Here is a 144,179-nt window from a genome sequence, read left to right on the forward strand (position 1 = left end):
CTTTCGTGTTACTATGCTAAATTCATGTTACCGAGATGACATTATTAATTCGCCCACTATTTATTTCAATCAATTTTACAAAGTTCGCTCATTAATGTTGTTTGCGTAGTTATTAACAAGTGTGAACTTAGCGGACTTTGAGAAATGCATACATTTCTAATGGGACTTACGGTAGTCTTGATTCATGTAAAAGTGTAATTGTACGTTATGTATAAAATCTTGATAGACCATGGTCACAGATTCAAAACCACTTATGTATTTCACCAGTCCATTTTATCATGAAAGGCTGATTGGGGCATAATGTCTGCGCTTTTTAGATAAATGCTACAAGCTACTAAAAGCATTGAATCTGATTGGTTGAGAGCAAAACTCTCCTGGTGCAAGGTACAATGCAACAGCCCCAGAAGTGCCCAAAAAGAAAAATAGTGAAAGTTTTCTAATAATTACCATGGATCATTGTTGTAGGAGCCATGTGATTACTGAGGCTTGGTCCATCAATACATTATTCACCGCTACGAATCTTGAATAAAAAAATCATTACAAAACTGAAATATTCTTACGTAAGAACATCACAAGAAATTAATTTGGAAAATGAATGAATGTTTAAATGGAAAAAAGACAGGGGTAGAATGTCTGATAAACAAATGAACCTCTTTCAAAATGAAGTTGATGCTACAGTAAATTGCCAACTCGTCTAATAACCACATGGTCTACCTTCATTTAGTCTAATGCCATTCTATCCAAGATTTCGTATAACATCCATTTGGTCTAATAACCATTTGGTCCAATTATCACTTCGTCTAATCACCATTTCATCTATTACAATTTGTCTAATAATCAGTTGGTCTATTAGTAATACCCATTTTCTTTGAATTCATTTTGCACAATTAACACTTTAGTTTAATTAGACCAAATAGTATATGGACTAAATGGCTATTGGACCAACTGGAGATTAGACGGAATGGCATTAGACTAAATGAAAGTAGACCATGTGGTGAGTAGACAAACTGATAATAGACCAAATGGTAGTAGAAGAGTTGCCAATTGGACGAACTGGCATTAGATGAATAGGAAATAAACCAATGCTACAGAATGTAAAAATTATTTCTATAGTACAGAGAGAATACAAACACCAACTTAGGTACATGTACCTACCACAGGAATATCTTTTTAAAAAAAAATTCTGGGGTAAGCGCTAAAATTGCACCCCATCCATGATCTGGGCTCCGTAACACAAAGGTTTGCGATGAATAGCAAATATGAAAGAATACTTCTGATTGGTTCCTATTCAGTATCTTGCGGACAAATGCGTGTGTAACATTGCTCTTGATTGGTCAATTCATTTAGCGAATGATCGCTAATCTTTGTGTTACGGAGCACTGATCTGGCATTAAGGGTAAACTGATATTCACACTGTTGCAAATATTGATGATGTAAGCTTGTTTTATGGTCTGTCACATCAAAATTTTAACATTTTTTCTCACCTTTTCCACTTTGGTCAGCCCCTCAAAGTGATGTCAAAGGCATATGCCCCTTTCCCCTAGATAAGCCACTGCAATTTACAACACACAGTGATACACATGTACAGGATACCTTACATTATGTTCAAGTAGCAAAATACAGTTGGTGAAAAAATATCATCTCTCCAATGAATGCTTTATGAAGGTCTTGTAGCTTCTACTTGATCATCCGCAGACCATATCGTAGTAACATCAAGAGACTGCAATGGTAGATAGAAATATGTACATGTAGTAATGAAATAAGTACAACATAACATCTGTTGACAGAGAAACATCTGCACAATTTTCATGAACCAGCCCATTCGACAGAAAGGGCTCTACAAAAATAATTACTACTGTAAGCAAAGCTTTCATTTGTTATATTAAACCTTCATTAATCAGTTTGGGACACTCAAAACATGGAGATTGTGTCTTCACGCTCAAACTATGAATGTAGATTTCTTTAATCTTTATCATAAAAACACAAGACTTAAAATCAAGTAATCTGAAGAAACACATTAAAAATAATGAACAAAAAATTGGCAATACTAATATATCCTGCAATTAAAGAGACAATTGCATATAGTGTTGACAGGTTCAATAAATTAATCAATTAGTCATTTTCAAGTACTGGGTAATTGATTTCTCAACTAAAACTATGTAACATCAAGCACTACTTTAAATCTAGAGCATATCTTAAGAACAGAAAGTAATACACAACTGATTGTAATACCTATTATAAGCTTTGTGTACTAAATAGACATATAGCAAGGAATGTCGTAAGACCAAAACACAATAATTTGGTTGTAATATTTTTTTGTTAGTATTTTTTCTTCTGAATTCATATATTTATACATCTTGTGTAACAACTAACAATGCAATGGCAAGATCTATAGCAAGTAATGTCAAAAGAAAAAAAATTGTTGTAGTTTCAATGGTATTTTTTCTTCTGCATTCATATGTCTTGTGTAACAAATAACAATATAATGGCCAGATCTATAGCAAGTAATGTAAAAAAATAATTGGTTTTAAAGAGAAATGCCAGTAGTTGCAGTAAACATCGATTTCATGAGAAAGTCTGTAAAACCAGGCTTAATTGTCAGTATATCATCGAGGATCTAGATCTGGTACAGTTACATAAACTGAACTTTGTGAAATCTTGAAATCTACGCTGAAAAATGTTCACACTGAAGATCACCAACACAGATAGGCACACGTGGGACAGTGTATTATTATTGCTGGAATAAAGACCCGACGGAAGTGACCGAATCCACGCTTATTTTGCTTTATCATAGCAATTACACAAGTTCTTCCAGAATCCTTTGGCACATATTTTTTATTCATACAAACAGACACTTGGGTGGTCATCATATTAGAAAAAAAGTCATTTTGAGATAGTTACCAGAACTGGAATTTATCTTTAATGTTTGTTATGATTTTTCTTCCTCATTCACATTTATTGCATGTCTTCTTATGTATCAAACAAGCCAGATCAATAGCAAGTCATGTACAATAAAACATAAAATATGTTGATTGTATATATTCAAAGAACATGAACACATAAACATCTTTAAAACGTGATGCTGCAAAGTGTGAACTCACCTCAAAGATGCAACAAGCCCAGCTGGCATGAATTTACCACTGTTGGAATATCGGTAACCCATAACACCTGTTAGCACCACAGATGTTCCTGAAATTGAATGAAGGATAAAATGGTATTTCATTGTACAACCAGTATAACCTCCACACAACTTTTTGATAGAGCACAGGATTTACTCTGTATTATTTGTAGTGTTACTCAATTGTTATGGTGCAATTCTTGCAATCATATAAATAAGAAACTTGTTATAAAAAGAAATTTCATCAAATTTAACTATCTAGATGTGTCAGATAAAGTGAAGACTGGATTCTATGGAAAATGGCCTGCTAATGATACAAGGGGGAAAATGTGGCAAAAATAGCACTAGCACACTTTTTCAAACATTATTTAAAATGTGTTGATTCAATCATTCCAAGCTAAAGAATGTCAATTATCAAACAAACAGGGGCCTGTTTCATAAAGGACTTGCAACTGTTACTTTGACATAATGGCAACTACCATGGTAACAGGGCTCAGCAGCCAATCATAACCAAGGTTTCCATGGTAGTTGCCATAATGGCAAAGTTACAACAGTCTTTTACAAAACGTGCCCCTGAAGTAGCGAGCATGCAAAATATATAAGCCTACATAAAAACAAATGGAATAGTGAATCAATATGGAATGAACTTCAAACATTCAATAGTACTTTAGAAATTTGCTACAGGTAGGGGTCGACTCACCAAAGATGACAAAATAGTTGTTTGGGTCTTTTGAAGTTAGAGATGCCCCATAGCCGGCCATAGCTCCAAACAAAAGACCAGAGGCCAGGGACATGGTGCTACCTGAAATAAGAATAATAAAGACACGATCGATCTCCGGCGATTAATTTTCAAATCTACAAAATAAAACATTGGTAACACTAACAGATATTGTTAGTTATTTTATCAGAAAATCAGCAGTATCAAAGAAACTGTATAATCCAAGGAAAATGTTGGCCATCTATCAAAATGCTAAAAAATCTAGACAAAGCATGGACCCAAACTGGGCGACAGTTATACCCATGACCACTTGCACTAAAGCAGCAGGACTACCGTCAGTAAATGGGGATGAGTGTCAAAAATCATTAATACATCCCTAGAAACGACTTTTATTCCTTTCTTAAGATCTACTTCCTTTTTGCTTCATTTTTTTTCGATTGATCAAACATACTGCATGCTTGCTAATGTACCAGGTGGTAGTCAATAGTCACTCATCTCAAATATCCCAGTCTCTAAAGTCCACCACACACCTTACGACTGTTCGCGATCTGATTTTGGAACAAATCGCATTTTGCTCAATTTCTGAAAATAGAACATACCGGTACCGGTATTTTATTTGAGGTTAAAATTTATTGAAAGAATACTAGTATAACCATTTTGAAAGATTGCAAGCCTTTATTTTGGAGTAAAGGCCAAGTCAGCATCAAATCATAGCCAATCGTACGACTGCTATGACGTCATTATGACTAGATATTAAATTTGCTTTAATTTATTCTAAGGATAAAGAATGATGGCATAGACATAGTCACAGATTTGAACAGAGGTATTCATACAATGATTTTGAACACTACACTAGATATTCCAAGTCTCAATATTAGCATCAAATTCTACTATGTGTTATTCCCAAATTGAGTCGCAGACCAATCGTAAGGTGTGCGGTCGCTGTTAATAAGACCAGGGGCCCGTTTCATAAGAGTTACAGTACATTATTTATAAACAAGGATTTTGTCTACTTTCATGACTTTAACAGATGAATAAAAAGCAATTGTTTGCAGGTAATTTATTTAAAATACGTTTCAAATGGCGCACCATAATAAATGGGCGACACGAAAGACGGTTCTTGCAAGTTACAATAAATACAAAGGCAAAGACCCTTTGGTGCAAACGGCCCCAGGTTAACTTGCGGGCAGCCGCAGACTGAGTTGCGTCTTGCAATTGCGGCCAGCCAGCCACCCTGAAGCGTTGGGCGCAGGAACTGACCAGCGAAGGACAGCGGTGACACGACGACACACAAGTCAAGCTTTTCATTTGTCGATTTAAACCAGAATTAAGCATTACCTGCTTTTAGATATCCCATTGCTCCACCGATGGCGATGAGGGCCGCATATCCATAACCAAGAATGTCAGTCATAATGGCAATTCGTTGACAATTCGGCCGGTGATTTACAGATTTATTTACGGATCTTCAAGTTCAGGCAAGCGGATACATCGACAGAATTCCCAGGTATCGGTCCCAACGCACGTAGAGGGCGTCAACATTTTGCAAACTTTGCAAACAGAGTTTAAAACAAGCTAGGGGGGGGGGGGGGGCGCTTCAAGCTTCAATAGGTCTTAGTTTCAAGAATATTGAGAAAGATGATCATGAAAAAATATATGGGTTTTTTCAGCTTAAGTACTTCATATCTCTATCAGTGTGATGTAAAATTAAAGCTGACTAGTGGAAACATTCTTCATTTTATTTCAAAAGTATACCCCTAAATACCGATTTAAATCAGAATCGAGGAAATTCCCAAACCATGCATGATCCCAATTGGAACTTTTCTAAATTTAGTAAACGAAATTAAACTGAACAGGATTTACAAAATTGACGAGTGAGTAAAATTACCAACAGAGAGGTCGTATACACGAACGCTTATCAGTGATGGCTGCTATATCCACTCACAGAAACTGGCTCTATGGGGTGTTCAATTAAGTGCAAGTTAATTTCCAGGCCTAAATCAAACAAAAAAATGAAAATAATTGTGAATTTGCAATCAATTTCTAATCTGCTTTTTGAAACCAACAGTGAAATATGATTTGCTACAGTTAAAATTGGTCTATCGATTGTAAAATTGCATCAGAATATTTGCAATTGATTGCAAATATTTTTTTTGCAACATCTCCTAAGTATACCAAAGCAGCACCACTTGCCGGCAGACCGATGGAGGGGGGGGGGGTAAGCCCGCTAGTCATAAGGACCGATCACTAGCGGATCCAGGGGGGGGGGGCGGCACAGCCAGCCCGTGCCCACTTCTGAGAAGCAAAATTAAAATTTTAATGTGAAAATGCCATTAAAACAAAAATGTGCCACCCCCTTTAAAAGAGAAGACCCATTTTCTCTCTTTTTTTTCTTGCTTGTCAAATTTTGTTTTGCAAATGAAATATCATTGATTTCGCGTTAAAAACCTTTGATTTTTTTCCTTTATTCATTTTTATTTACTTGTTAATTTTTTCGGGGACGAAATATCATTTCATTTTGGTTTACTAAACCTATTCATTTTTATTTATTTATTTTTTTTTTTTGGGGGGGATCCTGGATCTGCCCCGGGTGACCGATATTCATAACGTGTAAGCTCCTATACCCGAAGGTTCGCTACTCGAAAAAGAAAAATGGGACTGGCGACACACTCGTCTTCTATCATGATTCATGACTGGCGAGCCAATGACTCGCGACCCTCTTCCCCGATTATCGAACCTCTTATGACTGGCAACCCTCTATAATATATGAAGAGTTTAGTTGCAAAAGGGGTTAGGTCCACTTTGGACTATTCCGAGAAAAAATATATTTTTATTCTCACTTATTGCAATATTCTTATGAGAAACTTAATTGTCATGATGTACTACCCTATCATGTGAACATGAAATTGGGTATAAAAGAAATTTACCTGGCTTAAGTTTTTTCTATATTTTAAAAAAAATATATCATTGTGGACCTAATCCATTTTGCAAGTAAACTGAAATTAATACAATCCCTTTTGATTAAAAAAGGTGATTTTCATTCATGTTTTTATTTGAATTTTAAATTTTCTTTTGTATCATCAGAGTTACTAAAAATTTAGAGGTTTAGAGACTGAAAACAACAAAAAAATATGAAAAATGGACCTAACCCCTTTTGACAAATGAGTTCTTCAGAAGACTTTTGTTGCAAAAGGGGTTAGGTCCACTCCGAGAAAACAATTTTTTAATTCTCCCATATTCCAATATTCTTATGCGAAACTGAATTTTCATGATACCCTTCCATGAAGACATAAAATTGGGTATAAAAGAATTCTACCTGTCTTCATATCTTTTGTGATATTCTTTTCCAAAACAATTCTGTGTGGACCTAACCCCTTTTGCAACAAAACTGAAATGGACCTAACCCCTTTTGAAAAAAGGTGATTTTCTTTGCCATTTTAGTTCACTTTTTAATAGGAATTTCAACTTTTCTTTGGTATCATCTTATAGAGCTATTAATAATCTATATATTGAGACAAAAAAAAATCAAATTTGATGAAAAATGGACAAAACCCCTTTTTGCAAGTGATCTCTTCATATGGCCAGAGATAATTATGAAGTGCCCAAGGCCCGGCGAGAGTCCAAATATCTCGCTATGTTGATATATAACTTTTTATAAGTCAACTTGGCGAGAAAACTTATCTCACTATGTCGACATAATAACCTTATTATGTCGACATAATATGGTTATTATGTCGACATAAGTATCTCGCCAAGTTGTCAAGTCGATGGCACTTAATTTAAAGGCTCTGTAAAAATCTATTGAGGTAGACAAAATGTGAAATACTCGATCTCAGGGTGTAAGAATCAATAAAATACTTAATTAAGCCATATGGGAAAAATTCGTGAGCAATTTTTGGTTATGGAGTTTTCATTTTATTTCACTATATATATACATATCAATTGCTACAGAATTATATCCATGAAGAAGACATACGTGGGGTTGTGCCTAAAATTCGGAATATAAAAGTTGGAAAAAAAAATTTGGGCTGGGACTGTATGCATTATCTCGCAAAGATCTACCTTTTGACTCATCCACATTCATTACGAGGAGTTTTTAATCGTTATATACACGCACACACCCTCACGCACATACACACCCGTGACTCACTTATTCACACACAAAATACACCTTGCAAACCTTCAGATTTATTCACTTTTTATTCATTACAAAAATGGGCAAAGCTACGTTACTAGAGCTCACAATTTGACAATTTATCTAAAACACTAAATTTTCAGGCTATCATGACTATGAATCTTATCAAGTATCACATGAAAATATTTTCAAAGGGATTCTTTGGTATGTAGATCGATTTCTATGAGAAAAAACTAAGTATAACACATTGTAATATCTCTAACTTTTATTTCCTTATCAAACTTTCACATCTAAACAGCTGCGTTTATATCCAACAAAGTGAGCAAATATTGATGTCATTTGGTCTCAAGGTGGCGCTCTTCAATTTTATGTCAGTTCTAAAAAATACATCCAAAGAAAGCACACTCTGCAAAACTTCTCATCTTAATATATGTTTTAAAGAATAAAAACAGTTCTTTTTGACCAATACAATACATTGTATGGACTCAGAACTTGTTTATGAATATTGTGGAAAGGCAAGAGTTAAATTAAAAAGAAAGTTTTGAAATAAACCAATGACACAATATACCTTTAACGTCCCAATGTATCATTAATGAAAATTGATTTTTTTAATGAAATTCATTCACTAGTCGTTTATCAGTTCCAAGACATTTGCTCCGACGACAATTGCTCCGCTAAACTTCCACACAATAATAGATTTACCAACTTCATCCCTGGATTTAACGCTATTCCATATCCTAAACCTAACCCTAAACTGATATGAAACCCATTTGCATCCCAGGCATATTCCCACGTATACAGGGAGAGCGTTTCATCAATATTTTCATCCGACAAGTTGTCAGATCTGACATCTTTCCATGATTTTGATTGGCTGAGAGGTACTGTTCCTATGGTAACTGTTGGATAAAATGGGACTTGTCGGATAAAACGTCCGACAAGTCCTTTCATGAAACGCCCCACAGGAGTACATTCACGGAGCAATTGTCAGCGAATTCTTCGGAATAAACATGATAAATTTGGACCCATTCTAGCCGAATTCGGCCTAATTAGTGGTTTCGGTGGATTCGAATGTTCCCGAATCCTTCCTGAATTTTCTCGCATTCGCGTATAGGGAGAAGAAATACTCCCAGTCCACCCACCGAATAGCCTACGTGTATTCAGATGGATTCGCAGCAGCTGATTCGGTGCATAATTTGTAACCCTAGCTAAAAGGGAGCCAACGATATCCCGCATTCCATCATACTATTTGACCAAATCACATATATTTATTTAGTCATTATTCGTTGCGCATGTTTTACCTTCAAGTAATGACTGTATAATTAATTTGGATTATAAAAAGGAAACGAATTGTACGAATACATATATCTCTTTTCACAATCCCCACTTAGCTCTTCAGTTGGTGGCTAGGAAAAGGAGAGCAAATTCAATGGCCCATTTTCTGAAGTAAGGTTTAACTTAGACCACGGTCTAACTCTGTGCTAAAATAATGGGGAGCCAAAAATTCTATTTAAAAAATCTAATGTATATTTCTTATGTTTACTATTTTGTTTTCATGATGAAGAAAATACTTCATTTATCATTCCCAGACAATCATGAGCAACTTGGATGTCACATGAGTCGATCAATAATTGGATGTGTACTGTTAAAGATTTTTAACCCGATTGGCTCTCCTTATTTTAACCACCACTTTAAACGAGGGTTTAATTCAAACCCGAGTTCAGAATACGGGCCAATCACTCTAACCTGACGATCTCTCTGCCCAGTCTTGGAAGACATGTGAAGAGCAGATTTGCCTGTATATAGAATAAGCTTAACCAAATTACAAATATGAATAACCATATTGATGAATTCAAAGACAAAAAGTAAATATAACACTTTCATAGAAATAAAATATCGAAAGACGAATTATCGATAAAAAGAATGTAATATAAAATGTGATATCGTGTTCCGTAGTTACTTAATATGGTGTTAAAAATGAATCATTGCTGAAATAAAGATGAAATCCTTGAATTCGGAATTGAATGAAAATTACTCAATAGGGAGGAGACCTAGCAATTATTCCAAGATTATTCGAAAACTATTTAAAAATTATTCATTATTTATAATTAACTCTAAATCTATAAGCTTGGTGCAATATGCAAGTAGGCAAACATTTTTAAAGCACTACAAAAGAACTGCGAATATAATAGGCCCAATTTTTTGAAAAGAATTTCATCATAATCATTCGCAAATAATCTCTTTCTATTTCATCTTTAATACTGATTTTTTTTTCCAGAAATGCTTAAAAAAATATGAATCATTCCCCACTTTGGCGACAACATGGTCAGAAATAATATTTTGTCTTCCTTCAATATTTTTACGAAAATATCACAAATTAAAACGGTACTTCGATCACCCTAGCTTATAGAACCCTTAATGACAGATCGACGATTGTCACATTATTGCCTTAGACCGGGCTATTTGTCTATTATTAGTATGGCAATTTTAATACAAAGAACATGTGGTTTCTATTCGGGACTTGCATGTTGGAGAACGTCATAATCATCGTCGCCCAAATTCGGAAGTTTCTTGGCAAAGAGAGCTGGTTCTGAGTTTCTTGATACCTTGTCCACTACGGCGTATTCTACTTCGGATGGGCGCAAGTCCCTTGGCAATGTCGCAGATGGTTTCCTCTTTTGGTTGTCAACAGGTTTCAAAGTTTCAAGCTTTTCTTTGTTGCTACACTCTTCCTCCAGAGACGAATACTTTCGCAGTTGCCCTCGAGGAGACATCTGGGACAGAATCGAGGACACAGATATCCTGGGAGTGGTCTTTGAGCACTTCTCTGTGCCATTTACATTTTCGTAACTTGGATTTTCAACGCTCCATTCAGATGAAATTGAAAGGTCCTTGACGGAGCATTTCTTGTTCTTTGATATCAGGAGTTTCTTTTGATCTACATATGAATATGAGTGGTCCATGTTGTTCACAACATCTTCAGTCTCAAAGGTGTCATCGTTTGTGAATTCGTATTTCAATTGCATTTCGCTGTCGTCGCCAATGGTCGCATAATCAGGGTAGAGGACAGAAGGAAACGGGACGCTCTCGATCATACGTCGTCTTCTGGAATCTGGAAGCGTTTTGGATTGTTTTCTACCCTCGAAATAAACACTATCATAATCACCATTTCGTCTACTGCCTACCCGAAGCTGTGGTTCTGTACTTAATCGGACAGAGGCTGGTAAGGTGTTCAAATGTTTTTGCTTGTACCCTGGTGCGTCACTGGGAAGACGTGACGTCCGGCTCTTGAAATCTAGATCTGATACTGTGGCATATTCCCCGCTTTCTAAGCGTCCGCTAATATGACAACTACCCGTCTCAGTGTCAAGTTGATTTGTACCGAGTTCAGTCTGTGAAAGATGAGGGAAAACACTGGCATATTCTCGTATAACTGGAGGTCTCAGAGGAGGTCGTTTCTCCATTGCCTGACTCAAACCGTGCGATCCTTCTTCAAGCTTTTCGCCTTGACTTTCAGTTGCTCCACTACCAATCTCGCAGTACGACCCTTGGTGGACTGGCGAATACATTCCCGCATCGTACTCGAAACCGTATTTGAAGGGGCAAAGACCTGTCCCTGATATATATATTCCAGATTTGTGTGGCTCGTCGTACAATTCCTGTTCTTGATCATCCCTGATAGGGTGTCGTATACTGGGTATGGCCAAAGGCACGCCATTACCGACTGACTCTTGGCTAGTTTCAAACCCTGACGCATCGCTGTTGGTTGCCAGCTCACTCAAATCTCCAACATCCCCACTACTGGTCGTTACGAAGCTACCTTCGTTCTTGTGGTGTGCGTTGAGCGACGCGTACTCCTCGTCGTGTCGTTTTTGCATCTCCTTGAAGGTCAGTCCCAGATAGGTGGAGAAATCGGTTGGTCTATCCCCACCTCCGAAGGAGCTGTCGAATTCACTCTCAGAGACATGAGAAAGTCCACTATAGACGGCTGAGTCCCCGACTGAGTTCATCGGATCTAAGTAGGTGGTGTCCATGACGACCTCCACTGAGGCGGACAATGCATAAGGAGATGGATCCGCCATGATGGATGCTTTCTTCCTCCGCCGTCTGAAAAAGAAATATAAAGAAAAAATCTTGAACTCATAAACAACACTAAAGATTGCAAAGCGGCAGACATGGAGGCATTGCAGATTTTGAAATCAATTAAAGCACCTTAAATTTTCACTCTAAAGTGTTTTAACCAATTAACAATTTACATGAATGGTGTGTACAATTCTGGCAGGCATTTTGTATGTCTGTATGTATAATGTTAACAGGACATCGATGAAAACAGCTTTACTGATTCAATTGTTTTGTTTTTTATTCTGTGTACAAATGTTGATAAATAGATAAAATGAAAAAAATTATATGATTACTAATTACGCCTTTCTCCTAACGTGATCAACAGCCAATCAAAATCAAGGATTCCATGGAAGCTATCATACTTTGCTTTCCATACATTTTGTTATTCACCTGTACAGTAATGACACGAAGAGAAGCACGGCAGTACATACTAGAAAGAGGATGGCGCCACCTGCTGCCAGGCCGGCAATAGTTGCTGTATTACAAAGGAAGAAGAAATAACACCATCATATTTACACGATTGTAAACTCCCTTTGAAATAATAAAGAAATTCAAACTCGCATTTACGAGATTTAAATGGAACTGACACGTATCAATGACAAATCAAGAATTAGGCGAAGGTCAAATTTTTTCTTTTGAAAACGTACGAAGGAGAAATGTCTAAATATCTTCTAGGAGTGGCACTGACGACAGGCAAACTTAAATCACACGGAAGAGAAATGTTCTTTGAGGAATCTACCACATTAATGACTCACAGTATTAGCTCTCGAGTGGGATATTGATTGATGGGTATCGGGGGAGCTTCCCCGTCTCAGATTGTATATCCCGTCCAGACAACTTTCTCGGGGTACTGAAGGGGCTCGGGGATCCCATTAATGATCGACAAAAGGAAAAACTATCAATAACATAAAAACTATAACAAAAGTTTGATAATCAATTGGCTGTTTGCAACCATCGAAATTTTCATTAAATATCTGCAGCATGAAGTCTACGATATCCACAAGCCATAGACAAAATATCATTTGACTTTAGTAAAATATTCCTTGGAAGGCAATATTATTTTCCGCGACTGGTTACAAGATTAGCGACAAAGATGATCCCGAAAGACAACATTAGGATGTCATCAACACTAATGCCGGTCGGTGAATTATTTTGTTTCTCTTGTTAATGATAAAATTGATTTTACATAATATCTGGATTCTGACAGAACAGCCGAATAAAAAATCGAAATGTCAACAATACCTTTCAGAAGGCAATTATAGCACCTTTCGGAGGGAATCCCTAGCGTCCGTCGTCATGGTCATACCCGCACTGTGAAATACGAGTGCTGGCCGTAAGGTTGGGGAATTCCTACGGCTCTGATTTTGAAAAGATGCCGAAATACAATTCGGCAGGTATAGCACGCCTTCCTTTTGCTATTGTTTTTGTCATTATACTCTTGATTCTGGAATACATATATTGTAGCAGTGGGTACAGGGACATCTTTCCCCCATCTTCCTCTAGGCCATTGTATGCCACAAGCACTCGTTTCCCAGATCATGGTTGGAGTAACATTCAAAGGAATTTGAAGTACTGCTAGCATGGCTTGTATGACCGATTATTGACAGGTTCCGGGGCGGTAAGTCCAGGGGCTGATGGTTCTCCAAGCATGTGAGTAAGCTTGCTATTTCTGTCGAAATTCCTTCCCATTCTTCCTCTCCCCATTCTAAGCTGGCTATGTTTTACATGACCACATTCTCAAACCTATTTGATTTCTTCAACTTCTTTTCATTTTTTAGTCTACCCATTTTCCTTCTTGTCAATGACTTTGGTAATAGCGATTTTTCATGTTTCCCTCTTAATTTCATCATGCACCTGTTGTGCTCCCTTCAGAATGAAAATACATTTTTTTAAAGCTTAATGTTAGTACAATTGGTGACATATCAAGCATTGTATGGTTGAGGGGGGAGAGTTGATCCATTACTTGTCGATTATTCTTTGCAAGCCGAAAAATAAAGGTGTGCCGCGGCAGAGGGGTGGGGGGGGGGGGGGGGGAGAGTTCCCGCTGACAAGTACCTTATTTTCAAACCGAAAAGTTGGAACTTTCATTACTATGGAAACACACTTTACAACTCACATGTTGACACGTTCTGCCCGGTAAACTGTACGACCGCGGTTGTTGAGGCCTTGTCTCGACTGAAGATCGTCGTTGGTGGCGCCCTCCTATCTGTCTGAAGGATTTTTGCAGTGGTTTTTCGGCCTCTTGTGGATACGGCAGTGGTTTCCTCGGGCGTCGACTGAGCGGTTGTGGTTGGTAACGCTGTGGCGACCGTCGTTTCAGCAGTTGTCGTGGGAGCTGATATTGGTTGTAACACAGCTATGTTGATAATATGGGGGGGGGGGAGGGGAACGATAGAATGTATTAAACCAACAAACGCTCTCATAAACTTAACTATAATTTCATGACAATATGCCTAATAAATCTTTTACACTCATCAGGAAGAATGTGTGATTTGTAGATCGTCAGTCAACTATAAGGTATAATCTAAAATAGAGGGAGGAATTTGCAAGTGTCAGAAAAATGGATCGGTAAATAATCACATATACTTGTAAGCTTTCTTTATAAAGATGAATTTCAGCCCATTATGAGTAATAAAGTCTGCCGTGACTGCTACTGTTTACCCAATACCGAAGCACCCTCAAAACAGCTTTCAAAGTACCATTCTGACATTTAAGTGTGCTAATTAGGATTGTTGGTCTGTCGTCTTACAATGGCAAGGTAATCTGACTGGAAACATGTCTATAAAAGGGGTATGAGTAGTTAAGTAATCAATCTTCCTTGACATTCATGGACCGCTCGTGGCATTACAACATCCTCTATTTCCACCCTAAACCTTGACCGTGACCCACAGTCTCACGTCTTCTTGACCCAGAATCTACGCCTACAATAAGAATAATGTAGATCAAAATAGAGTATATTAGATATACCATAAAAATATATAGGTCGAAAAGCAGATTTTTCGCTTTCACACAACTCGTTTCTCGCCCAGTCAATAGTTTGGAAAAGACTTTCAACCACTGATTAAACCCAGATGAAAAGCCAAGCAGAATAAGAAAATGGAAACGCTATCTCTGTCATTAATATCGTTTATGCAGTCAACAAAATCGGCATACTATCGTACTAGTCAGTGATAAGGCGCCCTCTTGTGGCACAACCATTGATAAAGAATACAGTATGGACAGGGTAGGAGAAAAAAATACATCAAAGTAAATTTGATTTGGAAAAGTTTTAGGTAAAACTGGTATTAGGTTTACGAAGTTGAAAGGGAAAGTGAAAAACATTGAACGTTTTTAGATTATAACTCAGTAGGACAACGTTGAAGAGGACGATACACTAAAAACCACACCTCCAAAATGTCAAAATTCTGGGATCATCACACATTTTACTTTAATGTCCTCTATCGTTACACATCTCGTGGTCGAGGTAGCCGATTGACCCCGATTGAAAAGACGCCGATTCGGATGCCATTCCTTCATGGGCCTAATTATGTAACCTTATCATCGAGTTTTGGAAACTGTATAACAGCAATAATAATTGTACACTGATATTGCGCAAATTCTATATGTGCATTCTCAACTGCCCATTACCATGATTACAATAATGGTAATATTATTACCCCGGCTATACTGTATTATAGTCTTGCTGCCTACAGACGTTCTGGCATTCGAGGGATTTCTTACTGGCTACCCACTCACCTCACGTCACCAGGGTTTAGTCCCGCATATTACGGGTAAATTTCTTGCGAAGGTAAACACACCAGGGCTTGGAATCGAACCCACGTACGTCCCTCAGATTGAACAACGAGAGTCATAACCACAAGCCTACGACGCCCTTACATAATAATTTTATCCGAGACCTTCAAAATGAAGTATTTTTTTTCTCATTGTATGGAACAGGTCAATGTTGGAAATTTTGTGTCGTGTCGTTTCACAAGGAACTTCGAAGGGTGTACAAGACAAGATTTTTCACATGTATACAGATCTATATGTTTCTTGAGAGATTAAACGCGAATGAAGCACATATACCTCTTTGACTGTTTGACTTATAAACCAACGAACATTTCATATACAGAGTTAAGTCCCCATCTGCACTTTCAAAAAGAATCGTTTTGTATCTATCACAGAAAGTCTTCGGGTGACTTTCTTTGTCTATTATAGTGATGACACTCTGATCCTACATCCGAGAGTTCTAAGAATAACATTTTGACCTGACCTTGAAGATGAAAATGGCGGGAAATTCCGCTCGTGCTCTTCTGCTTCCCTCTACAAACACCGAACTACTTGAGGTGTTAGGGCTTTTCTATTTGGAATTGTCAGTCAGGTGAATCTGGATGGTTTTATAAAGCGCTGTCATAATTTCCCCATGTGGACCGCCCTGCTGAGCATGCATGTCGGGTGATCTTCTTCAATAGCGGAAACCGATATTTACCTGAATCAGAAAAGATTTGGGACGGCACCATCCATGTGCTTACATTGATTGTTGAAGAAGGGGGTAATTGGATAGGACATTTCATTTGGCATATTTCCCTTTCCCTTTTGTAACAACCATGCCTACGATATACCTGGAGTCATTAAAAGAATTATAATTATAGTTATGAATATCGTCATATGGTTCTTATAATGTCTTTATTCCTGTCCCCTCTTTCTCCCCTTTCAAAAGGTTGCCAAGCGGAAGTGAAATTATTGCTCACGACCTGGGGTTCCCTGTTGAAAGAATCGCAGCGATACGTACCCAACCCCGAAAATCAAATGCAACTATTCAACCAATCAGGAACAAACATTTTGGACTTTTGTAGTTCGTGAAAACGTATCTCTAAAGGGAAAATGGCCCCTGGTGCTTGAAATGGCGACCGTTTGTATCGATCATCGCATATTTTAGGAAGTATAACGTCATGAGACAGTTTCAATGTTCCCTAAAACAGGTGTCACCATGAACATGGTGAATGCTTCAATCCGTCGACTGATGATCGCCCGTATTAAAGCCGAGTTGTATGGCGTCACGCGTTACGAATCCCGATTGGTTAGGGGGTTTTCTACCTTTAAACACATTAAACAGCTTCCCTTCTATGCCTTCTTCCTCCTCTTTAACGCCAGCCAGATTGATCTCACATGTAGAATATCAAATGCCAATTAAGCTGAATGTTTTTTTTAGGGGGGATAATCATATCAAAGCACATTTAACAACTACATCTATAAGAAAAAAAACATGGTATCAGTTTTAGAGAAGGCCCAATATATCCCACTTTTTATAAATTATATTAATAAATCAGTCACCCCCCCCCCATTTCCATGTTTCCATTCCCCCAATAATACTTTTCACCAAAGTGAAAGTCACGGACCTGTTCCCTTTGTTATTTTTACCTTCCGATCTACTCAGTTGTCAATAATGGGAAAACGGAAGCTTGTTTTATCCCAAAATTATAACGTGAAACATATTTCAGATTAAAATAATGTGAGAAGAGCTTTAAAGGCTGACTAATTAGTAAAACATGAGTGAGGTGTCTGTTGGCGTTTTAGAAAGTGTTTCATGTATCTTCTTCTCAAAATCATCGAAGGTTTGCCACTATGTGTATTAATGAAGACTAGATAAGTACTGAAAGGTATTTATCATCCCTACTGATTTCAAGAAGGATGCTACCTTGTCCACGATTGCTTAAAGAAAGTTTGATTTCAAAATGAAGCTTAGGAAATACATGTGATAGATTTTAGTTTTAAATAAGGTCATGTTGTGTATTCTGATTTAAAATAGGACCCGGCTTCCACAACGCCCCCTCCCACCAATAATCAAAACCATCGCGACACCTTGAAATTTCCAGAAGCAGTCGTGATGGTTCATATCAAATCATTTTGTGCCTGGAGCTTTGATCTTTATCGACCAATAAAACTAAAATCGAAGGCATTGTCTTTTAGTATTTTACTTTTATACAACGGGTCGAGGTGTGATTACACACCGAATAGAGAAAACTCCGGTAAGGGTCCATTTTTATTATCAGATTTCATCATTACTCTTCATATTTTTAGTTTTATCGATTTAGATAGCTCTTTTAAAAAGTCAGGATTGCCATCGATTATTTTCTTCTTTTGTAATTTGACCATTTAACTTTTTATGGATGAAGTTGGTTTACCCATGGAGCTATGGACCTATTAACAGCTCCATGGTTTAGCTAACTCTTTATATTTTATTTTAAACTAGAAGTGATCTTGGCGATACGGATCGATGACCCTCAATGGAGCTGTATTCCGAAAACCTTTCTGTGTTACTTACTGCGAAAGACCGCGAGCTTCTGCACACCACCGCAACTCTCTGTCGGATTCCCGACGCACGTCACCTGGCAGTGCTTGTCTGCGTAACGTCCTTGACGCGCGTAATCCGTCACGGCACTACCGCAGTAACATTCACTCGCATACTCGACCCCAGCGTACATGTGTCCAAGTTCCATACAGTAGGTCATGCAGACCTGCGGGGACATGACGCTTGTGAAGGGGTAGTTTGCCGCGGTTAGGACGCGGTCGTACCGGCTATCGCCGTAGCAACCGAGATAGTGTTCATCTGAAAATGTGGAAGAAAATAGAGTGGTTCGCGATTAATAAAGGTCTATTAAATTATTGTCACATAATCATGCATTGATAGCTGCGGTCATATGGAGTAAAATAATCTTTAAAAAAAAAAATTGTAAAAAATAAATATTAATATGAGCACTTAAAACTACTTTTTAACTTCTAAATAAGTTCATTTTCTGACTTATGACCTATCAGGTTTCATGCCACAATTTGAAAGTATAATCGAACTTAAAGTGATATAAATATAAGTCATTCATTCTGGCAATCCTACGATTATTTGTTTGTTTTGATATGATTGTGATTATGAAGACTTATCATAAAGTCAAAGTTCCTTTGAGTGACGGTATTATTTAAATATGATTTTATATGATAATGCCTGACAGACAGCTTAACCCAGAAAATCATATAGACCCATCCCTGTAGCGTCTTTCTAATTCATCTTTTCGAAAATGATAATCGCCATGATGACACTGTGCTTGACTCTTCTATTACTCTTTGATTTCTCTCATTTAACTTTGCAACACAATATTACAGGATTAAGATATCATGCCACCGCTTTATCCGCATGGGACAAAGATGGCGGATGTTGGTTCGTTACCATAGCAACTAGCCCAAGCCGGTGTACACGCTTCTAGAGTACTGGTATCAAGAGGAGTCCGGGGGCAATCGTTGATTTCCGCTTCGCCTGTCAACGAAAAATGATGTAAATACATGGAAATAGATGAGTGTTGAGTGGAAGTTGGCCTACATGGACCCCCAAAGTGCAGAGAGATGACCTTTATAATACACCGATGGGCATAAACAAAAATAGTAATCAGTGTTTGATTATAATCAACCGTGTCAACAGTCCTTAGATCATGTAGATTTTGCTTGCTCTTATAACAGATGTGAGGGCCGCAAAAGAGTAGGGGGATTCTGTAATGTACCGTTATCGGCTGTTGAATAAAAGAACGTAAAACGTAAGATGTAATAAAAACATTTAAAAGATAAAAAAAAATATATAGATGGTGATGACAATATCTTAATGCAAATTTTTAAATCTGCCATTTGGGGATTTTTTTTTAATCTGACATAAACAATAGGCACTAAGAATGCTTTAAAACAAAACCCTTTACTACTTCTTCCTCATGTTTTCGGAAATTGATAAACCTATTCAACATGGTCAATAGGCTATTAGAGAGTTTTCGCTCAGCAACGTACGAAAGAGTCAGGAACAGAGTAAATGTATCGAAAATTTCCGTCAATGACAAAGAGCAGCTAGGAAGTCTTTATCGAGAAAGTGAACCGGAAGAGCAGTTTCGTTACATTTTTCAGAGCTGACGAAAATTTGCTAATGGTATTTCGTTGCCTAAAATCAAGCAGGACTGGAATCAAGGAATAAACTGCTGTTTTGATTCACCAATTTTCGACAAAGACCTCTTTGTTGTTCTTTGCCATGATGGGCATTTAACAATACATTTTCTATGTTCTTGAATCCTTCGCACATCACTGAGCGAAAACTCGGTATTATGCAACCGCCAACCCGCGAAATCTACTCCAGACCGATCAGAGCGATCGCGTTATTTCCAATTCCATCTTAGCGGGTTTCGCAATTGCAACGGGAGACGGTTTCTACAACATAGTAAACCTATTGAAAATGCCCGACAAAATCACAATGAAGAGCAGAGAGGTATTTGTCGAAAATTGGTGAACCAGGGCTCCGTAACACAAAGATTACCGATCAATCGCTAAATGAACTGACCAATCAATATCAATATTACGCGCGCATTAGGGACCAATCAGTGCGGTTTTTCATATTTGCAATCCATCGCAAACCTTTGTGATACGGAGCCCAGGAGAGCAGATCGTCCTAAGATTCGGACCGGATGATAAATTGCAAAATAGTCGTTTATCCAGCTAGAGTCCAGGACGACACTGCAGTCCCTATTTACCGACCTCCGACAAAGCCTGCTTTGTCGTGAAGGGCTTTTGGCAATAGATTCCCTGCGTCATGGAAGGCGTCCCAGCAGTGTTGTGAAAACTCTCTATTATATATACATATCTGTATGTCTGTTTCGTTGAGGTGACAATAAAGTTTAATAGGGTACCTACTTCCTGTACAGCTGAACAGTTGGTTGTAGAAGGATATCGGTCTATCAGGGTTGGTCTCCTCTACCGTGAATGCCCGACTGGCTCCTGCCTGACCTAGCTGCCTACAGATGACCTGGACGTCGATGATACCCCACGATGGCGTGTGGCATACCGTCAGCCATATCGACCTCGCCCCGTCGAGGATCTCGACGATGCCCGAGAACTGACTGGTGCCGTTCACCAAGCGGACCTCTGCAGCGGAATAATGATAAAATGGAAATGTTTGTTGACGGTCGAAGTGAGTTAACGCAAGCCTGCGCCAGAAACTGTTTTGAAGTCTCATCACGCTCGCTGTTACGCAATCTGAGCGCGTTGCCAGTAAATCAATCAGTCCGTCAATCAATGAACAAAAAACAACGAAAAATAAACGAATTAAATAACAAAATATAAAGAGGGCTGAAAGAGAACGTAAAGAATGGCCATGTAGACAATGATAGATGCATTGATAAAGATTGAACAAATTCGGTAACATGGTTAATAAATTTATACATATACATTAAAAATGAAATTCAATTCAATGGAAAGTAAAACTTATAATTAACGACATAATCGCTTTCAATTCATGAAGTTAGTGCTAATACTTGGTTTGAGTAATATTATATTATTAAGTCTGTTACGAACATGACGAAGTTTTGCAAAAGAATGAATGTCTAGCCGACGGTTCAATAATCATTTGGTCCAATCATCACTTCGTCTAATCACCAGTTGGTCTATTACCATTTCGTGTCATAAGAGGTTGGTCTAATACTCGTTTTATTTTCATTCATTTTACTTTTACCTAGTCTAATTAGACAATTGGTATATGGACTAAATGGCAATTGGACCAACTGGTTATTAGAAGAAATGGTGAGTGGACAAAATGGCAACTAGACCATGTGGATATTGGAAGAACTGATGGTAGACCAATGATAGTAAACGAGTTGGCAATTGGAAGAATTGGCACATGAAAATAAACCCGTAAGAGAATGGACACACAGACAGGGGATGGGGCATTAAATCAATTTTATCTCATGATGATCTTCAACACATTGTGGCTCATTTCATTTCCACTCCACTCCCTCTTAAAGCCACATATGCTCTCTCTTATCACCCATTTTTACTTTAAATACGTCGACATTAACAACCACAAATTGCATGAATCACGGAAATATCCAAGTGGCTTGATAGAATTAACCTGTAACACCTAAGTTTGCATAAGGTAATTGAAAAAAAAGGATTTTCAAAGGGCGGGAGTGCGAATTCAGTGCTGTCCGGAACTAATTTGAAGGAGTTGGGCTACATAGTTAATGGTTATTTTTAAACGCTTTAAATTTTTTATCAAGTTTTATGGTTTTGAATTAAATCATTCCCTCCCAAACCTGAACTTTCTTGTAACTTCTGAAGATTTCCATGGCGAAGAAGACATGTAGCAGGTTTAACCAGTGTTGTAGTGCCTTGATGCTCGGCCTTGGCCTTAAGGCGCCTCAAGGCCTATTTTTTCAAAGCCTTGGCCTTGAACATTCAAGCCTTGGCCTTAAGAGAGCCTTGGCCTTGGCCTTGTGGATTTCGAGCCTTGAAATTTCAAGGCATTTTCAAGGCATTTTCAAGGCTTTTTCAAGGCATTTTGTATTTTGTACTTTCATTTGTTTTATACAAGTAATAATAAATGTTTCAATTATTCTGTACATCTAATGACACTAAATACTACCAGTCAGCTGCAGCAGAAGCAGTAAGTGTACTTAGCAGTGCCATCAATTGCAATTATCATCACATAATTATGTAACAAAGAGAAGTGATGAAAATTAATCTTATTTATTGGGAATATGATGTAATCATGACTAATAAGGATAATGACAATATTAATGATAATGATAATAATTATGATTAGGATTATAATCAGTGGCGTAACTACAGGGGGGGCATGGGGGCATGTGCCCCCCCCTCCCCCCCCCAATCGGCTGACTAAAAAAGGAGGAAAAGAGGGAGAAAGGAAGAGAAACGTAGTGGGAAAGAAGACATTAATGTTCATTATAATGTTATAATTATGTTATGTTACATTACATAAGAAACATTTTTTCATATAAATGACACATAATTTGCTCAGGGCATATGTCTTCATTGTTCCTGGTGCTCCCATTGTCTGTTTACCGAGATATATAATCCTGTTATACTAAAACCTCCCGTTTTCAAGTCAATATACACCAAACTACCAAATATATTTCCTCGCACTTCGAGTTATTCTTTTACATGTACAATAGTATGCTTCTTTTTCATGAATACTTTAAGTGATTGTCCCATTTTAAGGTCTTAATATAAAACATTTCCTGTCCGTGCTTACGTTCGCAGTAGTGGATTGGTGAAAGATGTCTGCTCTCCATCAATTCCTAGAATGAGTCCTTAAAATGTCCCTTTTCTGTTTTCTGATCTGAATATCAAAAATTTTTAGCTCGCGCTTCGCGCTCGCATCATTTGGTTAGTGAACTACGTAATGTCTTCTTGAATTCCTACAAACAAGCCTTAAAATGCCCCTCTTCAGGTCTGAATTTCCTAAATTTTCAGCTCGCGCTTCGCGCTCGCAAGATTTGATTAGTGAGATGGGTATGTTAATCATGATTACAAGTGCTTTATGTGCATGTTTAGATGTAATTCTAACAAAATCAGCAAGCGCTTATTGGCACTCCCATTAGATGACTATGGTGAGATGTGGATAATCTTAATAGATAAAAGATTCCTAAAATATAGTCCTTAAAATCTTCCTGTTTGGGGTCAATATTTACAAAAATTTCAGTTCGCACTTTGCGCTCGCATTATTTAGCGAGACAGGTACGTATCATGATTACAAAAGATTGATTGTAATGTCCCTTTTTAGGTTTGAATATCAAAAATTTTAAGCTCGCGCTTCGCGCTCGCATTATTTGACTAGTGAGATACATGTCCGTTTATTGGCACTGTCCTTATAAAAATATCTCTATTTGGTCAGTTTACCTGGCAACTGGGCGCGCTCACTAGGCAATTCCAAGTTTTTGCTGGTGCCCCCCAATGCCGTGACCCACGCTACGCCACTGATTATAGTGATTTTATGACAGGAATAATTCTGACAGATCTGACTGCAATTTAGACAACAATTTTCATACTTTAAAAATAGCTTACTCTAAAGAATGATAACAAGGTTGATTTCTATTCCATTAGGTTTTCCTTGTATCATTTTCTTTGACCAACAAGATAGTTTAAGTTTTAATGATATTCTGAAAAGATTCGGTAAACTTGAACACAAACTTCAATTGTTGAGAATGTTGAGGGGCCAAGCATGGCATACAGAGCAAAATTTTAGGTTTCAAAATCAACAAATTTTGGATTGTGCTTGCATAAATTATTGTTAAGGTTCGCATTCAATTTACACAAAAAAAATGCTTAGAATGTCTAGTTTTTAGGTCGGAATATTACAAATTTTTGAGCTCGCGCTTTGCGCTCGCATTATTTGATTGGTGAGTTATGTATCCTATTTATGAGTCACTAAATGCAGTCCAGAACAGCTTCCTTTTCTGGTCTGTAAAAATTTCAGCTTGTGTTTTGTGCTTGCGTTAATTTGTTTAGTAAGATGCATACCTTTTTCATGATTACAAAAACAGCTCGAAATATTTAAATTACATTTCTTATTACATCTTATTACAACATCTCGCAAGGATGCCCTTTTAACAGTGATTAGCACCATAATTGACCCAAAATCGAGTTTTACAACTTCAAAATTGTTTTTTTTTTCAAAACCACTTGCTCGCTAATTAAAGCCTAAATCAAAATATCTGTCTTATCAATTAGAAATAACTTAAAAAAGCTTTGCTGAACTGCACCAAAATTATCATTTTGACTTATACTGTAAGTGCATTTTTGGCTTTGACCTCCCCCCCCCAAAAAAAAAATACATTCTGCCTCCCCTGTCCCAGGTAGAGGAGAAAGACATATGTTGAGAATGGGCATGCCAGGATCAGATCACCTTGGTAATAATGATTGCAATGTGAATCGCCTAGAACAATAATTAAATGTACAAAGGTAACTACATATTTATTTTAATTTTATGTCTAAATCTACATGATCTATCATGAAATTATTTTCGTTTAAATGTACAAGGGTCAAAAATTTTGCTCGCTCACACCTTTTATACATTTGGTCCTGTGTGTCATGTATGCTGCCTAAGCATTGTTGTCTAATTTTTTTTCCATATATTGTACAATTGAAATGCCTTGGCCTTGGCCTTGAGGTTTTCAGGCCTTGGCCTTGGCCTTGGGTTTCCATGCCTTGGCCTCAGCCTTGGTTATTGAAGCCTTGGCCTTGGGTATTAAAGCCTTGGCCTTGGCCTTGGAGGTTTGAGCCTTGACTACAACACTGGGTTTAACAGTACACCATATATCTTTCTTCTTTCCTATTATTTTATTATTTTATGATATGCTGATCCTTTTCCTCGTGAATCTAGGGAGCTTTTCATCAACACTTTCATGCGACAATTTGTCAGATCTGACAACTTTCCTTGATTCTGATTGGCTTAGAAGCACTGTTACTATGGTAACTGTCTGATAAAACAGGATTTGTCGGATCAAATCCTTTAATGAAACGCTCCCAAGTTCCTCTCTCCAACCTTTAACAGTTTGCTCGTTGCAACGTTGGGAGTTTTAAACAACATTCAGTTGGGAAAAAAATATTTGCAAATGTAAGGTTCATTATACTGCTGCAATTCATTTTCATTTTTTGTACCAGATACTAGGGGAAAAAACATGTCCCAATGTTGTTTCTTGTAACAAAATAAGACAAGGAAAAAAAAGTCGTCTTGATACTTGATATCATATGTGTTCGGATTTCAGATATCGTCGTATATCTTTTTTGACAAGATGATCTCTGTTGAACCACAAACCATTATTGTTAAGGATAAAACAAAGATAGACATCTAACCTTAGTCGGAACTTATTCCCCCAAATATTATGGGATTAAACAGGTATTGTTCTTCTCAATCTTGACATCTCTAATCTTGAGACAATGGAAGGTGTTATAGTCTGTGTTTCAAGCTTCAGAATTCCAAAGCAAAATATGAAAACAGCTGTTGCTAATGGGGGTTAAAAGGAATCCGCATATAGATCATTAAAATGATGTTTTGTATATTCATTTTTATCGCAATATGCACAGAAAATACATATTTCGCTATGTGATTTTTTTGGAAGTATTAAAAATAAACATTTTTCTTTCCCTTTCAAAAAAAAGCCATATTAGCAGTTCTTTTGCCATAATGAGACAACAAACATGATTCCATGAATCTTATTCTGTGAATTTTGTAATCAATATTGCTTTTCAATTAATTTCTTTTTTTAATGCTTTTCTCATTGATGATTAATCTAATAATATATTTAGATTTAAGGAATTATGATAAAAAGTACGATTCTGAAAAAAAAATGCAATTATCGAAAAGACAAAAGAAAAAAAATCAAACTTATATGGGGATAGCAATACTACCCCCCCCCCAAACAAAAAAATAATAATAATCATGCCAGTCCACCGGGGTAGTCACAAAGCAGATATTTGAAGTCTGGACCTTGGTATACTGGGCATGTTAGCTCATTGGTGGTAGTCAGAGGGCCTGCATCTTTCGAACGGAAGTTCATCGTGAGTTCGGTCCCCGTTCGGATCACACCAAATATAAAAGATTTCTTAAAAAGATCTTGTCAGACCCTAGACGTATATGAGAATGTTAATGGAACTTAATGCTAATTACATGTTTATCTTTCAAGGTTCGTTGGAACAGGGTAGATTTACCCAGTGTAAATTTCCCGAGTTATTGTCCTACATGTATTATTTGTATTTCTTATTTTACGTCTAGTAAAAATTCCTCATCATTTTCGAGCTATCCGTACACTGCAAAAACTCCGGTGTTGATTTACCATCTATTTTATGTCCACACCAGGGAAGTAGTGGAACAACACAAGTTTGGAAGCAAACCGATGTTGTTTTAATACTAATTAATGTTTTATAAACATCTATCTGTTGTTATACCAAAACCAAACTGGTGTTGTTTAACACTTCTCTGGTGTGGATGTATATAATTATATTCCAGGCTGGTGGCAAATCAACACCGGAGTTTTTGCAGTGTAGATAATGGAACACCGTTGAAGAACCGAATCTGCCCGCATCTCCACAGTTCAATCATCAAAGGCATATCCCATGCCCTCGTAGGAAATCCCCATACAACGCTTAAAAAGTTCAAATTGGTGATGAGCCATTAGAATAATTGTGAAATATGTTCGTTTGCTTCTCTCTGACCTTTTTTGACGGATTTACAGCTTCAATCCAGGCATTTCCTCTTGTTAATGTGAGGTTGATTAACTAACTAAATATTTTTTTTTGTTGAAATAATGATACTTAATCAAGGACAGGAGCCTGATCAAACAGCTGGGGACCGTAATATTATTGTTTCAATTGGATCGATGTATTTATCATGAATCCAAAGAGGGGCATTTTGTAATTTGTCGTCGATTTCACTTTCTTTGCTTTGTTTATTTATTTTTTTGTAACTGTGTATTTCTTCCATCAAACCCTGCCAATTTATCGAAGGTCAAAATCTACCGATTAAAGTAAACTTTGGGCAAAGTTCATTCAGAGTTGTTAGTGAGAATGGGAACCGTTTACGGTGTATAAGTGGCTCGAGTTTCTGAAAGTGGTTGATGGCTTTCGAAAGAGTTTGATGGCTTTCGGATAGATATTAAAGAAAACAATTATATATTGTGCATCATGGCCATGATCACCAGAGGATGCATGCACGTATTACTGTGTGTGCTGTCATGACTGGTGCACGAAATCCTTCAATGTAATTTTTGAAAATACAAAAGCGCCCACATGACAAGCTCGGTCGATTTGCTCCCTCTTTTCCGAGTTTCTTCAATTTTTTATGCGTCTTACCCCCCCCCCCCGTAGTCAAGATAGTCTTTAGAAAGAAAGTATCATACTTTGTTTGTTTTACAAAATTATTTCATTTAAAAGTTACCCAAACTCATCATGCCCATGGAAAAAGCAATTTCAATGTGATACGCCATTACTCATATTTATCACAAGGATCATTTCTTTAGGTGATATGAACTATCCGCTCTTTCTTTCTTCTATTTCACTTTATACATGTTCTGAAAGGAATGTTCATCTTTTTATATGCATTAAATTCAAATTAATCAGGAATAGTTCCAAAAACTATATCGTGAAGTGGCAAAAAAATGTTCCAAATACTGACTCATAATTTCCACCATAAAGTGTGCATGAATCGGGGAATTCGGAGAGGTTACCCAGCGAGGTTATTTTCAAACTTTCCTGGAAATGCCGTCAGCTCTTCGTTTCCCAACTTCACTGAAAGAAGGGGTAAGGTTGCGAGGAGGGGGTAAAATTGAGCTGCAACATTCGATCCTCCTTAAGCCAGGGGTGCTGAAAGTTGAATTTATCATGACAAGGTAGATTAGGCAAACGAGAAATGTACCCCGGGAGAAAGTAGGTTAAATCTGGCAAAATCACGCTGTTTGTGGAGAGTAGATAAAACAGGCAACATCTTTTATGAAAACTATTTTCGAACGAATATTGGTGAAGGAGGAGCTCCGTGAAATTTGAAAGATACCTCACAGATGTTATAATCAATCTGCAACATATGCAGGAATGCGCGAGGCCTGTTAATGCGGTTGAGGCTCAGTAGATCTATTCGAAGTTCAAGATGTTACATTTTGAGCAACATAACACCAACAGCGATAGAAGAAACAGGAACAAGTGTCTGACACTTATATGATAAATATAACCTTGCTATATATGTGGCGTATCAACTAACGGGTAAATTGTGACTAGTCTGATGCCTATTATATGAAGTTCTACCCCAATTTTATTCTTTTAAATCTTATTTCAAAATAATAATTCAACGAAATCAAATAGTTATTCGACAATATGTTGCGTGTGGATTCCATGACAACAGGCTATGATAAACAAAAATTAACCTCTTTCTGAGATGACATCATTATAACGGCGATGTATATAATTATGTATAATCCCGAACAAGATCGTTGGTCAGTCGCCATAACGACCAGACCTTTCAAAGATTGACCCTTTTATACGCTTAAAACCCTTCTTAACTCATTAACCTTATAAATTCCTATTTGGAGAAATAAGGACACTAAGTTCTTTACTTCTACATTGACATAACGTCCTTTATAGTACTCGGTATATCAAACGATCCGAACGGCACCGCAACCACAGAAATGCTATATCCAAATTTTGAGGCTAATGAGTAACAATTTAAATGGGCAGATAATCTTTAGTCCAAGCATTATGTTTATAAAATAAGGACGCGTCTTAATTTTCCTTTGGAAAAAGGTTTACCATCCTCGTTTGCTTATGTGGTATAGGATCATTTAAACATTAACCTACTTATTTATATAACGGATGTTATGACAAACATTGTCCAGTATAACGGAACAATGTCAACAACAACATGTAAAGTCGATTAAACCCAGGTCCTGTGTAATAACAATTGCAACGATTGTTTTGCATGTACAATTTGTGCCAGCTTTGGGTTCCCTTCCATGCTATTTGTGGTGAATAACGATCACAACCTTCAACCTTCTTTTTTAATTGCAAAACGGATGCGGTGTTTAATATTGCATAGCGGACCAATGTCAAACAAACAATAGCAACAGCCAACAAGTATCAGCCAGCCCCCCCAACAAAAAAATACTTATAGGCTTGTTCTTCCTTTAGCTATGTGGTGACTAAAATTATGAACAAATGTAATTTCAGTGCTCTTTACAAATATACAATTTTCACAAGTAAAATAAGTTAGTGAAATAAATATTAATACGAGAAAATTTTCACTAAAATTATTATATTTTTTTTTACAGTTACACTGCAAAAACTCCGGTGCTGATTTAGCACCAGTCCGGAATCTATATATGTCCACACCAGAGAAGTGTTAAACAACACCAGTTCCGTTTTAGTCTAACACCAGAAAGGTGTTTATACAACCCCAATTAGTATTAAAGCAGCATCGGTTTGATTCCAAACTGGTGTTGTTTCAATACTTCTCTGGTGTGGACATTACATGTATAGATTTTGGCCGGGTGTTAAATCAACACCGGAGTTTATGCAGTGTACGAAATGTATGTTTTAAGGGGCGACCTACTGAGAAGATCGGTAAGGAAGATGAGATTTTTATAGATAATAAAATTAGGGGTTATTAGGTATATATTATTAAAATTGAAATTAAGTTCATATACATGAATGCCGAATTCTGTATGATCTCAATCGCTACGTTATTCAACAGGTTCAAAATGGGCGTTGGGTTTGGAGAATATTCTCAAACTTTTGAGAAACAATTTAAGGTAAATTTAATAATAGGCAAAACGCTAATAAGTCATAATAATTAGAAACTCAATGTAAATCGCTTAATCAAAACAGGTTCCCATTACACCTCATCCAACGAAAAAAAATAAATAAATGAAACAATATGACCGTACAATCACTGAACATACACCTCGTTTGCCATTAGACATAGTACGATAAATAGATTCAATTGTCATCAATCTGCATGCCTAGCACGTGTTTTTGATACCGACTTTTAATTAATTAATTAGTCCACAGTGACAGACATGTTAATTGAAAACATGTATGCATGATGTAAGAGGTCAGTAATATTCATAGAGCTTTCTTAATTATGTGCATGATTGACCGTATTTTTCTGCTCTCAATCACAAATGCTTGCACCGAGGGGGGGGGGGTAAACTCCAATCCTGCTCGAGCAGGCATACACAGTGTAATCTTGCACCCCTCCCCCCGATATATCCATAAAAGCATTGCCCATGATGTTGAACATGTTGGAAATGGAATAAGCAATCTCAAACAAAGTTCGCTAAATCTCCTTTAGGAGCAAACTAGGGGAGGTTAAACATTTATCATTTTGTTATGTTTGTATTGAACACACATTAAAGTATATAGCATATACATGATATATATAGCATACGGTGTTGTATTTTGTTTAAAGACTCTGGAAGCTTGTTTTGTGGAGTATTATTTGATTTGATTCATTTTTCTTCCGCATTCACAACATTCGAATACAATACAATTTCCATTACGTTACAAACATAATATATCAGTATTTGATTTTGGTATGAATCATAAAGAAAAAAATACAAAAATAAATAAGTCATTTTAAATGAATATGATCTACTACCAACAAAGAGAATTTAACATTTACAGTTTGCAGGAGAAGGATTGTCATTATGAGCAGATCGCTTGAAAAAAATGACAACCCCGATTATGTGCAAGCTAACTCTAATTGCGGCACCAAGAGGACATTCAACCCCTCCCTCAGTTTCCCCAGAATTTTGTTTAAATAAAAAAGTATATATATTTTTAAATAGATTGTCATTAATCTACATGCCTAGCGCGTGCTTTTGATACTGACTTTTAATTAATTTAGTCCACAGTGACAGACGTGTTAATTGATAACACGTATGCTTTATGTAAGAGGTCAGTAATATTCATAGTATAGTGCTCTTAAAATACAATTTTTTCACTCTTCAGTGCGCGACAAGATTTCTCCAATTTTTTCGTGTTCGCCCTGCCCCCCCCAAAAAAAAAGCATTTTGACAAATACATTGTGAATTCCCTTTAAATAGAAACAATTCAGGGTTAAGAAAGTCGGTGGATTATGAAAATTATGATTGTGTATATAGTCAAGGGAGTTTGATATATCGGAGACCTCGACTTATTTAAGATCCTAAGGGACAGCTGGTGAATTGTCTCTCAAGTACAGCTATGGAGTGCGAGGAGACCGTACGGGTGCTCCACCATGCAATGTGTATATGATTTTGAAAATTTGTAGATTGAAATTTGTGTAAGTTCGTCATGCACTCTTAAAATGATGGGCAACATACTGTCCACACAACAAGTGGTTAAAAAGATGTATCCAACTCTGGGAAGTTTTCAACCAATACTTTCTAGTTTTCACACATTATTGGTTTAAAACTACCCAGTATTGGATAAAGTTTTAACCAATTGTTGTGTGGACAGTACGTTGCCCAACATTTTAAGAGTGTGTTTGTCGAAAAATTATTATTGATAACGGTAGGTCGGCGGCAATTTTGTCATGTAACTAAACCTTGAAGCAAACATTACATGTATAATTTACTAATTCTCCTGAGAATTATAAGTACTCTTGAAAAAAGCTTTCCCCAATGTTATATCGATAGGTTGTGTGGGTTAGGGTGTGTGTGCGTGTGTGTGTGGGTGTGTGAGGGTGCCTGTGGGGGTGTGTATGTGTGTCTGTTGTTGAAAGAACACCTTATACTTTTTAATACTAATTTTCCTTAAAGCCTGTATATAGCTTTGGTAAAGGGTCAATAATATGATTGATAATCGAATATCATCTAATATGACAGTCTTACTGAAGCGTAGAGACCGTTAGATATTTTTCCAACTGCACTTCTCTGAGAAAATTTCAAATATTCAAATCTTGGATATATAGCGCCCTCTCTCGGCGATGCTTGTTTTAAATTAAAAAATGAGCATTCAAGCACTTATCTTATAAATTTAGTGATTAGATATCCAAAAGTTACAGACAAAGAACATATCTTGAAAGTTTCAGCCCATTCCATGATTTGGAATAGGATTTGATTGAAAGACAAAAACACACAGATATTTTAATTTGATCGGGTGACCCGATCAAGTTAAATTTCCATGTAAAATCGCAAAATTTATCCTGTAATACACATTTTCATTTCATATCCTCCACATCATAACTGTTATAGGGCATATCCATTCATATTAGCTAGCAATGAATTGGAATAGTGATAGGTGCATTTTGGTGGATTTACCAAAACTATACACAAGCTTTAATGCTTTGAAGATATTTCCCCGCAATAATTATATGTTTACATATTTACTTACTGAATGCCATTATTCAGGAGCCCCTTTAACGTGTTTAACAAATAATTTAACTTGGATTAAACTCTCAACATGGTCAACTAAATTCCATAAAACATATATTCTCTCAGATGAAAATATTCTTTTAAAGCGTATTAATATCTTATATCCAATCTATGATCTTGAGTACATAAAAACCTTCTGAACTTTCTCAATCTTTGTTAAGTCGTATCTTCCTCTGAAATATGTCCCCAAATTCTTTGGTCGATGACAGTAATGTTTTCGTCCCGCGGTATAATACGTCGGTGTTTTTTTTTTTTTGGGGGGGGGTTTCCTTCATTTAGAATTTCTAAATGACAAACATGATCACGCTGGATATCTGTAGAATTCTTGATCCATAACTTCCCTGTATTTCTTTGAATAGGATAGGTAGAGGGGGTTAGCGGGGGTTATATGCTACCGTTTGGGTTAGCCAAATTCTAGGTCGGTCTAAATTTAGGTCTAATTTTACTACGATAATAGGCCGATGTGATTATAATCATATTCGTTGAACTAGATAAATCCAGTGTTAACATCATACTATTTCCTCATTCAGGTCACGGAGTCTTTCAACATTTTAAGAAACTTAATCTTCATGTTCTTGGTGAATTATCTCGATGGATCAATCACCGATGTATCCCCATCCATATAGCATCTTTATCTCCTATAAAAAAGCTTTTTTCATCCCACCAACCAATACTGAAAGATATACAAAGACAGCTATATCACCAGGCCTACTAGATCGCGTCAAAGACACCAAAAGCCTATTCTTAACACCTGGATATGTTTTAAAGGTGTCATCGACAAATCCGCAAGAGGTCTTTCTCGCAATGGTTCTTCCCCCTCTTTTCCGTCTTGGGGTGTCAGGTGCAACGCCAAATGGTAGGGGTAATTGCCTCAAGAAATGGGCTAATGAGGGGTGAACATGGGGTACGATTAACAACCTTCCGTTGGAGGAGATTTGTTGGGGGTTGGATTACTCCGTTAATCCAGAGTTTGTAATCCCACTCGTCTTGCATTACCAAACTAAGCTTCTTGACAATCATACTACCTGAAAGTGGTAATTGACTCCTCTTAACGATGCAAGGATGTTTTCTATTAAAGTTTGCCCCCTAGATCATGCTGTATTGGGAGTACAATTTATTAATTTGCACTGTTTGCGTTCATCATTATCAGTCGTAAAAAAAAGGTCATAGTATGACTATACAGGTAGCAGTCGGTTCAGGTTAAACAATCCAACCACTATGAACACATTCTTTATTTAATTGTAGAGAGAATAAACATCAAGGATTTTCCTTAAATAATGTCCTTTATTTCATTTTACCGGTACTTCTTTATTAATACACAAGCGTCCCATATTAATCGTAAATATTTCAATTATTCTCTTTTCTTATATCTTTCATTTATATTGACAAATTCTATCAATTTACAAATATCTATCATTTATTCCTAAATATACATGTAAGTGTAGCCTCATTCTATATTCTATCATGTTTATGGACATCTTCATTAATAACGATTTTCTTAAAAGGCTAAATAAAAGTTATCAGAACCTTATACGACAAAACCTGGAAATAATTTTGAATATTTTCTTTTAACAATAAGTATTGATTTTGTTTTAAATCAAACTCTGGGTTCCGTTTTATAAATATTTGTTATGCTAACAATTGCACAATTCCTATAACAAATATTCTACCAACCAATAAGATTGAAGAATTTCATTAGCTTTAAACTATTATTTCAATTTGTTTATTTCAACAAGGTTTATGATACGGGCAACTGGAGTGGTCAAATACCAAATGGAAAACCCTGGCTATAAGGCTGGGTGGTGGACATTTTGGTGATTACTGTTGCACTCCCTTTCTCTTTCATTTCAGTCCTCATTGTGACGTCACAAGATGTTATCAGTCGGGGCATGAGTGATAATGAGACGGAGCAGGATATGAATATTAGATTATGAATGAGATTTCCTGTCTGGTATTTCTCCAATGATATTCCATAATTAGAACAACAAAACTTTGATCTGTCAGTACCTGTCAGTGGCATGGTCCGAAGTGACATTCCAACAGAAATTATGATGAAAATGTATTCAATTCTTATTCAAATAAACTTTTATTTTCTTTCATATTCACAAGATATCAATTTACAATATAATCCACACAAAATCATTTATCATAAAAGACTGTAAAATTTTAAAAGATTCATTAAAGAATAATTTATAATTAATAACAAATTGTTCTGGATGTGATTGTGTTCAGGTTAAACGATGATGTTGATCTGCGAATTAGCACAAAATTATTAATTGAAATGCATTTTACATTTTATTTGCAAGGATTATTTTAGCCCCCCTTTGCCCTCTATCTCGATTTTTTGTCCCCTTCTGATACCACCACCACCAGCACTACTACTACTACTACTACTGCTACTACTACTACTACTACTTCTGCTGCTGCTGCTACTACTACTACTACTACTTATAATAATAATAATAATAATAAAAACAAATAATAATGATAGTAATGATAATGATAGAAATGATAATAATTATAATGATAATAATAATAATGATAATAATGATAATAATGATAATAGTGATAATTATCATGATAACAATACTGCTACTATTAATAATGATAAAAAATGAATATTTCTAATGCACTCTTTAATAATGATAATATTAATATGATAATAACACTCAATATTTATAACGCGCTTTTCCCATATGGCCCAAAGCGCTCAAAATTTCAGGTAACATATTCACACAAACAAAAATCCGAATGACATGTTAAATGAAGGCAGTTGCCTCGAACAAAAGAGTTTTAAGGGACTTCTTGAAGGACTTGATTGTTGTTCCTATTTATTATCTCTTTCGATTTCTCTGTCTTCATCTCTGCACTATACCCCCCTTCTTCCATAGCTTTTATTTCTTTTCTCTTTTCTCTATTGAAGTATTCTCAGTTTTTTCTTGATGTCGAAATATTAAAAACTACTGCATCATCCTCCTATCAACATCTTGCTTCATGGAGCCTCCCACTGCCCACTCCCCTCGATGATTAGACAGGTTAAAATAAGCAACAAAATAAGTTATCCCTTCTCCAAAGGCGTATTTAGTATTCCAAGGATGAGGTGGGGAGGAGAATGTCAAAGACTGAGGAGGGGATTAGGAAAGGAGAAAATGGCTTAATATATTTGGTGATTATCTTATGTGTGGTTAGTGTGCAGTCCCTACAACTCTAGACATTCATCGTTTTTCAGACTTATCCCATGCCCCCACCCCACATCCCCAGCATCCGTGGGTGCCCCCAGCCGAACCAAGGGACCCCTTCTTATGTTACTCATGTGCATGTCACATGCCAAGCATTTAGAACATGACGAAAGTTCATGGCCCAAAACTAGATCCTTATCCGTTTCTTGCAGACGATGGTTCTTTTAAAGGAACGATATTATCGATATCAACATATTGACATGAGACTGGAGGCCACAGAATATCAACATTAATTGCCAATATTCAGGAAAGGCCTGGTGACATGCTTATCAATTTGGCAAGTTTGCAGTCGCATGGATATAACGTTTGTCTGGACTTGAAACATACTTTGCTTGGACGCAGTTCATTTAACATTGTGAACTAACCTTCCTAAAAGACGAAGGAAAACGTATATACCTAATAAAGGATACAAGGTATCCATGGAATAAGCAAAACTTTAGTAAAAAAATCATCGAGTAATGCAAGAGTTTGGACGAAAACTAATATAAATTGCTAAAAAGGAAAAAAAAAATCAAATTATCTTAGTGTGATATAGTGGCCTTTCCAAAACCCCCAATTCATTTTGTCCGCAGGGCTTTCCTCGCTAAGGAAGACGTTATTTCTCTCATATTTTCTTGCAATTCAAGCTTGTAAATTTTCATATGAAAAGTTCACATCAAGGTTAGTTTCTAACACTTTGATAAGAAAACGATATATAATTGTAGAGGAAACGAGTGTTGGAAATTACCACTGGGAGTTGAAACAGACATCGTTTTGAGCTAAACTTGGCTCTTTTAGCATCATTTATTCATTATTTAAGTCTGATGTGATTTGCTGCCATCCTTTATTTTTAAACGATGTCAACAAGATGAGTAATCGAAACCATTATCCCACGGGAGTGAGCGGGGAACAAAATGAAATCATATTCTCGTTATATCAATGTTCATATAGACTTTATGTTTGCTGCTCTTGCTAGATCAATTTTGTTTCTTATGATACTTAAAATAAAGCCGGAATACCAAGCGAAGCTCCGTCCGTTTTAAGTCTCTTTTGGGAAGGTTAGTTCGACGATGATAAGAGTATTCAAGAGGGATGTCTTTTACCCCATCTCACCCCTCTTCAAATCCCTTCTCTATTTCCAATCGTCCTCTGTCAATGGTCGTACACAGCATGGAGAAAGGCAGGGGTGGTCAGTTACCTTATTTATAAACCTACATTTCATTTAAAAAAAACCCCAAAATTGTGATCCTGTTTGGTTTTAAAATGCACAGTGTTATAAACTTTTTAGACTATTTCTTTCTCTTTCTGTTTGTTAATTTTTTATCCTAAAATATTCACATGACATGAAAAATACAACAGCGAAAAAAAAAATTCTTTAATTTCACTCCACTTATGGTAAACGTATAACTTCAAAACATTTGTGAGCGTGGCAAGGGATACTGGACGTGCCCCTCAAACTAGGCATGCTAGGAGGTGTTCCATTCTCATACTCAATACAATACCTGAGATAGGAAATCACACATGAATACTACTTCCTCTCACAATGATGCGCTTACAATAGGGGGTAGGGGCGACCGATCCCAGGGTATCCCAATAGCTTTAAATTGATTCAAAATTACTCATACATCCCATATAGATCTAGGCGATGTGGTGGGTAGAATGGCTTCAAGTACAAACATGGAGCGAATATTAATGGAATGGAATCATAATTTGTTCTCCTTAAAACGTTTCTCTAAAAAGTGTTACTGAAATTAGTGAAAATGGATAAAGCAGGGACATTGCAGCGTCTTGTATACACTGTGCACTTAATTGATTAGAAATTCTGCTAGCCATGTTTTCCGTTTGCTAAGAATTGACTTATAATTTATGTCGTAAATATCTCGTAGATATGTTTGTCATTTTGCCTCCTAAGAAGATTCTGCTAGGATCGAAAGCTTAGGCCCCTTTTGACTCTCTCGTAAATATCTAGGTAGATTTTGACTAACTCGATATATTATATTCCATAATCAGAGTCTACTCAAAACCAAGATAATTGGATCGAGCGGATGCTTAATTGACAATTGTTGTGCGATAATGACTTGAAGTTCTAGAAAAATAGACAGTAACATATTAATAATAATAATAATAATAATGCTCAATTCTTGTATAGCGCATCACACATAGCATAGCATGTCCCTATGCACTTAAAGAAGAAATAGTGAAAGGTATATTCTACTCCAATTTGACAAATTTCAGAGTAATTAACATAATTCATGAGGTATCTAATGTAATACCATTTTTCTCTACATATACCGTCTTTTGCAGAGAAAGCAAATTCTTCGATAACCTGTAACCATGGTGCCTACATAATATGCCTAACACAATCGAAGCTCAAATCTTATTTCAGTCATCAGGAGCGCGGTTTGTGATGTCTAATTATGTAATTAATGTCACTAATAATGAATGTATTTATTCATCAAGATATGTGGTGAGCAGATCTTACGCTAAGGTCACAAGGTTAGGCTTTGTCATTTGGACCACATACCTTCTTTCTCTCTTCATGCTCTTAATTCCCCACTCCCAGTCACCAGTCCTCACCCATTGTTTCCCTATAATCCCACATATTGTGTGATTCACGATCGAGGAAAGAGATTAATAAATGAGATTAGCTTTTGAAATATGCCATGTTAAGAAAAGATTTGGTGCATCATTCCCTATTCTTGAATTCAAAATATGAATATAAATAATGTGAGTCAAACTATGACAAGCCAAGTAGGGATGCAACCTGCATGCGGGGTTGACATTGATAGATGTAATTATGACAGGCCCTGTGTCACGCTTGTGCTAAATTACAAGGTGAAGAGATAATGCTTGGCATGATATTCTTTCAAAATGTTTTGATTAGATGAAAGTTGCTTACTCTTATACAAGTTGACAAAATAACGGTGCACAAGGGGAAATTGAAAATTGAGCAGTTATCCCCAGAATTCGCCTGAATAAAATTAATAATTTCCATGAGCATTTAGAGGTTCCTAAATGTTTTCAGTAAGTCATTTTTTGTTTTTGTCTGATCTCTAATCCGTTCTTCCAGTATACACACTTCGGCTGACGGAGTTCAGTAGTATAGGTACATTCCTAACTTCTCATTTTTTTTTACAAATTCGTGAAAAATATCGCAAAACAGAGCCGAATCGGTGAAATGATGATTTGTACCTCAATGGTTTGCAATCGTTCTCGGAGACCGCATTTGTGACGAAAAATCGCCCAAGTGGTCAGGGTAGTTCCAAAAAGTCATCACCACCTTCTAAACGGTTGATAAGTATATTTCCTCCACGAATGATAAACGGATATTCCATCTTCAACTGTCACTTCAATCTCTCTCACAATCTCGACAGCAAATGACGTCATAAGCTTGCTCTGAAGTCATTAAAGTAACTTTCTTGACCAGATCCGGTACTGGATGCATTTACTTTCGAGGGTTTACCGCAGGCTAAAGGGCAATATTTCACATTCATATTGAAAAAAAGATAAATAGTTTAAACTAGCTGATAAGTAACTTCCTTACCTTAATCTTGTACTTCATATCTTTAAGATTTATGTTCCTATCGAATATTCAGGGGAAAGGTGTGTATCAAATATATTTGATTAGCTATAATCATCATGATCACGTAATCATGAAAATCATATTGGAAGAGCTGATAAGACTTTATGCAAGTGCCAGTGATTAAACTGAGTTTATCCTATGCTTATCTAAGATTGGAATTATGAAATTTACAGTAGCAAACTATCAGGAATACCGGTAGAGTCTGAATTAAACATTTTAGATTCTGTGTGACCTCTCGCTAAAAATATTAATAAGTGTTTATAGGCCTTTAGGCAGCTAACTGCTTTAACTGGCTAATTTTCATAATATAAGATTATGAGGCTAACTGGATTGATAAGTGCAAACATGGCAAATGAATGATTATAGATAAAGCAATAGAGACGCAAAAACTTACTGAATGACTGAACGATAAATGAATTTAAATATAAACAAAAGATGTTATCATTATTTAAATAACAATAAAAAGGTATATTATAAGTAATGAATCAATTGACTACTTGCTTATCAAGCAATGAATCTTAACAACAACATCATCAATGCAGCAGGGAAGTTGGAAATAAATACTTGAACAAAACAAATTGCTTATCAGCTATCAGGTTATTCATGTAAAATTTATATATTTTACATGTTTAACCTCATAAATGTAAACGAGAACAGCGTATAAATTTACAAATAAAGGAATGGCTATGATGAAAATAATTCCCCAAATTTACAAAATATGGAATTGTTTTCATCAACACAATAAACATAAACATTAACAAGACGTGAAATTTCCTATTCTCTTACCTGATAAATGCTGCGAGTTGCCAACATTCCATAAAACAATGATATGGACGATGATAAGCCTCAATAGCGATATCGCCATTGTCATCCACCGATTGGAAGTCGTCTTACACCTTGCCATGATGACATCAGTGCTTCATCCCTTCAAAATACGTTCGAAAATAGTAAAGTCTGGGTGTAACTAATTTCTATTCTAAGTCTCCTTCATCAATATATAGATCGGTGTTAACCCTGTAGGAATGGAGTAACCATTAAGGAACGATTGACACATCAGATTCGTATATATGACTGACGACGTTGGTGGGAACGTCTCTTTGACCTTCTTTATCAGATGAGGTAAATTCAGTAAGTGAAAAACAGTGTGACCCTTAAATGGGTATGAGAGACGTGAACAGCTCAAAGTCAATCAGATGTCTGATGAATTTGGCGTAGTTGTTTCTGCAACTTCTTTGAAAACCGTTAAGGTGAGCGAAGGCTTTGGTCTAATAGCTCCTGTCACTCCTTTCTCAGAAAATGTTAGATGATAGTAAACTCACTGTTAATAACTGACTGTAATCAATTAATCATTTAAATAGCAGTGAGGATAGCCCACTTGCGTATAGATGATTGAAGGCTTCGGTCTGAGTGTATAAGTCACTTTTTCTATCAGCAGAAGAAATTTCATCCTGAAAAAAGCAGCGTGACCAATTCACGATATCGATGATATGAACAGCTAAAATCCATTCAGATGACTGAATGCTGGTCTGAAAGCTTTTGCAACTATTTTATCTGATGATCCAAGGGCGGCCTGTGAAAACAGTGTGGACCAGCGAACGATTCTCATTGGTACGAACAACTCGAATGCGTATAGATGACAGAGTTCTTTGATGTGAAGGCTTTGGCAACTCCTTTATCAGATCGAGCAAATGCAACCTGTATAAACAGTGTGACCAACGAGCGATATTGTAGGTGTAACGGAGTCGAGTGCATCATAATGACTGAAGACCGCTCAGTCAAGTTCGGGTATGACGGGGAAACTTGTCACACCCTGGATGAACTTTGGACGAATGAGAGCTATTGAATCGGACGTAGCTTGTGACAAGCGTTGGTGTGTGTGCGTTACATCCTAGTCATGCTAGTGAGACATGGGAATGGTTCAGGTATTGGCTTCAAGGGGGGGGGGGTAAGGGCGTGGGATGGTTGGTTGGGAGGGGGTGGGGACAACCGATGGCGTGGACTAATGTGTGTAATTATTCTCAACCGATCGTACTTTTATACATGTTTTGATAGGCCCTTTGAGGCTGTGTGTTTGGATGTGTGTGCGCGAGGGTGCGTGTCTGGGTGAGGGATGGGGCTGGTAATTTCAGGTGAAATCTCTCGCTTATATGACAGTATGTTAAAGGCTACTTGCTGGTGGGGAGCTGGTTTAAAGTTTATCACACAGATTAAAATTTCTCGGTTATCATTCAAATTCAAACCAAAGTTAAAATTTATCTACAAAAAACCCCCGATATGTAAATAGAATACATTTCCATTACATGTAAGTACACTCGGTATTACAACTGAGTATTAACATGATAAAGAAAGCATTACAACATAGATTATTATTTTGTGTTTTATAGACTATCCATAGTGCATATTTTAAACAAACACGTGTAAATAACAGTAAATGTGGTAAATACAGTATATGAAGTTTGGATGCAAAAGGGGTTCGGTCCACTTTAGACCATTCCGAGAAATATCATCTCTTTTATTCTCACTTATTGCAATATTCTTTTGAGAAATTATTTTTTTATAATGTACTATCCTATCATGCGATCATATAATTGGGTATAAAAGAAATCGACCCGTTTTAATTTTTACTATATATTTTGTTTCAGAAATTATCATTGTTGACCTAATTTCTTTCGTAAGCAAAATGAAATGAATCCAAAAAATCTATACATTGAGACCAAAAGGAAAATCAAATTTGACGAAAAATTGACCTAACCCCTTTTGCAACTGAGCTCTTCATATGTGGAAACATCGCACGAAGAAAAAAGAAAGAAGCCCGATTTGCATCTAGGAAGGAAAGATCTACACTAGTGTTTTGAAAGCTCTATATTTCCATCTGTGCCCCCCGCCCCCCCCCCCCCCCTCCCTCTCCATCTTCCTCTATCTCTCCTAACGGATTTGAATGTGCTTTCGTTAAATGAATAGCACGTGTGCCTAATAGCAGGATGCTAGGAATTTTCTAAAATTGAGTTTGGAAGATTTTCTGGCGCAAAAATACCAATGTTGAACTTCCCGGGCTTGCATGATTCAGTAGTTTTTCTTAACACCTAGGGGGTGGTGACCTCATTATCCCTGGTACATTTTGGTCTGTATAGTCCAAATAGTCTAATCATAACATTGGAAATCTAACATGATGCCTGCTAAATGTTGTGATTGCCGTAGAATTCGTACAGAGATCACCAGGTTCCAGTGGGCAACGGGCCAACATCTATCCCTTAGCATGGTCAGTTTGATTCATATATATTTAAAAGAAAATGTACACTAAAAAAACTCCGGTGTTGATTTAACACCAGCCCGGAATCTATATATATATCCACACCAGAGAAGTGTTAAACAACACCAGCTTGGTTTTGGTCTATCATGAGATATGTGTGTATACAACTCCAAAACAGCATCGGTTTGATTCCAAACTGGTGTTATTTCAATACTTCTCTGCCTGTCTGCTGTGGACATATATACATGTAGATTCTGGGCTGGTTTTAAATCAACACCGGAGTTTTTGCAGTGTATAGAGAGTATTGTGATATATCCATGATAACGGGTTCGATGCTTAGCACCGAGAGACCGATGAGTCATATTGAAGGTTCCGAATGCTTAAAGGCAATTGCAACCGAAACATTCCTTAATATGATGACACTGTAAGAAACCGCTTAAAATCACTCTTTTCTCCTTGAGGTCTGTTAAAGTACATAGAGTGTCGGTTGTCGCTTCTGATAATAGCGAGTTTTCATTTTACGATCCACGACGGACTAACGAACGAACGTAGAAAGAGAACTGTCATTTTTTTTTATCAAACTGAACAACCAGGAAGTCTGGGTCGATAATTGGTCAATCAAAAAAGCAGTTTCGTCCTAGACTCTGAACGACAAATAGGCCTATGCAACTTTTTCGTCAGCTCCGAATTTAGGACGAAACTGCTGCCCCAGTTGACCTATTTTGGACAAAGACCTCCTAGCTGCTCTTTGTCATTTGACGGATATTTTCAATAATATCCTGTCTTAGAATCAGGAGTTGCGAAAAACTCCACCTCTTTTAGAAAACACACATTTTCATTTTTTTTTCATGACAGGCCTCTAATCAAATCTAATTCAATATTAACGTCTGCTAGTAGGTCCATGGTTGCACAACTAATTTGTATAAAATGGATTTTGCTTCTTTGTCTCATCATATGAATCGGCTGAAATGGTTTTTTGTTGTTGACTTTCTTAATACTCACAACTCATCATTGATCAACCCAGGAGGGTTGGCAAATAATCGTTCAATCTAAAATAATTGTGTGATTGAAACTCCATTTTGGTTATATATAACAACTATGAAGTATAATTCATAGCACGAGAAACCCCTAATACTCCCTCGGTTGCTTTCACAATTCGGAGGCTTGTGTCAAATCTCATTAATCAAACACAATTCAATTCACCTCAAAGCTTTTGTAGCATCTTTGCCGGCAAGTTTTAAAAGTGCAACTTGAAAAATTGCAATTTGCACATATTGATGTGTGTAAATGTTGGCATAAACCAGGCCCAAACTCGGCATTCTTAATGAATTGTCAACTAAATTGAAGATTGTCATTGGATGCTTCCTGCTTGGTGGTTATTATGATAGAAGAGGGATTGCAAGGGGGAGGAGAAACGGAAAAGGGATAGGAAAGGGGAAGAGAAGAGTTCCTATTTGAATCTCTGTTAGATCGTTTTGTCGACATGGGCTTAGATCCCAGTTCCTGTGGACCGTTTCCTTAAAAAGAGCTTTAAGTTATTTGCGATGAAAACTGTTTTAATCCATACATAATTATATATGGTTGGCCAAGGACGGATTTATCAGCGATTGTAACTATACAAAAAATTGTCCAACGTTTCATCGATTTCTTACAGGAGTTTCATGATCCCCTTTGATGCATTTGCAACTAGTGCCAAACTGCGATTATTTTTTTTGTCTGTATTGTAAACATGGTAAAACAAACCTACAACTTTGCCAAATTGTATCCTTTTTCCGTTTGGCGGTTTTACTAGATTTCTTGATACTCTTAATACAATGTCTATTGTGAGGTTTTGTTCTTGTTTTGATATCAACCGAATATTGGCACTCTCTTTTCTGATAAAATGTGCTTTATAAAATGACTTCATGTCCAACTTTATTTTCTCTCAATTGGAATATTTGATAGAAGTAACACCGATCCCGATTTTCCATGGAAAATAATGAATATATTCGCAGACATATGCATGCATTTCAGCGTTTAGGACTTTTGAGTGGTTGCTGATTGAGTTATTTTTTCTCTCTTTTTCCGCTTAATCTTGGAATCAATGGTGCAACTTGGGCAATCAGACGCCTGGCAGCCGTAGAAAAAATGCGTCCTTTCAACATCTTTCCAATGGCCCAAGCCTTAATTCGCGCCTCTTTTATTTCAACTCATTATTTTCCATTCTCCTTCATTTTTACTTTCTTTCTCCCACGAAAGTGGCGCCACATGCACGAACTTTCCCCTCCCTGTTACACCACTGCACCTACCTCAATGACACACCGTGGTGAAATTCCTCTTTTATTGAGTCAGAATCAGTTAACAAGTGTCAGCACAATACCCCCTTCTTCCGCATCCTTCTACCCGCCCCGGACCCCCTTCCTCTTCCTTTCAGTGTTTATAGGTATATATGTACGACATTCTCTGGAGATACTATCGGCCACCTATTCGTGTTAGCACAAACATCCGAGTCCATTCAGATTTCACCCAAGAGAGGATGTGGATAACTTGTCCTAAAAAAAGCCGAAAAATATCCATTTGCAATTTTTAGAAACCTTTTGAAAGCGTGCTTGGGGTAATATGCTACCTGCATTTTCTGTGCACTGAATTGTAAGAACGGAAAGTTGATAAAAAGTATTGTTTAAGAGTTTATAAGTTTAAGAACTTTCCCCAACTTGTCCAAATTATTATTATTATTTTTTATTGATAACCGTTTTCCAAAGTGTTACATAGGTAGGTCATTAAATGAGACATTAACTAGTTGTGGTTCATTTACCTTTCCATAAAATTATATATCTATTTACTTGTTAAGGGTCCATGTCCCCATCATCCTGGTGTACGGTTGTAAATAAGAAATGTACAATCATGTAAATATAAACAATTCAAATTAAATTTGGAAACGAATGAGAAGAAAATATAGAACAATACAAAAGGCCAGCTCATTGATTAAGGCTTGATTGAATACATATTTTCATATCGGTCGAGTTATTTCGACAATTTCTAGATGGTCAAAAAAGAGCGTGCAAGCATAAAATAACGTCTTCGATATGAAATATATTTTTTGACAGATTTTGATATAATCTCCAGAAAATTTATTCATACTTTTTCATTTAATCATTTATTTCCTTTCTTTATTATTTTCCCTCCTTTATTTGAAAGGAGGGCAAAAGCCCCAAGCCCTTTTAAATTTTGTGTGTTAGGGTGTGCATGAGGAGTGTGTGTGTGTGTTTATCTCTCACACCGGTTTATCCACTTAGATTTAGGGACACGTGCTGCATCGGAAGGCCAAGCATAACTATCTTATAGAACGTTTTGTTTTTATAGGACTCCCATTGCACTGACACAGCAGCAATATCTCCTCTCATCTCTGGCTGACAGATCGGGGAAGTCCGTGTTTATTCCTGGGCCAGAGGGACGGGAAACAATGGACCAGCAAGATATCAGATTTTCACTCACAGTTTTGGATCCTTATAAAGATAAGTATAGTGGACAAGACTTAAAGGTATAACGAGGAAAGGGTGAATGTAGGGTTTATTTCCAATTCGTCCAAATGCCAAGTCGTCTACTACAATATTTTGGTCTGTCATCAGTTCGTCTACTCACCACACGGTCTACTTTCATTTAGTCTACAGCCATTTCGTCTAATAACCAGTTGGTCCAATAGACATTTAGTCCATATACCATTCGGTCTAACTAAACTAAATTGTTATTTGTGCAAAACGAATGAAAAGAAAATGGGTATTATCTTATTAGACGATATGGTAGTAGACGAAGTGATAATTGGACCAAATGATTATTGGACCAAATTGTTATTAGACGAAATGTTAATGGACGGAATAGGATTAGACTAAATGAAGGTAGACCATGTGGTGAGTGGACGAGTTGGCAGTGGACGAATTGACAATTTACCGAATGTAGAGATGTGGAAATGGTTGAGGGGCCGGGGTTGTGAGAGAGGTAAAATGAGATTAAGAAGGGCATGAATGGAGGAGGTGTGAGACAGGGATTAAGAGGGGAAAAAAGAGATGTGGGCACGACAGACTATAAAATTAATCCAAGCTCCTTTCTACTAAACGCAACTCATATTTTTTTTCTTTATTGATTCAAATCAACGTAGAAAAATCAAACCAGCGTAACCAGTAACAATGAAAATTTCATCGAAATCGGATGTAACATTTAAAAAAAGTGTATTGCATTTTAGAATTTCTCTTTTTACAAAAAAAATATGCATGCAAAGCAGAGTGACATGTAAATAAGAGGGTCGATGATGTCCCTCACTCACAATTTATTTTGCTTTTTATTGTTTGAATTGTGCAATATTTCAATTTTTACAGACTCGACAACAAGGGCCAACTAGACTGAACCATATAATGGTTTTTAAAAATGGATGGTATACATGTTCAGGGATAAATAATTTTTTTCTCTCAAGACAATGGGGAAAAACCGGAATATGTCATTTTTTAGAATAAAATAAGAAAAGAAATAGCGTATGGGTAATACATCCATATGTTTACCGACCAGGATTTGCATATTGTTTTGAGAAATGAAGCAATAATTTTTAAATGTCATAATATTGTCATTTTACACTCGATTTTGATGATTTTTTCCGTGTTTGTTGGATTTTTCTCTTTTCGTTTAAATCAACCTTTTGTTGAGATGGACATGCCCTTTAATGTTTTTAAAAATAATAATCAGTTTCCTTCTTTTACGTGTTAAAACTTTGATTTTTCTTACCCCTTTTCTCATGTTTCTGTCCTCTTCATGTCTATACTCTGCATTCTACATGTTCTATAACCTAACCATATACAGCTTCCATGGATGTACAGTGGTCAAATGACACCAAACATGTCAAATAAATAAACCGATCACATATACGGTTTGCAATGTTATACCATTTATCATTTTCATTAATCCATATTTGTAATTAAGCTATACCATAAAACATCGATTAAACACTTCCTTTTTTCCGATACGCACTAAAATTATGAAGACAACTTTATTTATTCGACTAAGCGAATAAATAATCTATATGCTTACATTTTCTATCATTCTGAGGTCCTCGCAAATCTTGGTATTCTTAAAAACACCTTTAAAAAGGGAAAAAAGATTTCGATGTGGTGAAATACACATGTTAATCATTTCCGATGCTGTAGGCCTACATTCTCTGATGAATGAAGCTGTGGTTCAAATTAAGATCTAGATCTTTTATACTTTATTTTCTATTTTCATCGTTATCATTGATACACATCTGATTTCAAAACGTACGGTTAATTTGATACGAGATGAATATTCCATGCACCGTTCTTAGATGGGGAATATGACTGCATGTAACCGTGCGTTCACTCGTATGGGTTCACTAATTACATGGCTAATAAACGTTGATTCCTCTGTAAATCATTGGTTTCCGTACCCAGTGAATTCTAAATTGTTGTCTCTATTTTCGCCTCTCCCTACTCTAGCTACCTACTCACCATGTAATATCACCTTTCTCTGTCAGGGGCTACCACATCGGGGGCAAGTTTCATGAAACTTGTTACAATAACAAATTTGCAATGACAGTTATAAGCTACTGAAATGATTCTATTTGATTGGCTGATAGTTAACTTGTGTCTTTGTAATATTATAACAAGTCTTCATGAAATGGAACTCAGGACATCTTAGCCTGTCTTCCGACATATACGCATCGCAAGCCGTTATAATATTCTCAATATCATGGACGTTATATCATTCTCGATATCAAGAACATCCTTTTATTAAAAATCAACATGGATTCATTATAAAGAATACGTTTGATGATATCAATAATTTGATTTCTTGATAACAAGTCATAAGTGAATCCATGGTATAAAGAAATATGATTACATAATAAACGCCTTTCCATAAGCATGTATCGATACACCTTTCACATGACTCACACGCTATTTCTCTCTCCCTATTTATTCTACAGGCGCCACTTTTTAGCAGCTTCCTCCATTCCAAACCTCTTTATATGTTTATCTTGAAATGTATAAATGAATTAAAAGCTCCTCCTGTAAAATGTTTGTTCCTGTCCCAGAATAAAAAAGAAATGAAATGAGAGGAGAAATGGTATCATGTAAAAAAAAATCATTTAAAAAATCGCTTTGCTTTAGAAAATCATTCAAATCCTCAAAATATTGTGACTCATAACGCCACTGCAAACAGTGCAAATGGTCTAGATTATTTTTATGATTCCATTTTCTCAAAAGACATCTACTAAATTCGTATCAGCATGATTTGTAGACAGTAGACATCAAAGAAAAATTGTTGCTACTTCTTCTACTACTACTAATATTAGTATGCAGAACTGACATATCGCATAATACAAACATTTCTAAGCGCTGCATACTATTACCCCCGCTTGAGCACAGCTACCCTGATCGGACGCTCGAGCATTCAAGGAATTCCTTCCTACCGGGTACACATTTACTACACCTGGGTGGAGAGTGGCAAATGTAGATAAACGCCTTGTCAAAGGACGTGAGTGCTACGTTGGGATTTGAACCCCGGAGCTTGAGATTCACAGTTCGGAGACTTAACCACTGAACCACAACACCTCTATTAATGACCGCCGAAGTGTTAATTGGATATAATTAATACCGGTGGTCTATTAATCACGTTAATCAAGAACTGTCAATGTTTGTCTGCGGTTAAACTCGCCAGTCATATTGGTTCTATTTTTATCTTTTAATGCAAACAAGGTATTAATTCATCGCTGACTAAATAAAACAGTCTTTTAAATGTTTCATGTGCTGCCAATTTTTATAACCTATGCTTAGATTATCATTCAAATATCATATTTGAAGACTAAATTTCCTTCACCTATTCAGTTGATATAATGTTGCCACACAGACTTCGAGGGTTATATATTTAATTGAAAGGATTTACACAATGACTCCACCCTGCCTCCCACCAATCCAACCCCTCCCCCATTAGTACAAGACGCTCCAAGTACCCCCCCCCCCGGGTCCTCCTCTCATATTCTATTTCTCTCTTTTTTGTTCAGTGATGAATGCAATTGATTGAATGTTAAATGATAAGTGTACATTCAAAGAGAACGATCGTTCCGGTTCCTTTCCTTTTTGCTTCAATTGATGGCTTTCCCAACGACAATTCCTATGAAATCAATTAATAATTTGTGAATTTCGTTAAAGCCACACGCATGACCCTGAGTGTCATAATGCATACATATTTGCAGTGAGAAGGAAAGTGCATAACTTGAGAGTTTGACAATTAATCGACACTTAAAAAATGTGCAATTTAGTTTTTATTTATCAGATATCTCCAGAATTTTCCCTAAATCTTTTTATTTGAATATCATTAAAGTCCATTCTAAAACAATTTATAATTCTTATGGGTAATAAATTTGAAGTAATTAACTATGTGGACAAATATTCTCAGAATTCTTTCAGGGTCAGATTGATAGCAACTTTTAGTCTATGTTCTCTCTTTTTATCAGCATCATGATTTTTGAGTATTTTTTCCATCCATTCTTCAAAGAACATTGCCCGCAAAATGATGTTAAAAATTCTAATTTCATGGATTGAATCTTAGAATGCATTTGAGTTTATGATGTGTGAAATAGGGAGAGGGTCGTCAAGTCAGGCTTGTTGGTGTAATTAATAACTTCCGGTCAAAACTAGATCAGGCGTTTAGTTGTTGCTAACAGGTTTTAAAAAGTTTTTGCCACACTGTAAAAAAAAATATTGAGTAAAATCTTAACCAGCACGAGGGTAATTATGTGTCCATTCAATTTTTGACAGTATTTTACCCAATGCCTGGAAGCATATTGTCCAGTAAGGTTAAGATATAAGCAGAGATTACTTTGAGTGGGCATAATTTTCATCATACTGGATAAATAAATTGCCCAAAAGGAATGCCCAATGTTGGTTGGATACATAATTACCCTCATGGAGCATTTTTTCCCAATATTTCTTAGAGTGCAGGGATAACCTTATGATCACCAACATAGTCGGATCCAAGATTCTATTCCGTCGGGGTGAGGGGCAAAATCGCTGCTGGGCTGATAAAACATCATATCTCATAAATTCAAATAATCCGATGACAGCCCAGAATAAGCTAGATTTTAGAATTGTAACATTGGTAGCAGCCTTCTTAAGTCTCTAAATAGTTATTCACATGTACCAGGAGACCGTTTTCGGCAATATGAGACTGACACAGTTGCTATATTTTTTTAAATAAATACCGCCTTTTCCAAGCTGCCCTCAAAATATCTAAATTTAGGGATGCAAGGTCTGATCAGGCCAGCAACAAAAAATGAAATCATCGCAATGTGCTAATTAGTAACCTTGGTGAAAATGTGTCCGACCGAATAAAATGGTCAATATTAATCAAAAGTCTGGTAGATTTGACCGATAAATTGTTTTTTTTAACGAATTCTGTCGGTCGGACACGCCATATTCACCAAACTATTTGTTACTTTGGCAAATTCCTTTTAAGATGGCACTACTGTGATACAACTTTGGGCAAAACAGCTAGTTTCATTATTCTTTATTTAACCCACACTATAAATTACATGGATTTAAATCAAATTTAGATCGGCTGTCAATAGTAGCCAGTCAAGCTGTCAATCTTGAGGACTTATATTTAAATCTCAAAAGATTTTAATTTAAATGTTAGACCTTTGAATTTAAACAGTTACATATTCAATACAAATCCCTGCAGTGTTCGGTTGGTTACCATTGCATGGAATTTTGAGTGCATATACTTTTGTCGCCCAATTTGATTTACAATGTTAAATAACCTTCTAAATGTTGAGATGAACAAAATATGCTGGGGGAAACGACCCATTCCCTCTAAAAAGGGGAAAAATAATAATTTGTACGGTTTAGCGCTTCACATCTTCACAAAATAAAATCCATTAGCAATATAAACGGGGCATCGTTATCATCTATTCTGATGAATAATAATAGTAGATATTAAATATGAATGGTATTAAGGGCAGCCTATCACTCTAGTTGATAGGGCACATCCTTAACAAGGGGAGTTATCATAATCCTGTCAATCCATTTTTAGAATTAATATTTATTGTTGGTCAAGGTCCAACTGTCCTGCGTTGTGACAGATGTATTAATTCATGTCAATTGGCGAAAAATCGCTTTGGTTCGGGTTGGTTATTTGAGCAAGTGCGAAGGAGACATTGGTTTCCAGCTTTGTTTTATTAATTGTCTGTGTTGTTCGTGTTATTATTTGTTGTTAAATCAAATTGAATTTCAATTCCGATGTGCCCAATATACAATCATAAACACATTTATCATACATGTCATGACTGTAATAATGCATACTTTAGAATTTTGGCTACGCGACATCTTTTTATAGGGGTTAAATTGCAGCCAGCTTTCGAATTATATCTAATTTTCATAAACGTTTATTTCATCATCACAACACAATAGATTAACGCACAAAAAAATGTTTCAAAAGATGTGTATTTGCCATTATCCATGTTATCATGATTAAAGCATGTGTGATAGGGAGGCTGAGGTGGAACATTTTATATTAATAGTTTAAAGCTGTGCCCCTTATATCAAGTATTTCACTACATAATATTTTCATTTCAAATAGGACATATTTTTTGCTTCCTTGGTTTCGCTCGCTTGCAACTTTTTAAGTTTGTCCCCGTAAACTTTTTTCTTTTTTTTAGTACCGTTTTTTTTCTTACTCATTACGTCACAGTATACACCTGGTATTTTTATTTATTATATGTTTATTCATTCATTTATTACTTTTTGATTATCTTGTATGTGTTTATTCATTCATTCATTTATTTTCATCAGTGGCGTAATGAGCGAAAAAAAGTTTGAGGGGCGGGAGAAATGGTGTATCGGGCAAAATTTATAAAAGGATTCACAATTTCCGACATATTTATTACAAAAATCCAATGTGTAATTGATTTTAACATAATATTGTGAAAATAATATCATATTTCACCCTTCTTTCTTTCCTTTTCTTTCCTTCTCTCTTTTATAGTCGTTTGTGAAAATTGTTTTTAGGCTGCAAGCGCCCCGAAGTCCCCTCCCCCCCATCTGTAATATATTATGTAATAAAGATCAAGAATATATACTAGAAACAGCAACAAACAATGAGAGCATGATTGATTTTTACTCATTCGTAAAATAATACCATGATAGCAAGAACCGATGAATACAATACTATCATTTGTACCTCCTTGTTGCATTCCCTTCACTCCCCTCCTCTATAACATAACGTGATTGCATAAAAATTACTATTATAGTAGCTTTTCCATGGTAACAATGCTAGGCAAGTCAATCAGAATCAAGGATTTAAGGGAAGTTACCTCTGGATGGCAAAGTTACCGTGATAGTAATTTTTAAGCAACGGGCTCTTAATCGATATTTCCATCTCTCCGAATTCCTTCTCTTTCCTCTCCCTCTTTATCTCTCTTTTTTTAATTATGTTTCCGCTGTATCTCAGTTCTCTCACCCCCCCCCCCTTCTTGTCAGTCTGTGTCTATCCACTCCATGTGAAATCTCTCTTTCTCTCTGTCAATCCCTGATTTTCTCTGCGTCTCTTTTACATAATTATCATGTCTATTCATTTATCTGTCTCTTTGCTGTCCTGTTAATGGTTCCACCAATCTGTGACCTCATTACTTATATCCAATTATCAATAACTGAACGGCGCATCTTCACAATGTAATGTGTCGTAGATTTATTCAACTTCATATTCAATATTCAAAGTGCAAATCCACCCATTAATTGTTTTAAGAAATTTGAAAACCTACTGTACATGCACCACCCATATCGTTAATTCAATTCATTTCTTTATTCATTCAAATTCAAATAGGTTAAAAAAACATATATACAATGCAAACAAATTAGAAATGCATACAATAATACAGAGTAAATTATTTCATAAATAAACAAACATTGCCTTGATTAAATATCATAATTTAATGAAAGAGAACTTGAGAAGAAAAGCACGGAGGCCTTGTGAGAATAAATTCTCAAAAGAAATTACAATATATATTACACAGGCACACTAGATCATTATAATAATGTAGGATGACATCAAAAACATACAAATAGGGAGAGCAAAATAACAGTACACAGATGAATTATGAATGAATTAAAAGAAAATAAAAATAACACATGCTATTCGATCCAAACAAAATAAATATGTAAATAAGTCGACTAAACACATTACTATTTTTTTCTTATCTCAATGAAAGAGTCTAAACATAGGTAAAAAGTGAAAAAAAAGGTCAGTTCTTAAAATTTTCATATTGCACCACGCACCGATTAAAGAGATTCCTTGTGACGAACAGGGGTAAAGGGACCATGTTAAGGGTAACAGGATAAGTAGGACAGGATCGTAAAACCTTCTCTCCCTGGCACCTCGATGTGTATTAATAGAATAAAAAGGATGCAGTACCAGACAAGCACGTACATTGTCTGTGAAACTTTTTTCGATATAATTATGCCCATGAACCCTTTCTCTTTCACCCTACCCCCCCCCTCCCCTCCACTCTCTCTCTCCCTCTATACCCTCCTCTCTCCCTCTCTCTTCCCGTCTAAAGTGAAAGTGGTTTATGAGCCGGACATGAAGAAGAGATTATATTTTTTAACTGTCGAGGAGCAGAATGTCTATTGAACGCGTAAATCAAAATATACTGTATATATATACAACATTGAAGTCATTCTATTCGAAACATATTTACATGAATATTGCCATTACGAAGATGAGGAGCAGAGATATTTGGACTCTTGTCGGAACCATTAGGTTCGCTGCGTCCGAAGCAAACATATCCGCGTAACGTTCGCGTGAACCATTGTTTGGAGCTGGGTCCAGCGAAAGGATCTCACACATCATAGAATAGATATCCACCTGTTTGGCAAGAATTAGAACGAATCACGATGAATATCGTTGAGGTCGAATAAAGCCAACACAAACAAAAAAAATTGCCTCAGAACGTCTATAAAAAATATTCCCAGTTGAACATCGAACCTGACTGTCCTTACAATAATTAATTGACGGGTAGTCGTCCTAATTAGAATGACAAAAATTGATTAATCATATAACATAATGGGCTGGCGTTTAGTAGAACTTTTATCAGGTCTATGTACAGTTTTCCTGGACTTTAAAAGTAAGGCTTAAAACTATCCTATATGCGGGCCCTTCACCATGTTGGCTGTTGAATATTTCCTTCTTCCATGAGCCGTAATCAAAGCTATGAAAATATGTTCCACGTGTCGTATTATATAGTACCCGGTATACTTCTCTGTCCCGATTAAACATGAATAATAAAAACAAAATATTGGACATCTATGTTGCTGATACTGATATAAGAATAGACGGGACTGACGTCATAGCATGGACATCCAAAGCGCGCTAGACTAAGTGCAATCAAACACTCTAATAAGCTCAAGGATGTGTTCAATTTCGATTTACAACTTTAACCAGCAACATGGATCATCTTTGAAGACGTGGTTACAAAACGCGGAAACATTGAGATACAAAGGGTGTGTTCAATGCCCTCTATGCCCGGTCGTAAAAGTAAACGTCTCTCGAATCATCATTTCGAGGAAAATTTAAACGCCGAAAAGGATGCGTTTGTAAACGCGATCAGCTCGAATTTTACGACCTTGAGCACCGGAATGCAACGTTGAACACAATTTAGTTTTGAAACGTCTTAAAATTTGATCTCGCAGTGGAAGTTTACACAAACAGGTGCCAGAACTATACCTTTCTTGTGATGGGTCAAACTGGAATTGCGCACTGAAGCTGCTCTAGCGAAAGTGGGAAATGAAGACGATCATCATATAAACGGTTTTACATGTTTTGACACTGTACAGTGCGCCGCTGATCATGTTTGTGTTCGGTGTTTTTTAATTGAGTTTTCAATCATGATTCATGCTGCTGTTTAAATTTGAAAATCGGCATTGAATACACCCTTCGACAGATGCTGGAAGAAAGAGCTGACAGGATTTGGCAGTCAAAGCTCTGTTTGCCTACGAGGAAACGAGGCATTTCAATAAAATTAATAGAGATCGATGTATAAAATGCGTGCAAGGTGTCCTGGGATCCTGTGAGTAGGCTACCTACCGATTCGAAAGGTTCCGCACGGTAGTTCTTCTTGAAGTGTGGGCCCTGAGCGTAGAAAGATGACTTCATGACCATCCATTGGTTATCATATCCATGATCAGAGATGAGGAAGGTATCATTGCCTTGGATTGCCTGAATTGGTAATGAGAAACATATGTGAGGAATGGCAATGTTTCGTGACTAAAAAGAAAAAAAAGCCCAAATGATGCACTATATGTACGAGGGGAAGGTTCATGGTCAATTTTACTTGACGAGATGGCAGAATACCTTTACATGTCAGGTCTTGTCGGCATCGCCACAAAAAATATCGTTCGTGTTATGTCCTTGTTTGTTGAAAAAAAAACATGACTCCACTTCATAATTAAAGAGTGTTCTAACTTGAGAGGAGAGCTGATAGATATTCCAGGACTTAAGTAGTTCTAAGGCCACCGAAGGCCGTTGTCGTGGATGCCATGCTCACTTGTCTTGGTGCCCCTCTCATTGGCCATTTTGCGCATGCGCTGTAATATAGAAATGTGTCCTATGGAAAGGCGATCTTGTTCTACAATGATCGAAGCTTAAGCCTTGATATCCCTTATATATACTTTTTTCTTTATCTATACAGACTAGGCTCCACAAAGATGGCTTAATTAAGGAATGCGGGCTTACCGTATGGAGATGCCATCCAGGATCAACACAACCAAATATATCAAGAACGCGTTCGTTGTTGCCATAGTGATACCTCTCCGGAAGTTCATCCTTCTTGTAGACGGTGAGGGCAGGGTGAGCATTCTTTAGAGCCATGTAAACCTATAAGGGTTGTGGTATGACCGGGGTTAAGAGGGAGGGGGTGAATGGAAAGAGGAGGAAAGGCTAACGAAGACTACGAGAGAAGATGGGTCAACAACTTAATTTCACCATCTGCCATCTGCCCAAATCCATGATCATGAACAATGCCATTGTCTGCTTGTCATCCAAGCAAGATATATCTGATGACCTTGATCGCACTATATGATTATTTGTATGATTTATATAAACAATATGTTAATTTTAGCTTGGTTTAGCACATTGATTTAATTTGCAGGTTAAAATTTAACTTTTACTTCAATGTTGCTTACAGGTTGACAAGATGGCGCTGTTTACATTGTCCAAGAAATTTCATTGAGCAGCATTTAGAGATCAGCGGGTTTTTATGAGACAAACAGTGGTTGTTACTGCCAAATTGAGATAAGCCAATGAGAAGCAATGATTTCCCTAGCTAATAACAATCATTGGCTATTCGTTTCATGAAATGGTCTTCGTGTGGTCGCCCAAGGACCATCTGCGTGACGTCTGCCTTGGACTTGATGGGTATCCGTTCACTTTTTGGTCTGTTTATTTCGAGTTCGTCTCTTATGTGGCGTTGGGAGAAAGCAACGGTAAATTGCAAGACAAGCGTAATCCCAAAATAATGTGTAATTGTGCTTTTCAAGCAAATTCAGTTGCAATTGATGCAAATCACCTACATACATGCTTTTAATTAAAGGACTTACGTTTTATATTTTGACTTACATATGATGGAATCGAATATAGGTTTCTTGCAACACCCTATCCGTCGTATATTTTGTATTTCGTATGATTTCCTACATTTCTTACCTGGTCAAGTTTACCATCAACGGCGTTAAGCTGAAAACATGGACCGTAATCTGCGATGATAAAATCAACATCCGTAACGTTGATGTAATCATACAACAAAACATGCTTCCCAACCTCGGAGTTGATGTGCCCGTGGTCGCTGGCGATGATGACGTTGACGGTGTCGGTGAGGTCGTCTTCCTCGAGGCGTTGGAATAGGTAGCCGATGGCGTCGTCGACTTCGTAGAGGGTGTCGAATGTTCGCTGGTCCTCGGTTCCGTAGCTGTGGAGGTTGAAGTCCGGCAGGTTGAAGTAGATGACGACGATGTCGAAATCTTGGCTCGTTATCCATGACAACGCGTTGTCAATTCGTTCATTCATTGGTAGGCTAAAGCTATACATCATCAGAAAAAAGAAGGTTGTATCATACAAACGTATCCATAACGAGTAAGATAGAAATAGGGCGATTTGAGAAGACGCAATGGGAGGACATGTACACTGGCCAAAAAAGTAATTAGTTGCCAATTTGCCGAATCCTATATTGGCATGATTATGTGAACTTAATTCTTACGCGAATGATAAGAGAGAAGAAGAAGAACACGAAGAAGAGATAGAGGGAGGAAGTGATAGGTGACGACAAAGAAGAAAATACTAACCATGATCCTGATAGGTCGATTGGTATATTCTTGGTAGGTTCCACCCCCTTGATGGGTACATTACTCCCCGTGTAGAGAATGGTGCCGGCCTTTCCACCTTGTGAGATCGTCGTCACCCAAATCGGTTCTGCGCCTGCGTCAAACCACTCGGTGTAATTCATGGTCGCCATGAATGACGGTGATTTTTCCCCAGACGTAGCGTTGAAGAAGAGGTTGTGGATCGCGCCATGGCTTTCAGGGTACAGACCTAACAGATGACGAACATAATGTTGCGTTAATTAGTCCGTCAAGCGCGTTAAGAGGTTGTGGAAAGCGGGTAGGGCGAGAGAACGAAATGACGGAGCCCGAGATCTCAATGTCCCCTCCCACGTGTCCGACGGTATGGTTTTTTGTATATTTCACTACAAGAACCTGGTTATAAATCATATTGAAAAAGGGGCAAATTACATGATGATCCTCACCCACCCCCCCCCCCCTCCCCTTCCCCCCTGTAGATGCCCATGGCAGCAGTCTATCTATAGGCCTTTTCAACAATTATCTCAATGCTTATGATTTGTCAAGATTGGATTAGGGTTATATGAACCTCATTCCAAAAAAGAAGGAAGGAATTCAAACTTGCTAAAGATCGTATAGAGCATTTCATGAAACAAACAATCAGTGATGACCAACATAGGCGGCGGAAGCGGGGGACGTGTCCCCCCCCCCTAAATTTTAGGATGGGGACGGTCCCCCCCCCCTAAATTGTTTTTTGATAACCTTTTTTTTTTTTTTTTTGCTTCTCAATTTTTTTCCTGCGTCCCCCCCCCCCCCTAAATTCACGTGGACCCCCCTGAAACGTGTGTTGTCCCCCCTAAAGTTAGCAATTCCTAAAATTTAGATTGATAACCTTTTTGGGGGCGCTTGTCCATTTTTTTACCTGTGTCCATCCCAAAAAATTCAGGTGGACACCCCCTAAATTTTTTGGCTTCCGCCGCCAATGATGACCAATGAAGTTACAGCGAATCCTCCCATCTGATTGGTTCAGAATGAATTTTCTTGGTGAAATTCAATGAAACAAAAATGAAAACGGTCCTCAAACACCAACCCGTAAAGCCGCGCGAAACAGACAAACACCATCAAAGAGAGCTTTAGCTAGATAGGTAGTCAATAAGAATATATTATTGTCAGACATACTGAACATATCACGGAACAACAATTATAATTATACTAGGCCTAGATACATCTCTCATCCGAAAAGTTGACATTCAAAAAGAAAAGGAAACTACTAAATCATCCCTGACCATAATAACTTGATCATGTTATTGGTGCTAAGCACAATATGACATAAATTTGCGATGATTTACAAACAAGTATTTCCTCCATCCGTTCGAAGATTACAATGCAAGGTAAATCATTACCGTACTCATAAATCTCGATATCGAGTTACTCTCAAGAGCTACGGCCAAGGCTAGATAGCAAAACTAAGGTCATATTGATTTTGATGCAAAATACCCTTATCCTGATACAATATTACTTATCCTGATACAATGAAATCAATCAAATACCCTTATCCTGATACAATGAAATCAATACGATGCTTATAATTTTGTAAACATTTACGAGATACATTTTTTTCATTGAGAAGTACAGCAGTAATTCACCTTTTTTAAAGCAAACGTATAATAATAATACAGCTGAAATACTGGGGGGGTCTCTTTCTCAAACCCATCCACACGTTTGCATGGACGTCACTCTATTTTCTATTGATCTTTAACTTTGATGGCATTTGGGGTTCCCCAACACCATGACATGGGTAATTGAGCAAAAACGGTCACCTCAGTAGCTGTGGATGGTTATAGACAGGTTGGATAATTGAGGTGATGGGGACGGGGATGTTGTCAGGGCCTCGGTGGACATCTTATGTGTTCTCTCAAAAATTACATCACCAGGAAAAGTGAGAAGCGGGACATTTCTGGTAGAGGGCGGACATCTTGATTTATTGATTGATGACGAATTTATTTCATTCCAAAATTTCAACAAGGTTTTGTTACAAAGTAAAGGCAAATATAATATAACGTTATAAAATGAAATAGAAACCTTCTGAAAAGCAAATATGTTATTGAAGGTTTCCTTCAATGAATAATACATATTAATGCAAAATACAAAGTTTGCATATATATATATATATACATATGTATATCACATATATATATATATATACATACATATATATATATATATGTATATATATATAATTGTGATAAGCAAGGACCTAAACATTGCGTTGGTGCTTCAGTGAGTAATATATTGGCGAAGATGCTCAAAAAGCATTGAAGCATTGAAGCACTATACCAATGCAATACAACTTCTTTTGAGATATATATTGTTTTGAGATATATGTATTATTATACATTTTGAGATATAAGTATTATACAGCACACATAACTCAACATGTCTACATACTTTCAAAATAATGTTTGTAATAAAAATCTGCGTAAGCTTAATTGATTTTAATAGCTATTGGATAATCCTAATTAAACATTACCGATGTAAAACATTTTCTTTTAAGACATACCTATATTTAGTAAATTAATCCAAATATATGCATGGTAAATGTAAACCCATTATGCCGTTTACATCTTCAGATACCTGAAGAAGGCCGAACTAAATGGCCGAAAGCTTGTACTAATAAAAGTTGAAGAAATCCAGGCTACGCCTCTAGCTTCACTGCTTTTTGAGCTTCTTCGTCAATATACATATATATATATATATTATATATATACGTAATATACAAATCATATCTTTCTTGTTGAAGTTCAAAATATATAATACACAAATCATCATATCTTTCTTGTAGATATCAAATGTAAATCCTTGTTAAATCTATTTTTTAACATATTCTCTCAAGTAAAAGATAAACAAGGCTGGATCTTGGACGCAATCTTGGACTTTCTATCATCGTAGACCTTATATCTTGGTCTAACAAATTATATTGACCGGACAAACATAAAGTGTAAACAATGAATTATCTAGAATCCACGACCATGATGACTCAAGATTTACTAGCCATGTTAGGGAATGGCACCCATTTTCTCAAGGTAACAATTTCAAAAAATAAAGTGATAAAGAAGTACCCAAACCCGACTGATTTGCCAAATGTATATTGTCAAACATGTAAATCTTGGTTTCCGAAACCTGTTTCATTCGTTTCCTAGACTTGTTTAAGGAAACTGAGTAAGAAAGTCAGACTGCTCTCCATTGTTGGCCAAAAAATGTCACCTTATGGTAATGCTATTAATGTGAGCTGTATTATCATTTACACGCATGAATGAGCTAATGTACAGTGAAGCTTTCCTTTCTTTCCACAAATACTTTGATCAAATCAATCTGAACTTGAAAACGAATTCAGATCATTTGGGAACACGCATTAGGTTTGGGTTAATCTACAAGATTGAGTTTATTTTAGATGTATAAAACAATACGTAATGTTACAGAGCGGGTAGCCGAAAATTATTTTCACCTATATAGAAGTGTGCAATAATAACTTAAGTCCACATCTCCATGTTATGATTATGGTCAGACATCTTGCTGCAAAAATGTTAGAGATAAGTCGCATGTACCGATGTAGTTGCCATCATAATAATGGTGACTGCTTTAAACCATTTACAACTTTTATTTTACTATTAAGCGCAGCGAGCGAAGAGACAATTATAATTTTTTTGAAAAATCAATTGTATTTTGTTTCCCAAAATCTAGTCCCTGCCCTCAGAACAGTCTCGAGTTGTGTCATCCCCCAACACACACACCTCTTATCTGAATTGGTGCCCATTGCTCCGGATGGTGACTGCCAATCTGTACATAATGTATTTTTAGTATTAAGCGTAGCGAGCGAAAAAGAACATTATAGATTTTAAGAAAAATCAATTGTATCTTTTTATTCTTCAAAATCTATTCCCCTAAAATCTAAACCCAAATCTAACAGCCAGAACTAAATAAACCCTAATCCTCATCTTTGCATTATTCTGAACCAAGAACTCTACTACAATCCCAACTCTAATCGTATGCCCTCTGAGATATTAAAAACGGAGCAAATAACACAGGAGCCAATGTCGTGTCACCTCCCACACACTCTCGTGCACATCCACGCATGCGCACGCGCATATACAAACACGGTGGCTTCCATTATTTTTATGAATTACTAGGTATCTGGGCATATTATTGTAAGGTTGCGTTATGCGACTTTCCCTCAAATAGTGCTTTGAAACCATTTTGCACTTTCTCTTTTTTTATTAAGGTCAGTCCTCTTTTCTGTTACATGATCTTGGACCTTCCACAGTTCTAGAAATTTCTGATGACAGTCAACTTCAATTTAATTCAAAGTTATGGTGAGAAATGCTCCAGTAAGATAAGACCACCAGGATATACAACCTGCATTCATTTATGTACCCTCATTTTCACTAAATACTTTTTACGAGAGAACGTTTAACAAGTGTCTAGTAATTTATATCAGAGTAATAAAATGCAAGTGCCCACAATAAGGCTATGTACGTTGGGAATGCCACGTTTAAACATCTTTAGTTTAATTACCCTTAAGGCGATTTGTCATTACATTTTAAATTTATCTATGTCTACATCAGGAGGGTATTTCGCAAATATTCAAGTATGACCTAAGGTCGCACTTAAATTCCTAGTTGCGTGCGTTATAATAGACATGACCGCATTGGTCAAATCATGTGGAGGACGCTGACTATTGCTTATTAATCAATAAGATTGCGCGTTGCATATCACGCGTAGCTAGGCATTTAAATGCGACACTAATGGGGCGTTGCAAGAAACTTGCGATCAATTGCAAGTTTATTTTCGTTCCCGAAATCAAACTATTTGCAATTAATTGTAAATTTGCGATTAATTGATAATTTGCTCCATGAATCAAGGAGTGTAATCTGATTTTCTATAGTTAAAACTGATCTATCAATTCTAAAATTGCAACAGAAAATTTTCAATTGATCGCAAATATTTTCTTGCAACACCCCATATGTCATTCTTAAATATTTTTGAACAACCATCTGGTCTTGTATTCACTCTTCATTTATGTAAACGTAATAATAATATATAGCATTCAGAGTGCGCCTTCTATCTAGTTTCACACTCAGCAACAACACACAAGCAACAGTAGCGATAAACATCAAATCCATTATTACTATATCATTGAGAACAAAAGAAATAAAACTCCGAATCGAGCCATGATGAATAAAGTTTCGATCCGTTTGAGAAAATATTTAGATCGTTCAATTCGTAAAGTTTTTCTAAATTAAAAACCGACCATTTGACCTGAAAGCAGCAAATGCTGTAACACATCTAGTGGTCAGATGTCAGTATCTGTTTCTAAAAGTAGTTCAACTGGACTGAGTCATTTACAATCTATCAAACTTAAGATAAATCAATGTTGGATATAGATCAATGAAAATAATTAAAGAGTAATGGGTAAATGTATAAAACTTTCACCGAGACGTAGATAAACAAATAGGTTCATTAATAAAAGAATTAAAAAATAATTTAAAAAATATATAAAACTACCTGTAGCAATAGAGAATGTGCTTGGTATTGTCATGGTCATGAAGACGCCATTTAACCAGTCAGCTTTCACCCCATTTTGTTCCATCTTAATAAAATTGGGCAAATCCTGACCAAATCGATCCCATCGTAATCCATCGGTGAGGATGAAGATGATTTTCTCCTGGAATAGATGGGAGAGAACGTGAATTTTTTTGGTATGATTTTGGGCAGAGCCCCCAGTCTTCCGCAAAATGGAAACGGAGAAATTTCACAGAATTCAAGAAACCCGGTATTCACCAATTTTTCTCTAAAACGCCTTTTCTTCCTGGCCAGGAAAAAACCATGAATCATCAAACCTGTTTGCAATATTTACCATGTGTTTCCTTTAAAATTCATCTGCACAGTTACACATTCCCTTCTATTTCAACAATTCACAACCATAAGGGGGGCAAAGCCGGCCCGTGCGCCCCCCCCCCCCCTCTGAGAGGCACGATTATATTTGTAATGTGAAAATGCCGGTAAAAAAAGAAGTGTGGCATCCTCCTTTTGAAAGTGACGACCCTTTGCTTGGGGGGGGTTGTCAAATTTTTTGGTGGATTAAATATCCTTAACTTTTGGGTAATATTGATTGAAAACCTTTTATTTATCTATTTATTCATGTTGCTTGTCAAATTTTTCATCGGGAAAATGTGCCCCCCCCCCTTGGAAAATCATGGATCCGCCCCCTCGGGTTGGACGTTTAGAACAGCGAAGTACACGGAGTATATTCTAGAAGTACACTGTAAAAACTGTGGTGTTAAAACTGACACCAATTGGTGTTAATAGAGGACCACATCCTGAGGTTAAACATAACACCAAAGGGTGCAAATGTAACAACAAAAGGTGTTGTAATAACACCTATAGGTGTAAAACCAACACCACCAATTTAACACCGGTGTAAAATAACTGGTGTGGTCCTCTATGTACACCGGTTTACACCACAGTTTTTGCTGTGTAGGTCTTTGCCATGGAGAACAAAAATGCAATATAATATATAACAATAATTAAAACAATAATTAAAACAATAATATTGTTTCAATTATTGTCAAAGAAAGCTAATACGCCACGTTTCTACATAATGTTAGGAATACTAAAAGCATAGTTCTGCTTTGTGACAAGCCCTGTGCGATATTTATTTTCTATCATCCTAAACATGCTTCGATCCAGAAACTGTTTCATTAAAGTTGTCAACGCTGATTTAATTGTCAGCTTTGACAATTTCAATGTCATTGGGTGATTGGCTGAGAAGCACTGGTAACTGTCTGACAAGCTTCGTGAATGGGTACCCTTCAATTTTTCTTCTGCCCCCCCCCCCCCCTTCGTTCAAATAAGTATTACCTTCAATTTTGATTGAAATACACGAAAGTGGTGCGATTTTCAATTAAATCAAACAAGAGACTACCTTGAAAATAGAGGGGAAGAAGATATGATGCTGGTAGGTATAGATGTTTGTATTCTATTCATGGTCCATGGTTGAATACGCCGCCAAACCATACACTGTTAGAAAATTGTCTACTTAAAAAAATAAAAAAAAAAATCATGCAGCAGTCTCGAGAACACCTGTAATCCTACTGCACTGTATAATCTTTTTGCGCAAAATTACAGAAAACTGGTATTTGGTGTGTGTAACCTTACAAGTTCATTGTAATAAAACTGTTTCCCCCTTTTAAACAGACCTCTTCTGTCAAATTGTAGAAAATCTTACCTATTTCAACAATTCACAAAAATATTTGGTAGTTTCTTTTTGTGAAATCTGCTTTTAATTTTTCTTCTAATCTTCTGTTTTATTTCTAACAGTAAACAGTGAACCTCACTTTTAATTCTTTCTGTTTTAAAGATGTATATGTATTTTACATATACATGATATATATATTATTAATTCTTTATATTGGTTATTTTGGTTCTTAATTCTTTTTCCTTTTCTATATTTTTTGTAGGGTTTTCCGAGGAGAGGAGAGTTTCCTGATGCTATAGAGTGATCGAAATAGATGCGTAATATAGCTCTATGGAGTGATCAGTAATCAAGGCAAAGAACGTTTACCGTAACCGAAATGTCCATTATTTAAATGCACTTAATGCAGTTCCCCTTGAGGAGACATTAAAATATGAAATTCTCAGTAGGTATTATAATTATCAATAATATTGTAGTGCCCTGCAACAGAGATAGAATATCAATAGCAACAAACGATTGTTAAGTGTCGTATACGGTTTGACATATAGGCTAGTTATAACGTGTGGCGTCTCGTGTATCACTTTGGCTACATGGTTCGAACGCGACCTTTTTTTATAGGAAGCCCATGTCTCGTAAAATATTTCCAATTAACCCTTCTAAAAAAAGTGTTCGTTAGTGCTCTACTTAGCGAGAATGTAGTGGTCCGGATGGTACGGGTAGGGAACTCAGTTTATATTGTTCCATCTCCTTATGGAACAAATTATTCAGTGCGGGTTAGTATTGTGCTCAAGAGAATGTATATCACTTAACAATATCAGAAAAGGAAATACTTGTGTTTTTGTACTCATAGCCCTCCCTGTTTAATATTGCCTATTATGTGACAGTAAATTGTATGTTTGAAATGCGCGATTGTCCTCTTTCATACACATGTGACAGATCAATATTTGCTCGTCGTTAGGTCCACGGTGCCATTGCCGCCGAGTTTCGTCTATAGCGTAGTTTAAGCGGCACCTTCTTTAATTTGCTTGGCTGGAAGTTTGGGTTGATTCATTTTCCCCCTTTCTTCTTTGATTAAAGTTTTTTCCTTCTTCCATTGAGAGACAATTTTTTTTGCACATTTCAGATGGTTTGTCAGTGGACCAAGATTTTTTTTTAACTCTGATGGTGAGTCAAGTTTTTTTGGCTCATATTTGAACAACTTCCAGCCCCCTGGATATCTAAATGGTGCGTGCCTAGTAGTACCTCATATCCATGTTTATACTGAGTTTCTGAAGCACAATCCTAGGAGTGGCTATAGGTCCTTATACCTACAGGTTCACCTTGAACTCACTCTGCATTCTACAAATAATGCAACGAATCTATAAAGTGTTAAAGCATGGTGAAAGTCACACCAACGACGTCTACACCAATCCGACTGATGTCACTGGTATAGGCCTATGCCAAAAAATATCATATTGACTTTGTTTTTCATCAGCTCGTTGGTTGGGGGTTTCGCTGGTGTGACAATGGCTTTACAAAGTTTCTGCGAACTTTGTTGACCAACTTCGAGAAAAGCAAATTGATAGTAGGACGTACGCCTACTTGAAACTGGTCCTTGTTTTCCTATCGAAAGATATCATATACCCACACTACCCACAACAGTGTCGAAGAAGTGCCATCCAAAACACATACAGGGTCTAAATGACCCAGCATTTTATTTTTTATCTTATTATTGTACTTGCATCGACGTTAGGTCTTGGAGAATCTTTAGGTCTAGTGTATCCTTCGCCTTTGATGTCGACATGTAGGTATGTATTCTTTACCTACTTGCCCCTCTAAGAAATCGTGAAAATATATTTTGAAAAATACAGAACGTTCATCTAGAATATCTGGAATTTGAAAGATCACATTTGTCACTATTAACGTTACTAACAATGCCTTTTTATTCTTTTCTTTTTAAAGAAAACTATGCTTGACAAGAATAGAAGCATAACCTATGACAAGAGAGAAGTTAAATTTGGTGTCGCTATGATTTTCATGAATGAAATAACATAACGTAAAATTAAAAGTGATTTGAAGGGGTCAAACCATTTAAAATTGAAATACATTTTTTATCATTCTCATAATTTCCCTGACAGAAATTCATCATTGTAGTATAGGCATTTTTCACGTTTGATCCGTATCTCGCAGCAAAAAAAAGTATATCGTAAGATTTAGTCATGATGTTGGTAGTATAATGATTTAGCTATCGAAAGAACATTTCAACCTCAGAGGCTTAAGAACGTTCATATTCAAGATTGAGTTGAGATTGTATGTCACGCTTGGGTAAATAAACTTTAGGTATTCAAGGGGATATTTTTACCATCGCGCTAAACCGGATTTATAGGGATGATGTCGGCAAGAAAATATGAAACCTACACGGCAATCAATAGGCCTACCACATGGACAAGAGGATGGGAGAATAATGTATTACTTACCTTGTTATTTGTGACAGAAGCTGCGTCAACGTCGATACAACAAACCACCCAACAGACAATCAAGATAATTTTACAGACGTATCTTCCCGCCATTTCGGACCTTGCGATACAGAAGAAGAGCAAAGAACACCCGCAGACCCCAAACAACTCCAGAAGATAATGTTATCTTATTTTTAAGTTGGACCTTGAGTTTGTTGGGTTTATACGTGCATCGACTTCATGTGCGTTTGTGTGCGTCGACGATATAGGTCTGCACGCACGGTCGAAGTCTTTAGAGGTCTTCAGCTGTATAGGTCTTTGGTGAAGAGGGGTGGGGATGGTCGTGTCATAACGAGCTAATATATATTTTTAGAGAAAGTTGACTGCCGAATATACTGAAAATATTTTGAATATATACACCATTTAATAATTCATGTTAATTATTAAGTTTGTTTGATGTGCTTAAGGCTCGTTTGGGTATAAGAAAATTTGGTAAATCAGAAAAATATCAGGAACGTCTAATTAGCAAGTCGATGAATAGTAAAAAATAGTTTTCACCCGGAATTTGTGTTCTTGTTGTCATTTTTAAGCATATGTGTCAATCGGATATTAATATTTACTAGTACAATTTGTCGTTTTTATATAAATTCTTTGAAACATTTTGTGAAAAATATGTGTACATCATGCATTGTGCTTTTAATGGAGTCCCTTTCGTTTGGTCATTCAGTTGATTTCACTTACTAGCTTATTGATTATGGAAATGGTAAATAAGTATTAATGACTATATAGATAGGAGGGCCCGAGGACCATAAAACATCGAATAATAGTGTGTATACGTTAGCCATCATAATAACAAGTTCTTTGTTTTAGAAAGTTTGTCAATATTTAAAAACATCTATCATGCAGACTTTTTAATCGTAAAATACATTTTTTTTCTGTTTCATATCTCGTGAATATGTTGTCACTTGTATATTTTTTTAGAAGGGTTGTTCATTGATGATTTCAATTTATTTTGAATATGTGTACTAATCACTACATTAATGACACACAATGATAAAGGAAACCTCAAGCTGAATGAAACATTTTAATATATGTTCTTGTTATATATTGATTTTAGAAGGTTTGTTGTTCATTTCATAAACGTCACATATAATACAGATATGGAAGATGGCACGATGGTACATTTGGTCAAGGAATACTTCTAAAATTAGTGAAAGACTAACATAATTATTTACATCCAATACATACTAGATTCCCAATAAACATCTGAATATCTACATAAATGAAAGATCTTATAGTAAAAACGGATTTCAAGGCTTGAATGTACTTAAACGCTTATATACCAGCTGCATATCTATGAAACTATTGAAAACAAAAAACTTTCATATTCAACCCACTGTTCATACTGATTAAAAATGTTTAAAATTACGCATAAAAATCGTAAAAGAACATCGAAAAAAATTCCCTAACAACAACAAAAAATAATGGATTGGATGATGATGACAATGCCAAGTGTAATAAAAAAAAATAACGAGATAACAATGATAATAATGATAATGACCCTATAACTGAAATGAAAAAGTCATAAAATGATTACAATTACAAAATGTTAATGTATAATATGATAAAGAGCTTAAAAACAAATATCTTATAAATGATAAAATAAAAAATGTTGAAATTTGAATTTTTATTTAACCCTTTTTATTGTTTCGTTACCGAAAATTTAATACATGGCTGGAAATGAGACAGTAACTCACAGTGTTCCCCCCCCCCATTCTTTTGGTTCACCATCAAAATGTTTATTTTGAGACTTTTAACCAAGTGGGATCCACACTTTACAAGCTGCTCAATTTTATACTTTTTTTACGAAGTAAGCATGTTCATCTGTAAAATTGTATCTGATTTATATTACTTTGTATTATGTTTTGAATGGAAATGGAATATAGAATTGAATTGAATTGAATAACGTTTCCACATAATCAGCTCTGACTTTTCTGATCACACTTTGAACACTCGCATTATATGTCAAGGTGTCCGCAGTGTTAACTTATATCTTGATATAATAATAATAATTATAATAATAATAATAATTATAATACGTAACGCATAATAAACGAATGTTTCTCAATGCGCTTTACAATGGAAAAAATACGTATCATAATAAAACAGAGAAGTAGGCCTATGAATTACAACATTACTTAATATTTGAACATGCAAAAAACTCAATTATTTGGTTACCAGGAAAATATTCATAAATACTATTTTACACCTAGTTATCTCCACGTCGTTTCTTTTTTCATTATTAATTTTATGGAACACACTTTTACACAGTCCCGATGTGATCATACTGTGAACGCATTACACGTCGAGCTGTCCACAGTTGAAAACAGTTTTTTTTCCACCTCTTTATCTTTTTTAAAGTGTGGTTCTCATTTTTACACAGTCAACTTTATGAACACACAGTGAACACACTGTTAACAAACTTCTGTGACTACGACATCGTTCTCATTGTACTTTCTAAAACTAGTTTACTGGATACCAGTTCGGGAAAACAGTTTTGAAGATCGCTTTACTAGCATTCCCAATTTGATCAGCCGAAAGAGGTTTTCAAAACCACTTTACGTAAAGTGGCCTTGTTGCTATGGGAACACTCTCAGTGTGGGTGCAGGTGACATGTGTTGCGCGAAATTCGAAACCGCAGCGTAGACATCCTACACACACAGTGTGTCGGGTATCGTGCTCAAAATGTGCGAAGATCGATTCCCGAAGAACGATTGTGTTCTCACGCTAAAACCAGTTTAACGAGGCGAAGCGATGTCGAAAATTACATCGCGAGGTGGATTTCCGAACTGGTTTCGGGAGATCGCTTCCAAGACCGCTTCGACTGTTCTCCATTACACGTTAAACTAGTTCTAGGGCAGTAATGAGAACGGGGTGACTGTGTTATTTCCAGCAGGATATGCACACTCAAATCAAAAGAAATACTTTCCAAATACAACATCATAAAATGACAATTACATAATATATGAATTAGCTTATTAATGCGTAGAAATTCCACTTTTGAAATTATGTTCGCACCTTGTTCTATGAGCAAAATCAAATTCATTATAATCTAGGAATCGATAAGCCGTTACAAAAACCAACCGTTTAGGAGAATGAACTTGTTTCTCAATATTAACTAAGATTTTAACTATTCAAAATTACTCAATGGTGAAAATGTGGCATTCATAGGTATTTTTTAAACAGTAAAAAATAACAATTTGTAAGCGGTATTATTATTTCTCAACTCGAAGATTAAATAATAGTTTTTGTGTTGGGTAGAACCACAACATTCAAAATAGGTTGTTACCCCTCCAACATTTCAAAAGTTAATTCAACATTTCATTCTTAGAGTGAACTAATGTATCTGTAATCACCATTTGAAATAATTGCATCGTTCTTACCAAATATCATCATTCAATAATACCCCTATAGTAAGACGTAATCAGTTTTTTAATCTTACTCATGATACTACAGCTGTCTCACCAACGAAACCATATCAAAACCAATCAAATATCCCGGGGGGCACTTACATTGGCGAGGGATACCATGCGCGACCAAAAAAATGTAACATTTTTTTTTAAGATAGGGCACGTTACGTACGTAAAGAGGGTGTCAAAAACACTAGAATAATGAAAAAAGGGTATCTATTTTTGCTAGGAAGTCTACGTGTTTAGGGTAAAATTTGCGAGGGTGTAAAAAAATTAAGACTAAAATGTTTTATAAAGGATGTACTTTTGCCCCAAGAGTCAACACTACGTGTTAGAGTATGATTTTGCGCGAGATGTGAGAGGTGCAGGGGCTGTACTAAAACAAATCAGGTAAAACAGTGCACATAACAATGAAAATATCGTCGTTGTACGTGTTTAGGGGGTCAATTATTCAGGGAATACTTGCCGAGAGTATTTTTTGGTTTCCAATACTTGTTAAGGGTAGGGTTTCACACACCAATACTTGTTAAGGGGTGCATTTTCAGAATATAGAAAATACGTGTTTAGGGTGCTATTCGAGACCCCATGGTCGCGCATGGTATCCACTCGTCAATGGAAGTGCCCCCCCCCCCTCCTCTGGGTCAAATCTATTACATTATTTCAAATGCCATTCATCGACAAGTCTGAAGTCGGGCTCGTTGATGCGACTCTATCATAACGAATGCATATTAAACACATAACACTCCAGCTGTCACATACAATTTGACAACACTCTCTATTGAAAAATAATCTTAAAATACAAAATAGAAGTGCGATCGTAACAAAATTTTCTTTAAATAAAGATTATAAAAGGAAGAATCACTAGAGAACTACACAACCAGCTGAGCACCGTAGTGGTCACTACCACTTCTTCTTGTTCCTCTACTCAACGTTGACTCGTTGGGACTACCCGGTACGTAGATCTGATTTAATTTTCGCGCGGTTTCAGCGAAGAGGATTTTCTTGGACGTGTCGTCTGACTGAAAAGTCGCGTACGGGTTTTCGACCGCCCTCTGTCGTTCGCCGTACACCCCTATAACAGAAGCGTCGTCTGCTAGGAACGTGCCGTTGTCATACGTCTCTGAATCCTCGGCCAGCTGACTCCCGGTCCTCCGATAAGTCTGACGACCGTCACGATCTAGGATGATGTCGGGTGAGTAACTGTTGCGAACAGGGGAGTGACGGGCGTTTTGCAGGCGTACTGCATCCTCTTCCCCTTTCTTTACCCTTGCTCTTGGGCTGCGAAAAGAAAATACGTCATCACCCATTTTTTTTTATCTACAAGTATGATATTGTATATATAGGTAAAAGAAAACTAAACATTTCATAAATCATCGTCAACGATTTCATCAAGCAACTGCGAGAATGCAATTTTTAAGAGGGTATGGCAATAGGGAAGTTCTGGTATGTGCATACCGATTCTGTTACAGCAGTTCTTGAAAGTAAAATTTAAAAATACCAAAATTATTTATTTTGCTCACTGAAACAAATGAAAGATTGTTTTTTCTATATGGTTGGGAACTGGGGTGGGGCGATCCTCAATCTGTAAGTGACTTGACAAATTACAATGATCTCTATCATTTACCTAATCTCCTATCCGTTTTTCAAAATTAGATAATTTTCCATGTTTCATCCTATCATTTCTAGAGTTCTAGCGATAATGGCAACCGACAGGTTGTCTGGTGATGTCAATGACTCGCGCTTATTTCCTCGGAGTCAAATTTATCTTGAGATGGAGTCAATTGGGATTCAACTCTGTTTCTAGTCAAAGTGACTCGATTTCAAATTATACTTTAACTCAGAATTTAGTAATTTTCAGCTGATGTCTGACTATTCCGAGTCATATACATTAGAACTTCGAGTCACTTTAACTCGGAATGGTGTTTATTCCTATAGCTGGCACTAATCCGAGTCAACTTCTGCTCAGAAATAAGAGTGAACCTACCTGGTAACGACTAGGCATATGACGAGGAGAATGAGAAGGAGACCGAGTATTATCCCACCAAGGAGAAGACCTATGGCAACTGCAAAACACCATGAAACAGACTGTATTAGTCGGCAATGTGATCATGGAGTGTTCTTATGAGTGGAGATTTTAAGGGTGGCATGCATTGAGGTCGGGACATGACGAACCATTCTTAAAAATATCCCAGTGAAGAGTCTACGAAATGGCTAAAAAGGAAAGCAGTCACACAGGGGGCAAATACATCAACATATCTACAACCCCCCCCCCCTCACCTATTCCCACGGTAGGATCTCAAGATACTCTTGTTGATTTTTGTTTAAGCATAAATTAACGGATAACTTTCGAAGATTGATCTGGTGATGAATTTCACTCTTTCATTAATCTATATCTTTTTTTTCAAAGAAATGAATTTCCATGCGGTTTAAGTAAAGTATTTCACTGGTAAAGATATCGGGAAGAAATACTATAAATAATCAGGTAATTGAGTTAATCTGGAGTTATTCTGTCTGGAAGGAATTTGAATCTTTAAAATTTCGCGAATGTTTGATGAGTTACCCCTCGGGTTGTATGCCTTTTAAATTATTCATATTCTCATTGTCTTCACCCTTACCTGGTGGCCAAGGCCATTTGCCCTCCTGAGACCCAACGTTAGGGATAAGACCTTCCGTGGTAGATGAACCTGGTGGTGTGGCTCTGGTGCTACCCTCTTGGGAATCAGTACCACCCGTTGATTCCTGGAAGAAATTTTCATATTTATGAACATCCATTGCGTTATCTGTATTTTCCCGTTTCTACGTAATAGCAGGGACGTGAGAGGGAGATCTCACGTCCCTGGTAATAGTGACACTATTTTTCCAGATCAATCAATCAATCATAATGCCTGGATAATCTCACAATCCGGTCTTTGATCTAAAAAAAAAAGAACCTGGGGCCCGTTGCATAAAACTTTATACCTGAGAAAACTCAGGTTGCTTGTACCGGAGTTTTTGCCCTGTGTTAAAGTCAATGGCAGAAATCAGACTAACCTTAGTTTTCAGTTTTTACCAGAGTTTTCTCAGGTAAATTTTTTTATGGAAAAGGTAACTGGAGGCATACAGATTAGGGAAATTGAGAGAGGGAGGACAAGAGATATAGGGTGCTGTTGATCCCCTTCTTCTTCAATTTTGTTAATGGTCTTTTATATTCGCATTTGGGATGATTTCCACGGAAGAGTATTGGGCTCAGCTGAACTTAGAAAATGCCTAACCGCTGTTACAAAAAAAAAATAGAAAACAAAGGAATTTTGGAAAGTGATGATTAACATAAAAGGGGATTATAATCATGATAGGCATTATAAGTGGAGCTGGAGATTCAAAGAAATTGCAAATCGACGACGGTAACAAAATTATTTGAAACATGTTTTTGAAATATTCTAAACATTTTAACATTTTTTTACCATTTATGAAGTCTGTTAAGAATAAAAGTTGTTGTATGTCATTTGTTGACTCTAGTAGAATTTCATTCTTCCTATATACCATGAAGGAACAAAAATTTTAAATCGTGTTGAATAGAGAAAGAAGTCGTAAAATGTCATATAATAAAAATGATATTACTTACAGTTATCGCTGGGTCAGTTTTGTCGTCAATCGTGGTTTCCTCTGCAATTTCTGTCGTTGTTGGCGGTGTTTCTGAATATTTCAAAATGTGGATGAAATTAATGCCAACAAATAAAATATAAAACACAGTTCAAAATCAATAATGCGTTTTAGAAGTGAATTGAGTAAAATGATTTGAAACAATCTCGAGGGATTATCTGTATCCGCGTTTTGATCTCTCAGGGGGAGGGGGGGTTGTTGAATGGAATCACTACTACTGAAAAAAAATCCTACTACCGCGATTTTTCCAAATCTATACAATAAAAACCCATTTGTAGATGGTTCAATTGTGATTCTGCTGAAAAGTACCGGTAAAATGTTTATTAAAGTCTTCAAAGAAAACAGTGGTACCAGGTTTGAATTGAATCTTAATCCCAGTACACACTATGCGATCTGATGCGAAGCGATTTTTAATAGATCACATTGGGCAATAAATGTGAAGCTAAGATTATTTCATTTTACGTTTGGCATAATGTTAGTAATAATAAAATAATAATCTTGCTTCGCGGCAGGCCTAGTGGTCAGAGTAAAGTCCAAATTGGCTTCAGGTCGCAGCCGATGATGACTTCACTACAATTTGGAATTGAATTTGCTATTATTCCTACATGGAGTCTCGAACCAGAATAAATTTCAATTTCAGGTGTCCTACCACTATAGCGATCAGAGATCGCTAAGACTGTATTGGTTGGAATGCCCATATCAAAGGTTAATAAATTTATTCGCAACGAATCGCAGAGTGTGCGCCAGGTTTTATGCTTCAGTCTACAAATGTTTAAAAAGATCCGTACAATAGCACAACTCAAAGCGAAATATTAAGCTCCATAATCATGATAATACCCATCATTGAACATAATAAACTTAACTGAATTTGTTATTAGTTACTGATGGACGTTACGTCCGAATTTAACAACGGATGCATCGATTATCATGATCTAAGGAAGATGTGAATATAGTCTATCGAAAACCATGTTCATTTGAGCCAACAGCAACAGCAACACTGCACCTGTAGTTATTGAATTCCCAGTCGTTGTTTGAAATGTTGTTGTAACGTCAGGCGAAGTGTGTGAAGCTGTGGTACCTATATCTGTGGCAGTAACGTCAGTTGTTGTATCAATATTAAGAGTTACTGTGCTTTCACTATCCGTTGTGGTTATTATCAGGTTTTGCGATGTCGTAGGCACGGTGGTACTGGTCTCAGTTGATTTAAACTCTGTGGTCGTTTCTATCGCTGTCGTTCCTGTTGTTGGAATAAATGTTGTTGCTGTAACGGTCGATGTTATTCCTTCGGTTGTGAATTGCGTGCTCTTTTCTGTCGTCACAGCTGTTGTCGTTGTCTCAGGCGTTGTAATGAATGTTGTCGATTCTGTTGTACTAGTCCCAGCCGTAGTGATCTCTGTGGTAGTCATCGTTGTCGATGGATCTGTAATTGTAGTTGTAAAGAAACCTGTTGTGGACTCGGTTGTGGGCTGTGCCGTTGAGGGGGCATTTGTGGTTGGAATATCGGTTGGACCTGCATGCGATTCGGAATGTGGATCACAAAATTTAAAATGCTTTGCATAAACAACGGTAGCCTGGTTTCAAAGAGAGCGCAACCTATGTGCTAGGGATGAAGACTTGCAAGTTGAAGGCGATATTCATGGCAGGTAGGGTTTTTGAAGATGAATAAGAAAAAGGATGGCAACGATGAAGGTGTGTTAAAGCAAATTCGTGGATTTCGAAAAACAGATACATTTTGATGCTAGAGTTGAGGAAAAGTGACGATGTTGAAACAGTACAGAATGCACAAAGTGGTAAATGATGTCACAAAAACAAACAGCAACAGTCAACATAAATATTCACGGTAGCGTTAAAGATGACGACAATGAAGATGATGACGAGCATGCTCATGAACACGACGGTGACACAATGATTGCAAACTGGGTTTTTTTTACAATAGACGCAAGGCCAAGTAGACAAGAATTGTGGTCAGAAAGCTTTTCTAACTGAACTCGTTGTTCAAGAAAAGGCAAAAGAAATCGAGCACGAAAACTTTTTTTTCTAAAATACTACTGCATAATCTAAGAGATTAACCAAATAGATGATTTTTTTTTTCGAAATATATCTACCATGTATTGGCTTTGATGAACGGAAAGGCAGTGAATTAATATTGTCATATTTCATATTTTTATTTGAACTGCAATCTATCAGTTTGTTGATCAACGACATTTGAAATCTTAGAATAGGTCCACACGTTTCCTGTTTGTGAATGGTTTTATCTCACATCAATTCTATTTGTTAGGAAAGAAAAGGAAAGGTCGAGGTCTCTACCCATCAGTGAGTTTGTGGTACAATTTGAATCTAAAGCTAATTCTTCAAATTACAATAAACAATACAAATGGCTGGAAAGAAAACAATTATGCTTAATACGTTTTAGTAATGCCTTTACGGCGACGTCCCAGCACTCAAAATTAAACAAAGCGAGAAACATATATTTTTAAATAGACCTATAACCAAATAGACAGTGACTTTCGTTGATATCTTACCTACACACAGGGGAGTATCAGCATCCCAGTCAACGGCTGGTGAACCGTTTGCTGTAAGACACTGGATGGTTTGATTTCCAACTAAATTGTATCCCTCCGCGCAGTCAAAGGTCACCGAAGCTCCGTAACGGAACCAGTCGCCCTGTCGCGTTCCATACTCTGGTTCCCCGGGATCTTCACAAAATCCGACCGTAGCTGTTTAGGAGTATAAATAATTGATGGGATTATTATATATACCAGGTGATCTTTAACTTCAACACCATGAAGACGTGATAGAGCAGCTGAGAGAAAAAAAATCATTTTTCGGTAATGAAGTATAGGACAGTATTTTATCTACAGTATACAAAAATACTTGAGGATATCATTCTGTAAAGCTATGGGTAGATGGCTACAATATGACCAGGACATGTTCACCTACGCCTATCATTATGGGAGGTTAATAGGCCCGCAAAGTTTAAATGAAATGAAAACTTAGGGATTTGACAATATCAGGCACAGGGTGTGGTTATTGAATGGCTTTGAAGATCCTCTGTTATCAGGCATGTGCTCTAAAAAAGCGTAAAGGAGTTACGTTGAAGTTCGACGGCCCCATACAGGAACATCTACATCACCTTACATTATGAACTTACTATCGAAGACCGAAATTCGGCCTAGACCGCCACATCTCTCGAGCGTGTTGCCCATGCAAATGTACTGACACTCCGAGTCGTCGTACGTTCCGTGTACGTCGTACTGCGTATCCGCGTCTGCGCAGTAACATTCACTTGCGTATTCTAAACCAGCGTATTTGAAACTCTGATTTCTGCAGAATTCGAGACAAACATCTATGGTCATGCCCACCGTATCGATCAAGGAAGCACCCTGGAAGATTCGTTCAAAAGAGTCCCCGAAACAGCCGATGTAACCAGGCTCTGCAAAAACAAGTTTTAATGGCAACATTTTAAGGGAAATGAAAAGGCATATTTTTCATTATAAATTTCATTTCTCTCGTTGTATAAATGGAAGTGCGAATTTCAGAATTATTAATTTGTTTCAATGACGAACATCATAGTGCATATCAAGCATTAAAAGTGTGAATGACATTTAACACAATCTACACATTGTTTTAATTAGAAAGTCAATCCTTGTTTTCGTTGAGTGTACTTTCTGTCAAGCCTACTATTCATGCAACAACCAATGTAGTCACAAACTCAAGAAACTAATTTCTTTCAATTTAGATACGATGAATGTTAAGTATATGTACTTACTATGACAAATAATTCCCACATCACTTTGATGGGTGCATCTAGTGAGTATCTCGTCAAAATCGCAGTCATTTAGGGAGCTTTCATCTAGGGGATAGAAATGAAGACATTTACTGCGAACTATGGTATCCTTAAAATAAGATGAAAACCATGCTCTCATCAATAGATAATAACATAGACGATTAGAATGAAAGCGAATGGAGAACAAGGGCGTAAGTTGGGAGTGCACCGGGTGCACGTGCACTCTCCCGCGAGGGCAGGATTTTCAACACTGGCAAGCAAAACGAAATTTGTACCCTTTTGCTTTAAATAGCTGATTTTCAAAACTTTAATTTCCATGTGCACCCCCAATGTTACTTCCAACTCCCCAGGGTGTGCACCGCCGCATGCTCAAAACCAGCCCACGCCATTGAAGAAGGAGAGGATGACATGGATGAAGAGGAGGAAGTGTAAAAGTAAAAGGAGGGTTAGTTTAGCAGTAGCAGTAGTATTAGCAGCAGAAGTAGAAAAAAAGAGAAGTAGAAGAAGAAGGGAAAATTGAAGAACAAGTCAATGATGATGATGATTAAGATGACGTACAAGAAGGATAAAAAGAGAAAGGAGGGGGTTATAGAGTAAAACCACTGACTCCTGACTGAATCATTTTATATTCACACAGAATATGTGTGTGGGGTGTGCGTGTGTGTGTGTTTTTTGATATCTGTCTACACTGCAAAAACTCCGGTGTTGATTTAACACCAGCCCGGAATCTTTATATGTCCACACCAGAGAAGTATTGAAACAACACCAGTTTGGAATCAAACCGATGCTGTTTTAATATTAATTGGTATTGTATAAACACCTATCTGGTGTTAGACCAAAACGAAACTGGTGTTGTTTAAAACTTCTCTGGTGTGGACATATATAGATTCTAGGCTGGTGTTAAACCAACACCAGAGTTTTTACAGTGTACAAATTCCCCATCGTCCTCCAAAAACGATTTGAATAGCATGAATTTTACAAATTCAAATATAATAAAGAAATCAATAACAGCTAAGAAAGAGAGAGATAGAGAGATAGAGAAAGATTGAAACAGAATCACACTGAAAAACAGACAATACAAAAGAAAAAAATACATACTCCCGTAACAATCAACATTATTGATAAGAATAGGCAAGTTGCTTTGGCCAAACGGAGAGTTGGTGAAGACGAATGCGTTAGCCCCAGGAAAGCCGAGCTCACGACAGATTACTTCCGTCTCACTGACCCCCCATCCGGTACTACAGACAGTGCCCCACCCTTGGGCGGGGTCATCGATCTCTAACCGACCCTCGTTCGGAGAAGCGCCATCTACGAGACGGATATCTGCATGGGGTGAGACAAAGTGAATGACAATTAAGTAATCGAATAGACGTGGTGAAAAACCAGAGCAGGTGAAAAATCTGAGCATGTAAAATGTATAGGATGTAAACGTTAGCCTCCCCCTTACTGCTTACCAGTTCCCGCTGTCAAACTACAACTATTTTTATTGCAAACTGTCCGTCATTGATAAAAACAATAAGTGCGTCATCTTATGAAAATACAGACACAATAAAATATTATTTCAATGCACAATATCCTACAAGTATATCAGTAATATGAATAAGAAAATATCGAAATAAAATCGAAATGAAATGACCATACCATAAAAGCATTCTTTTATCATTTTCCTTTTCTATTCTGTCGTATTATATGACCTTTTCTTGTGTTGACTTTATTGTTTTGGACCCTGTATGCAGTTGCCTTAATAAGTTCAACATGTCATGAACTGCAATTAGCTTGATTATATAGAATTGTTTCGATACGAAATACAATTAATGAAACCAGTGGGAAGGAGAAACGAAATAGGTTAAGGTCGTGCGGACTAGGAAAACGAATTATCGAATCCTTAAATGTTATCTGAAGTATATTAGAGGACTAATATACTTCAGATATCTAATGAAGATAGCGTTCAATTAGTATTATTAAAAGTGGCGCCATCTTGCAAATAGTCCATCAAACGATAGGATCATGCAAAATGTTAATCATGGTGACCACATGTGTTTATCTGCTTGCATCTAACTGGATCCAGTTTGTGGTTCTATTGTGCTTACAACATATATTTCTCGTGCATTTAATAAATAATGATCATAATCAAGATATTAAATCTAAATTTCATTTCTATTATTTTGGCAGTGTCACTATTTGCAAAAATAAACAACAACAAAATTATTTCTCTCTCTCTTTATTTCTTTATCGCTCATTAACTTCACCATCATCATCGATGTTGTTTTCATGAATTGCATAATTAATGACAACATCATGAGCGTAATGCATCATGAGCGTAATGTCATGTATTTCTTTTTCTCTTTCCTTCCTTTTCTGCGAGAAAGTGTGTGCCAGTGATGGTGTGTGTACGCACTGGTTTTCATGTCCAAGAAAAAAAAACAGAAAAGGAAAGAGAGAAGGGCTAAATTTGATATCAATTTCTGAACATTGTGTCAAAATCTATCATAAAATTAGATTTTTTAAATAATTTTTTCTCGCTTCGCTCGCTCTCAAATTTCTATTATTTTTTCGATACACCTTATTTAGCCCCCTGATTTGTTTTTTGCTCAATACGCCACTGCAAGTACGTAGGGTGAGGATGTGGGTGGGTACGCACATTTAAGTGTGGGCGTGTGTGTCAATGTGTGTGTTTCAATATCTCCGTTTATCCCCCTTTGTTTTAGCCATTATCTACGCTCTTCATTATAATAGTAAATAACATCTTTTCACCTATCCATGAGATTGAGTGATATAAATCTATTTACCTGTAATGGCGACTGTGCGTGGTGTACTCTCACACATCAGAGCAACAAGTAGGTAATGAATGATTCGTCCATTCCACATCCTGTCCATTCAATATAAGTCAGGTGACAGGTGCGTTGGTATCCTTTGGATCACGTGATTTTGTTTTCCTAGTGACAAAACTAGTTGCAGCTGATTCCTCAGGAGTTCCTGAATAAAACAAAATCAAGAATGAGCATTTGGGAATGGTGATTGAGGATAGATAATGCTTATTATAGACATTTAGCATGTTTTGTGGAGGTACTATAGAAAACATGGAAAATTAATAGACTGTGTCAATTTTCGCAGATCTGTCAATAAATTTTGTTACCTAAGTAACAACAATAGCGATTCCACATTCTCATAGAGGAATCATACATTGCCTCCCATCAAATTTCATGAAAAATTAAAACGAAAATAGATTAAGGGCGACCCCTTCAAGGAGTAATAATTGCCCACGAAAGATACATGTTGTACTGTGAAACCCACTACATTCTTCTTCTTTGCTATGGAAACCTTCAGTAGTAAAAAAAAATATTTCGGAAAACATATATAAAAGACATTGTGAGAATGTATTATCGGTTGTCTCATTTTTATATCATCAAAATATATGCATAACTGGTTTTCATTTAGGCCTATATCCCAATATCGTGAAAGGTCCACATTGTATAGTATGCTATGGTACGGTAAAGCCAAACGGTACATATATGTTTATGTACATGATTATTCTAGATACAATATTCATCTTGAATATTGCTCAGAAATGTGATATTGTTGAGTTTCACCTTACATGCCTTAAGGGGTTATGTAACATGTATACTTAGTTTATAGGCGTGGTCGTAGAATATGCATTTAATTAGACATACCAATGTTACACCAAAATGAAACATCGATCTATTTCCCATCGATTCAGTACGCATGACTTGGCCAATATTAAATGAGTCATCATCATCCAGGTTTCGGTTTATTAAAATGGGTTGTAGTAAGAAAATATATATAATATAAAATTTAAATGTTGAGCCCCTTCAAATTTCAAATGTTTAGGCTTTAACGGAACGAATTTGAAGAATAATATTAAGTTAGTACATGCTTGTATCTTCCATGCTGTAAAGTGTAAACATCGCTGTCCATTTTTGTCTCACCTGCGAAGCAAAGTGAGACTATAGGCGCCGCTTTTCCGACGGCGGCGGCGGCGGCGGCGTCAACATCAAATCTTAACCTGAGGTTAAGTTTTTGAAATGACATCATAACTTAGAAAGTATATGGACCTAGTTAATAAAACTTGGCCATAAGGTTAATCAAGTATTACTGAACATCCTATTAGAGTTTCATGTCACATCACCAAGGTCAAAGGTCATTTAGGGTCAATGAACTTAGACCATGTTGGAGGAATCAACATCGAAATCTTAACCTGAGGTTAAGTTTTTGAAATGTCATCATAACTTAGAAAATATATGGACCTAGTTCATGAAACTTGGACATAAGGTTAATCAAGTATCAATGTACATCCTGCATGAGTTTCACGTCACATGACCAAGGTCAAAGGTCATTTAGGGTCAATGAACTTTGGACGAATTGGGGATATCTGTTGAATTCCCATCATAACTTTGAAAGTTTATGGATCTGATTCATGAAACTTGGACATAATAGTAATCAAGCATCACTGAACATTTTGTGCAAGTTTCAGATCTCATGATTAAGGTCAAAGGTCATTTAGGGTCAATGAACTTTGGCCGAATCGGGGGTATCTGTTGAATTACCATCATAACTTTGAAAGTTTATTGGTCTAGTTCGTTAAACTTGGACATTAGAGTTCAATTAAATTCAATTCTTTTTTATTTCATTTCCATTCAAAACATAATACAAAGTAATATAAAACAATACAAATCAAATACAATTTTACAGAAGGGCATTCTTACTTCGTAAAAAAAACAGTATAATATAGAGCATAAATGGATATGGAAATGGAAATGAGGGGGATCCACTAAAAAGCAAAGCTTGTAAAATTGTGGATCCCCCTTGGAAAAGAAGAAATTATAGTCGACTTACTATATGCGTACATGCATGTATTACAGGAAAGAAAAAGAGAAAAAGAAATCATATTGACGGAAACATAAAAACTGAACAAATGCAAACCTTTTCACACAAAGAGGTCTTCGTTACAAAGGATATGTTGCGCAAGACAGGAAAAAAAAGAGAGAGAGGTGATGACAAGACGTAGAAGACAAGACAAAACAAGAGACAGGACAGTACAAGACAACTAGTTTTTAAAAAGGAGTAAAACTATAAGAATGGGAAAGGGCTGACCATGAACCAGCTTGATCTGGTGAAATAACAAAGGATATGACTGGACAATATAGATGAAAAAAGATAAAATACAAGTGAAAAAATGTAAGGATTATAATCAAGATAATGAAGTGTTATTTCCGTTGAGAAGAATTATAGGAATTAAGCAGGATACGTTTGAGTTTACGTTTGAATGAATTCAAGGAGACACTGTCTTTAACATTATTAGCGAGTGAGTTCCAGAATTTAGGACCGTTGAATAGGAATGTATTTTTGGCCAGTAAAGTTCTGTAAAGTGGGATGTGAAGTTCGTCAGAGTGTCTCGTGGGGTAGTTATGATAAAATTGATTTTTAGGGAACATGGCATCAAAAATATGGGGAAGTGCATTATTATTGTAACTATACATGAAGTGCCCTAACTGTAGTAAATACAGGTCTTTGACTTTCAACAGTTTACTTTCTAGAAAAAGTGGGTCCGTATGAGAACGGAAACATGTACTATGAATAATACGAAGTGCTTTCTTTTGCAAAAGCAACAATTTATCTAATAAATATTGATGGGTATCACCCCAAATAAGAATCCCATAGTTCAAATAAGGCAAGATTAAGGATGAGTAGAGCATGATTAATGATGTGGAGGGAATGCAAAATTTTAGCCTATTAATAATACCAATATTTCGTGAAATTATTTTGGATATATTTTCAATATGATTTTTCCAAGAAAGTTTACTGTCAACTGTTATTCCAAGAAATTTGGTGTAAGGTACCATTTCTAATGGGGTATTATCAAATATAATGTTCATCGGTAACTTGTCTATGGAATTACTAAATAACATGTATTTTGTTTTGTTAAGGTTCAAAGATAATCGATTGGCTCTTATCCACTCAGTAACATTAATAAGTTCAGAATTAATAACATCAACTAAAGTTTGTGGATTCTGATGAGAAAAAAATAAGGTCGAATCATCTGCAAACAAGATAAGGGATAATATTTTGGATGATCTACAGAAATCATTTATATAAATTGTGAAAAGAAGTGGGCCCAATAAGCTACCCTGGGGGACTCCACAGTTAACATATTTCAAATTGGAGTTATGATCTTTAACAAACACGTATTGTTGTCTGTTAAGTAGGTAGCTCCTGAACCACTCCAAGGCCTTCCCTCGCACACCATAGTGAGATATTTTTTTAAGTAGGATTTCATGATTAATGGTATCGAAGGCCTTGGAGTAGTCCAGGAAAATACCCACAAGGTGACTAGATTTGTCTAGAGCATTGACTACTTTGTTGACAAAATTCATCAGGGCATGAGTGGTGTTGTGCTTGTCGCGAAACCCAAATTGAACATCAGATAAAATATTATGCATTGACAAAAAATTTTCTGTTCTGACGTATACTATTCTTTCAAGGATCTTAGAAAATGTGGACAAAAGAGAAATAGGTCGGTAATTACCGACATCCAACTTATCACCTTTTTTAAATAAAGGAATTACCTTGGCTATCTTCATTTGATTTGGTACTGTACCATTTTCTAAGGAAAGGTTGAATATATGCACCAGCGGGGAAACAATAGAATTTATTACGGATTTTAAAATAAAATTATTAATTTCATCAAAGCCAGGGCTTTTTTTATTTTTCAAACCAGATACTATATCAATAACTTCTTGATTATATGTTGGAGCAAAAAATATTGAATTTGGATTAGGCGGGCCGAGAAAGTCCGAAAAACTTTTCGTCGCGGGAGGAATATCTTTAGCTAGATTTACGCCAATGGAAGAGAAATGGTTATTAAAAATATTTGAAAGGTTGTCACCATCATCAACAATGACATTATTAAATCTAATTTTGGAAATACTTGATTTATTATTGGAGAGATTCATGGTCTGTTTTAGAACCTTCCATGTGTTTTGCATGTCGTGTTTATATAGAGCCAACTGCCTCGCAAAGTAATTTTTCTTTTCAATGCGTAATATTTTAGTAAGTGTATTCTTATAAGATGTGTATTTTATTTTTGATTGTTCTGTACCTTTCATTTTGAATTTATAAAATAAGTTATTTTTTCTATTAATCGAACGTAAGATAGATGGCGATATCCATGGTGACTTAGAAATCGTTTTGTATGTATTACGCTTATCTTTTTTTAAGGGTATATGCAGGTCTAATTTCTCATTTATTATATTCATAAAAAGGTTAAAGGACGCATTAACATCTACATTCTAAAGTGTATACAACTGACCAGTCGACATTATCCAAAGAAGCACCTAGACTGGCTGTATTTTCGTGCGTAGGTCTACGTCTTCGTTGTTGGGAGTGTATCGGTCTAATTGGTCGTCTTAATGAAAAATGAGTAAGAATCGGGAAATGGTCCGTCATGTCAGAAAGTATTATAAAAGAATCGGGAGGAGGGAGAATGTTGCAGAAAATATTGTCAATAAGTGTAGCAGTTTCATTAACTACACGAGTTGGTTTAGAAATCAGAGGCAAGAAGGAGGCCGAAAAAAAAGTTTCAAGAAAATCTTGAGATATATTGTTGTGTTTCAATAAATCAATGTTAAAATCACCTATAAATATTACATCCTTATTAACGAGAGCTGGATTATTTGTTGTTTGGGAAAGGTAAGTTAGAAAGTCATTTGTATTTGAGTTTGGGGGTCTATAAACTACACCAATAATCATATTTTTACTACCAGGAATATTAATTTCAATAAATAGAGATTCTACAGTGGCGTTCATGGAGTTAAGATAATCACAAACCGTATACTCGTAGTCATGTGAAATATAGAACGCTACCCCACCCCCAGGTCTGTCTTCTCGGTTATTCATTACGAAATCATATCCGTTAAGAGAAAATTGATGGTTAGAATCACACGATATCCATGTCTCAGTAAGGCCAATTAAAGAAAAGGGGTATTTTTTAGAATTTGAAGTTTTATTCAAAAGTAACTGAAGTTCATCAAAATGTTTATTTAAACTTCTTATATTAGCATGCATTATGCTGAATGTATCGTCGTTAAAATTTTTTGTAAGATTATTTACCTGATGTTGCGTAATATACTCAGAAGAAGGATTTTGCAATATGTTATGATCCCGTTCAAAATCGAGATCTAATTCTTCCGAAGCTAAATTTATATTATTAGTAACAAAATTATCATAAAATGAAGGATTCATTGGGTTGTTAAGTACAGTATCCTGAGGTCTCAATTCGCTGAAGAGGTCATCATTATCCAACGATGTAAATGGAAACTGAGGTGTATTGTCTATGCTAAGAAGTCAGTACATATCCGAAAGTGTTGTGTTATGTCCAATAAAGTGTCGGTCAAGGTCATATAAGAGGCAGTAATGCAAAGTAACAAAGTGAGGGGAGAAGGCAAAGAACACAAAACACATGTAGAACATGAAGAAGGACGAGGAGGCGCAACACAAAGGATTCTTACGCAAAAACGAGAACGTAGGGCAAAGACCTCTAAGTGTGAACGATGCAAAGTCAGTGAGAACGGAACGATTATCGAAACAGACATTGGCGGAGGAGATAAAGTGAGAAGCTCCAAAATAAAATAAAATGTAGTGAGATACACCTATAAAATAGTACATTCAAATATCAAGATATAATTTCAAATACGTATAGTGAGTAAAGAATAAAGGAATACGACATACATGGCATGATAATTGAACATATTTGAGCACAAGTAATTCTAATAATCTTTGCATTCTAATAATTGAACAAGAGTACTAATCACCAAATACTCAGAAATTATTTCATAGTTGTGGCAAGAGCGAACAAAAACAAAGTCAATGAGTTGAAAGAAGGGGACATGCCCAACATGTTGAAATGTCAAATGGATAATAGAAAAGGAAGATTGTCATTTAATGTTAATAAAAGTAATTATTAACAAGAGGCAGACATTTCCTTTTCAAGTATTGTGTAAACAAAATGTGGATTATTCAACTTGTAATCCATAGTAAAACTGACAACAAAAAGTGATGCAAGCATGCCTGGCATGATCAAGAGCAAGTAAACACAGATTTTTTTATATGTATAATTGGGTAATGCTAATGTTACAAAAATATAGAAGTCAAAATTGGCATTAATCGAGACTGAAGACATTGTTGTTTATGATTTGCATAACTCAGACGCTGTTTTATGATCTTGCAAGATACTGAAACATGTGAGGGATATAACATGCATGGCATGATAAATTAACGTAATCAAACAGGTCCTTTATGTATTCTGAGAAACAATCAGGAATACCAAATTCACAGTAATTATTTTAAAGATGTGGCAAGAGTGAACAAAAAGTTAGGAGTTCACCATGGACCCATCCACGCAGGATCATCCATTGCTACGAGGGAGGGGGGGGGGGCGCTGAGACAATGCTAAGCAAAAACAGAAAAAATCCCCCGTGGATGGGACCATGGAGTTATAACAATTGAAGGAGAGGTCATGCCCAGCATGTTCAAACAACAAATGGAAAATATTAAAGGAATATTGCCATTGGTGAAACAGCCATTGGAAATTATCACAAAGTGCAGACATTACCATAATCAAGCATTTTTTAAACAAGGTGTTGATTATTCAATTGGAAAACGATAGTATAATAGACGAATAATGAGGCAGCATGCTTGACATGGTCAAGAGCAAATAACAAAGATCTTTACTCATAAAATTGGGTAATGTTAATGTTACAAGAATAAAAGAGTAAGTCAAGCATGGCATTAATCGAAACTGAAGACATTTGTAGTAAATGATTTGTTTATCTTTGGCGATCTTATATGATCTTGCAAGATACTAAACATGTGAGGAATGGCATGCGAGGCATGATAAGTGAACATAATTGTTTAAGCACAAGTCCTTTTTGTATTCTGACAAACAATCAGGAATACCGAACACCAAATTCTCAGTAATTATTTAATAGATGTGCATGGCAAGAGCTAACAAAAGGTAAGGACTAAACGAATTGAAAGAGGGGGTCATGTCCGACATGTTCAAATACCAAATAGATAATATAAAAGGAAGATTGCCATTTGGTGAAGCAGCCATTGGAAGTTATTACAAAGGGCAGACAATTACCATAATCAAGCATTTTTTTAAACAAAGTGTTGATTATTCAATTGGAAATCGATAGTAACATAGACGAATAATGATGCAGCATGCTTGACATGGTCAAAGCTAATAGCACAGATCTTTACTCATAAAATTGGGTAATGTTAATGTTACAAGAATAAAAGAGTAAGTCAAGCATGGCATTAATCGAAACTGAAGACATTTATAGTAAATGATTTGCGTATCTTTGGCGCTCTTTTATGATGTTGTAAGATACTGAAACATGTGAGGAATGGCATGCGTGGCATGATAAGTGAACAAAATTGTTTAAGCACAAGTCCTTTTTGTATTCTGACAAACAATCAGGAATACCGAACACCAAATTCTCAGTAATTATTTAATAGATGTGGCAAGAGCTAACAAAAAGTTAGGACTTAACGAATTGAAAGAAGGGGTCATGTCAACATGTTCAAACACCAAATGGATAATATAAAAGGAAGATTGCCATTTGGTGAAGCCAGCCATTGGAAGTTATTACAAAGGGCAGACATTATATAATCAAGCATTTTTTTTAACAAAGTGTTAATTATTCAATTGGAAATCGATAGTAAAATAGAAGAATAATGAGGCAGCATGCTTGACATGGTCAAGAGCTAATGACACAGATCTTCTCTCAAACAATTGGGTACTGTTAAAGTTACAAGAATAAAGAAGTCAAGTATGACATTAATCGAAACTGAAGACATTTGTAATTAATGATTTGCATATCTTTGGCGCTCTTTTATGATCTTGCAAGATACTGAAATATGTGAGGGATATGGCATGCGAGGCATGATAAGTGAATATAATTATTAAGCACAAGTCCTTTTTGTATTCTGACAATCAGTAACCAAGTATCACTGAACATCCTGCGCGTGTTTCAGGTCACATGTCCAAGGTCAAAGGTCAATGAACTTTAGCCGAATTGGGTGTATCTGTTGAATTACCATCATAACTTTGAAAGTTTATGGATCTGATTCATGAAACTTGTACATAAGAGTAATCAAGTATCACTGAACATCCTGTTCCAGTTTCAGGTCACATGATCAAGGTCAAAAGTCATGTAAGGTCAATGAACTTTGGCCATGTTGGGGTTTTTTGTTGAATAACCATCATATCTCTGTAAGTTTATTGGTCTAGTTCATAAAAAGAGGACATAAGAGTAACCATGTATCACTGAACATCTTGTGCGAGTTAGAGTAGTATGCAAAGTCAGCACTGCTGCTATATTGAACCGCGTGATGCAGGTGAGACGGCCAGAGGCATTCCACTTGTTATATTTTGATTTCTCTCTGGTCATGTAATACATTTTGTAATTGCTGAAACGCATCAGTATAAATGTCCGATATGTTTGAAGTTTGATGTATGATTTGTATAATTATATGGGTTATGGATTAATTGTACAATTTATAATCATGTTTCAATACTTTGTACAACTTGCTTGTGGAATGTAAATGTGTATTTTGCTTTGAGAGAATACAATAAAACATCCTTTCGAAATATATCCCTGGTGGAATGAATAGCCATTTCATAAACATATAGCGGAACTCTAACATTGACAAGGCACACGTCTTTATTACCCTCAGACGTTGGTGCGCGAATGCATTGTGTGTTTGACTGTGGTGTTATAGAGCTCTTAATTAAGAGGAAATCAGAAACGCAGAGAGAAGAAAAGACAATGGACAGACGGAACATCATCAAACATAAAGGCGCAAAAAATGCAATTAATGGTTTTGTTTAATACACCAAAACAGTGGCGTAACTACGGGGGGCATGATGGGAAGGCACGTGCCCCCCCCCCCCTCCCCCAATCGGCTGGCAAAAAAAATACGGGGAAAAGGGAAAAGAAACGTAGTGGGTAAAGAAGAAATTATTGTTCATTATAATATGTTATATTGCATAAGAAGCATTTTTTTCATATGAAATGATAGTAATGATTACAATGACTACAATGATTACAATGATTACAATGACTACAAAAGGTGCTTCATGACTGTGTTTAGATGTAATTCTAACAAAATCAGCAAAGGATGGCACTAGCATTTGATGACTATGGTGAGATATTTAAACTTTTGATGGATTCTAAATTATAGTCCTTAAAATTTCCCTGTTTAGGGTCAATGCATACAAAAGTTTTAGCTCGCGCTTCGCACTCGCATTGTTTGTTTAGCGAGACAGTTATGTATCATGATTACAATAAAATTGCTTATAATGTCCCTTTTTAGCTCTGAATATCAATTCAGCTCGCGCTTCGCGTTCGCACTATTTAAGCAGTGAGATACAAATCCGTTTAATGGCACCGCATGTCCTCAAAATATCTCTATTATGTCAGTATACCCGACAACTGAGCGCGTATCGCGCGCTTCCTAAGTGACTCGAAATTTTTGCTGGTGCCCCCCCCCCCCCCATGCCGTGACCCACAGTACGCCACTGCACCAAAAACAAAATGCCTCGCATGCAGGTAAAACGCTGTATGTTTACATCGCATAAACACTAAATCACATTGACATACATGGACACACGCACTCTCACACACACCCTAATAAACACCATAAAACATTTTCTCTCACCCACACACATCAATCTGAGTCACAAGAAACAGAGAGAGGACATCCACGCCACCACCCAATGAGGAATCTTCAAGATGTACTGTTAAAAAAACATTATTTTACAGAAAAAAAAGGATTTTGCAAAAAAAGCAATAACAGAATCATTCTTTAAATTCATAAAACAGGATTTTTTCTGCAATTTAACAGAGCAGGTCTGTGTAAAAAGGGGAAAATGGTATTTTATTGAAGGAAATTTGTAAGATTCCATGCACCAAATATCAATTCCTGTAAGATTACGCAGGTGTTCTCGAGACTCTGCTGCAGGAACTTCTTTTATTTTAAGGATAAATTTTCTAACAGTGTAGGACTTGTACATCATAAGTTACTTTCTATATTTCTGTATACTTAAGAATATATCTCTTGCATGAGTACCAAACAAGTAATCGGAAACAAGTAGGCTTCTAGCAAAAAAAAATTCATCTGTATTGGTTGGAAATAAGGAGAAGTTGAAATTTTGTTCCAAACATATAAAGAAAAAATCTAAAGAATTACCTCGAAATTGTCAGCTTCGGATTTTCTTTTTTTTCTTCGAAAAAACTTCGACCTTTCCTTAACTTAAGCTGTGGTTATCTTATTTTATGTCATAACATTGCCTAATAATTTTAATTCTGTTAACGTACTTAATGGCCTAAGTTTAGTGACCTGAAGTCTCGTGGAAGAAAAGAAACAAATATATTTCAAAAAATTATTCTCATGCTGTAGACGATGCCACAGCAACTGTAAAAGCGGCGCGCGGCGCCAATACTTCTTTCCGGTTTGCAAGCGATACAATACGGGGTATTCAGATAATTATGGTAATACATTTTCTTCAAACTTGCTCACGTCTATTTATGAAAATACTGTTGAAACACTGCTACACGACGAATTCGAGACGGGCCGGTCGATTGTGGTGTGAAATGACTCACTTTGCGAACATTTATCTAATGACTATTTGACGTAAAAATTCTTTTATAAGCCAATTTGAGCGATGGTGTGGAATTTCGCACATACTTTATAATTGTGATGATTACATCGACTTTCATAAAGTTTGCAATACCTCCGGCAATCATTCATCTGAACTAGAGATCAATCATTCTCTCCGTGACTTATTAACATTTTACTAATTACAATGCCATAACCATTAATTACAATATAATCATGATAATAGCAGACAGATAATACTTTTCATTAATCGGGTAAGTGTCGCCGACAATAGCCTAAAACATGTATTATATTTTTGGTTACAATGCATGCCCATATCTACTTGATTATCGTGAGTACCGATCAATATTTTTGAAGGTTTGATAATGACGCGTAGTGTATAGGGAATCATTAAACGGCTCATTGGGAGTTCCTATCAATGAAATTAAAATTGCATATAGTGAAAAATTGAAATAATTATGCAACCCAACGACTTTTTACAGCTTAATGAATACCTAAATGTCTCTTAATTCATCATGCCTATGGCCATTTTTATTTGAATAAGAAACAAAAGTGATCTACTAAACTGGAAAAGGTGAGGTCATGAGAATTGCATATTCAGTTCCAGAGGGAATAATTATAAAAAACACATTTTTTATGTCCTTCATTCCTTTCTTTTTTTTGTGACTATATTATCAAACTAGTTTGGCAAATAACAAGAATTGTTTACCAACTTACAAATTAAGCGTTTACAGCGTTTCATGTTCCGGTCTATGGGTACTTTAATTGAGTAGAAAATGAAAAAATAAAAGAAGAGCCTGCGTTAATACTTTTGAAGCCATAGCTATGACGATAAGTACACTCTAAAAACACTTAGTAAAATTTTACCCAAATTGGGTAGAAAGGGAACACGCATGTTTCCTGGGTATTTTTTTTAACCCAAAATTGGGCTATTTCAACGCAACATTGCGTAAAATTTACAACATATTGGGTATCTTTTTACCCAACCAACATGCATGTTCCTATTTTACCCAATATTGGGTAAACCTTTTTTAGACTGTACTCTGTAGTTATGCTACATGAATTCATGAACTAAGACGTTAGCCACGTGAAAAAAAATGTTAAATGTTATGTATGTTAACATGGCCATATATATTTGATATATACATGTAACCAAATTACTAAAAAGAAAAATCCTCGTGAAACGTGATTTCTGGAACAATTAGGTATTTTATAATCAGTAATTGAAACGTCGTAATTTTCCAATGTATTACAGCTGGAAAATTGTGAAGTTTATCTATTTACCTTTATCTATTTTACTTATTTATTTATTTAATATAGAGATACAGGGGGAAAAAACAATCGAGTCAGCGGAGCTGTCCTACATACAAAATGCTATTGATATCTCCAAACATGTATTTTAATAAGAGGAAGATGATCATTGGATATTGAATTTAATCAGGGACCGTAACACAAAGCTTAGCAATGATTCCATTGACTACAATACACTATAAATCGTGAAAATCAAGTGTACGATTAATTGCTAACCTTTGTGTTATGGGACCAAAGAATCTGTTTTAGGCATGAGTACATGGATTGGGTTTCATCAACATCAACACTCATCTTCCTGCCTAAATCATGCTGTATGCACAGGTCCATGTATGCAGTCACACCAACGAAACCGACTCCAAACCGACCGATGTTTTGTCATTGACAATTAAGGTAATGACGTTGGTCGGTCTGTAGTCAGCTCGCCAGTTTGACTGTACTACAAGATTTCAAATGAAAAGAAAGGGTAGAGGAAAAAGACAATTTGTATATTCATTTCTTCAGTTTCACTCTCACTCGAGGTTTGGTGGGACAGTACATCATTAGTTTTGGTATCATCACTGTAACAATGGAGGCGTAATTAAACAAAAATGAATACTGATACTCCTAAAAAAGGAACAAAGGGAGAAATATACCGTAAAATATGTTCTGTTAGCTCCACGGATGAGTGCACTCATTAGAGGCAATACGAAACAGTCACCACGTCCACTCTATTCGTCTCTTTGCACCCACGAAACCGACTCTAAAATTATCGACTCTTTTTCATGTAGCATACAATCGGTCTATTTGCAGTCGTTTTGCTGATGGGACCGCAACTTTATGCTAAGCAAAGTTCGTTTTAATCATCATAGTCTGATCATGGAGCTGAGCTCCGTGGTCTTATCTACTATCTACTACATAGTCTTATCTACTTATCTATATCTACTATTATATCCTACATAAAATAAATCATGTATGCTGACTGGTTCAAATAGCATCATGTGACCAAACATATTCTCACTATTTTGCGATGATGTCGAAAATGAAACGTCCACCGAAGAAAATGTGCTACAGTATTCCGTGACGTCAATGATGGAATAGTCAACTATTCCATCATTGACGTCACAGATCATGCAATCTCTCGGGCGCACCGGTCAGCGAGTTGAATCTACCGGGCAAGTCCCGTGAAGGAACTGCGCAGGCACAAATCCGCGTTCCGCTGAGCGAGTGGTTTCGGGAAAAGTAGATCAGTCTGCGCAGCACGTTAAGAAAAGATGATGTACGTGCACAAGAGTAGGTAGAATATTGTTCTATATGCCTTATTAAATGTAGGATATAAAACAATTATAACAGGCCTTTATTTCGAAAGTATAGAGGGAATTACTTTTATCCTCCGTTTTACTGGCCAAATTACTATTTCTCCCTCGAGGCTTCGGCCCTCGGGCAAAATAATAATACCAGTCCAACCTCTGAAAATGATTCCCGCTATATACTTACTCATAGCCTGGTATTAAACAAGTATAATGATCTCACAATTTCCATGCAACATTCTATAACCTTCATACCACCTTCATATGCCAATAAAAGTTTTGAATAATATATATAAGGATTCTAAACATTCCTATCTTCCCATAGCTCACTATCATAGCTAAATATTTTACATGTATATTACATTTTCAATATGAATGAATATCAATACTACATATTAAGGAAAACAATCTTCCTGGGGCTACGCACAAATTTATTTTGGAGGAAAAACGTGCTCAAGGAACGGATTATCCCCATGTCTAATGTTGTTGAGAAATAGATAATATCGGGAGTTCCTTAATTTGCATTTTATGCATACGACGAAAGCTCTGTGTTATGTATATCGTTTTCAACTATTATCTTTTGAAAATGACATGTTAGTCATGTCAGTATTATATATATGTATTTGGTAACACTTTTAGGTATATGTTTTCTCCCTGTTTCTCGCAAATAAACTTAATAAATTTAGGTAGACTTTTGGCCATTTTATCGATTCTAGTATTAAAAATGCTAGTTCTTCTCCTTCTTCTACTATACTTCTTAATTCTAATGATGATAATAAATGATGCCATCATGATAAAGAAAGTTATGGCAAAAATTTTCGATGGAATAAAACACCAAGTTATAGTCGGATTATCATCAATATCATTATTACTATTACCACGATCATCATTATTTCTACTATCATCATCGTTGTTAGTTATTATTTTAAAATATTGATAATGATGATGATAAGAAGTAATAAATAATAATAATTACTAATACATATGATATTCATAATCAACATATATCATGTATATAGCCACCATGGAGGAGGACAATTTTTAATTCAGTCTTGTCTTTCTAACCAAGATTGCCCAAGACATAAATTATCTTATCGATTAATACAAAACAACACAATGGGCTCACATAAGCACACACACATGCACACACACACACTCGCAATACGCACCATAACAGCCCAAAGCAAATTACCATGGCGATGCCAAACGCTGCCTGAAACCGAGAATATATACGTACCGAATCGGCGGCGGGTAGAAACCAAATTATTCAACTACCAGTATTGTGCATCCCCGAATAATTCAAGCAATATACGACCTTGTTAATAGCTTTAAAACCCACTATTATTATTGTTCATAGTAATTAAATGGTCTGATTGAGATTTGTGTCAATAATTAGGCTATTAGGCTCATCGCATTTAAAAGCGCTTCTGTGTTAAACTAATAGGGATGTGAAACCACCACTAAGATCTCAATTTTGAGCAGCGGTCTTTTTTGTGATGCCCCTTGACTATCAACTGCATGCATGTTAGTGCATCATATATACATGTTTAGTTTAAGGGTTATTAATTGCACTTCCATTCCAAATGATTGATCATTCTCATTCATTGTGACAATGCCTGCGAAGAATCGTTTTTAAATTTACATCATAACCTATCATTCCATTCTATTGCCAATATCACAAATATTATATACTCTCCGTAGTCCTAACACACTGCATCTCCCACTGATCATGCTAATAAACTGGACAGCTGATGTACATTTTATTAAATATTAGATGCTTGCCGGCCGACTTGTTGGCTGCATTTGAATCAATATCGTGGTGGTTTCTCTGTAATGGTTCATAACGCAGCCACACCGGAATTAAAAAAAATGAACTGATTGTATAAACATTATAATCTACTTATTCAAATAAACTACAGTATTTCACGTGCTTGTTTTACTGGTTTTCTTCAAGAAATATGTAATGTTATATTGATAAATGTGTTATCATATTATACAATAAAACAGCAAGAGAAATGAAAAATGTAGGCCTATTATGGCATATGATTAAAATTTTGAGGCCTATATGAAGTCGGCTTTCAGTCAATCGGTGACACAATGGTTGAGGTGATCGAGTAACGACTGGATTATTTTACTTCAACATTCTTTTTGTGTTACATTGTCGTTTGGTTGCATTTGATACATTTGGGTTTCAATAATATTTTTGTTATTCCGTTCAGCTCCATTCATATTGTTTCACAAACTCTCTTTATTTACTTTGATACTGATGATGAAAACATGAAAACAATTACCGATGCGTCTATTATTGCCAATTAGCTATACTATTGTGACTGCTCCATTTGTCTAAAAATTGGGTGTCTTCAGAGAGTACAAAACAAATGTGCCCGGCTGATTTGTAGGCAGCCTAGATTTTAAGGATAATCTCAAATGCATTGCACTGGCTTTCACAAAATGAAATACGGGACAATCGACAAAAAAGATCAACAAAGAAGGCTACACAGTGTTACACCTGTAAAAAAAATAAAGAATTGGAAGGGAGGGTGAACGAAAGAATGAAGGAGAGAAAGAAAAGACGAAAGAAAAGAGATGAATTGAGAAGAAAGAAAGACAAAATTAAGGGGAAAATGAAGGGGAAAAAAAGTTAGAATAAAAGGATGAAAGAAAGAAAAAAAGAGAGAAAAATGTTTCCGTCATTCTTTGAATTGAATACAGAAAAAAAGAAAAGGAAAGGAATGGAAGAAGAATACAATGTGTGAAAGACAACATAAAGGAGAGAAAGAAAAAAAGTAAGAAAATGGAGGAGGAAAGAAAGAATGAAGGAAAGAAAAATGTTTCCTTCATTCTTTGAAAGAAAGAAGCAAGCAAAGAAAGAAGGAAAGCAGTATAAGGGAGGAGGAAGGAAGGAAGGAATTAAGGGAGGGAGGGAGAGAAAGAATTAGAAGGAAAAGTAAAATGAAGAATGAAAGAAAGGAGAAAAGAGAGGGAGGAAGAATTGAAGTGAGGAGGGAATGAAAACATAACATATTTATCGATTTTGTTGTTGTCTCTGCTTCGTCATCTGTTGGTTATTTTGATGAAAATTCGTCACTTTTAAATACATTTTGTTCAACATTCTGAAATACGGGACAAATAGGCGTCCCGGGAAGGGTTTGTCGGGACGCCGGAACAAAGAAGCAAAATACGGGACAATCCCGGGAAATACGGGACGTCTGGTCACCCTGCTGGCTTCCAATTCGCCAACGAATATCTTTCAAGATTTTGTATGCCAGCCTGACACTTGCACGATTTTGTGTCACGCATTGGCACGACTCAAGTCGTGCCAGTGCGCAAACTAGTCGTGAACTGGCGTGAAGTGTGCGTAAACACGTCGTGACACGTCGTGACTGCGTGCCATGTCGGGACGAGAATTTTGAAATGTTCAAAATTTTGGTCACGACAAAATTTAGCGACCGGGTCGTGAACTATGCGCAAACTGTTCGTGAACTCGTTGGGACGATGCGGGAGAATGCGTGTTAGTGCGTGGCAGTGCGCGCCATGCCACGACTGTCACGAATAGTTCACGAACAGCTCACGTCGAGTTCACGAATAGTTCAGCCCGACACCGTCCGAATTGCACAAACTCGTCGTGCCAGTTCGCGTCAATGTGGACACTGACGGGCACGCACACGTGAACTTGTCGTGAACTATGCGTGAACAAGTCGTAAACAGTGCGGGAGCCTCCCAGTTCGTGCCCCAAAATGACACGACTTGCCACGACAAATTCGTGGCCAAAAATCGTGCAAGTGTCAGCCTGGCATAAGTGGTCAATCCTCCAGCTATATTTCTGAGCATTTACAAAGAAACGCTCACAGGCATACCCACGACCCGCGAGTTCTGACGATAATTTTACATCTGACGATTTACACCCGAACTCGTAATACAAAGGTAATTTTGGGAGATCGTGGTGCCGCCTGCGCAGCCCCATTATGGAATGGTTTGCCATATGTTATGTATGTAATTAGATCATCTCCATTGGTAGAAACGTTCAAACTTAGACTAAAGTTTATCTTTTGCATTGTTTCCCATACTTTTTTTTTTCATTTTAGAACTTTGATTTTCAATCATTTCCTAGGCTCTTTACAGCGCAGAATCTGATTCTGCGCTGTAAAAATCAGTATATTACATGGATATTTTATTATTACAAAGCCGATAATTTAATTTTCATTCACAATTGCGTGCAAAAAACACACCCCTCCAGTCATACTATGCTAGAAAAAAGGGCAAAATGTCAATACAAAAATTAAGTAAATAGTACCATATGGTGCGGTTAGGCCGATGGTCTTTATTTTAGAATTGAAATTTCTCTTGTTTGATTAAATTCATCGATTAAATCACTATGACAACATCCAAATTTAAAGCAATTTTGAGGCAGCCGAGATTTTCGCGTCAAATCAAGATATAGACTTAGAATTATAAAATAACACATAAAGATGTCTTATTTGAGGCAAGGGGGATGTTTTAAGGTGCCGCAAACACATGGAGCTAAAATTAGAGAACATTAAAGGAAAAAGGGGAGACAAATATAGATGAAGAAAAGAAAAAAAAGTAGAACGTGTAATCTAACAACGTCGAAAATTCGAGTTTCAGCAATTGCCCCGGCGTCAGAATGGGGGAAATGTTAGCACTAGATCAGATGGCTTAAACAAGTTGATTTCTTAGAGATTGCTTACAACTGTCAAATCGTTTCATTCATAGGGAAGCGATTCTATTGGTTCCGGTGATCTTACTACCAAAAGATTGTCATGAATGTGGGGACTAAGAAAGTAAAGAAAACGGTCGACCATAACTGCTTTATAGCATTTTCATCGGTGGAAATGTGACGAACCTATTCTCCCCCAAATTTCTTAACATCCACAACAACTTTCTTATTTTTGTGCAGAAAAAGCACACACTTCTAGATCAGATTGCATGCAATATGAAATTTAACATTCGTAAATCATGTAAATGGGCAACACCACATCAAAGGGCCGGTTAAATTTCAGACAACAATGCATGACAATTTAAGATTTACATACATTATTGAAACAGTTTTTGCTAAGTTTATCGGAGATATTTACATACATCATAAATTGTAGAAAAAAAATACCGAATGGTGGGAAAGAAAAAGGCGTACAGACTTGATATCTAAGAAACCAGTCCTTGTATCTGTTCGATATCTACTCGGTAACGTGGTATTCTTAATATTAATTGTGTGTGTGTGCCTTTCTGCCAATTTTGTTCATTGTCAGATGTATATTTGCGCCTATAACCGGCATTTGTCTTCATTATCATACTTTGTTATTTTTTTTACTGTTTCGCTTGTTTGTTTACTAAGATTTTACTATGTACAAATTCATGCAATTCAGCCTTTGGCTGCTAATTGAATTTTTATCACAATAAATACCATTTATCTATCCATCTATTTATCTATTATATACATGTATTGAAACTAACCTACATTAACACTGATAAAGAAAGCAAAATAATTTACTTACCAGTCTTCGCAGATTTCGCGCTGATTAGTTTCTCTTTGCTCTGTGGGTCAAAAAGTGGTATATCCTTTTTCTTTGTTCTTTGTTTAATTTAACAGTGCAACTTGCAGAAAAAAAAATGGATAAGCTGAAAAGGCTCCTAGTTTCCAGGAAAACTTCAATAATAAGGCGAGAGGTTTCGAGGATGAGAAAATAGAACATGAAATGCGTCAAGCTTCGTGTAAAAACCCTCAGACTAGAACCTGTTGCTGTGTCTTATCCTAATATAATCAGCTCAGCACCTTTTAGCGTTGGCTTTCAGGAGGCTCGATCGATGTGAGCAATGTGGAACTCTATCTCTGTTTATTTTGCGCCAACTGGACAGTTTCCATCCAGTTATAGTTCCACGTAGAAAACGCGATTGACATTCGCCGAAATAATAAGCGGCGTTATTAAAAGCAAATTAATTTATTCCGAAGTGCGTCCATGTCATCACAACCATCATTGGATGCGTTATATTGGCGTTATCGTGACGTTGAGATGGAGCTATTGTTGTAAATGCTTGGGGACAGCAAATGAGGGGAAGAGAGAATAGAAGTAGGGATATCAGATACACTCTAATTAATACTGAGCAGATTTTTACCCAATATTGGGTAAAAAGGGAACATGCATGTTTGCTGGATATTTTTGTACCCAGACTGGACAAAATGCATGTTTTAAGGCTAGATTTTAATGCAAATTGCGTAAAATTTACAATATTTGGTATATTTTTACCCAATCAACCCATTTTACCCAATAATGGGTAAACATTGTTTAAGAGTGTATGTATCATACTACAATCACACCAGCGTAACCTATCCCACATGCACACACTGACAAAAAGTTACCCTATTTTTAAGTGAAAATCTTTAGTTTACCTGCCGATTTCATGATGGAAATAGCGTAAAATTTAAGAAAGATTCAAATTAATTATTAAAAAGGTGTAAAGGCTTTGATTATTTTTGATAACCGTGAATTTACGTTGGAAAGTCGCGCATGAATTCGACAACTATTTGCCATTAAAATAAAAAATACGTAAATACAATAAATACATATAATAAAACACACACACATATATATATATGGGTGTGTGTGTGTGTGTGAGGGTGGGTGCGCGTGTGTGTGTTTTACTATTACGCCTGACGGTATCCTATCTAAACCTTAATCCAACCTATCAAACATTATGGAATGGAAACACTTTCATCGACCTGACAAAAATACAATTGCATTTTGCTTCATCAGATCCCTGGATCCGCCAGTGTGTAACGAAAACCTTGGACGACTCATTACACCAGTTCAGTTCAAGTGTTTGGTATCTCATGTGCCAAATGATCAGTTAAAAATTACAATATAAAAATATAATAAAAATGGCAGGCGAAGTAATCTGGCAATAAATTTGGGATACATATACAAAATCAAAAGGTTGATTTAGAAAACACGACAAATGAGGCACTGAAAAATAAACAGAGCTGGTAGAAAATGCAGTGCCTCTGTGATTGAATACAATTTCTAAGTCAAAGAGTAAAAACAAGATTATACATATCGGACTTCATATATCGCATTATCAGGCAAAACCGTTTTTTATTTTTAAAAAATTCAGAATTTCCCCCAAAAAGTAAATCATCTTTCATTTATGTCTAAGCTTTAAGGGTTATATATATTTTATTTTTGCATTGTATTGATAATAATTTATTTACTGTAAGGTTTATAGACTGATTTTAAATTGTGGTATAATGAAACGATTAAGCATCATATGGGATATGCTTAACACAAGTGTTATGTGTTGTAAAATTACTGAACATTATTCCATCTTAATGATAATAATATAGGTATATTCACCCAGGGAAGCCACTTTAGTTCTGAAAACTGTTCTCCCAGCGGTCCTGATATTATTATTACCCCGGCTTTATCTGGGCTATATACCTAGCATTCAAGGAATTTCTTCCTATACCGGGTACCCATTCACCTCATCTGGGTTGAGTGCAGCACAATGTGGATAAATTTCTTGCTGAAGGAAATTACGCCATGGCTGGAATTCGAACCCACGACCCTCTGTTTCAACAGAAGACTAATCCACTTTAAATTTCATCTCTCCGCGCAGGATAATGCTCCACTTTTTTCATGGAAGGTACTAATGCATGGCCATCGAAATTTACCCCACTTGCCCGTCCCAGATAGAAGAAAAACAGTAGGTCGGGTACGTGTATGTATGAAAAAGACGACACATTCGTATGCCCATGGGATTATTCAATGTGCATTTTTTTAAATAAAAATAGCTCCATCTACGAATTATCTTCTATACGAGAGGCGTTGTGGCGTTGGGCGTTGTGGAGTGCGACTGTAATCCAATCTGTGGGGACGTTACAAATTGATGCAGAGGTTTGAGCCCTGGTCACGTCTTTCGGATGGTGACGTTAAAGGTCGGTCCCAGACGTAAATAATCATATCTGATTCATTCACGTCTGACAAAACTCAAATACACACACACACACGATTGTTGTTTCATTTGCCTTGTGAATATGCGATAAATCCATGTTTGCAATTATATCAGAACCATGTAGTTACATGTAGCCCCGTGGCGCAATGAGCCACGTAAGCATGGTGTCTTTCTGTCATATCTCCTCCACCCCAGGTCAAAATAAGGGACACTTCGAGGTCAGATTCGTGGCGTAATAAGTCAAACATTTTCAAAGGGCTTAACAGGGCCAAATTTCTCAAAACCTGCGGGGGCAAAATTTTTAATTGTTTTAATACAAAGATTTTTAAAAGTCATTTTGATAATACTCACAAAACGATATCCTTTTTTCCGACCATAACCACTAAGCATATGAGAACAAAATGAAATGTTTGAATATTCTTACATAAATGCGTTCAAAATCGTGAAAAACGAGACAAAGCGGTGTCTCAGGCATGGTCGTACAAGAGGCAGGACAAATTGTTGAAATACCTTACTGTCCTTTTAAATCCGGGTCGTCTAGCCACCCTGCTCGCCCCCTCCCCTTTCTCTCTCCATGCATTTTTATCTCTATCCGCTCTCTAGTATATACCTCAATAATCTATACATGGTATGTGATTTCATTTCATACATGTCAAGATTTGAAATTCATTACACATTATTGTCATAACCTAAAGCATTATAAGTATATTGTGGAAGATGATTATATGAAGCGACAACCCCCTCAAAAGAGTGAAAATAAACGAAACTTTAAAAAGTGAAATAAAATTTGTAAAATAAATGGAATCAACAGGCATTTATGGGGGGCAATAAAAAACTCATTTTTGCCTGAATTGCAAGCACGATATACAAATAACTCTATTTCAAGAACTGTATATAAAAATGTTTATTATAAAAGAAATATATTTCAACGCAGACATAGATAAAGCACTATAAATACATCACCTTTTACCACACTACATTAATTAATTTGATATTGTTATGTTGAAACAACCCTTTAATGTAACAATGCGTTTATTACAACTTTAAAGCAGGAAATTCACGTCCGATGATGACTTCCTCTGACATACAGACATACTAATTTTACTTTCGAAAGCTGAAAAGATCTGAAGCTATATAAAGCATGAATATTGTCATCATGAATCGCTCTGCTGAAATGTATTTAGAGGAGGAACATGCATTAAACATTCATTTTTAATGACACAATCCAATAATCGCAAGTATGTTTAAGTGAATCTCTCCAAAATAAATGTTTAAAAAAATGAATTGCTAACTGCATTAATAGTAATATGACTTTCAAGTGTTATATAGCTAGCGCTAGCCTAAAGGGTATTTTTTGCAGAGTATGCATTGCAATTTTAAGTGATAAACCAAGTGCAGTTTAAATTTGTGTATTAGTGTCTTAAGCAGATGGCCGTATATATCAAATCGAAAATCAAACAAGTAACAATGTTTGATATAAATGTCAAGAGCTCTGTTCGCATTCCTTTCTGAAAAGCAATGCGTTTGATATTTGATTCTTACCCCATTAGTTTAAATTGAGCAGTTGAGGGTGTATACCCATTTCAAAGACAAACTTGTACGGTTTGCTCTTTTAGTTCATGACAAAGCAGTAGATATTCATAGTCTATATTGTAAACAGTTTTCTTTTTAAATTCTGAAAAGAGATGAAAATCTTTATGCATTGCATGTTGTGACTATATCGAAAACATACATGTACCGTAATCATGGTCGCACCACGATGGCTTTGCTTACAAATGATCTTCAATTTTTCAATCGTACTTTAAAACATTTATTCTGCCGATAAACGTAGTTTTTCGGTGTGTTTCTGCTCATTGCGCATTTTATCGCGTGAATGTATGAAAAATCATGTGCAGAGGGATTAAAAGTAGGCCCTATAAATAATTAATAACTATTTCGGTATATTGAGTTGTGAATTCGTGTAAAGTGAGCCTATATGTTAAAACACTAAGTGTTCCGAATATTGGATTCTCGTAGTTTGGTAACTTGTGGTGCCGCCTTACAATGCTGCCGGTTCATACTCTTGAGGTCGGGGTGACACGACTTTTGCTCCTGCGCCATTTGCTCCGGTCTTAATATCTCAGAGAGCATAGAGTTAGAGTTAGAATTGAAAAAAAGATCTTTTGGTTTAGAATAATGTAAAGATAACAGTATTTAGTTTTGGAAGTTGGGTATTTTGTTCGGATTAATGTGGTGATTTTCCATCGGAGAAATTGTCGCCGGAGCAAATGTCATGGAACCGAAGCTGGATAATCTGATTACTGTTGCATTCACAAAAATGTCACAGGCTTGATTGTATGTTGCATATATTAGCTTTGTTGCATATTAACATCTATTTAAAAGATATATAGTACTGTTAACTGATATTATTACGTTATTATTGATATTTGACTACATTATAGTTAGTTATTTAAATTACGCCCCACAGACAGATCGGCCTCTCATATCATGATGCGGTTTTTTTTCTTCCAACAGTAATAAAGTTTATGACATCAGAGGAAAGTTTTGCCATACAGTTCATTATCAATCAGATGAGTCGGATCTTCGTGGAACTCCGAGTTCTCGTAAGCCGCTTCGTTCGCGGTCATTGCATCCGTTATACCCGGCAAACCGGCCGATGCGTCGTCCGTGGACGGTAAGCGAATCGATTCGTATCCGAATGCATCTCTTGAAATCCCCGGTCTATCCGGCATTTCGGTGCGCATTGGAGTTCGCAGTTCGATGCTCTCGCCGTAATCGTTTTCTCCAGCGGTTTCCGGGTGGCTGGTTAGTTCGGTTAGTGCAAAGTCATGCTCTCCATCTGCCCTCGACATCAGAGGACTACCTGCCCCGTTGCCATGGTGACTAGACGCACACGTGCTTTCAGTAACCGGGCGAACTGGGTTGTGGGTTTTTCTAGAAAAAAAACGTAATGAAAAACAAAATTAATTCAGAGGTAAGGCAATGCGATAGAGTGCACCAACGCTATAGAACAGTATAAGTTAAGTCACTTTTCTTCTCGCAACGGAAGTATAAAACTATGATCCTAAAGATTTGTCCAAGATTGCATGTTTCGAAATACTTTGAATTACTTTTTAGTCAATGAGTGTTTGATTCATCCTACACAGAAAATGTGATATTCACACAAAAGGACATTTCTTATAGCCATTCCTAATTTGGGAAGACGTCATGGGACTTCCCCAGATATTCATGCCCGCACGTTTAACTTCTTGTTTAGTGACCCAGTTCTAGTTTCTCTTTCTTTTGTTTTCCAAGATTTTGGTTTTGATTCTGAACTTTTTTTCGCTTTCTATCCATAACCAACTCCACACACTTAACCAATTTTAGTATCAAATTGACATGTGAAAGGTCCAGAGGACACATACTGGCAACATACTTCCCTTACAACATATAGGTCCATGCTTACAACTATATAGTTTTTTATCCAACTGATGTTGGATAGTCCATTCAGGTTTTTTTTGTGGTTATGCAAATGAAATTGCCCCTCGTTAGGTGACCGATTAGACATAATCCAACTCTACAATTACCCCCCGAATGTAGTTTATTGTTTCCACGCCACTCATCAATGCTTTGCAAATTTTCCGTGGGTTTACACACTTATTAGAGGTGCAAGGTCAACAATTCATCAAGCCCACTATTATACTGTTCTGAGATGCAACATACTTCCTTAAAGTCCCATTTACACCAGATGAAGTTCCCGCTGCGTTTTCGAAATTCCTAAGAAAATATATAAAGTAGCGCCACCTTCGGTTGATTTTGTCGAAAAATTGTGCGTGCTATTTATTTCGGAATTCCACCCACAAGTGCGCAAAATGATTGTAAAATTGACCATATCCTCGTATACATATTTAAATACACAAAATCATTCCGGTTTTTTTTTTTCAAAATCTATCAATCAAAATCAACCATCATAAAATTATGTTCATATACTTAAAGGTCAAGGGCACCTCAGAAAAATGTTGATTTGAATCAATAGAGAAAAATCAGACAAGCACAATGCTGAAAATTTCATCAAAAGCGGATGTAAAATATGAAAGTTATGACATTTCAAAGTTTCGCTTATTTTTAACAAATAGTTATATGAACGAGCCAGTTACATCAAAATGAGAGAGTCGATGGTGTCACTCACTATTTCTTTTGCTTTTTATTGTTTGAAATACAATATTTCAATTTTTGATGATTAGGACCTCTTTGCCTGAAGCACAAAATGTTAAAATAATGGAATTCCACGTGTTCAGGGAGAAATGAAACTTCATTTCACATGACAATGACGAGAAAATAAAAATATTTCATAATCCAAACAATAAAAAAACAAAAGAAATAGTGAGAGAGTGACATCATCGCCTCTCTCATTTGGATGTAACTGGCTCGTTCATATAACTCTTTTGTGAAATGAAGCGAAACTTTAAAATGTCATAACTTTCTTATTTTACATCCGATTTTGATGAAATTTTCAGTGTTATGCTGGTTGAATTTTTCTTTTTTTATTCAAATCAAGTTTTTGTTGGGGTGTACTGTCCTTTAATCATTGTTAGAACTACGAAACCTCGTTTGAATGCTCTGTACAGGTTGACTTACAGACAGGGTAATTAATTGTTGAAGATAATGTGAAACTGGTAGTTTGAGTGATATAAATGGTTTATAGCTACCAATTAACATTATGCTATTAATTCAACACCAAGCCAATTGTTTATAAATCTTTAAGTAAGCAGCCTGAGAGGGAATCAAGGAAGTAAATTGTACTTGAAAAAAAGAAACTCCTGATATTATAATAAGTATTATCGTTATTATTCATTTGGCCATAAAAACACAAATCGGAAAGTGTAAACACAAACATACAATTTATAAATAAGTAAAATGACCGAAAATAAGAAGAGGGAAAAATAGCTTGCCATTTAGCTTGGGCAAGAGTTTGCAAAAGTCAAATTCAACACCGCTGCCCAGAGGCATGCGAGCCTCAGAGAAAACCATTGAGAAAATATAGCTCAATTACCGGTATACATAAACAATTAAGAATTACCACAAGGCAAGTCTACATAGTAAGGCATGGGAATAACGTAAAAATGAAGAAGAAAAAAGGGGGAAAATAATATTAGAAAGCAAGAATGGGGGATATTGTGTGTTCATCTATCCAGTAGATCTTGAATTATATTAAGTTCTGTTATTACGAATCTCCAGAGTCGTTTGCCCAGTTCCATACAAAATACGTGAAATTGAATTGTGCATAGAAAAATGAAACTGGTCTTCCATAGGAATCTGTATCATTATTTCCATAAAGTACATGAAATGTAAAATGCAAAACACTTAAAAAAACCATGAGTCAAAATAAGGGAAAAAATGGAATGTAGTAAGGACGGAGAGAAAAGAAATGTAGGAGGAGGGGGCTGGAGAGTTTGGGAATGAAAAAAAAATCATGCACTATTGATTAGTCAACCAATCTTAATCGTATAGGATATGGGACATGAACGATAAGTGGCATACAAAATAAATGCAGTGGAGACATTTTCATCACTCACAGAGATGTCGCGGATAGTCCGGATACTAAGCATATCCCTGACTGCTGAGACGTCTCAGCGATGTTTCTGCGAAGCCTCAGAGACCTCTCAGTGACCTCGCGGAGACTAAATAAGTCGCGAAGACGTCTCCAGCATCAAAGTTTATTCGGTCTAACCATGTACCTATTTGTAATAGGTCAATGGTCTAACCCAGCGCTTCTCATTCTTTTTATACTCGAGGACCACTTTGACTCTCAATTTTTTTTCGAGGCCCACCTATAGTGCGTATAACTTTCAGTAGCCCGGCCTTCGAGCCCCTCCTCCAAACATACAACCATGACAGCTAACAAAAGAATGCTGAATACCTTCAACATTCGACATACATTGATTATGGTTTTGCATCACTGCCAGTCATGAATCCTCACCCTTTTAAATCACTTTAGAAAAAGTCAATTTTTATGAAAGTATGTTTTCGTAAAATTTGAACACAAAGCTCTAAAGCACGTTCGAAATAAACAGTTCAAAAAACTAACTGCATTCGAAAAGGTCCGGTAAAAGGGCGACAATTAACTAATTTCTACACAATATGCATCCATGATGAGGTTCACATCAAAGTTAGATCGAAACCATCGTAATGTGTATGCATATTGCAACATGCATAAATCATGCTTTATTTTTGTTTGACCCACGTAGACCGATCAAACATAACATAACAGTCGGACAGATCTAGGTCTGTGAAACATACTGTAGTTCTCCCCCCCCCCCCCATTTTTTTTTATTCCTCTGGAGCTTCTCGCGGCCCACCAGTGGTCCGTACGTGGCCCACCGTTTGAGAAGCGCTGGTCTAACCAATGAGACGTGTCAGAGTACGCCTTTTAGACAAGGTATATTGCCCGAATTCGCTGGAAGTTACTGCAAAGGCTTTAAATGGTCGCTGCGCCGTCTTGGAAACATCACTGAGACGTCGCTGCAACAACAACAAAAATTGTCTCCTTTGCTCTGATATGGCCTTATAAACTCGTAAGTTGTAACTCTCACTCTGATTTGTCCAACCCCCATTTTTCTCAGGTCTTACTTCACTTAATAAACTGACCAAGTCATGGTCCTTTGAGCAAAGTACAGACTGTCCAAAGAACGAGAAATCAGCGACAGAAAATTTCATGAAGGTCCCACACATCCGGTGTCGGAAGTACATAATTTATGAAATTGCCCTGCAACGATTATTCATTAACGTTGGTAACAAGTAAAGTAGCAGTCAAATTCATATAGTCTGATTTAGTTAGTCATAAAATTGTGAAAGAAAAGATATACAGTGCAAGAGACCTTAAGTATATTGCTTATTAGCTTTGTGTTGTTACCTCCCATGAATTACTAGAGGCATTTGGATGGATCAATGTTATTTCATTCTTAGATTCAAGTGAATAAAAATGAGGAGCGGGTCACAATATATTGCTATACTTCATAAAAACATGCCTATTATTAGTTTCACCTTGTTGATATTTTAAACCTATTCCCAGAACCGGATATGTTTTCTTCCTTTTACTATTATACAGTGCGTATCAAAAAAAAGTTTACACTTTGAAAATGCCATGGGAATTAATAAATATACAACATGTGAGTAATTTTTTTCACCTATAATCTTGGGTTGGGTCTCATCTATCCAATGAAAGAAAAAGTTTTGACAGAATGTTACACTTGAGTGAGCACTGTCCATTTCTGTAAAGCTCGCAGAAATCTATTTGCGCAGAAATGCTCGTTTTCATGGTGTGTCAAAGGGAAAAGGCGAAATCAAACCTACCCTGCGAAAAATTTCTCATACATTTTCTTGCACTTTTAGTCGATTGAAATAAAACGGATACATTAATGCATTTTGTAACAATTTTGCCACCGAAATTGAAATGTCTACACTTAGTAAGCAACCTTTACCCTTTTTGTGCCAGCTGGATATGTGGACATAACTGAATGTGAACAAAAGTTTATATCAGACATCTCCAGCATTTTTTCACTAAGTTTTTATCATTTAGAGTGGGTTTACATTTCATTTTTCATTTAATACTTGTTTCTCCACACTTTTTCTAAGCTTGACAATGATTAACAAAATGAAAATCAAGCCTAAGCCATTTCATGTAAATCACAGTTCAGTGTAAAGCAAATATCGTCATGATGGCCTCGGTGTGTATATAGGGGAGTGGGGTGAGGAGCAATGCACTCTTCGAAATGTTTTGGGAAAGGAAACAAATTAAAAGGTTAAAGATATCTTCAAATCAATTTTACTAGCTAAATTTTACTTGTTCTTCATGATTAAGGTCTACTTTTATTCGCATAACTATTTCAAAGTTCTGCGCAAATCATTTTTCACTCAGTTTTCAAAAGTAAGTGGTGCTCACTCAAGCGGAAATATTTTTTGAAAGTTATATCGTTATTTGCTTAAATGGATCTGTACCAATGTTAAAATGCGGAAAAATCTTCAGAATATTACAAATGTATAATTTTACAGGATTTTTTGTAAGTGTAAACTTTTTTTGATACGCACTGTATACACCGTTATATTTCCTCATATTCATCACAGTCTATATCTGTCCTATGACATGCATGATATACTTTCAGTAGAGTATGATAAGCTGTGCTGCGACTATTTTTCTAATTGTCGTTATTGCTAATATTGATAATAATGGAAAGAATTATTTCGCGTCTATGAAACACATATTTAATTGTCATTTAGAATATTATACAACAGGAAGGTTAAGGAAATGTGTGTGTGTATGTGGGAAGGGTTAGGATAAGGGTGATGACGATTATTCTTATGATCTTCTAATGAATATCAGTGGTTCGTGTATACTTAAAATGAAGTGCTAATATAGCACTTACAGTGCTTGTATATAGGGACTGCACTACTAGTGCTGATTTTCTAGTTCAAATTTAAACTAAAAAATCAACACTCGTAGTGCAGTCACTATACAAGCACTCTAACTGCTAAATTAGCACTTCATTTTTTTTACAGTGTACGTATAATTTTAAGAAGCCTTATCTTAAATGTAAACTCACATTGTTACTCCTCGGACTTTTTGATGAGTATTTTTTAATAAAACCGAATTGAATTGAATTGAATTAACTATAATGTGTTGTATTGTTTCTTTTATGAAGAATTTTCTCTTACGTGAATTCGGTGCTCTTTCTCTTACACATATTTTTTTGTTTCTCCTTGTTCTTCTTTGTCTTCATCGCACGCCTTCTCCTTCGTATTCTGTTATTGATCTTTTTTGTTTTATTTCTCATATTTTGGGTATTCCAATTATCCCTCTCCTTTAAAATGTCTTCTCCCTTCACAATTATTGTTCTCTAACTTTCAGTTTAAAAAAAATCCCTTTTGCTTCATCCTCTTCTAATGACAATGGTGATTTAAGTGCTGGCATTGAAAATATTGTCTTGGCTGATTATAGAGGGATAAAATTTACATTGTTAACAGAGCCTATAAAGTCTTCTTGAGAGAATAAAATAATAAAGATCAACTTCCTGTTGTACTTCATGTTATTTTTCCTCGAGTAATGGTGCGGCTTTATAGTGGTGAAGACAATTTGTTGGCTAACGTGGATCTTCATGTCTATAACGAGTGAACGAATGGACTAAACCAGAAGTGAATGTAATCATGATAATAAAAATAAAAGGGGTGCCCTTGTCCTAAATTACCTAAAACTCACCTCGTCTTCATTATACTCCCCTCTTACTACCCACAACCCCTCACAAACACAAAGGTACGTACTCACCCACAAACTTATCACGGCACCTACCTTACATATTCAATCAGCTTATTGGAATATATTTCATGACAATGATTTGATATAGTTTTCTTCAGCAGTAAATAACTTTGTATTATTCTTGAAAGAACTACACAGACAAAAATAGAAGAAAAAACACAGATTTAGGTAAAAGAAAATCAAGACATTATAGTTCTATTATTGATGATAATAATCACTATAATACTGCTTAGCAAGAAGAAGGAGATGAATAATGATAAGAGAGAAGAACACAAAGGAAAAAAAGAAAAAATAGGAAGCCGGAGAAGGGGAGGAGAAGATTATAATTACCATTATCATAATGAATAATGATAATGATAATTGCAGTTGTGATGATTTTATAAAGACTATCAGTCCCTTCTAATATTTATTTCAAGACATACACCTATTAATTTCTCTCACCTATTATGTCTTCTGCAAAGAAAGACCAATCCAATGGCAAAGACAATGATTAAGAGACCGGAGGTAGCGCCAACACTAATATAGATGATACCTATATGCGAGAAACAAGGAAATACTTAAGATCAAAGTCTGTTTGATATCGAAGTACACATATTACAGGGACGGAAACAAAGGCCTTTATGAATTTCCTAAATACATACCCTGTATAACACAAATGACTGGAATGGCAATTTAAACACAGTTAAACAAAAATGTTACCTTTAATCTTCGAGATTCGCAAGAGTTGGGCAATGTATAGCTAAATCTGGAAAGATTGAAATTATGTAGAATTATTATTATGTTGCCTGTCATCAATAACATAATATCAGAATATAACAAAAGAAAGAAGATGAAACGGGGGTCGGTGAAATTGTACTTTTTAGCAGATTAGTTGTAAGCGGACAAAGCCAGTGAAGTCTGGATTGATTTTAAAGAAAATTCGATATTTCACCCCTCCCCCTGCAAAAAAATGCATCACAAGAACCAGTCATTTACCTATGACCGATGTTCATGTGTTTTCAGGGGTTTTAATTTGAGCTTACTTTGGCTTTCTTCTGAAAAAAAAACCGTACGGGAGCTCTTTCAATTTCAGCTTTTTCCAGCTCTTTTTATCTTTGATGGCTCACACCCTTGTGTTTTGATCGTATACTACATTATATAGTGGTTTCATTCACAATGTGTGTCATATCATAACACTCTATGGAAAACTAACAAGCGCAGGCCCACTCTTTTCAGTACTTTTCTTAAAAATCTCCCCTTTTCTTCCCTTTTAGTCATTTTCATTTCTTTTGTTTCAATTACATCCCTTGAATAACCACACGGAAGCGTCATTCCCATCCCTGATGGTCAGGGACAAGAATGTTAGTTTGAAAATGAGCGCAATGCCATCGTCACCCTGACGAAACCGGCATCAGATCGCAGGGGTGGATCCAGCTTTCGCCAAAAGGGGGGCCGAAAAATATATTCATCGAACTTTTTCTTCATTGGCCGCTATAATCTGATTTTTTTTCAGGGGGTAGTCCTAACTAAAGACTGAAGCTTTAAGTATAAAGTTTATTGTTCTAAACAAGATAAGGTGTCTCATGTGGTCTTAATATATAATGCGAGCGCGAAGCACGAGCTAAAATTCTTTGATATTTTGTCCTAAGATCTGAAGATACTGAGCAGTTTTTATAATCATAAACAAAGATAAGTATCCACCCAAACAATGCGAGCGTGAAGCGCGAGCCGAAATTTTATTATAGTAACGTGAAAAGAGACACAGTTAGCACTGTTTTTTAGTAATTAATGAAGAGGATACAAGTATCACCGATTAAATATTGAGTGGAAAGCGTGAGCTCAAAATTGTTTATATTCCGACCTGAAAACTAGACAGTCTAAGCCCATTTTTATTTAAATAAAGATCAAGCTGTGTGTCTCAAACAATTAAATGCGAGCGCGAGCGCGCTGACGTGACAATTTTGCCAATTTTTGGAAAGAATTTCCAAAGAGGATAGGTATCTCACAAATCAAACAACGCGAGCGCGAAGCGCGAGCTGAAAATTTTGATATAACAATTTGTATTAATCAAACAAAATAATGAAAGCTTGATGTACGAGCTAAAATATTGTTTGCAAATTGATTTCAGAACTGGATATATTAAGTGTCATTTAATCCTCTTGAATGGAATTCATTACACAGGCAATGCGAGCGCGAAGCGCGAGCGAAAACCTTTATATAAAGTCTATTTTCCAATTCTTCCCAGCACCTTTTTCTTGTTTCCTTTCGGGGTCGGGCAGGCCGTTACGAGGTTGTAAATTACACATCATGGGTATAATACCTCTTTCTTACTTTTATTTCTGTTTTTCGTAGTTTCTATCAAGTTAAAGAGTACACTTTTTTCTGCAGTTTGTCAATAAATAGGGGTCGGAGCCGGCTCGGCCCCTTACTGGATCCGCGCCTGGACCGACCAGTAGGTCCATGGTTGTATCCAATGGCATACCATCGGTCCGTTTGGCGCCGGTTCCGTTGATGTGACTGCAGCACAATACGTAATAAAAATTATGGAGTCACCAATTTTGTCTTCAGTGTGATTCACATCCGCCTTGCCAGTGAACGTGATTTGGTAACTCTCCTCTTCGTGATTTGCGGTCACAAGTGGTGAATGTGAAGGTGAAGTGGAACTAAAACCTACAAATCATAATGGAACAAGTGTTAAAACAGTGACAAAAAAATCGTTTTGAATATCAGCAAAGAATGATGAGTGTGATGGTGATAATTGTGGTGGTGATGGTGGCGATGATGATGATGATGGTGGTGGTGGTGGTGATGGCGGTGATGGTGTTGAGGGTGATGATGAGGGTGACGATAATGTATAATGATAATTATAGCGCAGCTAATATACTCTACAGCGCTTGATACTTGGTATCATATTACCCCGGCTGTAGCTGAGCCGCCAAATAGGCGCTAAAAGCATTAAAGGAATAAATCCTACCGGGTACCCATTCACCTCACTTGCATTAATCATTCATGAAGCACAATGTTGGGAAATTTTCTGCTGAAGGAAAACACAGATTTGCTGGGATTCGAACCCACGTCCCTCTGATTAAAAGACGAGAGTCGTAACCAATAGACCACGACGCCCCCATAATTGAATGTAATAACAATTAATAGCATTTAATAACAATCGTAATAACAATTAATAATCATTGTCGTCATTTTAGTGACGGAAAATCTCAATGATGAATGACTTTTTAACAGCCTATTTTGCATGCCACGGCTGGGGGTTTTGGTATACGCATGGGATAATGTGGCAATTTCAAACAGATTCAGAGATCTGGTTTTAGCTTCGCCTTGGGCATGACGGGTACATTCACTGTGATGGTGGCATGAAAGAAGCTCGTCTATAGTCGCAATTACCTGAATAATCATATTTGACGATTATACATGTAACTGTATGTTTTCAACAAAGAAAAATAGGCAAATGGACATGCAAGGTCATTTTGCTTCCCCATCTAACAGTTCCACGGAATCTTTAATTTTCAATTTATGATTCGAAAAATGAGGCAGTAAGAAAAAACCGACATAAACCACTTGTCTCAACAACAAATCAGTGATATGATATGCTTTTCCATTATCACTATTATTACTGCTGCTACTACTACTACTACTACTACTACTACTACTAATACTATTACAATTTGTATCGTTTTGAATCATTCCACTCTTATAAACATGTAATCATGTTGATTTATTCCAATAAAACATACAAAAAGACGTTTCAATCTAACAATTATAATATGCATGTAGAAATCTGATTGAATGTGTATACCTGTCCCAATGAATGTATGTTGTTGACTATAAGCTGGAAATTAACTGGACCCTTTTCTAGATCGATACTTTTTCTAAAGTCTAGAGCTATTACCTTTTTGATCCTTGGTCAGCTTCATGCTATTTGTGCTGGTCGATGGAATTGGGTTGGTTTTTTCTTTTACCTTGGTCGTCAGAAAAGGGGGTGAAGTTGACAGAAAACCTGCAAAGTATGGTAAAGTAGAAACATAATTATATATGGATAAATACGAAGACTATTTTTAGTTTATTACTAAACGCAACACCAGCTCTTTCTTCCACTATTCTATACTATCACTGGTGCCTGTACTGAATACTGTACCAAGCATGCCAAGTGCTGCTGGTGCTACGATACTTCTCCTGTTGCTACTGATTCTTACTAAGAAATTACTATTCCTAATCTACGCCATCCTTTACGTTCGATACAGTATTGGATTATTTGAATAAAATATTGTTCACGTCAAACCAGATGAGACTCTCTGAAAGTTTCAAAGGTTTCCTAGTTTGAATTATATTTCTTCTCAAAGCGTTTCCATTGTCACAATGTCTCGTGCTAGATACCTGTATATCTTACATGGACCTTACTGGTTGAGATATATTGTCGCTGTACAGGTGAGTCTCAATCGAAACAAGTGGGAAGAGAAAACTTAGGTCCCAAAAGTAATGATAACAAAAATGATGAATAGCATTTCTGAGACACCAATATCTATTTGCCTTTTAACATTATGACAGTTAAATTATCTAAAATGGCCATCAACACGGTCTGGTGAACAGACTTGAAGTAGATGATGTGCCAATTTCACATCTTACCCGTTGGTCTACATGTTGGAGGATCATGATCCCAAACAACGTCATGTGTGCTATTGGGAGGACTTTCGCTCCTAGTAATGTACTTCTGAACACATTGGATAACATCGTGTCCTTGTAGATCATATCCATCGGAGCAATTGAAGTATACCTTGCTACCATAGCGGAGAAGATCCGTTTCGTTATATTGGAATCCGTTTGAAGGGGTACCGGGGTCTTCGCAAACACCGAGGCCAACTTACAAAAAACAGAATGGAACAAAAATCATAGGTATAAACGTTTAAAGTCACACTGATTTCAAATGATGTCTCAAATATATTCAGATATATAATAGATCGTTTCTGATGAAGTAAATAATGAGAAGTTTGAAGCGCAACTGGATCCGAAATCATTTATGGAATAGAAATATATATATCTGCTTTGGCTGTGCATAAAGATGTCATATTGTTTTGTTAATAAGCAAAAGGAATACCCAGGATGCTGGGATATGAGGCAGGGGTAATGGTGGTAATTTATAAAGTAAGATAAAGCAGTACGCCAGTGCCCCCTAACACAAATACCCATGATAATGATAATAATATCAATAATAATAATTGTGTTTGGTACTTATCATGATAACATGTCTCTATTAAGCGCTTAAGAAAAATAGAAATAGAGAAGGAATCTTAACCTAAAAATTAAGAAATAGTCTATACATGTACAGTTTATAGTATCGATCGTAGATAGTCGAGGGGCAGCATAATTACAATGGAAAATGCAAGTTTAGGAAAAGTAGGTTTTTCCCCCCATGTTGATTTATGCTTATCAATAGTGACTTTACTATACGTTACAGGACTTGAAAATGATTAATACATTCCTCTTCCAAGCATAATCCATCGATACTCCTCACTAGTTCCCGTCTTCTGTAATTTCACGACGTTATTCAGATAAAACGGCGTACAGAACGAGGCGACACATCCTTCTTCTCTGCGTGCGGGAAAAATCTTTTTAAGCATTGCCTGCATGCATATGATTTCCATATAATTTGTAGCGTTGACAAGAACCTTTCCGTCCCGTAACAACTAGTAACAGTAACATCTCGTAACAACTAGATTCTTACAAGGGGCGGGGGGGAAGAAATAGAGTTGGAAATGAGAACAAAGCAATATTAAATCTTCCTTTTGCGATGGTTTTACCTTGGTAAATTGAAATCTTGTCTGAGCCTCCGCATGATTCAAGGCGATCTCCAGTACAAATAGCACTACAATCCCCATCCGGGAGTTTTCCATCTCGGTAAATGTCTTCACCCTGTGTGCCACAGAAACATTGATGACTGAATTCTACCCCAGCGTAAAAATGATTACTTCTTTCACATATTGTAACACATCGATCAACCGTCAGAGCCTTGTCATCGTCAAGAGGTTGACTGTCAAGCACGCGGTCTCTGCTCCTAACATAATTGTGGTTTTTATCTCCATAACATCCGAGATATCCAGGCTCTAAAAAAACATTGCAGAGGGAAAATAAATGACAACAGCTCAATTCGTTGTATAACAGAACGAGGCTACTCAAAAAACAATTTTCAACCAATGACAATCTTATAGGATCAGATCAGCAGTCATTGTGTTTGTGTGCAGCTTGACAAAATTTTGATTTTATGCCAGGGATCAGAAGAAAATATGCTCAATTATGCTTTAGCGAAGAGCGATGAAAGGACAAAATGTGTCTGTTTTGCCTCCTGAAATTAAGTTACAAGCAAAGAAGAAACGTCCTCAGTATTTTTTAGTTTACATTTTTATTCCCAAAAAGCTGATATGATTGAAAAGGTTAATAAGAGCGCCTGAAAAACGAATCGATTTTTAAAAGGCAAAATTACAATGGAGGGCAACATAACGATATTACTTTGTGGTAATGAATGTGTTCACAAGCCAGACTATTGGTTTTAGAGTTGAATAGAACGTGTTTATTGAGTTAATTACCTTTGCAAGAAACGGCTCCTATCTGTAATTCAAAGTTCCCATTGCAATTGCTAGTGAAGATTTCACATTGCAAGTTTGTCCCATCTGTTGAATTAAAAGACATATTATCTCCAAATTAATGCAATTTCATTCTATTCAGGAAAATGTTATTTGAAATACGACATCGTAATCAATACGAAGCTCTTGCGATGTTAGAGGATAGACAGGGGCGTCGCTAGGCCTTTTCCATTAGGGGGGCGTGGAGGCCCTGATTATCGACAAATATCGGTACCGATTACCGACGACCATAAGTCATGGTAGTCGAGTTCCCCTTCTCGTCGGTCACATTTTCTTTTGTCATACCCAGGGGCAGATCCAGCTGCTATCAATAAGAGGTGGCGGAATTTTCCCCGTCGCGGCCGCCAAAATCTTTTTTGTGTGTGAAATGGTTAGTCCTATCAAAATTTTAATTTTTAGAAACAATAATTATAGGGTATTTTTATTTGATCTAAATATAAATTACCCTGTGAGCGCTAAGTGAGAGTTCAATTTTTTTATACTTTTATATTTAGATCTAAAAATTTTGAGCAGCTTTTCATGAACTAGTTGCGTATATAACTAAACAATCCATGCGAGCGCGAACTGCTTCTTATATTTTTAATATACTGGCCTGCAAAAAACCCCTGTATGTTAAAGACTGTTCGTAGTTATCCATGAATAAATACATATCTCACTAATCCAAAAAAGCGAGCGCGAAGCGCGATCTGAAAATTTTTGTATATCGACGTGAAAACTTGATTGTACTTATGAAGAGGATGGATATATTGACTAAACAATTTTTTTTGATACTTTTTTGATGAAAGTTTTGATTTCCAAGAAAACTGGACTATTCTAAGCACTTTTTGTACAAATAATATGCATACATTACTAAACAATTCATGTGAGCGTGACCGGAAACTTTTGATTGACCAATCTGAAAAAGACATGTTAATGATAAAAATCTAGACTCAAGTCTGGTTAATTACGTTTTTTATTTATAAAAGAAAAAAAGTAAACAAACGCTTGCTGATTTTTTTGGCAGATTTGGAACTATGAAAACAGGGCATTCGGAGCAATGTAATCATAAAGAGGGTGGACATAGAACTAAGGAATTGATGCGAGCGCGAAGTGCGAATCTATTTTTTTTTATTTTACGAACTCAAAATTGGAAATTCTAAACACTTTTTGTATCATGAATAATGTACGTAAAAAACTATGCATTTCATGCAAGCGCGAGTTGAGGGTTTTAACTGATTGGGAAAAGGATCTGTTTGCAGTGACTCATGAATAGAACATAATTATTTTTCACTCAGGGGCGACGATCCATTTTCATATTGGGGGGGGGGGCAAAATCATGAATCAACGTTCCAAAGGCGCTCGATCACACAAAACAAACAAACTCACCCACACGTAGGCGTATGTATGTATGTATGTATGTGTGTATATATATATATACATATATATATATATATATGTGTGTTTATATATATATACACACATATATACATGTATATATATGTATGCAAATATATATATATATATATATATATATATATATATATATATATATATATGACTCATGAGAAAGAGACACATATCTCACCAACAAATTAATGCCAGCGCGAAGCGCGAGCTCCAATAATTTTTTTTAGTTTACTGACCTGAAAAACAGGAAAAGGGTACCGTCCTGTTTGTAGTAACTCATGATGAGGATACATATCTCACTACACAGATGATGCGAGTGCCGAGAGCTAGCTGAAATTTTTTTATATTCTGACTGAGAGCTTGATATTCTAAGCATTTTTGGTACCAATGATTAAGATGAGTGTCTAAAAGAGTAATAGATGCAAGTGCGAAGCGCGAGCTGAAAATTTTGATATTTCTATCTGAAAAAATGACAGTTTAATGGACGTATTTATTTGAGAACAAAATATATATCAAACAAAAGATTATTGCAAATCGGAGCAGGAGTTCTTTTGAAGGTTAGAACTGAAATCAGGACATTCTATTCACCTATTTAATCATGAAAAGTATGGGTTGTTGCTGCAGAAATGATGCGAGAGCGAAGCGCGAGCTGAAAATTGTTACATTCCTATCTGAAAAGCGGACATTTTGAGCACGACTTTAAATAAAGAACGAGTTGTGTATCTCAATTTTATTTTATTTTTGCACATGCGGAATTATTTGGGGGGCAAAATAATATATTTGACCCCAATATTTTCATTGGTGGGGCGCTCGCCCCCTGTCCCCCCAGGATCGACGCCTCTGTTTTCACTAACCAAGTAGAGCGAGGCGCGAGCTGAACATTTTTGAGATATTCAATCTGGAAACTGGACTGGTTAAGCAAGTTTTAGATACAGAATACGGGATACAAGCTCGAGCATAACTTTTCTTCACAATTAGAACTAAAAACAGGACATTCGAAGCAATGTAGCCATGAATATGATGGGAATATAACTAATCCATTGTTGCTAGAGCGATGCGTGAGCAGAATTTTTCTATTATACAACCTGAAAATTATACATTGTAAACACTTTTTGCATTCATGAAGGCGATGGGTATCTAATCCAACAAGTAATGAGAGCGTGAAGTTACTTAAGCAAGGTATCAATATTATGCTGTTGCCTCGTAACCAAATGTGACAATTATTAATAACAAGTTTGAAAGCAAGAAATTTCTCGAAAAGGTTCTACTACAGTTCAGGTATAATACATAATTATGTACTCCTGGTGGGTTTTTGTATTCATTGGTATTTTTTAACTCATTGTGAGTAGTTAAAACTATCATGTATTTTTATTTGAATATGATTACTTTATTTAAGCATTATACAATTTATATTAATCACTACCATATCATCATAAGTAGCAACGTGATCCTGAAAATCATAAATTTATATTCCTTTGCTTACCATATTATATAGTTTATTACTTAAATATACTAGTCAGTCTCATTATCACTAGGAATGTCATTTGTGTTATATTATTACTATCATCATCATCATCATTCCCGTCATAATAATTATTTCTATTGATATGATTATTTTTATTTCTGTTATAATGACTGTTATTCTTACTATGTTATTATCACTATTATTTTACTGCCATTATCATGATTATTGTAATCATTGTTATCATAAACAACACTATCGTGTTTGTCATTATTGTTAGTGTATAGTTTCATTTTGTTGCGCTTCCTTTCTTATTTTTAGTGATACAGCGAGATAGTGCACTTACTGACAGATGAACAGCCTTGGTAATATGTTGATATGTTTTGTCTGATTGCCATCGGCCAATTATCGTCGTCGTTGAATTTCACTCCGCTGGGTTGAAGAGCAGTTCCCGGAAAGTTTAGCTGACGACAAACTATGCTTGCTAGTTCAAAGTCCCAGTCATCTTGACAAGGAATTCCCCATCCACGCTCCTGGCTAAAAACCTCGACAATTCCAGCATTATGCCGATCTTTTGAGATTAATTTATAGCCTAGTTGGAAGAATAAAAGATGTTATCATGTCGACATAATTACTGTTACGAATCAGTACAAAGCTGCAACTTAATAATTTATTTATTATTATTTTTTTATTTATATCAGTAGTCATGTTCTGTTTTCCAGGGGGCTTTGTAAACAAATGTTTACAATGTAACAAACAAGCAAATTACATAAGGAAAAACAAACAGAACATGCAAAATAATCAGAAGTGAATACATGGAAAAAAGATGATGGTACATAGGTACCATGTAGGGAAGTAACATCAATTCATCTAGATTTCAATCAGCATTACAATACAGGAAAAACACCCCCCCCCCCCTACATTTCAATTATTTAAATTAAGGTTAATTAGTGTGATTGCTACTCAATGTGAAGCTATATTTATCAAATTATGACGATTAATTCAAGGGCCGGAAAGATGGCAATCTACTCGTCATTTTCCTCGCATACTTTCGTAATTCCGAAACTTCGTTATTCCGAAGGTTCGGTTATTCCGAAGGTTCGTATTTCCGAAGGTTCGAAAATCCGAAGGTTCGTAATTCCGAAGGTTCGTTAGTCCGAAAACGAAATGAGGTTCGTAATTCCGAAGGTTCGTCAATCCGAAAACGAAATGAGGTTCGTAATTCCGAAGGTTCGTCAATCCGAAAACGAAATGAGGTTCGTAAATCCGAAGGTTCGTAATTCCGAAGGTTCGTTAGTCCGAAAACGAAATGAGGTTCGTAATTCCGAAGGTTCGTCAATCCGAAAACGAAATGAGGTTCGTAATTCCGAAGGTTCGTTAGTCCGAAAACGAAGTAAGGTTCGTTAATCCGAAAATTAAATAAGGTTCGTAATTCCGAAAATTTAATTAATTCATTTGGTAACAAAAACGGTGTTGCCATTACAAGATAACACGATATTATGCAATAATAGTAATAACGATCGATGATACATGTGTGTGTTGTGGCCAAAGCATGTATTGCAATAAAAGTAGTCGCCCGGATCAAGCATAGGCTTAATTTCGATTTTATCTGAGCAACTGCTGCCTAAGCAAATGGTTTAAGCATGCAGAGGATTAAGATTGTTGGTCGAGTGCGAGTAACCTCCAGGTAATATATTTGTATTGGAGGGGATGTCATTTTTAATAACAGCTTCTTCTGGTAATAAAAATGAAAATATTGCTAATGATGATCATAACGATGATCATAATAAAAATGGTAATAAAGAATATAAATGTTAATAAAATTATATTGATCGTTGCGCCTAGTGTTGACAATGTTAATGACGATAAAAATGATAACAGCTTAACATTTGATTTTTTTTATCATGATCCATGTGAAATTTAAAAATGGAATGCATTTAAATTCGTATCCACCGAACAGTAGGTCTATGTGTGTGTGTGTGTGTTGCGTGAGGGATGCTAATAATGGGTGTTGTGTGTTCGTGCATATCAGGGCCGAAGCAATGATTTTCTATGAGGGAGTTCTGAATAAAAGAAAAAAGTGAACCATTTGTAGTTCAAGATCAGTTCCGTTACCTCCCGGGGCTGATCCAGCTTTCCCCAATGCGGGGGGGGGAGATTTTCTTACATAAAAAACGAGTCGTGTATCTCAAGAAACAAATCAATGCAAGTGTGCAGATCGAATTGATAATTGAGGACTGTTTAACATTTTGAAGAGGGCAATTTTTTGTTACTAAAAATGGAGGAAGGTCGGCGGAGAGTATTTTTGTTCAGGGGGACTAAGTAAAAAAGGACACTTATAATGTCAAAATGGGCATTTTAGTGGAAACGTATTTTCTCACCCAAGATTATCATCTGCGTGAAGTACGTAGTTGTGTGTTTAGTAGTAATTAAGTTGAGCAAAGCCAGTTTGAAGTGATTTCTGATTTATAACATGTATATTTAGGGAAAAAATCAAATCTGAAGTTGTAAAACTTGCTTTTGGTCAATTATAGCTCTATTTTTTGTTAAAAGGACATCCTTGTTAGATGTTGAAAGCGCGAATCGCGAGCTCAAACTATTAGACATTTTATGCAACAAGACATGAACTTGATCATTCAAGTTCCGGGGTAATAATGATAGCTGGGAGAACAGAACTGAAGTGGCTTCCCTGGGTAAATGATATCTATATTATTATTATAATTATTGTTTTAGGCCTACATGAAATGTGATTCGCTCGCAACATCTCACAATGATGCCCTTTAAACAGTAACTGACCTAAAACTTCAGATTTGATTTTTTCCAAGCGCTTGCTCGCTACGCTCGCAAAAATAAAACCTAAATATATATCTTATCAATCAGAGATCACTTTTAAAAACTTTGCTCAACCTTTTGGCATGTAAGTGCCCTTTTTGGCTTTGCCCCCACCCACGTTCCGCCGCCCCTGTTTGAAACATGCATTGTGTTCATGGCTAACTGCAAAAAGTCATTTTTAGATCAGGTCAGAGCTTATATTTAAAATTTCTGTTCGCGCTTCTTGCTCGCAGTTATTATCTAGTTACATAGGCATCTCGTTTTGAAGATCACAAACATATTGTCCATCATATTAAAAAAAATTGCGCTTCGCGCTCGCATTATTTAAAAACGGTTTATGATGTTATTAGATATTTACTTTATTTGATAAGAATAAAGCTAATTATTGACTGTTAGGACTACCCTTTCAAAGAAACAAACAAATATTAACTTTGAGCTGCCGATCGGGGGAAATTTGGGTGAAAATAAATTCGCCCCCCCCCTATTGGCGAATGTTGGATCCACTGGGGTCAGGGGGCACTTGTACCCCTAAAAAAAAAGGAAATGCTATTTTTCCAAAATGGGAAATTCCCTTTTTTCCAAAAAAAATGTGCCGTTTTGCGAAATAAAATACAGTACTCTGTTTTAAGTATACATTTTAGATTAGTTTTTTAGGCTGGAATATTACAAATTTTCAGCTCGCGATTTGCACTCTCAATTATTCGATTGGTGAAATAAGTATCCTAAAGAGATCTCAAAATTGCTTTCTTTAACATGTTCCTTTTCTGTTCAGTATATTTAAGCTCGCATTTTGCACTCGTGTTAATTCTTTAGTTAGATGCACATCTTTTTAATGACAGCAGAAACCTGCTCGGATTTCTTTTAATTTTCATTTCTTATTAATATGCCCTGAAGTTTTAGCTTGTGATTCACGCTCGCAATACCTCGCAATAAGGCCATTTTAAGAATAATTGACCCCCCAAAAACGAGTTTACAACTTTTTTCCAAGCCGCTCGAAATAAAGCCTAAATATACATCTTTCCATAATCAGAAGTCACTTCAAAAACGCTTTTCTCTTCTTAATTACCATAAAACAACAATTAATTCATGCATATGATAATCTCAAGGTGAAAATATCACCAAACTGTCAATTTTTACGTGTGAGTTTCATTTTTGGCTGTGACCCCCAAACGAAAATTCGTTCTGCCGCCCTTGCCTTCCCATCCTCATAACAAATGAACAGAAATGCCCCCCCCCCCACTTGCCTCTGCTTTCCCGGTTTTCATTTTTTTCGGATTAACGAACCTTCGGAACAACGAACCTTATTTCGTTTTCGGATTAATGAACCTTCGGAACAAAGAACCTTATTCCGTTTTCGGATAAACGAACCTTCGGAACAACGGACCTTATTTCGTTTTCGGATAAACGAACCTTCGGAACAACGGACCTTATTTCGTTTTCGGATTAACGAACCTTCCGAACAACGAACCTTATTTCGTTTTCGGATTATCGAACCTTCAGAACAACGAATCTTATTTCATTTTCGGATTATCGAACCGTCGGAATAACGAACCGTCGGAATAACGCCACAAATGTTCAGATTAATGAACCCTTTTTTCGTTTTTGGATTAACGAGCATCGAGGTATAGGCAATTTACGTGTTTCGGAATTACGAACCTTGGAATAAATAAAAGAACCTTCAGAATTACGAACCTTCGGAATTACGAAGTTTAACCCATTTTCCTTACCCCCCCCCCCCCCTCCCCTCCAAAAGCCTAAAGTGAAACGCCTTTTGGAGTCTCACCTCAGTCGCCTGCATTATGTGATTTAATATAGCAGTGATATAATCAGTGATACTTGATTACCCTCATGTCCACATTTCATGAACTAGATCCATACATTATGATGGTAATTCAACAAATATTTTCAACATGACCAAAGTTCATCGACCCTAAATGACCCTTGAGCTTGGTCACCTGAAACCCACGCAGGATATTCAAGGATACTTCATTCATGTCCACATTTCATGAACTAGATCCATAATTATACTTTTAAAGTTATGCTCCCCAAAATGGCCGAAGTTCACTAACCCTAAATTACCTTTGACCTTGGTCATGTGACCTAAAGCTCACAAGACGCTCAGTTGTATATGTGATTATTCTTATGTCTCTTTTCATGATCCGTCAATTTTCAGTTATGATGGCAATTTAACAAAATAATCCCAACATGACCAAATTAAGTTCAGTCCCTAAATGTCCTTTGACCTTGGTCACGTGACCTGAAACTTCAGCAGGATGACACCATTATCCTTACGTCTAGGTTTCGTCTAGATCTATATACACATTTCAAAAACTTAACCTTGGTTAAGATTTCGATGTTGATTCCCCAACATGGTTCAAGTTAATTGACCCTTAATGACTTTTGACCTTAATCATGTGACATAAAAATCGTGCAGACCGGATATGTAGTAATACCTGATAACCATTATGTTTAAATTTCACGAGCTAGATCCAAAATACTTTCGAAGTTATGATGAAATTTCAAAAACTTAACCTTTGGTAAAGATTTCAATGTTAACGACAACGCCACCATCGCCGTCAGAAAATAGGCGCCTATTATACAGTCTCGCTCTGCTATCGCGATTGTAGGCTTATAATTATATTCGTGCCTGATCTCTGGATACCACAAATAGGTCGTGATCTAACTACGGAGGAAATATATAAGACAAAATAGAAATGTTTAACAGAAAGAAAGTAAAGACAAAAAATGAATTTATTCTGCCCCCCCACGTACCTCCGCATTTGAATATAAATGCATCAAAACAAGTCTTCGGATACTTCCAATTGCACCCCTCCCCTAAAGTTTGATCGTTTTGCTTCCTCGCAATTAATTTTACACAAAATATAAAAAGTAATTATATAATATTGATGCGACATAAAGAAAGCATGGACGTGTATTATATAGTTAGGCCTCCAAACTTACCGGAAATTGTATACATCGCCAAACAGGGATTTGATATGAAAGTAATGAAAAACAAAATCGCAGTAAAAGAACACTCGTCCATGATTATTCCGGGGTATATATCAAGCAGTTGACTTCTTAGCATGGATAGAGAGTACCGTCTCGACAAGATAGTTGATATGTAAAGCTTCAGCTGTGGGAAAGGAAATTCAAGATTGAGCAATCAATACCACCGTGTTGATGAGTAAAAGAATTTCCTTGAATTGAGAGTGAGAGTTCGCCGGTATCCTGGCCCGAAGTAGGTCTATCGTTTAGATGATTGAGTTCGTTGTTTTGATAAACACTTTATGATTGTGTTGGCGGAAATATTCGGAAGATCATTTTCTCGAATCTAGTGGCTATTCATTGTAATGCAGTCTAGTCAAGCCGAGGGCACTCGTTTTTTCTCGATCGAAAGGAAATTCCCCTAAATGTAAATTCGAATGTGAGGCCCCATCAGGCCAAAGAGATATCAGAGGTGATATCACCTTGATTCATTAGACCCGATGATATACGGGGATTCCCCAGCAATATAGTCCATTATTTACACACGGTCCAGGAGGCGTCTTTCTTTTCCCTACCGTTACTGCGTAAAATTGCAGAACTTCACTCAGGAAGCGACTAGTGCGAGAGGCTATTTATAGAGAATATGATTTACGCAGTACACCCGCACTACGCATGCGCGTGGGCTTCGTCGATCGCGTCGGCTTGCAATGCATGTGATATGGGCTAGCTGCGTACACATAATGTAAGCTAGATGAGTACTCTTTCAGGGATAGGGACACCTTTACATTCAGCCATGCATTCAGCGTTAGAACTAGTACTACTACTTGTTGGAGACGTCAAAATTGTTGGACTTGGAGTTGTACGCGTAACAGACGTAGTAGTACTTGTAGTGAAGTCCCTTTTACTGTCAGTGTCACTGACACCAACCGTGATCAAGCTCTCCATGGCAGGGTCTAGGGTGTTCTCAATTGACAGTAGACTATATATACACCACAGCTAGCTGTACTTCTTTCACGGTGAAAATAAAACTAACTTGGTTGAAATTAAAGATTGTTGGGCAACTTGAGAGCGAGACGTATACACTATTCGTATCAAATGCACATATTCCATATGGCCATGCACTCGATCTATCTACTCGCGTACGTACGTACGTACTCTGATATATCATGCATCTATAGCTATATAGCAAATCACGCGCGCTCACGGTTGCGATACACATATTGCATGGATGCAGCCATAAAAGAACACTAGTCAACGCGCATGCGTACTGCGTGTGTTCTGTGTAGCCTCTCGCACAAGTAGATTCCTGAGTGAAGTTGTGCAATTTTACGCAGTAACGGTAGAGAAAAAAAAGACGCGTCCGGCGTCGCACATTGAAAATGTCGTAGACTTAGGCCTGATACCATTTTGTTTTAATTACTTATGCAGGGGCCGCGGAACGGTTTTCAAAGTGGGGGGGCTGAGCCAAAAGTGGGGGGGGGTGACCATGCTAAAAATCACAATCGTATGGTAATTTTTGCGTTTTTGTACACGGTTTTGGAAAAAAGTGTGGGGGGGGCTGAAGCCCCCCAGCCCCCCCCCCCCCGGTTCCGCGGCCCCTGTTATGCTATTCTTCAAATCGAGCCCAGGGTGTTGGTCAATCGAAATCTAACCAACTTTTTAACTTTGAATTTAGTGTTAGATTATTTTTCTCTTAAATTTCACAAAACACATGTTTTGTCAAAGATGCTTTGGAAATGCATGGATAGTAATAATCATGAAGGATTGCAATATTTCGATTTTTGAATAAATTGTTTTCCAGACTTAACTTTACATTGTCGTTTTCTTTCTTTATCTTGTATTCTCAGCCATTGACTGGGGCCAAACCATCTAAAGATAGACTTCATCCATTCAATCAGGTAACTGCAGGCTCCTCGCGCAAAAACATTTTGGTTAAAAGGGCCCCCTTTTTCGCGATATCAAAGTCAAATGTAACATTTGGTGTGTATACCCCTTTTATCTACGAATGTTGAGATACAAATGAATTGAAAAAGTTCTTTTAATTGAAAATTATAAGTTAGGTATCCGAAGAGTCCAGTACTTAATGCGCATATGGTATGATTTCGCACGAAAAAAAGTGAGAATAAAACAAAAAAAGTCTTGAACGAAACTACCTTTTTGGTTATCCTTTTTCTAATTTTTATTTTGATTTTGGTTCCTTCCAGAGGTCGAGGAAGCCACTCGGGGGCGCTACTTCCATTGACGAGTGGATACCAGGCGCAACCACGCGCAACAAGGGACTTCCTTTTCAAGAGTGGGCACGTTACGTATATATGTAACGTAATTTGATGCTTTTCGAAACATAAAGTGGAATCCACTGGTCAATGTAAGCAGCCCCCCCCCCGAAATTTGAAATCTTATCCCCCATTTCGGGGAAAGTAGTACATAATGCCCACCATGCACACGGGCATAATGTCCTTCACATTGTAAGCGAGATGGTTTGCCGTTTGTGTAGGAGTCAACAAACGAAATAAAGATAATCCGGATTGTCTTTGGACAGATTTGCTGTGCATGCAGATAAAGCATGCGTAATGGCTTGGCTGGAGAGGTGAATACGACCAACGGAATTAATTGCCTGCGATCCACCAATGATCCACGTTAGAGGCAATTTGACTGTAATTATACTGAAGGCTTAATTCAGTAAGGCCGTTTTTCCTCACTTAAAGGACAAGTCCACCCCAACAAAAATTTGATTTGAATAAAAAGAGATAAATTCAACAAGCATAACACTGAAAATTTCATCAAAATCGGATGTAAAATAAGAAAGTTATGGCATTTTAAAGTTTCGCTTATTTTCAACAAAATAGTTATATGAACGAGCCAGTTACATCCAATGATGACATCACTCACTCACTATTTCTTTTGTATTTTATTATATGAAATATGAAATATTTGTATTTTCTCGTCATTGTCATGTGAAATGAAGTTTCATTCCTCCCTGAACACGTGGAATTCCATTATTTTAACATTTTGTCCTTCACGCAATGAGGTCCTAATCATCAAATTCGTAAAAATTGAAATATTGTATAATTCAAACAATAAACAACAAAAGAAATAGTGAGTGACGTCATCGACTCTCTCATTTGGATGTAACTGGCTCGTTCATATAACTATTTTGTTGAAAATAAGCGAAACTTTGAAATGTCATAACTTTCTTATTCTACATCCGATTTTGATGAAATTTTCAGCATTGTGCTTGTCTGATTTTTCTCTATTGATTTAAATCAACATTTTTCTGAGGTGGACTTGACCTTTAAGTACTCGATTTGTTTGAAAAAACCACTCTCTTATCCATGCCATATACACAATGTACGCCTGAGACCAAAAGCTTCGGTCTCTTTATGTTAAATGTTCAACTGAACTCCGTTGGCATGGTTGGCTTCACTCACCAAATACAGAGACCGGAGTTCTAGCACGATCTGTACAGGGGACTCAATGGCCATATGTTTATGTACTTAAGATAGGATAAAACGGGGAAGTGAATTTGCGTGACAGCCGAGGTAAGTCACTGTTTTTATTCCTTTTAACTTGATTTTTCTCCGTTTGGGGGCAATTAATGCCAAGAGGGAATATTTATTTGCATTTTGGTCGCAATAATTTTCAAATTTTTTGTTCATTAAAGACAAAAATTGAAGAGCCCCGGCGGGGGGGATTTTGCATTGCAAGCCCCCTAACATGCCTAATGGTGGCTGCACGATAGTGAGCCGTCTGTGTACGAGGAGAAATTTAAAAAAAATGTTTAAAAACTTGAAACAGACGGCTGCCAGCTGTTTATGTACGCCTATGCTTTCTAATGAAATCTCCAGCCCAGTGGCGCGATGAAAATCCCGGGGCATGCACGATGAGCAGTCGTCCTACTGAAGGCCTTCACAATTTACGAATGACATGTATGGTGCACGTGTCGCACGAAAGAATTTTGCACACGAAACGTAGATCTATAGCCCGTCAAAGCTTAGCAATGATAATAGAACAGATTTCTACGATTGATTCCATTGAACATAATGTACAATCAATCGAGTGAACGACTGATGGTTAACTTTTGTGTTACGGGACCCTAATGCCGCGTCCCCGAGGTATGCGAAAACTCGCATTTAATGCATGGAGGTAGACCTACTTGCAACAAACAGCAGAGGGCGCTTTATCTGATGAGTGAAAAGAAAAAAGAAATCAAATTTCATAAAGATATTAAGCATTAATTAACCGTACTTTTAGCAACACTGTGATAATAATCACTGAACCAGTACCAAAGATTCAATAAACAGAAAATTAAGCGGAAAATAAGTAAAATCTTCTGAATATCAATTCCCTACTTACTGCATTATTGGGATATATGTAAATGCACTAGTGAGTTTACGTGCAAAAGCATTTTCCCCCTTTATGTATTAAAAATTTCCATTTGACAAAAGAATGTCCCCACTACTTCCATCTTTCTCTCTCTCTCTCTCTCTCAATTTCACCCTCTTTGTCTCTCTCAGTCACACACACACGCAAAATGAGCAACGAAAATGATGTTGTTCATTCTTTCAAAAGTATTTTTTATACATATTATGCTTAGTACGTATGATAATCTTGATAATTAAAAATGAGGTTTGATATATTTGTCATGAAATGACATTAAATCCACATAAAGATGAAAATCGTGATGACAGTTAATGGCCGAATTCACAAAGGTGGTTTTGAAAATCATCGGTTGAACTCATGGTTTATGCAGATTTCCTGTAAAATTACGTTTATTTTATGGGTATATTGAGAAATGTCTAATTATGATGCGCGCTTTTGGCACAATGCTCCAATATGACGCCTGATGTCATGGTTAAGTATGCTATTTTATTAATGAGTCCAGTGTTTTGAATTAATAACTCCCTCTTCAAACAGTGAAATCATGAATAAAATAAAGTGCCACTTACCACATATACACATCATGCGAGGTATTTTTTTTTTCTTTTTCCGTGGTTGAAATTATGGTAAATTCCCCATTCCATAGCGATTCGAATATGAAAACTTTTAACAGGATTTAAGAGTGAATTTTGAGCAAATTGTAACACCCGAGAACAAACGACCTCTTTCAATAGGAAGTACTTATTTCGTGAGCACAAAATTGTAAAGAATTCTTAAAGAATCAGAGATTAAATGATATTTACTACCGGAATACCATGATCTCCTTTGGTAGTAAGTTTGATTTTCATCATGTCAAAATACGGTTAGTTAATCTCCTAGTTAAAAACGATTAGAAATTTAAGTTCATAAATGGCAAAATGGATGTATAAATCCTAATCATAATTTTGATGAGAGCCAGTCAAGTGACAAGCAGCATTTCCATATTCGAATGTTTTTTCCACGGCCGGCCGTTACAACCTGATTTAATATATCAAATCCGATTATATATCAATTACAGAACTACATTTGCATTATAGTGCATTGCTATTATTTGCATTGATCTTACAACATTATACACGATGATAGCTAGCATAGTACCACTTTTTGACTCATGATCACATGGCCTACTCTTAAGAAAACTGACAGCATAACTATAGGTGGAATATTACACAGTATGTGAGCTGAGTTAGTACAGAAATACAATAATGGTTAATAAACGCAAATATAACAAAATATTACTGTATGTTACCACTATCTTATCAGGGTTAAGTGGAAAAGCCTCTTGACTTTGAATCACAAGGTCAAGGGGTTCAATTTCCATCGTAGCACTCGCATCCTTTGGCAAGACATTTATTCACATTTGCCACTCTCCATCCAGGTGTAGTAAATAAGTATCCGATAGGTATGCTGCGATTATTGTACTGAGCGTTATACAGTGCGTCCCAGAATAAACGAAACCGAGATTTAGCGATCATTTATCATAACTTAATCATAAATAGAATAGACAAATGACCTACCAATTTAAAGCTTAGAATCTCCTCTTTCATCTGATATTACTTAGGTTATTTCTTATTCACGCATGAGTGAGCAAAAACAATTTGAAGAAAGGATACCAAAAACTCATTTGGCGGGGGTTATCTGGGTTTCAAAAAGAAAACCACATTTCTGAAAAGTTCAATATCTGCTCTTTAATTTGGTACCAAAATTACAAAAAATGGTCAAGAAAAAAAAAAGTTCTGTTCATTTGAAATAAGGCTTGTATTTCCATAATTTCATGAGATAAACGTGTTTTCACCGGTTTCCCACAGAAGCTTTCGCATGGTGAACAAAAGATTTAATGCATGGCTGATCGTCAACAAAACAGAGTGTCGAGAGAGTTTGAAAGCCATCCTGGAGAACCTCTTCATTTTATGAAATTATTGAAATTCAAGCCTTATTTCAAATGACCAGAACTTTGTTATTTCGTTACCATTTTCTGTAATTTAGGTATCAAATTAAAGAGGAGATATTGAACTTTTCACAAATGTGGTTTTCTCTTTGAAACCCAGATACCCCCGCCAAATGAGTTTTTGATATCCTTTCTTCAAATTGCATTTGCTCACTCATGCGTGAATGAGAAATAATCTAAGCAATATCAGATGAAAGAGGAGATTCTAAGCTTTAAATTGGTAGGTTATTTGTCTATTTTATTTATGATTAAGTAATGATAAATGATCGCTAAATCTCGGTTTCGTTTTTTCTGGGACGCACTGTATAAGTATTGCACTGATATCATTATTGTCAAAATTAGTATCATTATTAATGATATGAGTAAAGCCTAACACTGTCTTTCTTACAAATATGTCTACAAATAACATTATTCTTACACTAATAACATGCACAGAGTATGAAATAACAATAATATAGTACTTTTCACGATATTAACAAAATGCCTTTTATGATCAAATATCTGAAATGCCTAGTTTGTGAAGAAACTACACCTATTGTGAAATTTATGTTAGCGACAAGGTTAATAACCATTTTTAATAAGACGCCAATATCTAAAATTGTATGCTAGCTGTGCTATTTATAAAAAAACAAAAACAAATGGAACGCCTCTGGCAGTCTCGCCTGCATTACGCGATTTAATATAACAGCAGTGCTAACTTTGAAAACTACTATAAAATAATCATTCACAAAAACACAATTTATATAATGACATAATACCACGTTTATTGGCCATAAATGACATTTGAACAGTGACTTAAGACTTGTCAACTACACCCATGTCCACATTTCATTCGCTCTATCCATAAACTTTCAAAGTTATGATGGCAATTCAACAATTACCCCCTTAATGGCCTAAGTTTACTGACCTTAACTAACCTTTGACCTTGGTTTTGTAACCTGAAACTCACAGGGGATGTTCAGTGATACTTGATTACTCTTATATCCCAAGTTTTATGAAGTAGATCCATAAACTTTAAGAGTTAGGATGGTAATTCAACAAATACCCCGACACGGCCAAAGTTCATTGACCTTAAATGACCTTTGACCATGGACATGAGACCTGAAACTCGCATTTGATGTTCACTAATACTTGATTAACCTTATGTCCAAGTTTCATGAACTAGATTCATAAATTTTCAAAGTTATGATAGTAATTCAACAGATATCCCCACTTGACCAAAGTTCATGGAACCTAAAGGACCTTTGACCTTGGCCATGTGACCTGAAACTCAAGCATGATGTTTACTAATACTTTATTATTCTTATTCTCAAGTTTCATGAACTAGGTCCATATACTTTCTAAGTTATGACGTCATTTCAAAAACTTAACCTTCGGTTAAGATTTTTCAAATAATTCTCCCAACATGGTATAAGTTCATTGACCCTAAATGACCTTTGACCTTGATCATGTGACATGAAACTCTAATATGATGTTTAGTAATACTTGAATAAGCTTATGTCCAAGTTTCATGAACTAGGTGCTTATACTTTTTAAGTTATGATGTCATTTCAAAAACTTAACCTTAGGTTAAGATTTGATGTTGACGCCGCCGCCGCCGTCGGAAAAGCGGCGCCTATAGTCTCGCTCTCTCAAACAGGACCGAATGTACATTCGGATGTCACTTAGGCCTATGTAGATTGACAATGCTTATTTCACAACCACGTGCAAGTACGAATATACCCACAACCACACACACACACCCATCACCCTCACACACACACACACGTTTCCACTATGCTTGCATTATATAGAGATACACGTGCTGCTGAAATTCTTCATTCGTAGTAGGAAAACAAAATCTTACACAATGTACATGATCTAGATTCAATGTCAAAATCAAATATTGATTCTATGGGTAACTCAGTGTCGTATCTAGGACAAACGGCGCCCGGGGAAAATGCTAAATCCCCCCCCCCCTTCTTCCTTGATACGCCACTGGGATAACTATTAGAGTGGATTAGTGAATTGGTGAAACAAAGAAAATATACGAACCTAAAAACTATAAATACATGGCATAATCTAATTAATACATGAGTAGTCCGAGTACAAACCATAGGTGTTTCAAACAACGTAACATGCAATAGATTGTTCTTTTTTCCGGAACAAAATCACTCTTTGGGATTATCAGGGATTTTTTTGTATAATACTGCATACAATACTGATACAACAAAACAGAATTTCAAATTTAGTTCTTATGAAATTCTAAAAATATATTGAAATTAAAATTGAGCAAATCCATTTCGTACGGTATTTTTATTGATACAAAAGAAATAGTGGGGTGTTCATAAGCCTCCACTTATTTTTCAATTGATGGAATATTAAAATGCATGATACACGTTATCAGAGAATCTCTTTTGATAAATTCATAGGATCCTAAATCGTAGCACGAAAAATTTAAGAAAATTTAAACATTGTCATAATATGAAAACTTTTTCAACGTGACCTTACCCTTATCAATTATGGATTATAATTATATTCAGTTCTAAGGTAAATTTAGTATACCTCAATAAAAGAGCTGACTTTCATATAAAGATGAACAGCAAATTAGTCTGACTATACTAACACTATGGCAGTCTTATCAAATATGATTTTGAATTAAGTTATGATATTTTACGATTCTGAAAATAGCCACAGTGCAGTTGAATTAAAATATTGATTAATATTGTTCATTATTAAAATGATGACTTCAGACATATCAGAGTTCTGGTTGAGTTTGGTATGTTTCTGGTCGATTTTGTATGTTTGTGGTCGAAGTCACTAATGCATTGAATATTCATCAAAATATTTTGTTTGGCGCAATAAGGAGATGGTAAAATTACGAAGTGCATAACATAAATTGCCCGCCCGCGATTCGGTCAGGACTTCATTTACATATCCAGCGTAGACTCGTACAATCCGTCATCAATTTTACTGAGTGACATGTAATTCTGTGAAAAATAGCAATAACATACTCATTATTTCATAAATTGGAGTATTTTATATAATAATCACGATAGAAATTATGATAATTGAACTAGTTATATGACTGCTTAACTACTTTTATTTTAATGTCAAATAAGATGTTACAGTCATTCGGCTTTACGTTCTTTTGTGATAATAATGATAATAACAATCATAATGATGATAACAATAAAAATAACAATTAATATGATAATAATAATAATGATAATCCACTAAAACAAAAAAGGTTATAATGATAACATATATAAATTGTTAAGAGTTGAAAAAAAAAACGCTTTCAAAAAATTTAAAAAGGCATGATAGACCCATTCCCTTATATGGTTACACTTCGTAATTCCGAAACACGTAAATTGCCTATACCTCGATGTTCGTTAATCCGAAAACGTAAAAGGGTTCGTTAATCCGAACATTTGTGGCGTTATTCCGAAGGTTCGTAAGTCCGAAAACGAAATAAGGTTCGTTAATCCGAAAACGAAATAAGGTTCGTTGTTCCGAAGGTTCGTTAGTCCGAAAACGAAATAAGGTTCGTTAATCCGAAAACGAAATAAGGTTCGTTGTTCCGAAGGTTCGTTAGTCCGAAAACGAAATAAGGTTCGTTAATCATTGCGTTTTCGGATTAACGAACCTTCGGAATTACGAACCTCATCTCGTTTTAGGATTAACGAACCTTCGGAATTACGAACCTCACTGTTTTCGGACTAACGAACCATCGGAATTACGAACATCTTTTCGTTTATAGACTTACGAACCTTCAGAATTCCAAACCTTCGGAAATACGAACCTTCGGAATTACGAATGTTAGCGCCCTAATATAACAATACGTCATTTAAGAATGGATATGAACACGTGTCACAGTATAAAATATGCATCTGATTTTTTTTCTTACGTGGGCCTTTTCCAGAATCGTTTCCAGACTCTTCAGGATCAGATCAAAACTACTTCGCTTTCCAGCTTCTTTCTCCCAACAACCAGCCATTACTGCATACCTATATAATTACAAAGAGACAAATGAATTGTGGGATGAACATATGATGCTTAAGAGAAAAAAAATTACCGACATTCTTTATAAAAAAAATGTCTAGATAATAATGCTTCAGATTTTGAATAGTAGAATATAATTTTGTTAATCTCGTGCTATTTCAACTTTAACTACATAAACTGTATCATTTATGTCTGATTGCAGATCTCGTGAATTGTTACAGAAAACTGATAACTGTTAAGGTCCATAATCTGCATAGTCTTTACTGGATACAGACTCAAAAGCTTTCCTTCGAATTTTACATTTGACTTTACTTCTTTCTTTTTTTTGGTGATAACCTTTTTTAATTTTTTTTGTCAAATTTATTCATGACCTGATATTTGGGGTGATAACCTTTTTGCTTTTTTCGCTTGTCACATTTTCTAGCCGATGGTCCCTCCTTCCTTTGGGGAGAGAAATCCGCCCTTGCTAGCTTCAGAGCATTTCTGTCAAGAACTCTTCTACACCGACGCCATCCCGACTTCTTTACTGAAGGAATGCCGAGAGGAGCTGGTACCTATAATTACTAACAAATTGACTTTTTTCCAAATGGCTTTAAGGAGGTCCTATCTGTCTTCTCATCAAATATCATAAGTTGAACAGGGATGGTTTAAAAACTACCAACCAATTGTGAGTCTTAAGTTTCTGGGAAACGCAGTAGAAACTGCAGCAGTTACTCATCTACAGGGCTACCCTTCTGAAAAGCTGCCTCCTTGCAAGGAGTCTATTGGTCTAAATGCATTTCTACAGCATGTGAGGCATCACTTTCCAATGATGTGCTTTGACATAGGTCATGAAGTAAATCTTGTTCTTTTGGACTATTCATCAGTTCATTTTACAAATCGCCATGACAGCATCTTCCACGGAATGTCGCATTGTTTTTTTTTATCCAAGCTCATGAATTTGACTGAATTTGAACACTTCCAACAGTTTCGACTCTGTATTTATAAATTGTGAACACACATTGACAAAGGTCATCTTTAAAAAAAAATGTAGTAGATTTCACGGTACACCATGTATGTATCTTTTTTGGCAAGTGTTGGTCCTTAAAAGGACCACTCAATCTCGACGTCTCGAAAAGAGTATTCTTGTCGTCTTCAGGAGAATGAGCAAAGTTTGTAAAAGCGGGCCTTGTAGGGTACATGTCTTTGATTGGCTGGACAAATCACATGACATCCACATTTGCGGAAGTGGGTGGCAACACACAAAAGTGGGTGAGCAAAAGGTCATCTTATGCACGGACCCATGGTGTGCCACAAGGGTCTGTCATCGGAGCGTTGGTATTCACCATGATTTATACATCATATTCAGAATTTTTCCGATTCTCAGGTCTTGTGCAAAATGTCTTATGTTGAGGATGTAGAAATTATTCATGTCAACACTGGAAGAAATATTGGTGTTTTATTTGATAATCAGTTTACAATGCACAATTATATCAATTATTTATATTCTGCATCATATACATTGCTTATTCAGGTAATTCAAGACTCGGCTGCTAGGATTTTTACCAGAACAAAACAGATACAAAACTGTACCATCTGTATATTAGAAAATCCTTCCATTGGTTTTCGGTGAGATCACGTATGGTCTTACTACACTCATTTCAGCGTTTTCATGAACAGAAACGATCAAAGTTACTTGTGAAATATGAACCTGTTTTAAATCTAAGATCATTCCAGGACCTAACGGAATATCGTACCATTCTGAAAACAATATTTCGCGGCAAACGAGGATTTGCATATACAGCGTCGGAACTGGCATCCTTCACAATTCAAGGTAAATTGTTATAGTTGGGCAATTCAAATCTGCGTTGAAAACAAATCTATTTAACTGATGATAATTTGACATTTTCAGCACCTTTCTCTGATCTTTTCGTCTTGATTTTCCTGATATGCAATAATACCCTTTTATAGAATGCGCTATATAAAACAGTTCTTTATCATGATTGTTATTATTTACAAATTATCCAATATTACTATCGCACGATATAAACAGGTAATGTCAGACAGAATTGCAAACAATAAAAACTAAAATGAAGAATATTGTGGTAAAATAATTACACTTCTTGTCCACAGTGATGAGGGCGTGGCATCTGGTAACCATCGATAACTTTCATCTGGACCATGTCAAATGTCATTTTAGGATAAGGTCTGGATCCTGTGAGAATAAATGTATTGTACTTATCCGTTCACTCTCTATTTCAACTATTAAGATAATGACGATAATAGTGCTTAGTATCAGTACAAATATAATGAAAGTTGAGTTGTTGTTATTCTTCTACTAATAGTGTTACTCGTAAATATAAACATGATAAGGTTACAAGTTGTTATACTCTTTTCCTACACTGTAAGAAAATATTGGGTAAATTTTAAACCAGAACGAGGGTAATTGTGTCAAACCAATTTGGGGCAGCATTTTACCCAATACGTGAAACATATTGTCAGTAAGGGTAGAAAATAAGCAGCAATTACTTTAGAATTGGCAAACCTTTCCATCACACTTGATAAATAAAATTGCCCAAAAGAAATGTCGTGTTCGTTGGACACATAATTACCCTTCTGGAGCATTTTTACCCAATATTTTTTAGAGTGTACTGTTTCTGTTGCTGCCACTTCTACAATAATTACTACTGTTATTATTACACTACGCCTATATCTTTCAACATGTTCAATACAAATTGAAACTTCGTGTATCTCTGCTTTATCATTGGAGATGAAGGTAAACTTCAGAAGGTTATACACAATATTCCAAATATTTCGTTTATTTTGCTTTTGTTTTTGTTTACCTAATGTTACAATTTCCCACAAGACGATTCCAAAAGACCAAATGTCTCCTTCAGTCGATTGTCCACCCGTTGCCATGGTTTCAGGGCAACTCCATCTTGTTAGTTTCTAGGAATGTGGAAAATAAAGAGAAAACCAAAATGTATTCATTAAGTCCATCCTGAAATCAACCTAGTTTGTATTAAAGAAAAATTAAGAAACCGTAAGAAAGTTTATTGCTGAAATAAATGTACCAAATTTTAAGAAAGCGATTTTCTTTTATGATTTGTGTTTGTAACGTGACATGCAAATTTAAGATCTTTCCTTACAAAATGCGTCATCTAATATAAAAGATCATGATAAATTTACATTTTATATGGCGTATTAGGATATAACATTATATTTCTCACAAAAAAACTTGTGTGAATTAGAATGAGTAAGATTATTATCCACGGATAAACATTTTTAATTTTCAAGGGGAAAAGGCACTTTATAGATGTTGCATCATGGTCATTGGCTCATATGACGACACAGGTTAAAAAGTTTGAAAATCAATTATTCTAAAAAGGATTTTGCTTTCCTTTCTTAACATTCAATGCTCCGCCTTTCTGGAATAAACTTTATTTCCATATCCATCAATCAGTTAACGTTTCGTGATAGAACATTACTATTAGTTGTCTTGACTGAAGGTAATTAGAGATACTTGAATTTTTCGGTTAACATAAGTTATCAGAATAGTCCAACTTCACATGATCTAAATTCTTTTCGTCTACAACCATTTTGTCTATTATCAATTTCGTCTAATTCCCACTTGGTTTACTATATAATTCTTCTAATGATCAATTCGGTTAGAGCAATTTTTTGTTATTCCAATCTGAAGATTAGAGCAATACAAGGGGTTTAAGACCAAGAGTTATACCATTCAAGATAACCATGTCATTAAATGAATAAGTAGTAGGGCTTAAATGCTATCTCAACTTCAAAAGTGTGATGAACTGTACGAACAGATTATCATTACAACTCGGAATACCCACAACTTTGTCCCTAAATAGCGATGTAGATAGTCCATAATCCGATATCTTGCACAGCTTTTCATCTGCCAGTAGCACATTGTGAGCACAGAGAGCTCCATGGGTGATCTGTACAACGAATCACAATACATAATCCTTTACATATGAAATGAGAGGAATTTACAAATTTAAATGACAGTGTATCTATACACTTATGTGCCATGGCTAATGACAGAGATTGATATATCTACGGGCAAACCATAAAAAATAATGGTGGAAGGTTGCGCAGCAACATGTCAGAAATTAATACCTTATTTTTTGTGAATTCCTAGCGACTTGTTGCGCGATTTTCCACTGTCACTTTTCAGGTTTACCGTACAAATAGGGGTTTTACATTATTTTAAATGATAATGAGAGCGGTGTTGGCTCAGTCGGTAACGCGTCTGCCCGTCGAACCGAAGATCGTGGGTTCGAGACAACCCCGGGCGGATGACTGAAGCCAGTGCGTTGTGTGTAAACGTCTCTCTCCCATGTTTCATAGATGCAGGCTATGTTACAATGGAAGACACTCCGTCCCTCGGATAGGACGTTAAATGAAGGCCCCGTGTAGAGGAGAGTCACCACCTTTGCACGTTAAGAACCCACTGCACTATTCGTATAAGAGTAGGGGGGAAACCCCGGTGTAGTGGTCCACCTGCATCCCCCCCCCCCAATCAGTTATATCGGGAGGAGAGACCTGCGGGTCATAGTGATTCAGTTCGCTTTTCGCCTCCCAGGCACAGGTGACGCCAAACAATAATAATAATTATTAAAATTACATTAATAAGAGCAATAAATCATAATAACAATGATAATTCTATTAATTATAACAATAACTAATGATTTTTCTTCTCGGGTCACTACATAAATCCTATTCAGTGGATGGAACGAGATCTAGCTCCGGGGTTAAAAGACTCCAGATCTTTGGCAGTGTATGGCTCTGGTAGGAGAGGGCAAACCAAAAGGTGCCACATCGTCTGATTCTCCCAAGCAGTCACAGATAGTGTCTCCATCCCTGATGTAGCCTCATTTCTGCATAATGACTTTGCACGTTCCTGTTCCAGCCCGTACGCGATTAAGACAGCCAAGTTGTTGGTACCTCACTTGACACCGGGGGAGGTGATTCACTACGTCCATAAGAGAGCTTGTGCGTCACAATAATAACAATTATAATAATAACATGTTTATATAGCGCATATCACTGCCAAATGCGTCCCTATGCGCTTAATTGGATATTATTACCCTGGCTTTAGCCTCGCAGCCTTTTACAGCACGATTGCATTTCAAGGAATAAATTCCTGCTAGGTATCCTTTTACCTCACCTGGGTCGAGTGCAGCACAATGTAGATGAATTTCTTGCCGAAGGAAATTACGCCATGGCTGGGATTCGAACCCACGACCCTCTGTTTCAAAGTCCGAAGACTAATCCACTGGGCCACAACGCTCCACCCTCACAGGCTGAAGGTAGTTGCTATATAGGGTGATCATTCGACGGTGTGCAGAGCGATCAATTGATTCAGTCGAGTGAAGGAAGCTGTGTCTTGGTATGCTTGAGTTTCTTTTGGCTGGGTTTAGTTGAAGAGTGGATGACGAGGATCATCTTCTTCCTTGGTCCCCTCCCACTCTACTGATACACCCCTCCTGATGTATGGATGGGCAATACCACACAGTAGGTAAAGATCATCTACTATTATTGGTCGCAGACATCCGGTAATTGCTAGACAAGCAGCATTCAGGACTGGGTCAACTTTTGCAGCATGGGATGGCCTACACCAGACAGGAGCTGCGTACTCAGAAGTTGAGTAGCATAGAGCAAGAGCAGTCGTGAGAAGGCTTTCCATCTCTTGTTGGAAACCTTCAGTTCTATAGTCAGGTTTTTGTCTGTCTCGGCAAAATGCCCGCTGTACGTAGGACAGCGGTCTATGACGACGAGTGCGTCAACATTTTTTTATATAGCTGCACTTGACCCTCAGCTGATGGTCTGCATCTCTGTAGAAGACACTGAGTTGGGGTTTTCTCTGAATTCACCCGGAGATGATTGTTGCACATTAAGGGGTCAGCCCTGCCATAGCAACGTTGAATGCTTTTTCTACCTCGTCAAAAGACTGCTTCTGCGAAGTTATGAAGAGGTTATTAGCGTGCAGGTATCCCTACTACTTGGGTGGACTGGTCGGTCGTTCGCGGAAGGCCCTGTTTTCTGCCGTCTTCTGCTGCTAGAACCACGATATCTACCAGGAACCACCGGCTTTAAAGCATCTTTTGGATCGGCTGTGTCAACTTGACGTCCTTTGCCATCTCAAAGACTTTACTCATGATTATCCTATGATTCTCGATGTCAACAAAGACTGGTCTAGTTAT

At 36.4% G+C, this 144,179-nt stretch overlaps 5 protein-coding genes across 7 annotated transcripts in view; all 5 read right to left on the reverse strand.

The window, feature by feature from the left end:
• The window catches only part of LOC121430902 (transmembrane protein 14C-like), a 5,907-nt gene extending 564 nt beyond the window's left edge, over positions 1-5,343 (reverse strand). The window contains exons 1-4 of the mRNA XM_041628330.1: positions 5,175-5,343; positions 3,819-3,920; positions 3,102-3,189; positions 1-1,720 (exon numbers count right to left, since the gene is read on the reverse strand). The exon at positions 1-1,720 is cut by the window's left edge and continues 564 nt beyond it. Of these exons, the coding sequence (XP_041484264.1) occupies positions 1,678-1,720; positions 3,102-3,189; positions 3,819-3,920; positions 5,175-5,247 (306 nt within the window). The 5' untranslated portion in view covers positions 5,248-5,343 and the 3' untranslated portion in view covers positions 1-1,677. The remainder of the gene's footprint in view (positions 1,721-3,101; positions 3,190-3,818; positions 3,921-5,174) is intronic.
• Positions 5,344-9,483: 4,140 nt separating this feature from the next.
• LOC121431121 lies at positions 9,484-41,325 on the reverse strand. 2 transcript variants are annotated; one of them, XM_041628623.1, is made up of 7 exons: positions 40,371-41,325; positions 20,779-21,009; positions 19,286-19,372; positions 18,392-18,676; positions 14,204-14,443; positions 12,478-12,562; positions 9,484-12,072 (listed from the first exon to the last, which is right to left on the reverse strand). In XM_041628623.1, exons 1-7 carry the CDS (start codon positions 40,486-40,488, stop codon positions 10,476-10,478), a joined length of 2,643 nt encoding a protein of 880 aa, XP_041484557.1. In that variant the 5' UTR covers positions 40,489-41,325; the 3' UTR covers positions 9,484-10,475. The 2 variants fall into 2 exon arrangements, with proteins under 2 accessions (XP_041484557.1, XP_041484558.1); XM_041628624.1 differs by lacking the exon at positions 18,392-18,676.
• A 12,400-nt stretch (positions 41,326-53,725) lies between these two features.
• LOC121431193 (ectonucleotide pyrophosphatase/phosphodiesterase family member 7-like) lies at positions 53,726-68,061 on the reverse strand. The gene is made up of 7 exons (XM_041628702.1): positions 67,905-68,061; positions 63,759-63,918; positions 58,203-58,449; positions 57,568-57,940; positions 56,602-56,742; positions 55,954-56,085; positions 53,726-54,735 (listed from the first exon to the last, which is right to left on the reverse strand). The coding sequence occupies exons 1-7, from the start codon at positions 67,995-67,997 to the stop codon at positions 54,565-54,567; spliced, it is 1,317 nt and encodes a 438-aa protein (XP_041484636.1). The 5' UTR covers positions 67,998-68,061; the 3' UTR covers positions 53,726-54,564.
• A 37,495-nt stretch (positions 68,062-105,556) lies between these two features.
• Positions 105,557-128,806, reverse strand: LOC121431162 (uncharacterized protein in LEU2 3'region-like). Of its 2 annotated transcripts, XM_041628668.1 has the most exons (9): positions 127,602-128,806; positions 122,155-122,400; positions 118,904-118,987; positions 118,121-118,423; positions 116,949-117,182; positions 116,215-116,322; positions 114,864-114,980; positions 112,773-112,863; positions 105,557-105,976 (listed from the first exon to the last, which is right to left on the reverse strand). In XM_041628668.1, the coding sequence occupies exons 1-9, from the start codon at positions 127,723-127,725 to the stop codon at positions 105,574-105,576; spliced, it is 1,710 nt and encodes a 569-aa protein (XP_041484602.1). In that variant the 5' UTR covers positions 127,726-128,806; the 3' UTR covers positions 105,557-105,573. The 2 variants fall into 2 exon arrangements, with proteins under 2 accessions (XP_041484602.1, XP_041484603.1); XM_041628669.1 differs by lacking the exon at positions 114,864-114,980.
• A 6,856-nt stretch (positions 128,807-135,662) lies between these two features.
• LOC121431024 (tyrosine kinase receptor Cad96Ca-like) overlaps positions 135,663-144,179 on the reverse strand; it is a 28,554-nt gene continuing 20,037 nt past the window's right edge. The window contains exons 7-11 of the mRNA XM_041628487.1: positions 141,807-141,911; positions 140,796-140,901; positions 140,071-140,167; positions 137,879-137,978; positions 135,663-136,958 (exon numbers count right to left, since the gene is read on the reverse strand). Of these exons, the coding sequence (XP_041484421.1) occupies positions 136,899-136,958; positions 137,879-137,978; positions 140,071-140,167; positions 140,796-140,901; positions 141,807-141,911 (468 nt within the window). The 3' untranslated portion in view covers positions 135,663-136,898. The remainder of the gene's footprint in view (positions 136,959-137,878; positions 137,979-140,070; positions 140,168-140,795; positions 140,902-141,806; positions 141,912-144,179) is intronic.

This window comes from Lytechinus variegatus, chromosome 17 (genome assembly GCF_018143015.1).
Source record: "Lytechinus variegatus isolate NC3 chromosome 17, Lvar_3.0, whole genome shotgun sequence".
In the NCBI taxonomy this organism is placed as follows: Eukaryota; Metazoa; Echinodermata; class Echinoidea; order Temnopleuroida; family Toxopneustidae; genus Lytechinus; species Lytechinus variegatus.

Bases quoted from the DNA above. Each gene is read 5' to 3' on its own strand.
- LOC121431121 (XM_041628623.1), bottom strand. From the start codon at position 40,488: ATGGCAAGGTGTAAGACGACTTCCAATCGGTGGATGACAATGGCGATA. The intron at 21,010-40,370 runs GTAAGAGAATAG...ATTCCGCTGCAG, and splicing joins CAACTCGCAGCATTTATCAG to AGGTCCGCTTGGTGAACGGC. The intron at 12,563-14,203 runs GTGAGTTGTAAA...TTTGTAATACAG, and splicing joins CGGGCAGAACGTGTCAACAT to CAACTATTGCCGGCCTGGCA.
- LOC121431193 (XM_041628702.1), bottom strand. From the start codon at position 67,997: ATGGCGGGAAGATACGTCTGTAAAATTATCTTGATTGTCTGTTGGGTG. The intron at 63,919-67,904 runs GTAAGTAATACA...CATCTATTCCAG, and splicing joins CTTCTGTCACAAATAACAAG to GAGAAAATCATCTTCATCCT. The intron at 54,736-55,953 runs GTAGGTAGCCTA...CTTGCCAAACAG, and splicing joins GTGCGGAACCTTTCGAATCG to GTGGATATCTATTCTATGAT.
- LOC121431162 (XM_041628668.1), bottom strand. From the start codon at position 127,725: ATGCTAAGAAGTCAACTGCTTGATATATACCCCGGAATAATCATGGAC. The intron at 122,401-127,601 runs GTAAGTTTGGAG...TCTTCCAACTAG, and splicing joins GGCGATGTATACAATTTCCG to GCTATAAATTAATCTCAAAA. The intron at 105,977-112,772 runs GTGAGAGAAATT...TTTTTTTTCTAG, and splicing joins CTTTGCAGAAGACATAATAG to AAAAACCCACAACCCAGTTC.